This window comes from Vulpes lagopus, chromosome 18 (genome assembly GCF_018345385.1).
Source record: "Vulpes lagopus strain Blue_001 chromosome 18, ASM1834538v1, whole genome shotgun sequence".
NCBI classification, from domain to species: domain Eukaryota; kingdom Metazoa; phylum Chordata; class Mammalia; order Carnivora; family Canidae; genus Vulpes; species Vulpes lagopus.
Genome location: NC_054841.1, coordinates 11,408,557 through 11,539,024, shown reverse-complemented (window position 1 = coordinate 11,539,024; position 130,468 = coordinate 11,408,557). Strand labels below are relative to the sequence as shown.

General features: G+C 44.9%; 1 protein-coding gene and 1 long non-coding RNA gene across 2 annotated transcripts; both read right to left on the bottom strand.

Annotated features, from left to right (window-relative positions):
• Positions 1 to 31,290: 31,290 nt before the first annotated feature.
• On the bottom strand, positions 31,291 to 32,525 carry LOC121478067. Its single transcript, XR_005984414.1, has 3 exons — positions 32,326 to 32,525; positions 31,554 to 31,713; positions 31,291 to 31,432 (listed from the first exon to the last, which is right to left on the bottom strand). It is a non-coding gene; the product is annotated as an uncharacterized LOC121478067 (long non-coding RNA).
• Positions 32,526 to 47,539: 15,014 nt separating this feature from the next.
• On the bottom strand, positions 47,540 to 123,983 carry B4GALT5 (beta-1,4-galactosyltransferase 5). Its single transcript, XM_041732719.1, has 9 exons — positions 123,696 to 123,983; positions 67,729 to 67,863; positions 57,942 to 58,055; positions 57,002 to 57,126; positions 55,868 to 55,984; positions 55,050 to 55,237; positions 54,166 to 54,288; positions 51,631 to 51,732; positions 47,540 to 50,738 (listed from the first exon to the last, which is right to left on the bottom strand). The coding sequence occupies exons 1-9, from the start codon at positions 123,808 to 123,810 to the stop codon at positions 50,591 to 50,593; spliced, it is 1,167 nt and encodes a 388-aa protein (XP_041588653.1). The 5' UTR covers positions 123,811 to 123,983; the 3' UTR covers positions 47,540 to 50,590.
• Between the last annotated feature and the right edge of the window lie 6,485 nt (positions 123,984 to 130,468).

Genomic DNA, 130,468 nt, shown 5'->3' with positions numbered 1-130,468 from the left:
TTTGCCATCTAAAACAACAACCGAAAAAATTAAATCAGTCAACAAGCTGACTATATACACTTCTATAGGCATGAATTCCATCAGTGCAAGAATACATTCTTCCACTTACAGACACTGGGCCAGGTTGAGGGGGGAGGACAGGAAGGGGAAGGAGAGACCAAAGCTGCAAAGTTTCTACTGTTTTTATGCTACTAAAGAGAGAGTGGCAAACTCAAGTCTCCAAACAAGTCTGATAAATGAATGAATGAAGTGACCTGTCATATCAGGAAGGTGATAGGGAGTGGGGGAGATGGTGGAAACTGGAGAGCACTGCCCCATCCCAAGGGAAGCTCCCTCTTCTCAGCACAGCCAATGATGGATGGGCCATGTACAACTATGTGCTCAGTGTGGTGGCCAGGTCTTCTGATTCAAGAGAAGCCAGAAAGAGTAGCTCACATTATTTTAAAACACCTCAGAGGCCAGGGCGCCTGGGTGACTGAGTGGTTGAGCATCTGACTTTGGCTCAGGTCATCCTGGGGTCCTGACTTTGGCTCAGGTGATCCTGGGGTCCTGGGATCGAGTCCTGCATCGGGCTCCCCACAGGAAGCCTGCTTCTCCCTCTGCCTATGTCTCTGCCTCTCTCTGTGTGTCTCTCACTAATAAATAAATAAAATCTTTAAAACAAAAATAAAATACCGCATAGTCCAACAACACACATCTGCCTCCTGATTTTGGCCCTGGAGGTTAGCTGTGCCAAAGGCCAGTGGCTAAGCCATTTGGGGATATGCAAAATAGATCTGGAGTTGGGATGTGGAACTCAAGTGCTCTGTAGAATCAAAGAAGGAGAATGGAGTTTTATTTTATATTTTTTTAAAGACTTTATTTATTTGAGAGAGAGAGAAAGCAAGAGAGCATGAGTGGAGGGAGAAGGCCAGAGGGAGAAGCAGACTCCCCACTGAGTAGGGAGCCCGATGACGTGGGGCTTGATCCCAGGACTCCGGGATCACGACCCAAGCTGAAGGCAGATGCTTAACCAAATAAGCCACCCAAGTACCCTGGAGAATGGGGCTTTAGAAGGAGGCCTGAGAGACAGGAGGTAAAGGCCAGGCTGACATGAGGGCAGGTAGGGGCCCTATGCAGAAAGGCTGCCAAGTGAAATTCCCTGTGGAATTAGAAGTGGTCAAATAGTCCCTGCAATCGGAGGTATGTAATACTGAGTATTTATTCGTTTGCTGTGTTGGGCTAAGGAATAGCAACACACACACTCACATATAACACACACACACACACACACTCATATGTCATCCCCTCATTGCCCAGAAATGTTCAAGAATAATCTACTACACACACAGGGTGACCAAACTCATTCTGTTTGTCCAGACTTTCCCGGTTTTCATTCTGAAAGCACCACATCCCAGGAAATCCCTCAGTTCTGGACGACCAGGAGGGCAGGTCACACTATCAACACACATCTGCAGTATGTGAGTGGGTGGGACTGGTGGAGGTTGGTTCAGTGCTGTGGCAGCCATCCTGGGACCCTGAGGAGAGTCATTGCTAAGCCCCACAGTTAATTAGCATTCCTGGATCTGTCCTGTGGTAGATGAGACCATGGTGTCCAGTTCTTACACTTTCCCTGTATTAGAACTAGACATTCATAGCCTTTACCACATGTCTGCAGTGCCTCCCACTGTGGGCAGAGAGTATCTCCCTGACCAGTGATGGTGGACTTGGGCGTATGACATGCTTTCACCAGTGGGAAGTGAAGAAGTGATGGCGTGCCAGTTCCGAGTACAGATTTTAAGAGGAACTATATATTTCCATTTGACCTTCCTGGCTTCTGCCATTAGTCATGACACACAGAGAAACCTGAATTCAATCTGGAACCTGAAGCAGAGATTTCTCAGCAGACTTAGGAGTAAGACAAATGGAGAATTGTTATTATAAATCATGGAGCTTCTAAGGTTTTTGTTACCAGCAAAAACCAACTAATGCAGGCCTTATCTCTGAACTTTTTTTGTGTCAATTTGGGTAGATGTCGTTTGCATCAGTTATGTACAGAATAGGCTGCTTTTTATGCTTGGAATCCTGGTTTTCTCATCTGTACAAGGGGATAATGACAGGGCCCCCTTCCCAGGGTGGATGGGAGGATTCAAAAAGATCGTGTGCCAATACATACAGTAAGCATTTAATAAAATGGATGAAGTGTAATTCTTTCAGCACAGACTTGCTGAGTATTTCTTTACCAGCACTGTGTAAGCCTCTTTATCAAGAATTTTGAAGGAAGTAGGAAAGAAGGCCAGCCTTCCGTATTTGGTCATTTTCGTACAGGCGTAGGAAAAAAAGAGAAAAAAAAACATGTCTGGATTGGAGGCAGAGGAGGGAGGGAGGAAATGATCTGTTTTCTGACATCCAGGCCTTGCTGCTGATTGTCTCTATGATGGGGGCACATCCTTGGGTTAGGAGATTTGAGGTTCTCTAATGAACAAGGTTTTCAGCAGCCACAAGCTAGCCTCAGGCATCCTCCCCCAGGAGAGCCAGAATTATGCAGGGAATGCAGTGGGCAGAGAGCCCAGAGGTGGGGGGGTGGGGGGCCAGCTCTCCGGACACAGGCAGGCAGAGCCGGGGAAGCCTCCTGTGCAGCTTTCCCAGAATGTTCTAGACTGGGATATGATGCCCCGGAGTGGTCTCGTCCTGCTTCCCAGGCTGCCTGCCCGAGGGGATGGGTGCTGGGGGAGAGAGACCACAGCAACCTCCCCTCCCTTGGTTTCCCCTGGACGGGAGTGCAGGCGGCCCCATGGATCCCAACCAGCTGCCTTGGCCCTTTGGAGTGGAAAAACTGATGCCACCGGACCTCAGTCTCCTCCACTCTTTACTGTCCTGCCTGAGCGCTAGCCTGACGTGGAGGACAAGGAGAAAACAGACCTGTGTTGATCCGATCTGTGGACAGACTCCAAGTGCTGGAACCTCCTGCCGCCCTGCAGCACCCTGAAAGCCTCAGAGTCTCTGCTTCCTCATGTAGGAAAATGGGGACAGCGATCCTAGCTGTTTGGTTATGTCTCAGAGTAGCTGAAGAGGACCCAGTGAGATAACAGGCGTAGGAAAAGTGGCTGCATATGGCAATATTTTCTCCTTCTCCATCTTGAAATTATACCAAAGCGTCAAGGAGAGTTAAAAAAAAAAAAAAAAGCCTCACAAAACTCCATTTTTAGCAACATCAGTAGAAGGACATAATCCATAAACTTCACAGTGTGTGTAAAGTTTTCCAAAAGCAGCTTTAAAATAGGGCAGAAGCCACACAGGATGTAGTGAGTGGGTTCAGTGGTAGCAAATCTCAGAAAGCGAGTGTTCATCCCTGAGGTAAAGGCTATCCTCCTTATTTATAGAAATGAGTGTAGGCTGGGGGCGCCTGGGTGGCTCAGTGGTTGAGGGTCTGCCTTTGGCTTAGGTCGTGATCCTGGAGTCCCGGGATCGAGTCCCACATCAGGCTCCCTCTGCCTGTGTCTCTGTCTCTCTCTCCCTGTGTCTCTCATGAATAAACAAATAAATAAATAAATAAATCTTTTTTTTTTAAAAAAATGAGTGTAGGACCCAGGGTGAGTAGTGTTGGCAGCAGAAGCCCTCTTGGATCTGGTCTGGTTCAGAGAAACAGAGTCTAACAGAGAATTACAGAGAGGATATTCACAGGAAGCAGCCTGGCTCCCTGGCGGTAGAGGAGATAACCATTCGCTTAGGAAGGCAGGCAAGTATCCTTCCCCACATCCATGGGAACAATTGGCAGATAGGTGACCTAGGAAAAGCAAGCCCTTTAAAGTGCAAGCTTTAAAAAATAAACATAAAAGCCTGGCTCCAAAGATACTGTAATAAACCCTGCAGAAAAGAGCATTAAAATCTAGCAACAGATGGAAAAGGTTAACATGGAGAAGATGAAAATTGCCTCCAAATAATTTTGGCATGAATAAAAACTGAATGAGCAATCACCTCTCTGAAGGAAAACAATCAAGCAGAAATAATTCAAGAACTCAGAAAGAAGATGGTTCACAGAAGAAGCGAACGATGATGAACCAGCAGAGCTCAGGAAAGAAATAGAAGGAAATAAGATCACAGAAAGCAAGACCGACTTGGAAGACACACGAAGAACAGACCTTGTGGAAAATCCTGTGCGGAACACAGATGACAGAAATGAGGAAATTGGGTGGTGGTGGGGGAGAAAATGACATAGAAGACAGCGGAAGAAAGAAAATGATAGGAAGAGGAGACAAGACAGTGGAGAACCAAAGCGTGCAGGACTGGAACCTACAAAGAAGAAATACAAAATTATTGAACAGAACAGACACTTAAAGATATAATTCAAGAAAACTTGAAATGAATGAAGGCTTGAATCTACACAATAGGAGGTCACAATCTGTGCTAGGGAAAATGAACCAAAGTGGCCAACACGAAGCCACGTGCCAGGAGGTATTATACATTCAAGACAAAGAACCCTTTGGACAACTGGGCAAAAAATGAATGGTGTTGGGGTGCCTGGGTGGCTCAGCTGGTTAAGCATGTGCCTTCAGCTCAGGTCATGATCCCAGGGTCCTGGGATCGAGTCCCAAGTTGGGCTCCCTGTGCAGTGGGGAGTCTCTTTCTCCCTCTCCCTCTGTCCCTGCCCCCACTCATGCTCTTGCTCTCTCATAAAGAAAGAAAGAAAGAAAGAAAGAAAGAAAGAAAGAAAGAAAGTAAGAAATTCTTTAAAAATATTTTTAAAAAACTGAACAGTGTCCTTTTTTTAAAAATTTTTTTATTTAAAAAAATTTTTTTTTTCTGAACAGTGTCCTTTACAATACTTGGGAGTTGGAGCCTATAATTCAAAGTTGATCCATCAAGGGTTCGAACGATAAGTACAAAAGTAAATGATAAAAATTCTTGACTAAAATCAGGGAATGGAGGGAGAAGAAGGAAGGAAGGAGAAAATGCTCCTTTCACCAGTGGGAGGTGCAGAAGTGATGGCATGCCAGTTCTGAGTACAGATTTTAGGAGGAACTATATTATATATCCTATATAAGAACTATAGGATCTTATCAAAGGGAACTAATAGACACTGTCTAAAGAAATAAGGGACTCAGGCTATCATATGTTATATGCACAAAGGGAGCCATTAGAGAAAGACTCCAAACTTATTAAATATTGGAAGAAGTACCTGCAAAAAAAAAACAAATTTTGAAGATGCAGACTTTACAGTGAAAGACTTTTAACTCTCCCCCCAAAACTCCCAAAATGACAGAATTAAGGGGGTGCTGGCTGGCTCAGTCAGATCATGCAACTCTCGATCTCTGGGATTTGAGTTCAAGCCCCATGCTGGGCATAGACATTACTCTAAAATAAAATAAGATAAAATAAAATAACATAACAAAATTTTTATAAAAAGGAATTACAGAAGAAAACAAACTGAAGGAAAGCAAAAGTAATTAATACAGAAATATGGAAATCAATCACTCTCCCCCTTGTTTTAATGAGTAGCCATGTAAAACAGGGGGGAAAAGGAAGACTAATAAATAAATCCCCAAAGCTGGTCCTTTTGATGATGGCAGAGAAAGGCATCAACAGTGAAACAGATCAACCACTGGTTAACACAATCCAGAAAAAATGGAGATAGTGCAAGTGTGTATAATAAGAAACTATAAGGGGAGAATTAGCCACAGAAAAAGAGAAAATTGAAAGGATCATGAGGGTCTACTTCGTTCCTCTCTATAATTAAAATTGAAAATCTGGATAAAAAGAATTCTCCAGGAAAATATAATTTACCATATTTGGCTTCAGAATAGAAGGAAAAACAGACCAATTCCCAAAGAAGTACTTCTCTCAGGAACACACAGACCACATGAATATGTCATTAAAATTCAGATTCTGGTTCTGGGATTTTGTCTGAGACCCTCAGTACTCCCAGATGCTGCTGCTGTGTCTGGATAACGGTAAAGGTTGTGGGAGAAGTAGAGAAGGTTGTTAAAGATCTGCAACCTGCATCACCAAAAAAAACCTACTTTAGGTAGCCTCACAGGGAAATCCTATGAAACTTTTAAATAGTAAACCATTCTAATGTGTTTAAAGTTGTTTTAGAACATAGGCAAAGAAAGAAAACTTTGAAATTATTAACAGGAAGTGTGAGGTTGATATTAAAGCCTGGGCTGGCACAAAGAGAGTAACAACTTTCACTTGTAACTATCCAGGCAAAAATTCTAAATAACATGTTGGCAAACAGAACCCAAAGCACAATAAAAGAATAACACATCATCTGGCTCCTGGCTGGCTCATCCATGGAGCATGTGACTCTTGGTCTCAAGGCTGTAAATTCAAGCCCCACATTGGGTGTAGGGATTACTTAAAAAAAATAATAACACATCATGGCCAAGTGGGTTTTACTCTAGGAATGTGAAACTAGTTCAATATTGGAAAATCTGTTAATAATTTTTTAACATATTTATTTATTTATGAGAGAGAGTGTGTGCACTCAGGAGATGAAGGAGGGGCAGAGTGGGTGAGGGAGAGAGAATCCTCAAGCAGACTGTGCTGAGTGCGGAGAAGGACATGGGACTAGATCCCAGGACCCTGAGATCATGACCTGAGCCAAAATCACGAGCTGGCTGCTTAACCAAATGAGCCACCCGAGCACCCCTGCTAACATAATTTATGATATTAACAGATCTGAGGAGAAAAGTCATGATTCTTTCTATGCTAAAAAGGCATTTGAGAAAGTTCAGCATCCATTCTTGATGAAAACACATACACATGCATTCAATAAATAAGAATCCATGGATACTCAGTAAAATAGAAATATATATTTGCCTCTTTACTACGATAAAAGACATCTAAGTACATCATGCTTTTTGGAGAAATCCTAGAGGCATGTCCACCAAAGGACCAAAACAAAAACATCCATTTTTACTACTATATTTTATTTTTTTATTTTTTTCACTACTATAATTTAAAACAGAACTGGAAAAATAAATAAATAAAAATAAAACAGAACTGGATATTTAAGATAGCACCAGTCAGTGCCAAATCAGATGGCAAAAGGGTTATAGAAGCATAAAAACTGAGCAGATGAAGGTAGAATTGCCAGTATGATACATATGAATTGATCCCATATGTAGGAAACCCAGGATAATGCAATAAGATGTCAAGATACAAAATTAGCATGCATCAATCAATAGCTTTCTATATTCAAACAATCATCAAGTGGAAGATATATTGAAAGAAAATTTCCGGGGGTCCCTGGGTGGCTCAGCGGTTTAGCGCCTGCCTTCGACCCAGGGCATGATCCTGGCGTCCTGGGATTGAGTTCCGCATCCGGCTCCCTACATGGAGCCTGCTTCTCCCTCTGCCTATGCCTCTGCCTCTCTCTCTGTGTCTCTCATAAATAAATAAATTAAATTTTTTTTTAATAACACCACCTATGTGTGTTCTTGCTGTGAAAGTTTATTTATTTTATTTTTAAAATTTTTTTATTTATGATAGTCACACACAGAGAGAGAGACAGGCAGAGACACAGGCAGAGGGAGAAGCAGGCTCCATGCACCGGGAGCCCGACATGGGATTCGATCCCGGGTCTCCAGGATCGCGCCCTAGGCCAAAGGCAGGCGCCAAACCGCTGCGCCACCGAGGGATCCCAAATATTTTTTTTAATGAAAGAAAATTTCCCACTTAAAATAACAAAATCAAGATTGAATACACTGAGAATAAATTTTTTTTTAATTTGTATTTATTCACTTGAGAAAGAGAGAGAGAGAGCATGAGCAGAGGGAGGGGCAGAGGCAGAGGGAAAAGCAGGCTCCCCACTGAGCAGGGAGACAGACCTGGGGCTTGATCCCAGAACCCTGAGATCATGACCTGAGCCAAAGGCAGACACCCAACCAACAGAGCCATCCAGGTGTCCCTTTAGGAATAAATTTAACAAAACATATTTAAGACCTACATGGAGAAAACTTGAAATCACTACTGAAGGACACATGTATTTAGTATATATTTCAAATACTTGAACAAAGGAATACCATGATTTTGGATGGAGAGTTTCATCATTAAAGCAGTGTCTGTTGGGATCCCTGGGTGGCGCAGCAGTTTGGCGCCTACCTTTGGCCCAGGGCGCAATCCTGGAGACCTGGGATCGAATCCCACGTCGGGCTCCCGGTGCATGGAGCCTGCTTCTCCCTCTGCCTATGTCTCTGCCTCTCTGTGTGTGTGACTATCATAAATAAATTTAAAAAAAATTTTTTTAAAAAGCAGTGTCTGTTTTCCTTAAATTGATGTATAAGTTCAAAGTTATCACAGTAAAAGTACCAACAACTTTTTAACCAGACAAGCTAATTTAAAAATTAATAATACAAAAAATTAATAAGCAAAAATACCCAAGAGATCTCTGGAAGAGAGGACCAGTGAGGGGAGAAGAGGTCTATCCAACATTAGACTATATTATATGATCTCTCTCTCGTTTTTTTTTTTTTTTTTTTTTAGATTTTATTTATTTGAGAGAGAAAGAGAGAGCATGAGCAGAGGGAGGGGCAGAGGGGGAAGCAGATTCTCTGCTGAGCAGGGAGCCCAATGTGGGATCCATCCCAGGACCCAGGAATCATGACCTGAGCTGAAGGCAGATGCTTAACTGACTGAGCCACCCAGGCACCCTTGCAATGAACTAGTACTATTAGTACTACTAATAGTACTACTACTATTTATAAAGAAATAGTATTTTTTCTTATTTATTTATTTATTTATTTATTCATTCATTCATGAGGGACACAGAGAGAAAGAGGCAGAGATACAGGCAGAGGGAGAAGCAGGCTCCATGCAGGGAGCCCGACGTGGGACTCAATCCTGGGTCTCCAGGATCAGGCCCTTGGCTGAAGGTGGCACTAAACCGCTGAGCCACCCAGGTTGCCCAAGAAATAATATTTTTTTAAATTGTTTTAAAATTTTAAAAAGTTAACTTTAGTACTTTGTGTATTAGAAACTACTATATGCTTTTCAATTTTTGTATTGTAATTATTTCTGGGTTTCTCAACTTTGGGCTCTGAAATGAGTTGGGAACTGAGATAGTGACACAACTATACACTCACACAGAAGCTTGTTGGGGGTTGACTTTCTTTCCAGAACCTTCAGAGAAGATGTCTAATCATAACAAAGTCCTTAGAAATTGTGAAATCTTATAGTTTCCAAACTATTCCTTGGGGCTTCTGGCTTCTGGAACCTCTGGGAAAGGAGGGAGAGTTGGGGCAGCCAGACAGGCCATGCAATGACTCTTCAGCCCCACTCCCATAGGCATCAGCTCCTAGATCTGTTCGACATTCATATAAGATCTCACGTTAAAAAAAAAAATCCACTGATTTTCTTAAAAATTAGAAAGCCTTTGGGTAGCTATGCAGCCAAGCCTCTAGTCCACAGCTCCAAATTCTGATGCCCAGGCCATCACCTAGTCCAACTGTCTATGGTTCTGCTTTCACAGAGGTGCTGTAGTGTAAAAGCTTGAGCTCCAGAGCCAGGCTGAGTGGACTCAAAGTCTGGCACCTCCACTTAAAAGCTGTGTGGCCTCAGGCAATTTCTTAACCTCTCTGTGCTTCAGTTCCCCATGTATCAAATGGGGATGGCCATAGAACCTACATCACAGGGTGGTTGGGAGGATGAAAGAGTATCTGAAAGCATTGGAAGCACTGGATAAATAAACCCTGTTAAACATACGTATCACAGCCTTCCAACCTTCTTCCATTAATAAAAATTTTAAGAAGAACCACATAAGTGGAATAAAGGGAGATCTATAGCTATTTCCCTCACTTTGGTGAAGGAAGATGGCTCCTTCCTTTGGTGATCAGGATTTCTGAGCTGGTAGGATACTGGGGCCATGTGTATTCTTTTTCTGGAGAGAGCTATCTGAGCATGAAATCAACTTATAGGGAAGCATAGCCAGGAGATGGGGAAAAATTGATTTCTTTAGGTATAATCTGAACCTCTGGATCCAGCCATGCCTGAAGCTAGCCTGCTCCTGACTACAGGAATAATTAAATTCTCTTTTTGGCTTAAGCTGATTTGGGTTGGGTTTCTGTCACTTGCAATCACAAAAAGTTCTCCATTCTGAGGATTGAATAAAATAGACCATGAGAGGATCTGTTCCATATCTGGTGCTCAAGACAGGGAAATGTAAGGAGCCCAAGGACACACAGCAAGAAAGGGATAAAACCCGGAATCACATTCAAAGCCCAAGTTAATAAGATCTACATGCCAGTGTCTCAACAATTCCTCATGTTTGGGTGGCACTTTGCAGTTACTCTAGTGCATAGGATGTGGCCCTCACACCAGGCTTAGAAGCAACAGCTGTCACCCTGGCATCAAGCAGAGTCCTTGGGGGCCAAGCAGCAGAAGCCAATCCTGGCTAATTTAAGGAAAAACAAAAAAAAAAAAAAAAAAAAGGAGAAAGTTGGGTAATGGAAGGAGAAGTTGAGCAGCTGGGACTTGGAAAGGACAGTAACAGGTCACCACCACAGGAAGCCGGAGGCTGAACCAAAGGGCCAGGTCTTGCGCCCCAACTGTTCCCCATCTTAGCATTAATTACCTTTAGTGGCTCTGCTCCCAAGAGAGAATCTGATTGGCTGAGTTTGGGTCATGTGACCACCCAACTGACCTTGACAGACAGCCAGACAAGGTGGAAGTTGTAGATCCCAGAAGGGGGTTTGGGGGCCAGGGGAGGCTTATTTTTTCAAGATGCAAGATACTTCATGCATCAAAACAAAATCTGTCTGGGTTGGAAGCAGCCTGAGGACAGCCCACATGTAAGTACTGGAATGCTCCTTTGTGCACCCAAAGATTAAGGTCCCACTACTACTAGAGCTTACACTACTAGGTTGCAAACTTCCTTACTTTGAATTTGGGTATGCAAAGAAAAATAGCCTTTGATACCCTCCTTAGAGGCCATCTAGTGCAATGATTGGGAGTGAGGGATATTATGGAGCCAGATGACCTGGGTTCGAGTCCCAGCTCTGCCTCTTACCGTATGACCTCAGGCAAGTCACTCGATTTCTCTTGGCCTCCATTTCCTTTGCAGGACACATGTAACCAGAGTCTGGCATATAATAAGTGCCACCAAAGGTTCTGCTTATGTTCCTGGCCTGATCTTGTCATGGACCTTCATGTGGGAAGAAATACAAAATCTTAAGCCAGGACAATAATTCCCACTGTTTGTTCAGATAAGACTGGTCTCACTTGGGTGCTTCTGGGACAAGTGTGCTTGTTCAGTTTTCTTTCCTCCCTTGCTTCTCTCCACGATGTCATCTGCCTGCACCCTCCTTAGTCACAGGGAAACTGAGCTCCAAGGAGAAAAGTTGAGGTTCCCAAGTGCCATTTAGTGAGTGTCCCCTCTGCACTAAGCAGGCCCAGGAGCTTGAGGCCCTCAAATTGTCATAATCCACCCCCACCAGGCGCCCGCTTGTAGCAGGAGGACTTGAGAGTGCCTTAACCAGTGTTGGGAGCTTGCAAGTAATGGAGGTGTCATGAGACTCCAGGTGTTGGGCTCCAAAGCCTGGCTTTTCTCTGCTCCCATCAACTGTGTTCCCATTCTGAGTGATGGGACAAGATTCAGAAACTCCTATGCTCCTATTGGCCTATGTCACTTGATCCCTAAAGGAAAAACTCTCTACCTTATTGACAAAATGTTCAGTATGAGAGCCATTTGTCTAGAATAGTTGACATGCTTTTGGTCGTAAGGGATAGAAACTCAACTCAAACTGGGAAGAAGGAGAAGGAGAAGAAGAAGGAGAAGAAGAATTATTTCTTGGCCCAAGCAGGGCAAGTCCAGGGGTGGAATCCTGCCCGACTTCAGGGATCTGCGGAAAAACAGCTTCAGGTACAGCAGGATCCAAGAATTCCAAGGATGTTGTCAGGATTGGTTTCTCTCTGTCTCTCAGCTCTTCTTCTGTGTTGGCTTCACCCTCAGGTAGCCCCTCCCTGTATGGCATCAAGGTGGATCCAAGCAGCCCGGCACCTTGCTAGCTCAGAAACCCAGGGGAAACCAAAATCTAGCTCAGATTTTGTCAGCAATCTTAGTGAAAGTCCAAGGCCAACTCAGGCTGGCCTTAGTCAGATGCAAATCCCTGTAGCCAGATGGGATGCTCAGGTTGGCCAGGCCTGGCGCTCCTGTCCACTTCCTGAGCTGGAGGTGGGGTCTGAAGTAGTGTCACTGCCTTGATACCTTAATTAAAGCTCTCCCTGGACCCAAACCCTTTGCAATGTGACTTAACTCCACATGATCTGAATCCGGGCTGACCATGAGACTAACTCTGGCCAGAGGAACAGAAATAACATGCATCTATAAGGTTGAACATTGGGAGGCTGCCAAGGTTTAAACGCCGGGTTGGCCATCTATCAGCTGTATTCATTTTCTGTGGCCGCTGTAAGAAATTACCACAAACTTGGTGGCTTATGACAATAGAATCTTACTCTGTCTCAGCTTTGGAGGACAGAGGCCAACACCAATTTCACCAGGTGGAAACCAAGGTGATCCCTCCAGAGACTCTCAGGGAAGTCATCCCTCTCCCCTTCCAGCTTCTGGCGGCTGCTGGCATCCCTTTGCTTGCTAACACGTCACCACAATCCCTGCCTCTGCCTTCCCATCGCCTCCTGCTCTGCTGGATGTCTGTCTACGCTCCACCTTATGATAACCCATATGGTGGCATTTAGATCCCAGCTGGATAATCCAGGTTAATCTCATCCCGAGCCTTAATTTAGTCACATCTACAAAGACTTTATCTTTTACGATAACGTTATCAGGTGCCAGAGATTATGGCCTGAGCTCTTGGAGGTCCACCATTTAGCCCAGTACACTAGCTGCGTGACATAAGGCTTATGGGGCGTGTCTTAACCTCATTGTGCCTCCGTATCCTTACTGTCAAATGACAGCAGCTACCTCAGTGGGCTATAACGAGGGTTAAGTAGAGCAATCACATAAAGTACTTGAAAGGGTGACCAGCACACAATAAGAGCTTGGTGTGTGTTAGCTTCTAATACCTCGAGAGTCTTTGGCAGTGGCTAAAATTCCCACAAGGATGGTCCCTGTCTCTGTCCTGTTCATCACTGTCTTCCCAGTGACCTGCCACAGGGACTTGCACATAGTAGGTACTCAGAAAATATTTAATGCATGCATGCCACTGTCTGGCTGTGTGGCTTTAGGGAAGCTGGCTTTCCTCTCTGGGCCTCAGTGCCCTCCTTCCTCCATGAAGAGCTGCTGGTGGGGAAAGTACATTTCTCTTTCTGGAAGGGTGTGTCTGTGTTAGGGGCCGAAGGGCTCCAGGATCAGGGGCCAGCCACAGCTGCTTTCTCTCTGAATCACCAGATTTCTCAACTTAAGGCCAAGTGTCTAAATATTATGAGCAAGTAGGTTGGAGATAAGGTGGGGAAACCCTGATTGGGCCAAAGTGGCTTCAGCCAAGGTGCTGGGGCCAGATTTCTCCGGGACTTGTTAGCAACATGACTTAGTGCTCAACACCTGCCAGGAAAGCAGACTGCTGACCCACAACCAAGTGACGCCTGGCTTTGGTGGCTAGAACCATCTCTGGCTGTCTGTTCCCACAGCCAGTATCTAGTCAAGTCCTCGTGGCTCAAGTGGAGAAGGAGAGGCCCCGGAAAAGTGAAGACATCCAAAGTTACACTGTGTGACCCACTCCCGGATGAGGCTAAGACCCAGAAGTCCTAAATCCCAGCCCAGCACCTGTAGGAACCACCCAGGCAAAGGGAGGAAGAAGACGGCACGCAGGGCTACAGCATGTGCAAAGGTCCAGGGGTGAGTGGCAGGACGCAAACTCAAAAAATCAGGTGAATGAGAAAAAGAGGGCCCAGAACTTTAGACTGAATTCTGAGGGAACATGGAAACGTTGATGGTTTTAAGAAAAAGAACAACAGGATCTGAGAGAAAGTCTTTTTCCAAGTGTGGTGCGTAGACTGTCAGAATCACCAGTGTCGGGGTGGAGAGGAGATGTCACAGGGCAGATTCCTGAGTCCACACTAGATGGGTTCTCCGTTTCAACAGACCAGCCCCCTCCCTGCGGTGACTCTGAAGCTCACCCACGGTGCTTTAGTGAGTTCAGAGATGCCGGGTCCCGGTCCAGTGAAAAGATCCGGACTCAGCCGAACCTGGTTTCAATTCTCAGCTCTGTCACTTACTTGTTGTGTGACCGTGGCCCTCAGTCTACCCTCCTCTAAAATGGAGACAATCTTAGTACTGGCCTCCCCGTTGTTTGAAGAATTGAATGACATAATGCACATAAAGTGCTCAGTGTAGATCTAGAACATTTTTAGCGGTCGAAACACACTGGTTGTTAGGGCCTCGCAGGGGTGAGTGTGTGGTGGAGGTGACGCATTGGGACAGGTGCAGAGGCCCTGAGTCCATGAGGAAGTGGCTGTGGGAATCCAAGCAAGGGGCCCATGGCTGGGATGTGGAAATGGGGGCCGGTGGTGCCCTCTGCACTGTGAAAGGCGCCCCAGGCCTAATGCTAGGAGAGGGTCTGAGGCTGGAGAGAGAGGCCTAAGGTCAACAGAGAGGTAAATTTACCTCCATCCACAGCCATGCATTGGATGTTTAGCAGGGGCCAGACCCTGTATCAGCTACTCGGTGAACCTGATCCTCACAGCAACCCTACAATGTGGGGATCACCTTATCCAAGGGTTTCTCGACCTCAATACTATTGACATTTGTACTGGATAATTTTTTGTTGTGTGGGGCTGTGCTGTGCACTGCAGGGTAGTTAGCAACACCTCTGGCCTCTGCCCACTAGATGCCAGTTGCTACCCCCACCCGCCTACCTCTCCGCCGAGTTGTGGCTACCAAAAATGTCTCTGGACTTTGCCAAATGTTTCCCAGGGGGCAAAATCATCCCCCAGTTAAGAAGTGTTGGCTTTAACCTCATTTTATCTTATTTAAGGATTTTATTTATTTACTTGAGACAGAACGAGAGGGAGAAGTAGACTCCTCGCTGAGCAGAGAGCCCCACGAGGGGCTCAATCCCAGGGCCTTGGGATCATGACCTGAGGCTGAAGGCAGACGCTTCACCGACTGAGCCACCCAGGTGTCTCCCCTTCGTCCCCATTTTACAAGGAAGAAATGAGAGGCTCGGAAAACCAAAGTGCCTTACTCACAGCCACCTGGCTAGGAAACAGCAGATTTCAGACTCAGCTCTGGGGCTGCGTCTGATGCTAACCTCTGCTGTGAACGAGGACAGACCTTTACACGGCAGGCCTGGATTGTCTGTATGAGGAGCTGGGGGCCAGTGGTCGAGCTGGCCTAGACCTAGACTTCGACCTAGATTGTATGTTCATTGGGGTGGCTTTGGGAGGGGTGATGGACATCATGAGGGAGCCGGACTCAAGCCCCCCACAGGCTTCCTCTGGTTGCTGGCGTGGGGCTGGATGGTGGGGCTGAGGGAGAGGCGTGTGGAGGCCAGCAGGCAGGAGCAAGACGGGGCCGTTGGAGGAGCCTGGAACCCCGCTGCCAGGAGCCTCCCCAGAACACTTTCCAAGATCTTCAGGCTAAATATTTATGCAGTGAACTCTGTTTTCCTTCCTGTGTCGACAGATGGAGGCTCACAGATGGGTCCAGAAGATATGGGGAGACAGAGCGCAGGGAAACAGGAAAGGTCGAGGCTGGGGGCCAGAGGTTAGAAGTCAGGGGAAAGTCGTTCGTTGGAGGCAGAGAATGAACGTCTGTCCCCTCAGCTCAACATCCAGAGCCTTCCAGAGCTGGGCCCGTGGCCAACCCAGTCACCTCCCTCAGGGAGGAGTGGAATTTGACTGTGTTTGTGTTTTCTTAAGAGATGTGGACTCAAATGATATGTTTCTTTTGCCCAGACCTGATCTTTGTAAGGATGGGAGTTGGAGGTGAGGAGACAATTAAGTTCTTCTTGCCCACAGAAGAAACCACTTTTCTCTAGACCCCAAAATACTTTGTTTATACAGATGGCTGCTATAAAAGACCTGACTCTGAGCCCGTAAAGAAGGTGGATTTATGATGAGGGGCCTCTGGGTGAGCCGAGCGGTCAGAGCAAGGCCCTGAGGGGACAGCCACGTGGCTCGCGTGGCTCCACTCCCATCAAAAGGACACACCTTAATGCATCCCTCGCCCCTGTGGTTCAAGTGTCCACGCGTCCCCTCTAGGCTGGGATGACCCCCAGGGCCTGCAGATCTCCGTGGGAAGGTTGCCTGCAGTGTGACCTGTTTCGGTTGGAAATGCCTTCGTGCCTCTTAGCCATCACGGACCGGTGAATGAGTGAGTGACACCACCAGTGCTGTGTGTGTGCACACATGCACACACCATGTTTGCATTCTTTTTTCCTTCTTTGTTCTTCCACCATCGTGACTGCGTCTGAAGGTGTTTGAGAGGCATCCAAACAGGGAAAAAGCAGCACTTAGTCCCCTCTTCCCTCTTGGAGGATAATAATGTCTTTCTGGATGTTTCTAGACTGAGACCAGTTCTTTATCTTGAGTGTGCATCCAAAACACCTGGGTGTCTCATGAAAAAGCAAATTCTGACTCCGTAGATCTGGGGTGAGGCCCAAGAGTCTGCTTTTCCAAGATACCTCCAGGTCTGGGCGGGGGGGTCACATTTGGAGCATGAAGTCATTGCTAGAGGTGGTCCTCATTGTTGCTGCCAAGCCCGCCATGCACGCTCCTGCCTCTAGAGGTTTGCTCCTGCCATCTCTGCCGCCTGGTGTGCCCTCCCTCTCTGCTAAGCCTCTGCTAAGCCTCTCTGCGAGCTCTTTGCCTTCTCAGACAGGGTAGCTTCTCCAGGGGGTGCTTGCACCATTTACAGATTGAGGGACTCTCTGCACCAGAAGGATCTTGGAGATAATCTTGTTCATCTCTCTGCAGAGTCCCCGGGTGCTTTTGTGGCAAGAGCTTAAATCCCTGCTCAGGGCAGCCCTGGTGGCTCGGAGGGTTGGTGCCACCTTCAGCCCAGGACGTGATCCTGGAGACCGGGGATCGAGTCCCACATCGGGCTCCCTGCATGGAGCCTGCCTCTCCCTCTGTCTCTGCCTCTGTCTGTCTGTCTGTCTCTCTCTCTCTCTCTCTCTCTGTATCTCTCATGAATAAATAAATAAAATCTTTAAAAAAAAAATCCCTGCTCAACCTGGCTGAAGCAAACATAATAATCATTCATTCATTCATAGCTTATGTAAAGGAACACCTCAAAATACTGATTGAGGCAGCGTCTGCGATCATCAAAAATTACAATCTACAGGTCAGTTGGGAGGCACTGGCCAGGAAATCTATCACTTGCCTCATACCCTGGAATGTTTGTTGCTCCTAAAAAGGATGAAGGGTTGCCTACACTAACCTGAAAAATCTCCAATGTTTATGACCGAGAGAGAAAACCAAGCACAGAATGATATATACGATATGATACCGTTCATTTTAAAACACGCCAAAAAAGATCTTTGTATTTTCTACAAGTGTACCTTTGTGTGGCTGTGTAGACTGAGGCCGCATCTCTCAACTTCAGTACTGTTGACATTTGGGGCAGGATCATTCTCTCTTGTGTAGACAGTTCTGTGCTTTGTAGAATGCTGGGGCACCTGGGCGGCTCAGTCGGTTAAGGGTTGTAATCTCAGGGTCTTGAGGTCAAGCCCTGTGTCAGGCTCCACAGTCAGCAGGGAGTCCACACAAGATTCTGTCTCCCTCTCCCTCTGCCCATTCCCACACTTATGCTTTGTCTCATAAATGAATGAATGAATGAATGAATGAATGTTTAGCATCATCATCCCTGGCCTCTATCCCTTAGATGCTGGCGGCACCATTCTCCTGACTGCAACCACAAAAATGTCACCAGACGTTGCCAACCATGCCCTGAGGACAAAAATCACCCTGTTTTAGAACCAGTGGAATTAGATCTGGAAGGGACCATTTCAAAGAGAGAAGACCAGTGGCCTCTGGGACTGCGGTAAGGTGTGGGGCGGGGATAGAGTGTTTTCATTCACCACAGATTCACTCCCCTATTTCATACATACTTATAAAGCACCTACTACATGCCAGGCAATGTCCGAGGCACCAGATGCCGCAGGAAAAAAAAAAGAAACAAAAATCCCTGCCTTTGTGGGTCTGACATTTTCATAGGAGAGACAGGCAAGCAACCAATGAGTAAGATATCAATACACAAGATGGTGCGAAGTGCTTGAAGACAAATTAGACAGGGAAGGGGCTGGAGAGGGGTCAGGCCAAGGTGGGGACTTCACAGTCTCAGTATGATGTTTTAATTTCTTAGAAGAAGGATTTCCATGTGGTGGGTAGTTTTAAATTCTTTCAAGACTGGGTGGTCCAGGGATCCCTGGGTGGCGCAGTGGTTTGGCGCCTGCCTTTGGCCCAGGGCGCGATCCTGGAGACCCGGGATCGAGTCCCACGTCGGGCTCCCGGTGCATGGAGCCTGCTTCTCCCTCTGCCTGTGTCTCTGTCTCTCTCTCTCTCTCACTGTGTGCCTATCATAAATAGATAGAGATTAAAAAAAATAATAATAAAATAAAAATAAAAATTCTTTAAAAAAAAAAAAAAAAAAAAAAAAAGACTGGGTGGTCCTGGCTCCCTGCAGCTGTAACAGCCTTCAAGGGATTGGACTCTGGTGCCTGGGAAACAGCTGGCCCCAGCCCTTCCTTCTCCAAATCTTCCCAACTTCAGACAATAAACTTGAGAGATGCCCTCAGGTGTACATATGACAGCTGGCAGGCTGGCCATATGCGTGGAGACCTCATGGTTCTATAAAAATATGAATGGCTCTTGGACCCCTGGATGTCTGGTCCCTGCTACCCCTCTCACTTCCTCTCCCACTTTTCCCCTGACTCACTAGGATCCAGCCACGCTAACTTTCCTTCTGCTCTTTGAATATGCAAAGCTTGGCCCTGCCTCTGGGCCTTTGCACTTGCTGTTCCTATCGCCTGCCTAGAATGCCTTCCCCGTGGTCTCCCCACAACCTGCTGGTTCTTGTTAACCAGGTCTTGAGTCCAATATGGCCTCTCTACAAAGGCTTTCTCTGACCACCCCAGCCAGAGGAGGCCCTTTCTCCAAATCTCTTCACACGCCCCTCTTCCCAGGCATGTTGCCTTCATTGAACTTGCCACCTGATGACATGATTGTTTGATTATTTGCTGGATTATTATTGTTGGTGTTTCCCACTAGAATATCTGCCCCATAAGAAAAGAATCTTATTCCTTGATAAGGTACACAAACAAGGCCCTGGCACATGATAGATGTTCAATAAATACTCATGGAACACGAGTGAGTGAACGAATGAATGAGTAAACAAATAGAGTCATCACAGGTATGATGATTGCCTACCAGATGCTGAGTAAACCTTTCTCCATTAACTGTTGTTTCTTTTGTTGTGTTGCTATATTTGTGTACTCTATTATTATTGCTTAGCATTTCTTTAGATCAGTTTATTTAAAGAAAGTTATATAAAGGAGTCTATTTAGTTTTGTTTTTCTGTTTTTTTTTTTTTTTAAGATTTATTTATTTATGAGAGAGAGAGAGAGGCATGAGCAGGGGGAGGGGCAGAGGGAAAAAGTCTCAAGCAGACTCCCTGCTGAGCGTGGAGCCTGATGCAGGCCTCCGTCTCACCATCCTGAGATCATAACCTGAGCTGAAATCAAGAGTCAGACCCTTAACCGACCCAGGCACCCCTCTATAGAGGAATCTTGACAACAACACGATATGGGGAAAATCACCATAAACTTTCTATAATAGCAAGAAAACTACACAAAAAAGTCCCATGGAGATGCAACAACATTATCCGTTGTCAGACACCGGTGGTGCTGCTGGTGCCAAGCCTGGGCTGCTCTGTTTTGTTGTCGACTTTCTTAAAGGAGATTGGCAAATGTCAGAGAGACGTGGCTCGCATCCCACCATCAGTAGGATTGAAGGAGAACTGAAATCAGTCTAACGTTCCCGCTGCACAACTTACCAGCATGTCAAGTCGAACCCCTAAATGGCCTAAGTCAGCCCCGGTACCACAGTGGTGCCATCCGAACCTCAGGGAAAGCCGAGTCAGCGCGCATAATTTGATGAAAGAGGCTAAGGAAACTGACACTCACTTGGGCAGGTCACACGACTAGCAGGTGGGAAAGCCAGGATTTGAACCATTTGATTCATGTCCCAAGTTCTTTCCCTAGTCTACAGAAACTATGGGCTCTGATCTAAAATGGACTATTTAATTTCTGGCCCCTGGGTCAGGCAGGTCCCCGCTCCCCTGGCATAAGATTAAGAAGGGGTGCCAAGAATAACTGCAAGGTGGCAAGAACGTAGGATCTGGAGGTGCCCAGCCCTGCTGTGAACCTGGTTCTTTCCCCACCAGCTGGGGGCCAAGAGCCAGGCCACTTCTGCTCCACAAGCCTCAGCTTTCTCACCCTACACGGAAGCATTATCAGTACCTGCCTTCTGTACCCGGTCAGTTCTGGGCTCGTGCCCAGGTAGTCGGTAAAACACAGGCACAGATCGGGCTGCCATGAAGGTGTGCTACAGATGTGATTAACATCCGGACTATATATAGAGGAGATTATCCTGGATCACGTGGGTGGGCCTGATCTAATCAGTTGCAAGGCCTTAGGAGCAGAACTGAGGTTTCCCTAAGGAAGAAGAAATTCCACCTCTGGGGGCACCTGATCCAGGCTCAGTGGTCAAGTGTCTGCCTTTGGTTCAGGTCATGATCCTAGGGTTCTGGGATCGAGTCCTGCATCAGGCTCCCTGCGAGGAGCCTGCTTCTCCCTCTACCTGTGTCTCTGCCTCTCTCTCTGTGTCTCTCATGAATAAATAAAATCTTAGAAAAAGAAAAAGAAAAAGAAATTCCACCTGTGGACAGGAGTATCTGTATCTGCTCCTGCCTGAATCTCTAGCCAGCCCTTCCTGATGGCCTGCGCAGATTTGGACGTGCCTAACCAGATGGCCACCACATTAGCCAAGTCCTTATTCTCTCTCTCTCTCTCTCTCTCTCTCTCTCTCTCTATCTTCCCACCCCTCAGATATGCTTCTTTGGCATGACCTTGACTGATTCAAGAAGGATAAATAAGATAATACTCCAAAGGTCTGGGCACATAGTAAATGTTCAAGAAATACTAGAGCCATATGGTCGCTTATTCGGTCCCTCTTCCCTCATCTGAAAGAGCAGATCTCATGGAGGCCGTTCTGAGGCCAGCGGACATGGCTGAAAAGCACTGACCTGGGAGTCAGACATCATGGGCTCAGGCTGGGCGCCTCCCCTGTGGCTTCCTGGCAGTGACCTCCTCTGAGCCTTGGCATCCTCCACCTCTAGAATGACAATAGCTTTACCTCCCACAGGCTTGCTGTGGTTTGATGCCACCCTGGCTCTCTGCCACCCGGGGCACCAGAGATATTTGGTTCAGCCTCGTGGGCCTCCACCCATGTTTCTTTCCTCAGCATGTCAAAGGCACAAATGCATTGTGCTAGGCATTGTGGGGGATCAGATGGCAGCCAGGACACCACACGGCCCATCTCTGCACATAGACGCAGGCAGAGAGCTCTGAACAAAGACACACCCTCTCCCTGGAGATGCTTAGACTTGAGGAGGCCAGGAGGGAGGGCGGTGGCAGAGCTGGCCTGGGTGACTCTGAGGTTTGGACCATGACCGAGTAATTTTCCTGCAAGATCAGTGTTCTCAGGATTAAGTTCTAATCACCCAGCCAGCCAGGCAGCCAACCGCCACCCCATCCACCTGCTGGCTCATCAGAGGATCATTCGAGAGCCTTCAGAGGATCATTCGAGAGCTTACCGCATGCCTGCACGGTGCAGATAAGGGAACAGAATAGGGACTAAACAGGCCTCACTCTGCCCCAACCCTCCTTCATTCCTGCTTCCTGCCTCTCCCGGGACTCTAGGGAGGAGGACATCCAGTGACTAGAAGGAGCTCAAGGGGTGTTTCTCTATAGAGATCCAGGTCCTCCCATCTCGTGGAAAAAGTGAAAACCTGCAGTTTCCCTCCAGGGACTGAGGCCAGAGCGCCTGGGGTGGGGGCTGGGGCTGGGGCTGGGTCCCTGGAGCATCCACAAATGGCTGGTGGTGAAAACATTTCCCACTCCGAGAGCTTTCCAGTGGGAGAGGGGAGGAGTGGGGGGGTAGGTAGGAGGCAGGCAGGGGTACTTGTGTCCCCAGATTGGGGGTGGGGGAGAGAGAGGCTGACAGGCACACAGACTGAGAGAGAGACGGAGACAGAGATGGCCAGAGAAAGACAGACTCAAGAGGCCAGCAGGCAGATGGGGTGGGGTGCGGACGGAGAAGGGGAGCGGAAGGAGAGGTGAGCCTCCGAGGATTGTGAGGCGGTGCACTGGATCCTGTCCCTCCTGGTCTCAGGCCTCACAGGCCCCCCACAACCCTCAGAACAAGCCCGACCCTCCCAGACCCCCTCCCACTCCAGCAGCTCACTGACCAGGCCACCATCTCTCCCTGGTCTCCAGGACTTTGCTCCGGCTGTGCCCTCTGCCTGGAACCCGCCCTTATTCCTGCTCATCCTGCAGGTGTCAGCTCCGACCTGCCTCCCCCAGGAAGCCCAGCCTCAATCCTTCTCCAGGGGCAGGTGCCCCGCCCCCGGCCACCAACCCCATTGGTTCCCACAGCCTCTGGGCTTCCTTCCCCCATCCCAACACTGGCTTCTCTGCATGGGGACTGTCTGTGTCCCTCTCTGTCTTGCCCTCTGACCAGAGGACAGGCTCCATGCCCATCCTGTCACCTGCTGTGCCTCAGGGTCAGGTATACCATGGAGGTGACCGGGATGGGGGTGCCTTCAGCTGGGAGGCTCAGGGCAAGAAGGTGAGGGAGCAAAAAACAGAGCGAGAGACGGAGACAGAGACAGAAAGAAACAGATGTTCAACAGAGCAGGGGCGCTTACAACCCGGCTCCAGAAACTATGACATCAGCCTACGGAGGCCGGATCTTGTCTGCCTGGTTCAGGGCTGTGGCCTGGTGTCAGAACTATGGTCAATATTCAAAAACTTTGGCCACTTGTCAACTGATCCATCCACTGTGGCTCCGAGGCAGCCCCCACCACTGACTCTGCGACCCTGGAAACCAGGTCCCCTCGGTGAGGCTCCCTTCCCTCATCTGTAAATGGGCATTATAAGGCTTAGCTCTCAGGTCCCACACATGTTAAAACTCAAGGGCCAGCTTTCAGGTGGATGAATGATCTCAGAGCTGGAGGGATCATGCGAGTCCAGGGTTGTCAGTTCAATCACCCCGACATCACAGGACAAGACTCAGAAATGACCAAGCGGGCTGGGTGGGGACTGTGGTAGCCACTACTCAGTTCCAATCACCAGCTGCCAGACCTTCTGATTTCTCAAGAGCAGACTTATAAATATAGCTTTACGAGAAGTTTCCCAACTTTTAAGCGGTGGCAACTAATGTAAAACATTTGAACACATCTGTGAGCAGGATGTAGCTACAGGCTGTGGGTTGCAGACTTTCAATAATCCAACCACTGGTGGCACAGATGTGGGGATTGAGTCCCAGAGAGGGTGAGCCTCCCGCCCCAGGTCATGGAGTCCAGGAACTGGAGAGACAATGGCCATCTTTCTCTCCAGGCCTCAGCCCAGCTGCCCGAGCTCAGGGCACAGGCTGGCCTGCTCAGCCACAATCCCAAGGGAGGCAGCGCAGCCTTCTGCACCCAGGCCTGGCAGTGCTGGGATCAGAGGGAGGTTATAATATCTCTGCCCACCCCACCTAGACCGGGCCGTACCAGGCATTGAGATCCAGAGAATAATTCCAAGCATCGGGATGGACGAAGAAGCAAGAGGTGGGGTGGGGTGCGGGGGTGGGCACATTCCTTCCTCACTTCAGCAGGCCAGGGCAGAGCTCGGAAAGGGACAGATCTTGGTTCAATTCCTGCTTGGGAAGCATGCTCTGCTTCTGAGACTGGGACCCCCCCACCCAACCCAGCACCACCTTTACAGGTTTTGTTGAGTGACTCCCAAGTGCCAGGCCTCTCTCACCAGAGTTCATTTGACCCCCACAACCTCCCTGACCTCCCCCCTCCAATCTCTCCCACCTCTGCCCCCGTCACAGTGGTGGGCCAGACATGCCCCCACCTCAGGGCCTTTGTACTTGCTGTTCCCTCCACCTGGTACACTTTCCCCTATTATCCATATGGCTCATGTCCTCACCTCCTTCAAGCATTTAATCTGTTAAATGTGACCTTCTCAGCGAGGCCCTCCCAGCTGGTTCACCCTGCTTAAAATCACAAACCAAGTCAACACCTCCACCCTCTCTCTGGTTTTATTTTCCCCACAGCAGTTCTCACCACCTCCCATATTAAAGATAACACTTGTTTATTTGTATTAGTCTCTTATTGCCACTGTAACAAATCCCCACTACTCAGTAGCTGACAGCAACCCAAGCTTCTTATCTCATAGTTGTGGAGATCAGAAGATGGAGCTGGGTCTCATTAGGTGCAACTCATTGGGTTCATCCTTGAGATTCAAAGACAAAATCTGTTTCTTTTCTTTTTTAGCTGCTATAGGCCACCTGCCTTCCTTGGTTCCATCCTCCATCTTTAAGACCAGCAGGGGTGAGACTGGTCTCTCTTGTGCTGGGTCCCTGTGGCTCTGACCCTCCTGCCTCCCTCTTGGACTCAGAAGGACCCTTTTGATCCCACGGGGCCCAATGGATAGTCCAGGATCATCTCTCCAGCTCAAGGGCCATTGATCAGCATCCTTGACTCCCCCTCACCATGTAACCTAGCATATTCTCAGGTTCTAGGGATTAGGATGTGGACATTGTGGGGTGGGGGTTTGCATTATTCTGCTTAACACATACATACACACACACACACACACACACACACACACACAATCAGCTCCAGGAATGCACAGAGTATTGTCCATCTGGTCTACTATTAAGCCCAGTGCCTGGTACTTAGTGGGTGCTCAATAAACATTTGGGGACCGGATGGGTAGATAGATTATACTGTGGTAGCCAAAGGAAAGGGAGGCATGAGGTGATTCAGACACCCCCCAAATCACCCTTATCCGACTCACATGGAGACCTTGACTCAGAAAGACCCGACACGCCAAAGGCTGGGGCTATGACTTAGCCCCTGGCCTTGCTACACCAGCCAGAGCGCGCCCACACCATCATTCTGTGCCCATAAAGAGAGGGTGGACATGGGTGGTTTCACCCCCTTATCGCTTAGCTCTGCCCATTCCGGGAAGGAACTGAGTTCTTGTCCTCTGATAGGCCATGAGCTGTGTGTGAGAGCCCCAGGGAGAAGGCCTGAAGTCTGGACAGCTCAAAGAGGGGAGAGTCCTGGCCCTGAGCCCATCCTCCAAGTGCTCCTACAACCCTCAAGCACTCTCCTCCCAAGGCTGTACCAGGCTGCTCACGCAGACAGCTGCCAGGGCCCAGCCTGCCCATCCGGGGGTCACCGCAGCAGGTCGGAGGGGTGGGGGAGCAGGGGCAGCAGGACCCAGCATTAGTCATGTAGTGGCTGGAACATTCTCCCTCCCAGCCCTTGTGTGTCTTTCCGATTTCAGAGGAGACAGGCTCCGGCCCAGGTTTGCTCATGACTGAAAAATGTTCTGCCTCAAAGGACGTGAGCAAATGGCCCGCTGGAAAAGAAGCAGAAAAAAATGTCTTTCCAGCTTGGTGAGGGATGCTCAGCTGCACACGGCAGCACATGGACATCGTGGAAACAGATTGTTGAGTGAAAGAAGTAAGAAACAGAAGGAGGACCTGTCTATAAATTTAAAGCACTCACACTTAAAATACTACTATTGTGGGGCGCCTGGGTGGCTCAGTCAGTTAAGGGTTCGACTCTTGGTTTTGGCTCAGGTCGTGATCTCAGGGTCACGAGATCGAGTTCCACACCAGGCTCTGCGCTCAGCACAGAGCCTGCTTGAAATTTCCCCTCTCCCCCTGTCCCTCCTCCTGCTTGTGTGCATTCTCACTTGATCTTTCTCAAATTAAAAAAAAAAAATACTACTACTTGTTTTATGAAGACACATATACACCCAGGGGCATATGTTCTGGGCCTGGCCATCAAGGATGAAGGGAATTAAATCTAAATTTAATTAAATTAAAAACAGTGAAGGTCTCTGCCACAAACCAATGATGGCAGGTTTGACTCAATAACCAAAAGGTGCTCTGCTTTACTCTCAACTTAAAAACCAAAGTTTAGGGCAGCCCAGGAGGCTCAGCGGTTTAGCACTGCCTTCAGCCCAGGGCCTGATCCTGGAGACCTGGGGTCGAGTCCCATGTTAGGCTCCCCACATGGAGACCACCTCTCTCTCTTTCTATCATGAATTAAAAAAAAAAAAAAAAAAAGTTTAGGGACACCTGGGTGGCTAAGTACTTGAGTGTCTGCCTTTGGCTTTGGCCCAGGGTCCTGGGATCAAGGCCCACATCAGGCTTCCCTGCAGGAAGCCTGCTCCCCATAGGCAGGGAACCCTCTGCCTATGTCTCTGCCTCTCTCTCTGTGTCACTCATGAATAAATAAATAAAATCTTTAAAAAATAATAATAATAAAATAAAAACCGAAGTTTAGATTGAGCTACCTGCTTTCATCTATAGATTAACAAAAAATCAGGACGTTCATAACACACAGTGTTGGCAAACTTCGAGGAAAACAGGCATGTTGTTGGTGGGAGAGTGAATCAGTACAACCTCTCCAAAGTGCAACTTGATCTGATGCATCTAAATGTAAAATGCACAAATCTGTCATAAAATTTGACTTCAGGGAATGTTCTCACAGATCCACTCACATACATACACAAAGGTATCAAGGAGGAAGAAAATGACTATACCATTGCTTGGAAACAGCAAAAAGCTGGAAATAACCTAATGGTCCAACAACAAGGGAATGACTAAATTGAATACAGCCCAGCCCCACAAGCCAATACCATGCAGCTGTGAAAAAGGATGGTGCCCACCTTTTTCACATACGTGATAAATTAAGATCAGCAAGACCTGTCGAGCGAGAACAAGCAAGATGTGAGATGCTGGGAGTGTCATGCTTCTTATTGGTGTAACTAAAGTGTGTCTATGGTCAGTGTCCTTAAGGACATACACTGTCTCCCATGGGAAACTGGGCAGGGGGTTGCTGTGGGAAGGAGAACCGGCAAAGCTGGGGGTTAAGGCGCAGGGGGGAAAGATTTCATTTTCACTGCATACGTTTTGGGGTATGGATTTTTTTTTTTTTTTTTACAAATTTGGACTTTTTTTTTCTTACCAATATCTCACCAATGTTTTGAGCATGATTTTAACAAATAGAAAAGCAAACTCATTTCTTCCCAAATTTAATGAAATGCAAATAACCTGAAACCAATCTCTAATCCCTCCCCCAAAAGCACTATTAATAGTATTCCAGATTTAATACATAATCTGAAATGTTGACATGCTTCTGTGCTGTTTGAACTTGCATGACAGGCTGCATGACCTAAAATTACACATAAAACTTTCTTCTCTTTAAGTCAAAACGAGAAGGAAGTTTGTTGTAGTTGCAAAGGGGAGTGAAGACGGCAGCCTGGACAGGCGGTGGAGACAAAGAAGGGGCAGGTTTCAGGAGGCAAGCATCAGAGACAGGCTCCCTGAGAAGCCATGTTGTGCTGGGTGAGGGATAGGGTAGAGGGAGGTAGGGGGTAGCTCTTAGCACCCCCACCTGTATTTACTGGGCACTCACCATGCAGTCCATGCCCCCGTGTCCTACGGCTAGGCCCTGTTCTCACTCGACCCAGCCATGAGGCCAACAGTTCTCATAAATTAATACAGCCTCTTTCCCTATTCACCAAAAAAGTCCCAGGGAAGATGCTCCATGGGTTGTTCATTGTTCTGGCCACAAGATACTGAGTTCTGATTGGCCAGGTCTGGGTCATGTGCCCATTCCTGGAGCTAGGGTTGGGCTCTACCTATCAACCCAATCTCATTTTCCTTACCTAATTATAAATTAAAATTCAAAGCAAATGAAGAGAGGCCCGAGGCTATATATTATCGAGGGAGACTTTTTTCAACCTAGAGCTCCAGTTTCTACATAGAAGTTGGATTTTTTTTTTTTCCCCCTAATTCCCCTTTCACTGAGAGTGAGGCTCTTCAAGGTTTCCTATTCAGGATTTTTGGTTCTAATTCCCTTCAGCTCAGTCTCCACTCCCTGCAGGGGATATGAAAATAAAGCCCCCCAAGTAAGGATTAATTACAACGGGAAATGGTAAATTACAGGAAAACTTGTTCAGTTCAGCCAAGTGAGCAACGTGAACATCACCAATAAATGACAGGAATAATAATCAATAATTGTTAATAATAACCAGCATCCTGGGCCTCCGAGAAGTTGTACCCAGGTTACAGCATCCCTTCTGTGGCTCCTCACAAAAGTATGCAATCTGAGTCTGTACATTAGGAAACATCAGGCTGACCCCAAAAGGAGGGACATTCTACAAACTGACCTGTACCCCTCAAAGAATATCAAGATCAAGAACAGAATCTCTCAGATTGGGGCAGCCCCGGTGGCACAGCGGTTTGCGCCGCCTGCAGCCCGGGGTGTGATCCTGGAGACCCAGGATCGAGTCCCACGTCGGGCTTCCTGCATGGAGCCTGCTTCTCCCTCTGCCTGTGTCTCTGCCTCTATCTCGCTCTCTCTGAATGAATAAATAAATAAATCTTAAAAAAAAAAATCTCTCAGATTCGTAGAGACACGGGACGGCCAAATTAGATTGTGGATTGAGGGGGAAAAATTGCTATGAAAGACTTTACTGGGACAATTGGCAACACGTTTATGGATTTTAGATAGTATCTGTGTTAAAGGTGCTGAATTTGATAGCTTTGTGGTTGTACAAGAGAATGTCATGACTCTTAGGAAATGTACCCTAAAATATTTAGGGGTAATGGAGTATCACATCTGCATGTATTCCCAAATGATGGTGGTTGGGGTGGGGGACGGTACCTCTAGAAGGAGAGATAGAATGAATGACTGAACAAATGCAATGAAATGTGAACAACTGGTAAATCCAGGTAGAGGGTTTTTTAGGATTTGTCATCCTATTCTTGCAACTTTTATTTATTTTAGATTTAAAAGTCTTTTCAAAAGTTCCTAGGATCCCACCCACAGCATTAGCTCAGGCTGCAATTTTCCACTCTTTGCTTGTAGCCCCTTCAGACTTCCCTTAGAGTCTGTGTCCTCCATTTACAAGGCTACTTGCCACGTTTTATTCAGAATCCCGTGGTGTCCTGGCTGGAGGGTCTCAGCCACTGGGCTCCCTGAGGGCAGGAAGGTGTCTCTCTCATGCTGCTGCCTCCAAGGCTCTGCAAATATTTGTTGAATGAATAAACAAGCCCTGGGTTATAGGCTGGGTTCAAATTGCAGCTCCTATGCTCACCCATAGGAAAGCCTCCTTACCCAGCTGAGCCTCCCCTTCTCCAACTGCACAGATGATATTTCTGTGGATTTAAAAAAAATTTTCAGGGGCACCTGGGTGGCTCAGTGGTTGAGCATCTGCCTTTGGCTCATGTCGTGATCCCCAGAATCCTGGGATGGAGTCCTGCATGAGGATCTCCCCGCAGGGAGCCTGCTTCTCCCTCTGCCTGTGTCTCTGCCTCTCTCCCTGTGTCTCTCATGAATAAATAAATAAATAAATAATCATTAAAAAAACATTTTTTAATAAAAAATAAAACATTTAAAAAAAACATGTTAAAAATAAAACATTTAAAAATAAATAAATAAATAATCATTTACAAAAATAAAACATATCTCTTTGTGGCACAAAGAGATACCTTAATAATTATGGTTTTTAAAAAAAACACAAAGCAAAACAAAAACACAAAGAAACACACACACTTACTTGGGACCAGGTCCAGGTAAAGACTAGAATTCAGGTGGCTCCCCAGAAGCCCCAGCAGGAATCTCGTCCCCCAGCCCCTCCTCCCTCCCAGCATCACCACTACCCCGACTTCTAGGGTCATCACTTCTGTTTCTTTCTCATTTTATCACGTCTATGGGTGTCCCTAGGTATGATACTTGGTCCTGCTCATTTTTTAAAACTCCATTTCTTTTAAAGTCTCTTTCCCTTTCTGTTTCCTGCTCCACCCCTTTGTCCTCTTTACATCTGTCTGCTGCAGACCCTGTGTCCTCTGACCTGCAGACTCCCCCCCACCCCAGGGAGAGGGGTGCTATGGGAAAGGGGGCAGGACGATTCTTGTAGCCCTGCCACCCGTTCCACGTGCTCTAGCTTTGGCCTTTTCTGCAAAATGGCAGCAGCGTCCCAAGGCCTGATCTGGGTATTTGCAGGGAATAAGGATGTGTGGGGAGTGCCTGGCTTGGGTGGGCAGCCCCCAAATGCAGAGGCCGAGACTATTTGCGGGGGCTCACATGGCCTGACCGCAGCTCCGCCGGGCGGGGAGACACCTGGTCTCCACAGCCCCCCGATTCAGTCCCGCCGCCCCACCTAGGCAGGCCCATCCCAGGGGCAGCTGGTAGCAGAATGGCCCGTAATTTTAGCTGTTCCTCTTCCCTAAAATTATTTCTCATCTGGAAATGGTTTCCAAACCCTTCCCAGGAAAGAGGTAGTGGTACAGGGAACATTTTTCTATTAAAAACAAACAAAAAATACAACTGCAATTGCATCGAATGCCGAGTCTCTGCAGCCCAGGCTCTGAGAGGCCTGGCTAAGCACCAGCTGTATACCCTGCCCTGAGGGGCTCTTCCAGGGAGAAGCAGAAGGTGAGAGGGACAGTCAGGGCTCTGCTGCCAGGATCTCCCCACCCCAACCCTGGGCATGGACCCAGGGTCTGCAGATACAGGGCCCGCGAGCTCCAGAAGGAGCTGAGGAGGAGCATCCAGCCTGGGTGGAGTGGCTTGCTCCAGCTGCTGGGAGACTTGAGGACTGTGGATTGTTCCAGGTAACGTAGGGCATTGGGTCACACAGAGGCTGCTTTCCCTACAGGGGTTCTCTCGAAGCTGCTCTGAGCCTCTCAAGGAAAAAAGCTCCCGTGCTGCTGGCCTGTCCTCCTTATCACCTGGCTCTCTCTCTCTCTCTCTCTCTCTCTCTCTCTCTCTCATGTCCCTTTTAATAAAGCTGCAGCAGGGCTCTGCTTCCAGGCCCGGCCAGTAAGAGGGTCTGGCAAGAATGTAATGAAGTTGTTTAGCTCTTATTATATTTATTTCCACCATTATCTTCGATTGGTGATAAATGACATAGGTTTTCCATTTCTGCTAATGATATATCGTTTCCTTTGTACAGAAACAGATTCAACTTAAAGAAAAAAAAAAGATTGGTGGGGAGTTGATTTAAAAACTACATTAGGGAAGGTGGAGAACAGCACACAACACAGAGCTGACTGGAGGTGAGGAGCTCGGGTGCTGTGGCTAAGAGAGCAGCCTCCAGAGCCCGAGGCCTGGGCTTACCTCCTGGTTCTGACATCTTGTGGGCGGTGTGATCTTGGGCAAGTCACTTGCCCTCTCTGAGCATTGGTTCTTTACCTGTGAAGGAAAGGAAAATAATAGCACTTCCCTCATAAAATCATTCCTGAGGATGCAATAGGACAATGCTGGGAAAACACTCCATGCAGCACCAGGCTCATGAAAGACTCAATAAACTCACCCATTCAGTCAAAGCCCACTGGACATCCCTGCTGAGTTCCTGATGTTTCCTCAAGAAGTGGCCCTTCTTGGAGGTTTGCAGAGCAGGTTCCAGCCCAGCCGGCCACTGTCTGGTTGTCTGGGCAAGCTGCTCCCACGTCTCTGAGCCTCAGCCTCCCCATCTGTAGAAAGGGGGATGCTGCTGGCCCTTCGAGGTTCCCGCAGGACGGGGAGGGCCATTTTCTGGGACCCCATGGCTCCCTGTGCATCCTGGGTGTGACCCCAGGGACCTGCCCCTGCTTCTCAGTCTCAGAGAACTGAGCCTTACGATCCCTCTGCCTCATCTTACCTTCCTCCCACCTTTTTATGCCATTTTTGCAGACTCGGTTAATGGGGTTCCTTGAATTACCCCAGGGCTTTTGTACCTACTGTCCCCTCGGCCTGGGATGTCCTACCACTCCTACATGGGGACCTACTGTTCCTCCCTGAAAAATCCAGGGGGGCTTCCTCCCCTTGCCCTGAAGCCTTCCCTGAGGCCGGGTCAAGCCTCATCCCCTGGGCTGCCCCAGCTCCCTGGCTCTTCCCGACTCGCTGTTACAGATGCTCCGCTCTCCTCCACCCTCGGGGGCACAGCTCTCTGCCCCCCACCTCTCCGGTGCCAGCACCCAGATACATTCATCCCCTCCTCAAAGGAGACCATGCAAACGTCTAATACAATCAGGCGTGCAGCCACCCCAAGGCAGGAGACCCAGCACGCCGGGTGGGGGAGCACTGCCCCTGGCTAGGGACCTCACCCGCCCAGCCTCAGTTAGCACCTCTGAAGAATGGGGGCAACAAGGTACCCCCCTCCTTCTGGCTGTCCCGTAGACTCAGTGGGCTGAGGCATGCACGAGGCTCTAGCAGCCCCCCCCCACCCCGCCCCGAGAGCATAAGCGCTGGGCCAGAGCAGGAGAGGGGCACCCCCGGGCAGGCCGGGGCTCTGAGACCAGGGCGCCACCGGCGGGAGGCAAGGGCCGCCCCGAGGGTGCGGGGCGTACAGCGGGGCGCTCTCTCCGGGGCGCGCGGTCCGGGAGCCGCCGCCGTCTAGGGCGCCGCTCGCCCCCTGCTGGCCACGCTGCGGAATGACAGCTCGGCCTCTGCTCGCAGAGCCCGCTGCAAGGGGGGCACCGGTCCTGCCCCCGTCCTGGGGGAGCCTCGGCTTCTGCACCCATAGACTGGGAGAGCCTGCCTCACGGGGCCTGACGAACATTCACGCCCTCCTCTTCGCACGACGCCGGAGTTTAATGAGCACCTACTGGGTGCCAAGGACTAAAGAACACGACTGATACATCCACAGAAGTCCTCCCCTTTGGGGGGTGCTCAGGGCGTGGAAGGGAAGGAGGAAGAAGCCCGGGGATGGTGACGGAAGGGGGGCACGGTCGCTGTGGAGCTAACCCATCCATTCAGGACGCGCCCGAGGAGCACCTGCTGTTGCCAGGCCCAGTGCTGGAGGCTGGGGGGCGCGCACCCCGCCCCCAGGGAGCTGGAGGCAGGCTGCAAGGGAGACAGCGAGGTGAGACACGCCTTGGCCGTTCCCACTGTGCCTAACACAGAGCAGAGGGGAAGGAGGCAGGCCGGGGTGCAGTTTGATTTTACATAGTGGGGTGGGCCTTGCGGGCTATTTGGGACTTTGGCTTTCACCGTGAATGAGGTGGGAGCCGGAGGGCGGGGGCGGGGGGGCTCTGGGCATGGAGGGACATTGCAGACAGAGAAGAGGGGGGCGACTCCCTGAGCATCTGGGGGGATGGAGCTGCCTTTGAGTGGGAGAAGGTAGAGGGTTCGGTTGCAGACGCGTCCATTGGGCCTGTTCGTGTGCATGTGGAGTTTGGATTTATCCGAATAAAACACCTCGCATGGACCTGACACGCCAGGAGCCACGGGCGAGCCGAGATCGCTGCTACCACTGCGGTTGGTATCATGATGATGATGATGATGATGATGATGGTGGTGGTGGTGGTGATGTGAACCCTGGAGGGGTCGGTCTACATCTAGGTTCCTCCTGCGGCTGCGATTGTCCCACGCGGCCACCAGGTGGCGCCAGCGCACAGCGGGCCGGCCGCCCCCCCCCCCCCCCCCCCGCATCCCCAGCGGGGTTCGGAGGGAGCCTCGCGGGCGGGGGCGGGGGCCGCCTGTGCGCCGTCGGAGGTGTAGCAGCATCCCTGGCTCCACCCGCTCCAGGTCAGCAGCGTGTGCCCTCCTCCCCGGGTGACAACTAAACCGCCTTCAGACACTGCCAAGTGTCCCGGGAGGGGAAGCGGCCCCGCAGGAATGGGAGCCCCCGCCTGGGCCCCAGCGCCATCCACCTCGTGCACCTGCTGCGTGCCCTCTGTGTGCGGAGCCTGGGCTCACCTGGGACCCACTGAGAGGGCCCCCCGCTGGCAGAGAGCGCGGGCCCCCAGGCCACAGGCAGCGCTCAGGCCCCAGGCACGTGGAGGTCCCCACCCGCCCTTGGGGGAGAGGAGCCCTGGGTTCCATCCACCTCCTGCCAGCTATTAGCTGTCCTGTGACTCTGGGCAGGTCACAGGACCTCTCTGAATGTCCCCGTAGGGAGCAGGAGGTAGGAGTCCGTTTTAGAGCCAGGCACTGGGCTGGGGTCTGGGACCCAGCCACCGGGAGGCCAGTGTCCCCTCCAGGAGCTCACAGGCTTGGACGCATGGCGCCTGCAGTGTGAACACCGCGTGTGCCCGGGCTAACACGGTCCCCGGCACTCCTGGATGCTTCCCTGCTTACGTCTCCTCCACTCTATCACCTGACACCCTAATTATCACACTCACTTCTCCGGTTTATCATCAGGCTCCCATCTCAAGCACATGAGCTCCCCGAGGGCAGAAGTTTTCGCTGAAGCGGCTCACTGCTGTAACCCCGGTGCCAGGCCTGTGCCTGGCACGCCGTGGGGGCTCCTCCGGATTGGCCGAAGAAATCCCCTTCTTCCTTTTTTTTTTTTTTAAATTTTTAAAATTTATTTATGATAGTCACATAGAGAGAGAGGCAGAGACACAGGCAGAGGGAGAAGCAGGCTCCATGCACCGGGAGCCTGACGTGGGATTCGATCCCGGGTCTCCAGGATCGCGCCCTGGGCCAAAGGCAGGCGCCAAACCGCTGCGCCACCCAGGGATCCCGAAATCCCCTTCTTCCACCTTTGCCCCCTCTGCTCCATTCTCAACAAGGCAGCTTAGGGGAGCCTGTGGAAACCCACCTCAGATCACGTCCCTGGGAACTCTTCTCAGAGTAAAAGGCAATGCTCTCCCGCTGCTCAGCCCTGCATGACCTACCGCCCTGCCCCACCAATCTCCTCTCCCTGGCCTCATCTCCCACCATCCTCTTCTTGGTCGCTCTGTGCCAGGCTCACTAGCCTCCTTGCCTCAGCTCACACACTTCGGCATACTCCTGCCTCAGGACCTTTGCACTTGCTGTTCCAGAGTTCTGTCTGGAAGTCTCTTTCCCCCAGATGTTGGCATGGCTCCTCCTTTTCATCCAGGTCTCTACTCAAATGTCACTGCTTCAGAGGGGCCCGCTGCCCAGACACTTTCTACCCATCATCTGATTTTGACAATACGTATCACTAGCCATTTTATTGGAATGTTAACTTCTTTATTATCAGCCTCCCCCCACTCCCCCATCGCACACACACAAAAGACAAATCCCTTCCCCCTCGGAGCTCATATTATAGTGAGCCAGATGGTCAGGAGGGGCCTCTTTGAAATGGTGACATTCGAGTTGTGACTTGAAGGATGAGGAGGGACTGGTTATGGGAGAAACTGAGCAAAACTCTCTTCTGGCAGAGGAAATAGCCAGTGCAAAGGCCCAGGGGGCTGCTCAGCCCTGTCTGTCTAGGCAGGCCCTGCTCATCTGGGTGGTGGTTTCCCAGGCCATGCTCAGCTGCTGGCTGAGAGCCCTGAAGTCATCAGGAAGCTGTACGGTGTGGCCAGGGGCTGGGCCAGACCTGGCCACACAAAGGCCCATTGACAGCCAGACAGGAAGGGCCCAACTGAGGTGGCCCAAGTGGTGGCTCCCTCTTGCCAGCTCCCCGGAAGCTCTGGCTGGAACAACTGAAAGCCTGGAACTTCCCAGTAGACTGCTGTTTCCCAGAGTAGGGGAGAAAGACACAAGTACTTGGGGATGCAGGGTGGGTGTGGGAGGGCTTTGAGGTCCCACAGCCTCGTTCTAAATCCAGCCCTGCCCCTGCCTAGCTGAGTTGACATTGGCCACATCATCTCACTGTCTGCACTTCACCTCACCCCTAAAATGGGGTGAAAAACAGGACCAACGGTAAGGATGGTAGAGGCCTTATGGGAGCAGTGGGGACTAGACGTGACCCAGCAAGTGGTTGATAGCAGGTGGTGGGCTGCAGTGTCAGCCATGGTGGCCAGCCGCGGTGTCAGCTATGGTGTCAGTTGTGGGGAGGCTGTGGGGGTTCTGAGCATAAAGAGCAACAAGCAGATGAGTGTGGCTTGGGTTTCTGGTTCAGACACACCTGGGTTTGGCTCAGCTTTCCTGCTTTCTGGCTGGAGGCAGGTGGGATCTCCCCAGGCCAGGCCTCAGTTTCCCCATCTGTGAGGCAAGGATAATGGGGGGCTTTTTGGAGGTGATGACTGTAAAGCAGCCAGCGTGGCTGACAGGCTGAGGGCCCAGTCTGATGACAGAGAATGGAGAAGGCGTCAAGGCACGCTGGAGCCTCAGGGAGGGGAAGGAGGATGTGGGCAGGGCCAAGAGGCAGGTGGGCGACCCTTGCATGGTTGTGTGAACACATTTATAAGCTTGACCACAGGTTAGGGTGGTTGAGCACATCTCAGGCTGGGGCAGCAGCCAGAACAGAGACCCTGGGAATGGAAAGCCACACAGCAGCTGCCACGGCCACGGGCGTCTCAAGAGGTCCTGCCAGACAAGCTGGCTGGCCCAAATAGGGGCCGAAATCAGGAATGCAGACTTGGGCTGGGGCGATGGGGAGGCTTGGAAGGCTTGGGAATCGAGGGCCACGCTGTCGTGCCCTTGCAAGTTGGCACAGCGAACATCGACATCGTGCTCTGGGCCCGCCACACAGCAGGTGCTCACGGAAACGGTTTTGAATGAATCTGTGAATGAATGGGGGAGCGAGAAGCCGGCCACGGAGAGCTGGGCCTTCCATGGCCCTTCTCCACCCATACAGCACCGGCGCCTTCAGGGACTTAGAAATAGCTCCGATCTGTAGAGGCTTGTTTATTGTGCATCTACTATGTCCTAGGTATTGCAAGAGCCAGGAACTAGGCAGATCTAGCCGTAGCATTTGCGGAGCTCACCTTTCGGTGACAGGTGTACAGGGACACCGACAAAGAGGATTCCTTCAGGTAGCCTTTCAGGTAGTGTTCAGGGCTAGGGAGGAAGCCAGATGGGAGTGTGAGGGGGCTGAGGAGAGAGCTGAAGGAACAGCCGGAGGAATCGCTGACAGAAGGGCATACTGGGCAGAGGGACCGGCACAGGCCAATGTCCTGAGGTGCGAATGCGCTCAGTGGGATGGGGGAGCAGCAAGGAGGCCAGGGAGGCCTGGGCAGAGAAAACCCGGGGAGAGGAGCCCAGGCCCTGCAGGGCCTCGTGGCGATGGGGAAAGAAACTCTCTGGAGGGTTTTGAGCAGGGCAATGAATAGGGCTTGATCTTATTTTCATTTTCTTTTTCTTTTTTAAGATTTTATTTATTTATTCATGAGAGACAGAGAGAGAGGCAGACACACAGGTAGAGGGAGAAGCAGGCTCCCAGTGGGGAGCCCAATGCAGGACTCGATCCCAGGATCCCGGGATCACACCCTCAGCTGAAGGCCGATGTTCAACCAAGGAGCCACCCAGGCACCCCTTATTTGCATTTTCAATACTCCTACCAAAGGGTTTACTCCTTGTTGTCCCCACTTTACAGATGATAAAGCTGAGGCTTGAGTTTTAATCATTTACCTAAGGCCCTCACAGCTACTAAGAGGCAGAGCTGGCGTCCAACCCAGCCGGTGGGTCTCTGGTGTCTGCGGGGCTGGAAGGGACTGAAAGCTGCCTGTGGGACCCAACCCAGGTCCTGAGTCATCAGGCTGGGCCCGGAGCTCACCTGTCACTGCCAGGAACCGCCCTGGGGAGGTGCCCTCAAGATTCCCCCCTGGGGCTGCCCCAGGGTGCACCCATACCCTCTCTACTCTCTGATGGTTCTGTCCCCGGTCCTGCACCCAATGCCTTGCAGGAGACCAGTGACAAGTGACATGGGTGTGCCCTCCTGCTCTTACTATGGGGCCTGGGTGGGCGCCCGTCCCTCCCGGGGCCTGCTGCCTGGCCCCAGCCCGGTCTCCGGCCGCTCCCTTTGTACTCTGAGTCCTGGCCCGGTGCCCGCACTGGTACCAGGCCGGGGGCAGGAGGGCGGGGCAGGTACAGGCAGGCCGTGGAGAACGCCTGTGGGCCCCACAAGCCCAGATGCCTGCAGGTGCACGCCCCGCCCCATAACAGGACCCAAGAGGAGGGAGGCTTCTGCTCCAGAGCCCGGCCGCCCCCGTCCTCCATCCCCTCCCACATCGGGTTCCTGGGGAGCATCGTCCGCACCCCCAGACCCACTTCTCACTCTACCCTCTCAGTGTCTTCTGACCAGCTTTCCACCTGGGCCACCAAATAGCTCTAGAGGTCACCATTCTTGCTGCCGAATCCAGCTGTGCAACCCAGTGCTCGTGGTCGCCTCTCAGCAGCGTTCTTGCTGAGCTCTGCCTTTGGACACCGTGCACCCGCCCTGGGCGTCCCCGTCCTTGGGGAACCCCCATTCCACTGCCTAATGAATCTCAGATTCCCATCAGCATCCTGATCTCTCTCCTGGGCCCTGGACTGGAAACATCCTAAAGAAGCATCTAGATATCCTGTCACCCCCACCCAGAACCTCCAGTCTTTGCTTTCCTTTGGCTTCTGTCCAGCTCCACTGCCACCACCCTGGTCCAAGCCACAGCCTGTGGGCTTGCCTATGGCCTCCTTGGCTCCCAACAGCAGCCAAAACACCAAAACATGTCACTCCGTGGCTGAAACTGCAGTGGCCTCTGGCTGTTCTCCCCACAAAATTCCCAAATTCTCACCACGGCCTACAAGACCCTCCCTTGGCCTCCTCCTTTCCCTTTCAGCCAAATTGGCTTCCTTTCACTTTCCCCAGCAAGCTAAATTCTTTCCTGCCTCAGGGCTTTTGCACTTTGCCCTTCCTCATTCTGTACCTCTCCTCCCTGTTCTCATCATAACTGCTTTGTTTCTTTTTCTTTTTTTTTTTAAGATTTTACTTATTTACTCATGATCGACAAGAGCGAGAGGCAGAGACACAGGCAGAGGGAGAAGCAGGCTCCCTGCAGGGAACCCGATGTGAGACTTGATCCCAGGACCCCAGGATCACGATCACGCCCTGAGCCGCAGACGCTTAATTGCTGAGCCACCCAGGTGTCCCTGCCTTGTTGCTTATGTCAGCTGAATCATTACCTCCCTAGAGGTCTCCTCCCTGGCCATCCAATAACCTTGGAAGGAGCCTGACCCTGCCCCTGGTCGCTCTCAATGCCATCACCCTGGTCATTTCCTTCATAGCTCTTAGCATGTCTGGGTCCCACATATTTCCTTTTGTATAATCTATCTCCCCCTCCTCCCCAGAATGTTGGTTCCATGAAGGCAGGGATTTAGGTTGGTCTTGTTCACTGCCAGAGACAGAAACCAGGAATGCGGCAGTGCATGGCACATAGTAGAAGCTCAATAAATATCTGTTGGCTGTAAGGATGGCCGCATGGATGGATGATTGTGCAACCAGATAAATGAACTTAAACTATACCTTTAATTATGCCACTCTCCCACTCAAGAACCTTCCTTTGTCTCCCCATTGCCTGTAGAATAGACAGCAAGCTCTTTGGGCATCCAGAACTTTCTGAACTGGCCCCAAATAGGATGGTGACTGTACCCCCAGGAGATAAATCATTCAGGCTAAATCATTAGGAAGTGGACCATTTAGCTGTCTGTCTCCCCGTCCCGGCCAGGAGTCATTTGAGAGCAGGGCCTCAGTCATCTTCATCTCTGTGTCTCGGCATGGAGCCCCTGGTCAGCAACATCAGAGGTTTGATGAATAAATACAAGAATTAGTGAGTGGCTGTGTGAGCGAGTGAAAGTAGCCCTCCGTGACCCTAGCAGCCAGCAAGGAGGCAGGCTCAGAAGCGGAAGCTTCAGGCCCAGACAGCTGACCTTTTCAAATTTAGAATACAGGAGTAGTTTTGCTGTTTCAGGTGACTGCTCTTGGTCAGGGTTTCAAAGTGTAGAAAGCTGGAAAGTGTGGTGACAGGGAAACTTTGAAACCTGCCAGAAATGAGACTGGTAGTGTCTCTCAGCGGGTGAGGGGGAGGATGATTTGAATAACAACCCGATCCGCCAATTATGAGAGCCCTGTGGCCGCAGGTGAGTAAAAACACACTCCCATGCAATTTCAGGGAAAGCCACCAAAACCCACAGCATCAGGAGTGAAGGTTCTTGGTGCCTCTAGAAGCCAGCCCACTTCCGGTCTCTGCCTTTCAAACTGGACTCTCTGGTTCCGCAGGTGGGTTGGGAGCCTTGCTGTGACAGAGCAGAGGTGGCTGGGCGACGATGGGTGGGGCCCTCCTCTGAGTCACCAGCTCCGCACGGTGGACCTGCCCCACAGGGCGGCACAGTGTATTTTTAGGGCACGTCCGATCAGTCCCTAGCATTGACCAGGTTCTCTAGAAAGTGGACTCAGAGGTAGGTTTGTACGTAGGCCATTTGTTGGGGCCTCACCTGTGAGGGAGTGAGGGTAGCGATGTGGGGCCGAGGGAGACATTGGGCTGTGATGTGGTCTGAAGCTGGGGTGGCTATTCTGAGCTGTCCCCCATCAGGGCAAGGGGACAGGGTCTTCAGACCCCTGTGCAAACCAGACATTGGCCTTGCGGGGGGTGGCATATGGCTGCAGGCTGAGTGAGACCTGGAAGGGCAGACTTGGTCCTCCGTGGGAGCTGGGTGGCATTTCACAGTGTCCGCTGTGGCCCGCTTCTCTGCCCCTTCCCTGCCTGGAGCCCACCACCACCTGCCACCTGGACCACTGTCGTAGGCTCCTACTGGTGTCTTCGCTCCTGCTCTTGACCTGCCACCAACACCCAGTCCGAGACCAGTGGCCTAAAGCCGGAGGAGCTCCCCAGTGCATACACCAGACCACTTCCCTCCGTCACTTAAAACCCTCCAGTGGTCCCGCGACACCCCGATAGAATCCCAGTGCTTTGCCAAGGTCCACAAGACCCTGCAGGCATGAGCCCCACCTCCGCCTGTGACCTGTCTCCCTCCCTCCTCCACGGTGGGCCAACCCGCGGCCTTCTCTTTTTCTGAAGGCAGCTGTTCCACATCAGGCCCTTTGCCCTGGCTGTTCCCTCTGCCTGACACTCCTTCCTTTGTCTCCCATGACTGATTCAATGGCCTTCAAGTCTCATCTGAAATGTCCCCTCCCTACGGCCCTGAGCCGCCCCGATGCTACCACTGACCCCAAGAGAAGGAGCACCCTCAGGCCTGCTGTAGGCCCCTGGTGTGTGGCAGGTACAAATGCTCCCTCCAAACCTGCACCCATCATGCTACAGCGGAGTGGGGCTGAGCTGTTCCCCTAATGACCGTGAGCGCGGAGTAATGATTCATCCTTCCCATCACATGTGAATTCGCTGTGCGGACAAACTAAGGGTAATTTATGCCACTTATGCAATGAATTCTGCTTGTTGCTGGCAGAAAACTTGCCAGCGAGGGGATGAGCCATGCAGCTCCCTTACGAGCACAGCCCTCCACCCTTCTCTGTCACCCTCTCCACCACCTGCCCTGGCCCCTCCGCTCCTCACTCCTGCAGAACCACGGTGCTCAGGACAGAAGCCATGTGACTTAAATCCAGAACAATGGTGGGTGGCCTATCGCAATAGCCAAATCGCAATAGCCAAATCGGAAAGAGGCTCCCTGTTGTATGGGGAGCCTGTGGGTAAGGAGTAGGGGAGGTCTGGGAGTAAATCTGCTCTGAATTCTAGAAGGGGCAGGGATGTGGAAAGATGCCCTATAGCCAGATCCCACATCTACAACCAGAGCTCCACAGCCCCCGGGGGAAGTCACTTCACTTCTCCAGACTCCTTCTTAGCTGTCAGATAAAGAGAAATTAGGTGAAACCAGGGGTGGCCTGTATTTTGGTAAGAAGGACGAATTGAAAAACCCGGGAGTCTGGTAGGTTTACCCTTCCCCTGCACACACACACCTCCTTTCTCTCTCTCTCTCCTCTCTCTCTCTCTCTCTCTGTTTTCAATCAGCAATGATCTTAACACCATCTCCTGCCACACGCTGCTGTGGGTGGTGGAGAGCTGAGATTCGTTGCCCACCAGAAGTTTACAGCACTGGGGTGGGGGTGGGGGTGGGGGAAGACAGTTGATAAGCCAGGGCACAGCTGAATGGACAAGGAGATTCACCTAGGCTGTGCTATGACAGAAAGTTACACAGGACTGGGACAGTCAGCTGCTTCAGACTGGGTGTTCAGTGGACTCGTACCATCTGAAATCAAAGAAGTGTCCCCAGGATGGGGAGACGCAAGGGAACGTTCCCCCCATCCCCCACCCGAGACTAATGTCCCCAAGTGAGCTTTCAATGCACTCCGATTATTCACTTACTGTATACAAAGTGCCAGGCTCAACCACAAAAATGTAGCTTTTTTTGTACATCAAACGAATAGTGAGGTAAGAGGCTGGCAAAAATTTGCCAAGGGCCAGAGAGGAAGTATTTTCACTTTGGGGACCACAGGTAGCCTGTCCCGGCGACTCAGCTCTGCCATGGTGACCTGAGGCCATGGACCACATGGAAGCAGACGGGCATGACTGGGTTTCGGTGAAATTTTACTTACAGAGACAGGCAGCTGGCTGGCCCCGGCTCGCTGACCCCTGAGTTAGGCTGAAAAAGAGAGGAGCTATGACTGGTGAAGGGGATCACAGGACAAGGAAGGGGCCCCGGAGAAATGCAATCAACAGTGTGCTGGCTGGTTCATCGCCATGTGACACATAGGAGCAGGAACATGGGAGGAAGTCAAGCCGCCCAACAAGAGAAGACAGGACAATGGGGGCTCTGTCAACGCAAAGGAAAAGGGAGGGGCAGTGACGAGTGACAGATAACACGAGGAGCCCGGCTGACTGAGTGACGGAAAGGATGAGCCCATGACAACGCTCAACTGCACCTTCTTTGATGCTGGTGCCTGGCTGCAGAGGGAGCTAATGGAGATTTAGGGCAACGCGGGACATGACTTTTTTTGTGTCCGTCATTCTGCCCGGCCCGGACAGATGACCAAAAAACATATAGGCAAAATAGATTTTTAAAAAATTTACGAATTAATTCAACAGACACTTAATCAGGGCTTACTGTGCTAGGGGGTACAAAGGCTTCGAGTGGAGATCACGGACGTTCCTACTGGGTGAGGTTAAGAAGTAGAATTTTTAAAGATTTTACTTGAGAGAGAGAGAGAGAGAGAGAGCGAGCGCATGGTAGGAGTCGGGAGAGGCAGAGGGAGAGTCTCAAGCCAACTCCTTGCTGAGCGTGGAGCCCTACTTGGGGCTCGATCTTAAGACCCTGAGATTATGATCTGAGCTGAAATCAAGAGCCAGATGCTCAATTCACCAAGCCAAGCAGGTGCCCCTAATAAGTAGAATTTTATCATTTTAAAAATTGTGGTTGGGACGCCTGGGTGGCTCGGCGGTTGAGCGTCTGCCTTTGGCTCAGGGTGTGATCCTGGAGTTTCAGGATCGAGTCCCACATCGGGCTCCCTGCATGGAGCCTGCTTCTCCCTCTGCCTATGTCTCTGTGTCTCTCAAGAATAAATAAATAAAATCTTTACAATAAATACATAAATAAATTAATTAAAATTTAAATTGTGGTAAAAATAAGTGTCAAATGAAAGTTAAATCGTAACCATTCCTCCATGCCCATAGCTCAGTATCGTAGGTACATTCAGTATACTTGGTAGGTATATTCACATAGTTTTGCAACCCATCTCCAGAACATGTGTATCTTGCAAAAATGGAATTGTACTATCGTTGGCCATCACTAGTCTGCCCCCCCCCCACCCCTTCTGAGACTCCAGTTGACCTACTTACATCCAGGCACAGGGATTTACACACAGCTGCGCTCACCGTGGGGCATATGGTGCAACAGTGAGAAACTGAAAGCAACTTCATGTCCATCAGGAGGAAAAGAGCTAAATAAATGACATCCAGTGCATACAGCTGTGTATGCACAGCTGTTGCAAGGGAGAAGGCAGTTTTGTTCAACAAAGATTTACTGCGAACCTACTACGTGCCAGGGCCAGTTCTTGGCAGTTGGGATAGAGCAAGAACAAAGCAGTCTCTACGTTCATAGGGACTACATTTTAGTGAGGTTGACAGTCAAGGAACAAAAAACCAGTAAGAATACAGGATTCAGAGTAAGAAACCCTGTGGAACAAAATAAAGGAGACTCAGGGACGTGGCACTTTTGTGTTGTGTGAACAACACAACACATTGTGTGTGAACACACAATGATGCCTCTCTGAGGAGAGAGGGGACCCTGAGCTTTATTTCAGAAAACCTTTTTTTTTTTTGCTTTTTAAAATTTTATTTATTCATGAGACACACACACACACACACACACACACAGAGAGACACAGACAGAGGGAGAAGCAGGCTCCATGCAGGGAGCCCGACATGGGACTCGATTCCGGGTCTCTAGGATCAGGCCCTGGGCTGAAGGCGGCACTAAACCGCTGAGCCACCTGGGCTGCCCCTCAGAAAGCTTTTCAATCATAAAGAAGGTATCTCCAAGAAATTTTAGGATTAAAAAAAAAAGCCCAAGTAATTACAATTTATGTTTATTTTTGTCTTTAAAGTATGTATGTCTTTATCTCCCCATACATACATGTAGACCAACAGGCATCATCAATACCAGCCAAACCACTATCATTCAAGGGGGTGCGATTTAAGACCTTTCAAGGGCAGCCCGGGTGGCTCAGTGGTTTAGTGCCACCTTCAGCCCAGGGCATGATCCTGGAAGACCCAAGATCAAGTCCTGCGTCAGGCTCCCTGCAGGGAGCCTGTTTCTCCCTCTGCATGTGTCTCTGCCTCTGTCTCTCATGGATAAATAAATAAAATCTTAAAAAACTTTTCAGTTAGCATGTACTCATGTATTAGTTTTATTAATCAAAATATTTATCAGCTGTCTGGAGATAAACCATTAAGAGCATGCATATAAAAAAGGAAGTTGGATCAGAAGTGGCTTAGAGGTTCAGAGCATTCACCCTGGGGTAAAAGTGACCGGGTGTTCAAATCCCAGATGTCTCTGTGTGCTAGTTTGGGGACCTAAAGTGAGCAGTGGCTTTGGTGGCTTTCATTCCCCGGCTGCAGAGCAGCGGCTCCAGACAGGGGATTTTTGCTCCCCAGGGTCATTTGGCAATGTCTGGGGACAGTTTTGGTTGTCATAAGTAGGGTGGGAGAAGTGCTGCTACTGGCCGGTAGAGGGTAGAGCCCAAGGGTACAGCTCAATACATGGCAGTGCACAGAGCACAGCAATGCCCTCTCCCCGATTCCCTGTACAAAGAATGATCTGGCCCCCAGTGTTAAGAGCCGAGGGTTGAGTGTCTCCCTCACGGGGCTGAAGACTAATTGGCACAGCCCCGGCACAGAACAAACATCAATAAATGGGAACTACTATTTTTAGGACCGTACTTCCCCCAAATTAAAAAAAAAACCACTTTGAGTGGGGAGGAAGTGGTAATGTGGCAATGTCAGGAATTGACTCTGCTGAATCCCAATTCTGGTGACTTCTAACTGAAAGGGATCTTTGATTTTTTTTTTTTTTTTTCAACAGCCACTGGGTCTTCACAGGCTGTTTGCAGCCGTTGATTAGAACTGAACGTAGTAGGAAGGGCTTCTAATTCCTCCAGGGTTTTTAGCTTCATCAGCTGCCAGTAGTTCAAGAACATTCCTACTAAGTTAGCCCTTGTCTCTCGGATGTTCACAGCTTTCTCTGGTCGACTCTCCCTGTGGTTCAAAACCACTCAGGTTTCTCTTGCTGGAAAACCAAAACGAAAACCCTCCCTGAGCCTCACACTTCCTCAGTGCCCAGCCTTCTCTTCTCATCCCCTTCCTGGGATTCCAGAGGTGTTTGCCTCACTGCCCCCTCTCAGCCTCCTGTGGCCTGCCCTGCCATGACCTTCTCCCCTTTCCGACAATGAGTTTCAAGCCTCATCCTACATCTTCCCTGCATTCAGCACTGCTGACCACTCCCCCTCGAACATCTCTTAACTTTCCTGTCCTACCCACCGTGTCCTACCCACCGCTCGTTCCTCCTACCACTCTGATCTATTCTCACTCTCCCTCTTCTTCTCAAATGTTATAAATGGAGCTCTTAAGAGGCTCAGGCCAAGGCCGCCTTCTCCCTCTATGCTCCTGCTCTACTCAGCACCAAAGCAACTGCATCCACTCCTAGATCTGCACTCATCTCCCACACGAGACTCATGATCCACCCTGGTTGCCGCTGTTCCTTGGAGCCCCCAAACTGGAGTATGTACAACAGCCTGTTCGCCAGATCTGCTTGGTAGCCTCAAAACCCTCAAACTCAACACACTTACAGCTAGTCTTGTGGTCTGTCCTACGAGCCTGGCCCAATTCCAGCGCCCTTGTCCCAGGGAATGGCCTTGCCATCCACCCAAGTGGGGAAGCCAGAAGCTAGGTGAGTTCCTCCATCCCAACAGCCACCTGCTCCCTCAGCATCCCCCAGGGTCTCTCCTCCCTACTGTCTGTGCATGATTGTGTGTACTTACCTAATCCCCCCATTTCTCCTTTGCTTCTCTAGAGCCCCCATCCTCCCTGCAGCCAGAGCCACCTATTAAGATTACGTCTAATGACATCACTCACAGCCCTACCTCTGGGATCTCTTGAGGCCATTGCTCTGATAAAACCCAATCTCCCTCCTTACCTTGGCACACAAGGCTCCACAAGGCATCTGGCCTGCCCTCCTCCTAGCCTAGCAATCCCTGGTGCAGCCCTCTGTCCTCTGCACCAGCTTGATGGTTTTCTGATCCTGCAGGTCACCAGGTAACCCACTGGTTCCCCCTCAGGCCACCCACCTCCCTCCAGGGACACCTTCCATACCATCCACCTGTGGTCTGCAGTCATGTCTTTTTTTTTTTTTTTTTCAGCACTCCTTGTGATCATAATCTTTTTTTTTTAAGATTTTATTTATCTACTCTGGGGGTGGGGCTGGGGACAAGTAGACCCCTTGCTGAGCACAAAGTCCAGGGTGGGGGGCTTGATCCCAGAACCCTGAGACCATGACATGAGTCAAAATCGTAAGTCAGACACTTAACCAACAGAGCCACCCAGGCACCCTGGTTGTAATATTATTCATACCTTCCACCTGGGGGTGTGGGGCAAGAGGACAGTAAGTTTTATGAGGCCACTCACCCTGTCCTTTGTGCTTATCATTATATTCCTAGCACCTGGACACAGAACTTTACACTCATTAAATATAGTGAATAGTAAATGTTCAACAAATAGAAGCTATGATTATAATCTCCAAGCAGAACCAGGGAGACAGCAAACTCTGGACTGACCCCAGAGGACCTTCTGGATCCAAACTCCATCCACTCTCATCCCCTCTTTGCCCACGTGTCTTGTTCGACTTGATGAGGGTCACCTGGGCCAAATCTGGAAGGAAAACTAAGTGTGGGTGGATGCCTGGGTAGCACGGTGGGGTTTAGTGCTTTTGCTACATTGGCTGAGTCTTTCCACCAGCTGGTCTGGTTGCAGGGGTCGGGGGCGGGGGGCTGTCTTTCTCTCAGGAGTACCCAGAGGTCAGCTGAGCAACCTGGAAGCCAAGCTGCTTGAAGGAACCCAGAAGAGCTGAACTCCCATGAGAAAGAGAGAGGAATGGCTTCCAAATAGCCAAATTGTTCTAGGCAAAGACAAACAATCACCAAGGTTTGGTTCTTGAGTATGTATTTTTTACTGAAAAAATCATTCATAAATTAACATACAAAAATGTACAAACACATGAGTAAATAATGTAATGACAAAGGACTATTCTTGTGAAAAGTGTTTTTAAAACATCTTTAGATTTCAGTGCAAAAACGTACCCCTGGCACCTCTTAAAACATAAGAGCAAGCTCAAAAAAAACGTAGTGATGGAAGGAAGCTAGCTACCTTCAATGCCATTGTCAACGGTGAGTGGACACAATCAATACTTTTGGCTGTTGCTCAATTATTAACGTCTGTGGTAGAGGAGCTCCAACAAGAATCCCTGTAATGTCAAAAGGAATATTTTTGCAATAACTCTTCGCCCAGAAAAACAGCATGAAAGGAGAAACATTTCCCTGCAAGCAGCTAAGACAAGACTGATTTAAGGGGTCACCCATCAGTAGCCTTAAAAGAATTTCAGCTGCCAAAATACGCACAAGGTCACATTTGGTTCTTATTGTTCTTTTTTTTCCTTTTTTTAACTTGAGAATCTCACACCATTAATAGCTCACGGGCCTGGCTGTATGTTCTTAACTTTTATGTTTCCCACACGATCCTCGACCTGGTGGGTAAATGACTAAGCGGTGCGCAGTAAGAGATTTCACACTAATAAAACAAACTCACACATGATCGCAAAATAATTTCAGTGACCTTACTTCAAGCAGTGAAAAGACACCTTTCCTTTTATCCTCAAATCAAGCATTTTCTTTTTAAGATCAAGTGTTGAGCCTTTTGCCAATGTTTTGTTCTTGGTGGGTAAATACGTTTGTGAAAAGCTTTGCATGGGACCATTTTACAACACTGCTGTGTACACACATATCATCTTTAACCAAGGACTGGCCCAACCTAGCAAATTCTTCCAAATGACATCATGGCTGTATCACCCTGAAAGTGGTTCACAGCCTTCAGTAATGAGAGAGGACAGGAGAAGGAAAAGGATGAGGAGAATCAAGACCAGCACACCGGCCTAGGGGGAGGCAGGAGAAAAGGGAGAAAGAAATCTTTATTGCTCTGGGCACCAGACTTCAAAGGAAAACCAAGTGAGCTCCTGTGTGTAATGTTCTGTTGTGAAGGTCTTTCAAAGCATGAGATGCTCAACATTCTTTTAAAACATATGATACAACTTACCAGCATTTTCAAGGGCAGCAGCCTGCTCTCTCATATGAGCCGATAAGAGCTTTGTAATGCAGTTGCTTTTCTAAAATACCACTCTATTCTTCAAAAGAACAAAAGCACGAACAAAAAACAAGGCCTGGCCAATCACTCCCACAGCTTGTGGGGATCATATGTCCATGGAAGCGACACATGCAACGGAGAAAACCCCAACCCACACGTATCTACACAAATACACTCCCCTACACACACATCCATGTAAACCATGAAAATTAAGGAAGTTGAAGGCAAACAAGGCAATTAAAAAAAATATGAAGTACTTTTCAGAAAGTACTCCTAATCACAATATATAAATATGTTTTATGGAAAAGGAGAGGAAAAGACTGGCATTTTTCAGAATCCTGCAGAAGGCAAGAGGGACCAGAATCGAGGGATTTGGCTCAGGGAGAAACAGAGGCACAACTTCAAGGGCAATTCAGAATCTAACTTCAAGAAGTGCATGGGGTGTGAACCCAGCACACAGGCTTGGGTCCTGGCATTGTCTGTCCACCTGCAAAACTCAGATGGGTCTACCCTGGCCCCCAGCTGACCCACAGCACACAAATGTCACCTGCTCCCTGGCTTCTTCAGTCCATTGCTCCTTAGTTCTAGGAACTGGTTCATAATGTTGACAAAGAATCTTTCCAGAAACTGAAAAGGGAAATATTCAGAGGAATCACTGAAGCTAGCTGATAATTTAGGCACAGATTTCAGGAATTGTGGCCAAGTTCCAAAAGAGCAAAATAAAATAAAAAAGAGGCAGAAAACTGACCCACCCACCCTACCCCACCACTCTCAGTGATGAAAGAACAAAGAATAAAGTTCAGAGATCCAGGGGTGTGTGGACACAGAGGCCCCCCAAAGGGTCCGCTTTGAGCAGGAGGGCTCCTGTTTAGCAGAAGACGGGGATGAGACTGTACATGCCCAACTGGGAAGAGAGTCCACAGCAAAAGTCAAGAGCAAGACTTCTGGAAGAGGAGGATGGGAGGGGGCAGGAGTGAGCTACCAGTGATAGGCTGGACTGTCTCGATCTGTTTGCGACATGCCCTACGTCCACTCCCTTCCAAAGCAATAGCAATTTGGGAGGTGATAGCCTTCCACTGCATTTTAACTGAGTTCCCGCATTTGCCAACCAAATAAGTGATCTAATATATAAATCCTCGGTTTGAATTGGAGCCAGCTATAAAATTAAATTTAAAAAAGGCATTTTACATGGCTTATTTACAATTATACTTCTTCAAGAAGTGATTATTATAGGTCTATTTATCTTCCCCAATCCCTCCCCCCACCCTCCATCCCCACCCAAAGCAGGTAAAGAAAGAAAGAAAAGAAAGGAAGAAAGAAAGAAAGAAAGAAAGAAAGAAAGAAAGAAAGAAAGAAAGAAAGAAAGAAAATGAAACCAAAGAGAACACCAGAGATGGAGAAGAATGGTGTGTGGAGTTTCATTTGCTCTTCCTAAAACGCAGCTGCCCTGTGGTGGGGTTGCCTCTTTGCTCTGAAGGCCAAGAAGCTTCAAAGGCCATTCGTAGGAACAGGCTCGGCGCCAGGACCACAGCAGAGCTCAGTTCCGGGTCTGGAGATCCTGGCTGAGACGGCACGCTGGGGTAGGCGACCGGGGGGAGGAGAGCAGCAGGACAGACATCCGTCTTGTGAAAATAGAAAGCCAGTCCTGATGAAGGAAGCTCCCCATCCACAGTGAAGGCGTTTTGTGCGTGTATACTGTTCACATTTTCTCCTCAAACCCTGTGATCCTTCATCAGACACTGTATTTCTATTCTCTTCCTGGGTGGAGCCCCAAGACCTCACTCCCCAGGTTGCTTTCTTGGTGGTGGTGGGTAAAGCAAACACATGTTCTCTCCTCATCTCAGTACTCGGTCACCTGAGCCAGCTCGGGTGTCAAGTTGACAGTAATGTTTTTATACAAGGCGTCGTATGTGATGTTTGCAAAGTAGTTCAAGTTGTTGAGGCCGTCCAGCCCTTGTCGTTCTTTGGACTTCCGCAGCAGAGCATACCTGTTTAAGCAGAGAGCAGAGTGGTGGCTCTGAGTGAGGGGCCAAAGCCCAGGGTGGTGCTCCTGCCTCACATGGCAGGGGACCGGCCTGCCCCGGTCAGCTGCACCACACCGAAGGTGGTTAGTATTAGAAACACCTTCTCTTACATGCTGGGTACTTCAGTTATGACATCATTCCATTTAATGCACCCACTCCTTAAGTAAATGAGGAAACCAAGGCTCCTGGTGTTCAATGACCTGCCCAAAGTAGGGGGAGTGGGAGGTAAGATATTACACATACATCAGATGAGCACGATCCGGGTCTGCATTCAGTACCTTCCTACTCCTATGACAGTGGAGTTCACGCAATCAGAGCTGGTGCTCCAGAGAACAGTCCTCCTCCCAGTAAACGAGACCAAAATGCACTTTTGAACACGTGGAGATGTCATTCTACTGACATGGCTCAATTAAGCCAGGATGGAACTTCCTTATCGAATGCACACACACAAACAGAAGCTTGGGGTGCCCTTCCAAACTGGAGCTCACAGAATGGGTGCCAACCCTGCTTTGTCATGTCAGTGCAAGTTACACAGAGACCTTTAACTGAGTGGACTTTTCTCCAACGCCCTACCGGCTACAGAGAAGACCATGAAGCTTAGGATGTCAAATGAGCAATCTCCAAATGAGATCTATGATCATATTTTTCACCGATAATCTGATTTCACACAAATGCCTGCCTCATGGAAACATGAAAATCTATCTAGGAAGTATAAGGCAGCCAAAATAGGACCATGGAGAGGAGGTGGGAAGACAGACAAGGGGGCTGCAATATGATATGCTCTGGGACATCTGGAAATGCAAAATATAGAGGATATTTGTAGAATATCCTCTACAAGAGTAAATAAACTACCAACCTTCCAAGAAACTGGACTTCTCCTCGATGGTGATGAGGAATAGACTTGTACTTCCCCGTGTCACCTTCTGGCCGGCTCACAGAGTAGCCTGCATTCTGTACTCTGTTCGAGACAAAAACGTTGGGCTAGATAGATAAAATGATCAAGTACCACAGATGACCACACCTGTGCCGAGGTTGAGAACTCCCAAGATAAACAACAGAACTTCTTCTGCATCCAAATATTCAATTGCTTACCCTCTGGATTAAGTTCATGGCTTTAGAAAAGTAGGTCTACAATACAAAAGAGTGTTGAAAAAGAAAAGAAATTCGAAATTCAAAATTTTGGGAGTAAGGCATGATGCAGGTTCTCAGTGACAGGTCCAACAGGGAGCATTCCCCAGGAGATGAGTGCACACATACTCTCTCCCTGCCGGCTTCTTTGGGACCTATCAAAAATGCTTTTCTCACTGGTGGACAGCATCTTTCTTGTCCATAAACTACTATAAAGCAAGTCAGTAAAGCCAGAGTAGCACTGTGTTTTCCCTGCTTATGAACTTAATTACTCTGCCCACCTCCCCCATCGCCAGGGAGATGAACTAATTTGTATGACACCCTCTGATCTAGATGTAAAACTTCACAACACTATGAGGAAAGCAGAACTAAGGAGGTGTTTGGTTATTAACCCTTAATGTGATAAAGACAGGATTTCCCAAGTTGGGTTTACTGGAAACTTGATAGGGCTATAAGAAATAATACGTGGAGGTAGACTTTGGATATCTATGTGAAACTTATGGTTGTCTTCATATTTTAAAACTGTGGGAGAATATTATTTCAACATCCTCCTTTTAACTCCAAGTTATACTCTCCTTTTGATATTGGGAAATGCATTCTTGCTCTTAATTTGGTAAGTGCATAGAGAATGTCTACTGTGTGCTTGGGAATTGTGCAGGGCACTGGGGTGAACCAGCTCCTGTTCCTGTGCCCGGGGGCTCCTGCTGAGCTGGGGACAGTGTGAGCTGAGAATTATGACAGATGTCCTGGGACAGCTCAACCAGTTACGTTCATGGAAAACTGTTCATCCTCACTAGGTTCCTAAGAAATCCAAATGGATGGATTAAAAGGAAGAGATGCCATTTTTACCTCTCAAACTGAGAAAGATTATGTCTGGACCTCCTCTGTCCAGTACAGCAGCCCCAAGCCACATGTGACTACTAAAGGGCTGAAGTGTGGCAAAATGTAAAAGGTGGTTTATAACCAGTAATGTAAGAAAGTAGGAATGTTTATGCACCACTGCTCAGACTCTTCTGCAACCTCTTTTGGAGAAAAATCCTGACCATAACTTTCCAAATTTGAAAGAGCATTTATTTGACTCTGTAGTTCTACAACTAGGGATTTAATTTGAAGAAATACTTGCATAGGTGAACAAGGATATTCAAAATTGTAAACAATGTTCCTTGACAGGAGAGGATTAAAATAAAATATCATGTATCTACATAAAGGAATACCATGCAATTGTTAGAGATAATGAAGCGGCTCTCTCTGTATTAACATGGTTGGAAAGAGAGACAGGATGGGTCTGGGTTGTTTGTATATGGATATAAAGATGCAGAGGAAGAGCCCTGTTAAAATGGCTACTTCCTGGGAACGAAATAGGACAAAACCATTATGCTGTTTGGTTTATTTATTTATTTATTTATTTATGCTGTTTGGTTTATACGCCTTGTATTATCTGACTTTTTACCAGCAAGTATTACATTGTAATTAAAAACAACAACTAACTTTTTTTTAAAGCCCATCTATAAAATCAACAGATAAGAGGTGGAGATTCTTTTGCTTATTTGTTCCTTATTAGGTTACTGTTTACTTATTACTCTGCAAAAAGATCAGTTTACACTACTCAAATATAACATCATTCTTGCAAACTTGTATAATCCAAGTCTTATCTGATAGTAGAGGCAAATCTGTGTACACTCATCACGAATATGTGACCTCTGGCTTGGGGAGGTTTTAGTGAAATGTGCTATGAATATAAAACAGATATCAGATTTCAAAGGTATAGTGAGAGAAAAAATAAATGTGAAGCATCCCATTAATTCTTCATACTGATTATATGTCAGAAGGATATTATTTTTAATATATTGTGATAAATCTACTGTTGGCATGTATTATTAATACATTAAAATTAATTTCATCTCTTTTTCTTTTTTTAAAGATTTTATTTATTTATTCATGAGAAAAAAAGAGAGAGAGAGAGAGAGAGAGAGAGAGAGAGAGAGAGAGATTGGCAGAGACACAGGCAGAGGGAGAAACAGGATCCATGCAAGGAGCCTGATGTGGGACTCGATCTAGGGTCTCCAGGATCACACCCTGAGCTGCAGGCGACGCTAAACCGCTGTGCCACCGGGGCTGCCCTTTTTTAACCTTTTTAAACGTGGCTAACTAGGATGTTTCACATTACCTAGATGGCTTGCACCCTACATCTCATGCACAGCACTGGTCTGAGGAGCCTAAGGTAGCATTTTTAGACGGCACCGAAACTAGAAGAAGGGAGTACCTGTTCCACAGGTCGTCATCTTCTCCACCCCAACCCCAGAAAGCGTTCGGAAAGCCATTGATCTTCCGAAACTGTTCCACTGTTAAGCCGCTCACTCCACCAAAGAACTCAGTGTAAGGAAGCCTAGAAGGAGACATACAGCTTCGATCATCTGGGAATCCAAGGATGGTTTCTTCCCCTGGGAAGAGTCACCATTTCACTGGAGAACTCTGTCTTTTGTGACACAGTGCACTCTGTGCTACTACCCTGAACCACCTGCAGCCATTTCCTCATGCTGAGACGCAGGGATCTTTGTAGCTAACTACGTGTTTCTCTAATTGCTATGTTTCATAACAGCTTTATTGAAACATAACTGACATTCCAAATGATTCACCTAAAGTGTATAATTCCATAGTTTTTAGGCTATTCATGGAGTTGTGCAACCATGAACCCCAATCCATTTAAATACCTTTCATCACCCCAAAAAGAAACCTTGTACCCATTAGCAGTCACTCCTCGTTCCCCCTCCTTGCTGCAACCATTGCTCTGTCTCTATGGATTTGCTTATTCTGGACAAGTCATGGGAGTACAATCATGCAACATGTGGCCTTTGGTAACTAGCTTCTTTCACACAGGAGTGTTTTCTTTCTTTTTTTTTTTTTCCACAGGAGTGTTTTCAAGGTTCATTAATCTGGTCACATGTATCAGGACTCCATTCCTTTTTACTGTTTCCATGCTGTGGCTGTGCTAATAGTGTTTAGTGTTTCCATGCTGTGGCTGCGCTCGATTTTGTTTATCCATTTGACAGTCAACGCATGCTGAGGAGGAGCTAATTGGATTTTGCCATCTTTGCATCTCTCAGCATCCTTTTAGATTTAACCTCTTCCAGAGGAAATGATACTTACAGATACATATACTTGTCCAACTTCGTTGCAAAGTGCCTTGGCATCTGCCCACATCCATAGTAGTTCCGATCGCTTTCTGGTATATGATCCACATCATGAAAAATAAGACAGTCCCAGTCCAAATCCTTCATTGCTTCTTGAAAACCGACGTTGAAAAGCATGGCTCGATTAAAAGGTTGGGTGCCAACCTATAAGAAGCAGGACTTTATTTTTTAAAAGGACTCGAGGAGCAAAATCTTCACTGCCTCCCAGCCTATAGGAGAGCTTACTGAACCTGATTAGGACAGGTTACTGAGCCAGAGATGGCTTGGCCAGCACACTCATCACTGCCTCACAAACCACTTGACATCTGGCCTCAATTTCCTTAGAAATAAGAAGGGTAACAAGCCCAAGCTCCTCTCTCCCAAGACTGTCATAAAAGCAAGCATTCGACCTCTAACAGCATCTGGAGGAGTATCCAGCCTCATAAAGGGAAGAAAGAACAATACAGCCATTTTTACCCATGGCTCCTTATCTTAAGGGGAATTTCCCGGGTCGGAAGACCAAAAACACCACCCAAAACAGCTCTGACTAAAACACCATACAAGGGGCCTTTGTTCAAGGGTATACAAAGTTCCCTCCTGGACTCAAGTCAGCCAGTGTTGAGAAACATCCCAAACCAGAAGCATAAAATTGCTCTCTGCTCCCCCTTTCAGCTCTGGGTGGCTCAATCCTAAAATTGCAGTTTCGCTGGCTCTGCACTCCAAAGGTGGATTGGCTGAAAGTGCTCTAAACTGCTATCTCAGAACAGAAAGAATAGGAAAGGATGGGCCACTCACTTGCTCAACCACATAAAATGCAAATCGCAGGCGCTGGCGCTGAAGCATGGGAATCAGGTGTCTGAGCAGGACTGGGAGGTGCTCGTGGCGGTTCCGGAAAGGGATGAGGATTGCCACCTGGAGAGGGTCATAGCAGAAGAAGCCGCATGGTTAATCCCCTTGACTTCTGCTTTGTAGCAGGACACAGCCATGGAATCAGTAACCAGCTAGTTTCTGGGGTGTTCTGGAAGGTTGCCTTGTCCTCAACCTCAACTAAACAAAGAGCTATGTTGGCAGGTAGGCCCCTGTACATGAGTGGACTTTGTTCTTACACGCACCATACTTTGTACATAGTGGGCCCACTGAATGAATTCACTCTAGACCACAACCCAGAGGAAGATATTCATTCTACACCATGACCCGGCACACAAACATGTCCATATATAAGCATACAACTAAAATGAACTCCACAAAATAGTACTTCCCCTTATGACAGGCAGCGCACTTTGAGATTATATATAGAGGGATCTATATGTATGTATGATCTATACATATATATGAATTTTTAAAAGAATGCTGGTCATTAAATTGATATTATATCCCAGTGACAGGCTGGAAACACCCATCTAGTCCAGATCTGCTTTGTTCATTGCAGGACTGGCACAGAAGCAGCACTTGAGCAAATACTTGCTGAAATAATAGAAGTGAGCCAGATCCACACACTGATGCCTCCTGATTGTAGTCCTGTAGGAAGCCACTAAGCAATTCTAAGCGTCAGGCTGGAAGCTCCAGTCTTTGTTGTACTAAACTCATGGTAACAATGCCAAACAAGGCACCAAGTACTGAATTTGTGAAAATGGCTTTTACAAACGTGGCATGAGAGACGCACCAACACTCCCCCTTGTTGAACCAGTATTCTTAAAAGGAGACAAAAGGGTCCTGCTCCGTCATAGGACTGATGCATGTTTCTGGAACTAGAGAGTACCCTTAGGGAAACCCACACTTCCAGAGTGTTTCCATCGAATGCAGATACTTTGCATCGGGTCGTAGGGTACAAATTAAGAATTATCATAGTCCGTGAATCCCATGGTGTCCTGGAATGATGGCAAGGCCAGATGCCCTTCCCAGCACCTCACGCCTGATTTCACACCCTACCTTCCATCGAGGCAGGCAATCTGAAGGCTTCCAGTGACCTCCGAGCTTGATGGCTGGGTCTTTAGAGAAGATTTCATGGATGTCATCCATTGCGATTTCACTCATGTTTATGTCTATTGGGCCCTCTGAACAGAGAGGGGGTGAGGGGAAGAAAAAGAATTAAGAGGTCAGAAAGTGACAGAATGTTTTCCCCTTATGACTGGGGTTTCACTCTCTAGAGAGGTTCAATGCTTTCTTCAGCTGACTGTGTTTGTCACAGAGATGTGAGGCCCTTCCCCTGCTTTGCAACTCCCTGCATTTCAGTTCATCACTATTACTGGGTTAAGCAGCAAGTCAAGAAATTAAGACTGAGGGGAGTGGCAGCTGAACTTCTCCAAGGGGAAGGAGGGAAGAAAGAGGCTGAGCTTGGAGCCTCTCTGCACACTTTGAGGCAAGCACAGACACAGGGTCCTTACTCAGTGACATTCGTCATATTATCAAACAAGTTATAATCAGTGTGGGATTTATACTGAAAGATAAAGCTAGTTGCCTGTATTTTCTCTAGGACATCCTAACAGATCCAAGTCACCAGACGGGGGATATGCAAAGCAAAGAGTGAAAAAACATGGTAGAAGATGGCACCAGGAACATAGGCAACTCTGCAGGAGGCGCTGAAGGGGGCCAGGACACATGGAGCTTTCATCTCCTGCTTCCAATGGCGGGGAGACATTTCTAGTCTCCACATAGCGGAGGCGTACTGAGAGATGGAGAACTCTCTCCCTTTCATTTAATTTTTTTGAAGATTTATTTATTTGACAGAGAGAGAGTGAGAGTGCGAGCGAGCATGCACAAGCAGGGGGAGAGGAAGAGGGAGAAGCAGGCTCCCTGACGAGCATCTCCCTTTCACTTTAATCAAATAAACAGACACGTCAGTTTGAAAAGCAGGGTACGCTCTACTCACTCATGGAAGGGAGCCTCTCGGGGCAGGTATGGTTTGCAAAGTAGGTGAAGTCTTCAGGAAGAAACGTTGTGGTTTGTAGGAAGGTTTCACTGTGGTTCAAGTCAAGAGGGTAATCTAGAGAGGTAAGAAAAAAGGCAGCTCAGACCGGCACAAGTCATCAATTCTGCAAGTCTCAGAGGAATACCAAAGAAGCATTTTTCTTAGATATCATCTTTTGCAGAATCAGGACTCTAGACTAGCTCTTCACTGCAGCTAAAAATTTGAACCCATCAATAAAAAGGTTAACCAGATGACACCATTTTAAGCAGTGTCTCTATTCTTACTGTTATTATAGCTTTATATGCTGTGTCCAAAAAACCCTACAATGTAATTAAAAACAAGCAAACAAAAAACAACCAGCAGCCCCCCACCCCATGTCTTCCTCTCTACAGGAACTGGTTTCACTTCTTTTAGCCAACTGCTTTAGCATTTACTTCCTGTATAGCTGTTCCAGATAATTCTGTTGTGACTTCCCACTGTGGGGCCTGTGGATTTTTGCTCCCTTCCCTGCCCTGCCCCTACCATACACACACCCTTTCATCCTCTTGTCTCCAAACATCTATGATTGCTGTGGTTCAGCCCGTCTTTAGCATCTACACTGAAGTATTTATTCTATAGATACTATTTGTAGTTGAGAAATGTGGGAAGTTATGATTCCTTTTCTTTTCCTGCACAATTTGGTCTGTGGGCTTTGTTTTATATGGAGCCTGACCTAACTGCCACCACCATCCCTCTTAGGACATCCACAAGCATCAGGGATTCTCTCACTTTAGTTTCCCAAAGGAGGTCCCACACCATCCGACCCACTCCAGGCCCACTGGCTCTCCCTTGCACCTGCTGTACAGATGTCATCCATTGGCCTCCCGACCTCAGCATCCTGGAGACTCCCTTCACTGCTCACCAGTGTGAACCCTCACTCTGCCTGGGTTCAATGTTTCCCTTATTCTTGCTGGAACACATCTTCCAAGTAGCTCCCTAAGCAGATGATGGGGAGTGGTTTTTGAAACCTTTGTACACCTGACTGTTTTTGTTCTTTCTTACTTGATTCATAGGTTAGCTGGGTTTACAGAATGCTAGGCTGGAAACAATTCTCCCTAAGGATTGTGGAAGTGCTATCCACTACCTTCTAGATTCCACCTACACCTACCTGTTAAATCTGAAGCCAATTCCAGGTCTTTGTGCAAGTGACTGGGTATTTCTAAAAGTGTGATGAACTCTCTCTCGGTTCAAGAAATGTCACATTTCTATTTTAAGGTCTATTTTTACCCACTGTGTTGACCATTTGACCTTTACAGTCTAGAAATTCATGTCCTCCCTGTTCTAGAATCTGGGGGCAGGACTAGAGGTACCTCTGTGGGGAGGATTCTCTTGCCTTCTGTATCCTACGCTCTTTCTGGAGAACAGAAAACATGAGTTAGATGTTGGACTTCCTCGTCCTCTGATTTTCTCATTTTTTTCAATCTTTTTAAGAAAGATTTTATTTATTTGAGAGAGAGAGAGAGAGAGCAAAAGAGACAGTGCACGGGTGGGCAGGGGGCAGAGGGAGAGGGAGAAACAGGATCCCTGCTGTGCAGAGAGCTGGACTCGGGGCTTGGTCCCAGGATCTCTGGGATCATGACTTGAGCTGAAGGCAAACGTTTAACTGACTGAGCCACCCAGGCACCTTCTAGTCCTTCTTTTAATTATGATTTGTTATTTTTTTAAGAAGTCCTTTTTATTTTCTGAATATTCATTTCTTACAATATACTTTTTTCATGTTTGCAATTGTTTTACCCTCACCTATCACATATGTGATAGCTGTTTGGCATTTTCTTTCCCCAGCATAGCCTGCTTCTCCCAGTTTGCTGCTGCTTATTTGTTTTGATCTCCAGAACCATGCTCCTTGGTCACCTGCTAATATTTAAGAATGGGGTACCAATCAGCTAACTGGAAGGGCTCTGACTGAGGTTCTTCATTGTAGGGTGTTCTGGTCAGAAGTCTGGTTTGGAAGCCTCCAGCATCAATATCTTAGGTTCTTTCTTTTTGGTCTAATCAGATTGCCCAGAGAGTGCTATTCTTTTTTAAGATTTTTTTTTTTTTTAAAGTAATCTCTACCCCCATTGTGGGGCTTGAACTCACAATCCTGAGACCAAGAATCATATGCTCTCTGACTGACCCAGCCAGGAGCCCCCAGAGCACTCTAATCTCTTACCAGAAGGGTGTAGTTCTTTTTACAAGCACACTGGGACAGAAGAGGAGAAAGGAGCTGGGTGCCCCTAAGCCAAGCCAGGTGCCCCAAGTTGAGGGGCCCGTTTTGCCATCCCTGAGGGTGATCAAGTCTCTAGTCTTTTGCCAGGATGGGGAAAGGATCTGGGTATCTGACTGCTTTTTAAATAGCTTTCAACTAATTTTTATCTTAGCTGCCACTTTTATTCTTATCTGCAAAAGTACTTGATATTGCTAATTCCTGAGCTTCTGGGGGATTCTGCAGTGGTTAGCAGCTTTCCCCGAGGCCACATTAACAGTCTGTCTTCTCGGGTCCGTCTGCTTTCCGACTTCCGACTTCTTGCTCTCTTCATTCTTCAGGGTTTATGCCATTGAACTCTCTCTCCCTCTCTCTCTCTCTCTCTCTCTCTCACTCACACACACACACACACACACACACACATACACACACACCCCTTCCTGTCGTCCCTAGGGAATCTGCGTGAAAGAGGACCTCCAACTTATGTTTTTACAGATAAAGAAACCAAGGCACCATATACACGACTGGTACAAGGAGACTTGGCTAGTGCACAACAGAGAAACTCTGGGTTAGTGATCCTTCCATTACACTGTACTATTTTTTCAGAGTACTAACATCTTACTCACCGATCCCCTTTGGGATTCAGGCAGGTTCTATGAAAATTAAAACTTCCTATTCAAACTCGCTTTTGCGCTGGAGAATTCTACAATCTTCGACTCAGGTATTTTTTTAAATAACATTGTGAGAGGGTTTCCAAGAATCAACAGCTAATAAAATCAGTGAATCCTTTATATAGGCACACACTATCTGCTCTACAAGTGCCCACAGGACACAACTCAGAGTCGACTTGAAGAGAATTCAGTCTCTTAATGGGGGTGGGGGCGGGGGGGGGGGGGGGGACGGGGGAGGACACAGAATGCTTTCTATCCTTTTTCTTAACAGCTTTCCTGAAAAACACCAAGCCTGCATTAATGGGCATAAACAAAACCAACATGAACCTTAAAGGCAAAATTACATTTACATTGAAATTTAAAAAAAAAAAAAAAGAAAGAAATTAGCGCCAAGTCCTCAGTTTGTACATGTTGTACATGCAAACCTGTCCTAAATTGATCTTTTTTGAAGGTATTAACTCTTCAAAAAGCTATGTCAAGAACCTCCAATACTAATCATTACTCTGGATAATTCTGATTTTGCTTAATTATATGTGTGTGTGTATAAATATATAAATGATTTTCTTTAAGAAAAGTTTTCACATGTACCAGACAATGTGTATTTTGTGATATGCACACATGTAGAGGGAAAAACCGCTTCGAAACAGCATCACGGTAATTACATTTGCTTCTCTGAAGGAGAAGAAATTCCCAGAGGCATTATAATAGCATTTTCATAAGCAAATTAAAAAAAATCACAGAAGAGAATAGTAATTCCGAGCAATGACAGAACCAAGCCTTAGAACTATAACCTAAACAGGAAATAAATGAAAACAAAACTAACATGTAGAAGAGACAAGACACTTTCTAGCTTTAGCAATCCTACCTTGAGGGTGTGTGAGAAGATACAGATAAAGCCGTTTCTACTCCCTTCAAACACTAATAAGCCCCATAGCAACCAGGAAAACAAAAGACAAAAATCAGCACCACTTATTTTTTCTTCTGATTACTAAATTAATAGTCATTTTTTAAAGACCCCACAAATATACTTTTTTTTTTTTTTTAAGATTCCATTTATTTATTTGACACAGAGAGAGAGAGAGAGAGAGAGAGAGAGAGAGATCACCAGTAGGCAGAGTGGCAGAGAGAGACAGAGAAACAGACCCTGGGATCATGAACTGAGCCGAAGGCAGACGACCACTGACTGAGCCACCCAGGTGCCTCCAAATATACAACTGCTAAGTGGAAGTAAACCTGCCCTACACCTTGAGGAGAAACCTCCCCCCTCAAAAACCTTTTTCCACCTAAAATTTCTAATTTTAAACCTAAAATTTCTAATTTTAAATTCTTTACATAAAAATTTAATTGAGGGCAGCCCCGGTGGCGCAGCGGTTTAGTGCCGCCTGCAGCCCGGGGTGTGATCCTGGAGGCCAGGGATAGAGTCCCACGTCTGGCTTCCTGCATGGAGCCTGCTTCTCCCTCTGCCTGTGTCTCTGCCTCTCTCTCGCTCTCTCTGAATGAATGAATGAATAAATAAATAAATAAATAAATCTTTAAAAAAAACTTAATTGAAACCTGCTTTCTCACCAGTAGAAACCTTTTAAAGAAGTGGAAGAGGCAGAGGAAATTAACGGCTTGTGAGCCGGTAAAGCTGCCTGGCCAATGTGGGGTGCCAGGTCTCCTTTCCAGCTGCCCAGAAATGGGCACTTCCAAATGACAGCTTTTTCCTCTTCCTCTTTTTTTTTTTTTTTTTTAGATTTTGATTTTTAAAGTAATCTCTACACCCAGTGAGGGGCTTGAGCTCACAACCCGGAGATGCCAAGTCACAAGCTCCCTTGGCTGAGTCAGCCAGGCGCCCCTTCCTCTTCCTCTTCTACAGAGCATCCCTCCCGAACAAGGGAGGGGCTGGCAGGATAAAACAAGCCTGATGAATTTCTATGGCCATGGCTTTATTTTTTAATTTAAGTGTAATCTATTTTAAATCAGGACATGTTCTCCCAGCATGGGAGGTAGGAAGGGCAAAGAAGGCACTGCTTCTACATTTATAAAATGGAAAAACAACAGATATCCTTCCTACCTACAAATTCAGATGGCCTGATTATTCAACTTTGCTTTATACCAGTGGTTCAGCAGCCACGCCTGCACATTAGATCATCTATGAGACTTTTAAAAATCCTAATAATGCCCAGGCTATTTTCCAGATTAATTAAATAAGAACCTTTGGGGTACATGCGTTGATATTTTTTAAAGCCCCACCTTGGAAGGGTTTTTCCATGTGTACTCAGGCTGATGGCTACCCCAATACATAGGGGTGGCAAAAATCTGCCTTCTCCCTTATCTTACTAAACCCAGTTGAGCAGGGACAGGGAAATGCTGACCAATAGATTCCAGGAAGAACGACCACTTTCCCTTTCCATTTGAGAAAAGACCAAACACTTGCCTCTCTGCTTGAAAAATGTGGAAATTTATATATACTAGAAAAATGTCATCAGAATGAATATCTGTACAATATAAAGAATTAGCATTTTTCACAACTTAGCATGCCTAAGGATGACCCTGCACCTGCTCAGTGAGCAGACGTTGGAATGCTCATGGGCTGAGCATCTAAAAACTGGAAAGAATAAGAATATCTAGCTCACTGAATATATTACCAAACACCTTATGACTTTATTCATATTATTTGCTTATGGCAACAGACCTGTTTCCAAGGATGTGGGCAAGAGAACATTCTTCTGAGTACGTGACTGTAAGAGGGTCTGGGCCAGAGGTGTGAGGAGGTTTGTGTATATGTGTGTATGCACGTATATATAGAGGTAAGAAATGTCCCTCTGGGTGAAAGTTACAGGTAGAATGACACCTCCAAACTCATATTTAAGAATGAGAAAGGACAGGTGAGTGGTTACTCACCTTATCTATAAGACTAAGTGGGGGGGGGAGGGGGGCCGCCGGCTGGCTCAATAGATGTATGACTCTTGATCTCAGGTGGTGAGTTTGAGCCCCACTGTGGGAGTAGAGATTACCCCAGAACAGAAATAACTTTAAAAAGAAAAAAAAAACCCTAAGTGGCTGGACAAGATGAACCCAGAGAATTTTATTCTGATGCCAATGTTCTTTTGAGCATCTCTGCCACTACTCACAGGAAGCTCTGCAGGATTCCCAATCTCACACACACATGGCTTTCGGTGACAAGAAACTGCTTCTCTAAGTTATCACATCAGGTGTATTTCCTGTCTTACAGTCCTCATTCCCTAAAGTGCATTCTTATTAGACAATCACCATTTTAGCTTTCAAAGGTAAAGAAAGCTAGCATTATTTAAACGTCACACAAGGCTTTTCAGCTACACTTGGCTTAATGAAGGCCGCAGATCGAAGGTGCATGCCCTAGCACTGTGTCCAGGGTGCATGCAGCAGCAGAGCTCACAGGACCACCTCAGTCCTGCGACCACCACAGTCCTGCTACCTTTGTCAAGCCTCCCAATGGCTCCTGGAGGGAGTGGTCAGGTCAGAAATGACAGTCACCCAACCATCTCAGCAGCTTCAGGCCCAGAGTCTTCCCTCTGACCGTGACAGACAGAGAACTACTTTGAAATGAATAAAAATGGTGGGTTTTTATCCAGTGAACTGGATTCACTGCCAGTGAAATACTACTTCCTTTTTAATACTTCTACTCCCCAAGGATGTGCCAACAACACAGAAGCCAATTAAGATGGTAATCTCGGAATTAGGTTACACATAAAATGTTTTCTTGTTAAATCTATTCACTCATGCACTCAAAAACCACTTCCTGAGGGGCCTATGTGCTAGGCAGTATAATTGTGCTGGGGCTACACAGACTGGAGAGGCAATGAAGGCACTGTGGGTTCCTAGAGGTCAGCAAGCCCAACCCCACAGCCACATCAAGTCCTATAACTCCTGGGTGCTTCTGCCCTCTCATCCCTAAAGTGGGAACACAGCATTTACCACACTGAGTTCCTATGACAAGTCCACAAGGCAATGCAAGTAAACTGTCTAGCACATAGTAAGACAGCCCCTGATAGCAAAGACTTCCAATTTATAAGGGAAATAGATACCATGAATACAAAATGGATTATTACTCCAACCAGAGGGATGCTGGCAAGAAGTATTTTGGTGTATTATAGTTTGAAAATAAACACACGTAAAGTCAAATAATAACGAGTCCCAGGATATGCCTTCCAAGGGTGCAAGTCACTGATTACCTGGTTTTCAAGGACAATAAGCCCTGAGGGAGTCAGTGAGATCCTGTGCTTGTGAAGGGACAGGAATCCTGCTTGCGCCCTGCTAACTTCGGAGATAAAACAGACTACTTCGCCAAATGCCCAGATTGAAGTCCTAGCATCATCTGACCTTGGCCAGGCATGAACACTTGGACTGGATAAATGTCATGGCAGCACAAATGTTCCTTTTTCCTCACTGATTCATCAGGGGAAAGAGCTCTGGAGAAGCAAAGGACTCCCTAGTTTCATCACACGATGAGAAGCAGGTTTGGGGCGGGATTCAGGAAAAGTCATATGACCCATCACTCCAACACCCCCAAGTTATTTGTATTACACAGAAGTAGAAGACACATAAAATCCTGCCTACCGGACAGGGCCATGCTTGAGTCAAAGGAGACATAGTGTGTGGGGATTATTTGCAAAGTCTAACGCCGCCACATACGATGAATTAGGAAACAGAAGTGTGCTCAGTCTTCTCCCAAGACCTCAGGCACTCTACTGGTTCCTCTTCCAGGTCTGGTTCAGAGCTCAGGTAATTGTCCCCTGAAACCACAATTTGGCTGAAAAACTCTGAAAAGTCAATCACTTGCTCTTTGCAAACACGAAGAAAAGAAGTATTAAAGCTTCAGTTTGCTAACTCTACTCCTTTGTTGCTAAAGTGGCCAGCAGGGCAGACTGAAGATAAACGAGGATGTGGTCAATTCTTTCAAGAATTTCACTGCTCTCTGAGAGGCAATGCTTTCTCCTGAGATCCCAAGCACCACAGAATTCTCATTTGCAATGTTTGCAAAGCAATTTCACATTCTACAGTGAGCTCTGGACAATCACAGGACTCACTACATTAGAAAAGAGGGCTGATTTGGAGAAAAGAATATTTCTTAAACGATGCTCAGAATACTGCACTAGGCTTGAGTGAAGTGAGGAAAGCACACTAGTTCTCAGTTAAAGAAATAAAAGGCAAATCACAAATGCTTAGCAAAATAAAATCTCAGAATCTATTTTTTAAATAAAAATCGCCCCTGGCCAGATAGGAGAAGCCTCACGATCGTCCCATTTAACCATCTGGAAATACTTTCTATGTTCAATTTTTGGAAGAGTTAAAAAGAGAGACAAAAAAGACAGCTTTCAAAGGTGAAGAACTCGCTGTGTTTAGCGTTTATAAAAATAGTTAAGAGTCAAAACTATGATTCAGGAGCAAGTTCTTTTAATATAATGTTAGGCAAGCCATCTAACCTCTGTGTTCTTTCTTCCTCTTTATATAATTACTGCTTATAAGATAATAAAAGCCACAGGTAAAAGTTCCAAAGATCGAGAAGGCAGAAATGTTCATTCTTGTGTCCGTCATTGCTATCTTTAGCTTAACAGTCTGAAAAGCCTTCTGCAAAGCTGAATGATTCTAACCACCAAACTCAGCCATGTAGCTAGCAGTAAACCACAGGATGAAAACCACACCTGACAAGGGAAGGTAAACCAGGTGAACAATGAAACTTTTTCCAGAAATTGCTTTTTTAATTTGTGGAGACTGTCCTAGATTATATGATTATTAGGAAATGGAAAGTTGTTAAAGTCTCAAAGCATTCATAAACAAGGTACACAAGTCCTACTGGACTGACCAAACTCAAGTACAGTCCAACAGGAAGAAAAGAGTTGGAGCAGCTCTTACAGTGTGGCAAGCAGAGCCAGATTTGCTTTGAAAATACCGTGGAGAGGCGCCTGGGTGGCTCGGTCTGTTAAACATCTGCCTTTGGCTCAGGTCATGATCCCAGAGTCCTGGGATCTGAGTCCACATTGTCAAGTCCGTATTGTTGGGCTCCCTGCTCAGTGGAGAGCCTGCTTCTCCCTCCCCTTCTGCCCCTCCCCCTACTTGTGTTCTTGCTCTCTCGCTCTGTCAAATAAATAAACAAGTAATCTATAAAAATGAAAATAAAATGGACCACCACTAACACCACCATATGCAACAAAACAAACCAACCCCACAACGTTGAGCTGTTAAATACGTTAAATAAGGAAGTCTGGTTGTATGGGAACATTTTTTGAAATCAAATTCTTTCCAGAAACAGCTTTTGGTTGCTCCTGTTTTGCTGGTGTCCTAAACATACACTTCATTTTGGTACTCTCTTGGAAGCTAGACCACTGAAAAGAAAAGGGGGGGGGGGGGTCTTAAAAGATACTCCTTACCTCTTCTACCCTGAAAAGTCTTAGGAGTGAAACTGCAGCTATCCAGCCACCCTTAATATACTGTCAGCAACATGAACAAGGATTCATTTTGCAAGTCTCTTTTTTAGTAACGAGGTAATATGACTGGCAAAACCTTCTCTCTTTTATAATGTACTTTTTCCCATCAAAATAATTATTCGGACCAAATTTACCTTTGTGGGGAGGAGACATTCTTTTTTTTTTTTAATAGTTTTTTTTTTTTTTTAAGATTTTATTTTTTTATTAGAGATACAGAGAGAGAGAGAGAGGCAGAGACACAGGCAGAGGGAGAAGCAGGCTCTATGCAGGGAGCCCAACGTGGGACTCGATCCCCGGTCTCCAGGATCCTGCCCTGGACCAAAGGTAGTACTAAACCGCTGAGCCACCCGGGCTGCCCGGGGAGGAGACATTCTAATCAGACCACTTTTCTACTAACAATATACCTGAGTCATTCACACTGCTATTCCTCTTCGCATAAGCACTGCGAACCACCTGCTCATAAACCTGAGCGCCAATAGTTCTCATGTTGTCCCGGATCAGAATGCCTTGAGCTTGCATCATGAAGAGGTAGGTGTTCACTGCAGAAGACAAAAGGGAAGGGGAAAAAGACGTGAATTCAAAAGCAATCATTAAAACAAAACAAGAAAACAAACATATTTGGGCTTTCCTTGTTTCCTTCTTTAAAAAAAAAAAAAAAAAAAAACAACTTATTTCAGTTCTAAAATCCCAAAATGCCTTACCTCTATTTTTCATACTGGGCTCTATGTTTCCAGGATAACATTTCCTGGGTAGCTCAGTTGGACTAAGGGGAATTTCTGTCAGTATTCGGCAGTTTTAGGAAAAAAACCCAAACAAAACCCATAAATTAAAAAAGCTATATTCCACCAAGTCTTCAAATATCCAGTCTGTATCCCAGCACTGTGATGATCACAAAACCTTTATGGATTGATTAAAACAAGTATTAAAAACAATCTCATCTCACTTTAAGTTTACTTCCCCAGTGCTCACTGGCTATCCTCAGAGAAAGGAAAGCAATGATCATTCTGCCTACTAGAAACATCTAGGTCCAGATCTGGTCTCGGCCCTAAAATCCAAAGCAACGGGAAGAGAACAGACTGTTTGGTCCCAGTGTCAATTGAAACACACTCCCTTTATAATATATACAAATACTGAACTATTACGTTGTACACCTGAGACAAATACATCAACTATACTTCAATAAAAGCAAAACAGAACAAAAAATTCATTCTTAAACACATGATTATTCAGCTTAACAGTCCAATCATTGTCATCCCTAGGGAAGGAACTCCACTTGAGTTTTTCTGAAGTGTCTCTGAGATGTGAAATGAGGGAGTCAAAAAGATGACTCAGTAGAGTTCCTGTATTCCCCCTTCCAATCTCAAACACCATGCCATCCATTTTCAAGGAACTGTAAGGTTTTAAAAGACGGCTTCCTAACCAGCCATTCTAATCTACCCACTTTTCTCTTCACCACTGTATAAGGGGGCGTGTCTTACAGGGGTGGCACATTTACAAATCCAAACTCCGGTGTGCGCTGGAGATCATCTGGACCGTTGGCTGCCCTCCAACCAGGCCTCAGGCAGATATGCTACCAACAGCCTGGGCCACTCTGCCAGACTTGATACACATGGCCTCAGGCTGTCCTGGCTCTTCCACAAGACATATTTTATTGAACCACTTCATCATTATTATCACAGTGTCCTGTACACAATGCGCAGTAAATAATGACTAAATGGATGAACCCTAGATGTCAATTTACTTTATTTCAAGCTACTGTGTTTGGTGCTTGTACTGGTGACAGGGGTGGGGATGGGGACAGACCAACTGGCAAAACGCTCCATGAAAACCCCAGGTTGCCCACATTAAACAGGGACATAAACCTAAGGATAGCAATGATCTCTAAGGTATATCCTGAGCCATAAAATAATAAAAGACAAGTCAATGTTCATAATGCTCTCAGAACCAAGGTAGTTTCAAAGTAGGCCTTGCAGCAACTGGAAGACAACCATAGGTCAATTTCTGGCAGGGGCAGAGTAGAGATCAGATAAGAGTATTTATTCTCTATGGCCAGGAAAGTTATGGGAAAAGATAGCTCCAAATGCTTAAAAAAAAATTCTGTGAAGCCAGTAAAAAGCAAGAGCCACATCTCAGTTTTTATCTACAGCAGATAGCACAGTGCCTGGTCACAGGGGTAAGACAGTCTAGAAATATCCCTAAACAGAAGATTTAAACTCCATCCAGTATCGAATTTCTAATGTGGTTTCACGGGGTTTTTTTTGTTTTTTTTTAACATTTGGGCTACAAAGTAAGTACATTATACATATTACATATAACTGCCCTGAAATCTTCCTTCTATCCCCAACATAATACTAAACTAGCTGTCTTCAAGAATATGAAAACAAGGGCAGCCCGGGTGGCTCAGCGGTTTAGCGCTGCCTTCAGCCCAGGGCGTGATCCTGGAGACCCAGGATGGAGTCCCGTTTCGGGCTCCATGCATGGAGGCTGCTTCTCCCTCTGCCTGTGTCTCTGCCTCTCTGTCTCTCATGAATAAATAAATAAAATCTTAAAAAAAAAAGAATATGGAAATATTTATTTATTTATTAAAGATTTTATTTATTTATTCATGAGAGAGAGACAGAGGCAGAGACACAGGCAGAGGGAGAAGCAATCTTCATGCAGGGAGCCCGATGTGGGATTCGATCCTGGGTCTCCAGGATCACACCTTGGGCTAAAGGCAGGTGCTAAACCTCTGAACCACCCAGGGATCCCTGAAACAAATACTAAACATTTCATGTAAGACTGTTAGCTGGGCACTGCAAAAAATATACCACTTCCCTTCCTCTAAAGTTCAGTCTTCTTCATACTTTTATCTTCTGCACTGCAAAGGACACTGCTGTTGGCTCCTCTTTTAAAATTCTCCACCCCTACCCTACTTTTTGAAGATTTATTCATTTATTTGAGGGAGCCAGCGAGCAAGCAGGGGGAGGGGCAGAAGGAGAGGGAAAAGCAGATTACCCACTGAGCACGAAGACAAACACAGGGCTCAATTCCAGGACCACCCCCCCCCCCATCATGACCTGAGATGAGGCCAAGAGCCATCCAGGCGCTCCCTCCCTCTATTCTGGAATCCCAAGTGGGGCCCCTGAATTTGCACTTGCATCAAGCTCATAAGTGCATGTGGAGGGTCTGAGGACATTTCCAGAACGATGGCTCTAGAGAACTTCAGCTACGTAATAAATAATGAGTAACACTGAGCCCTTAATTATGTAATTCTTTATTTCATTTAATCCTCATAATTGTCCTAAGAGGCCAGTAATACTATTCAATTTACAATTTCTAGATCTCAGGTTCTCCATGCAGCTTCACCAAGGTCAGCTGAGCAATGGACCTTGCACCAGGTATATCTATGCTCAAAGGACTAAGCTCTAAGACCTCGCTCATCCCTCAAAGATTTCAGGTACCCACATGGTCTACATGATTATTGCTAAGAAGGCAGTCTTTATCTCCTCCACAAAGGTGCCAGATGGATCTTTCTTAATTACAGATTTATCCATGCTGCTCCTGCTCAAAAGCCTTCCATCCAGGGGCTTCCGCTCCCCTGTCTGCCATGCAAATCTCATTAATTCTTCAACCCCCAGTTTACATATATCTTCGGTCCTCCTCAAATTTCTGCAGTACTGTTACAGATTATTAAAAAATGTGCCTTTTGTTTATATTTTGTCTTAGTTGGCTATCTCACATGTTAGGGTTGTCATTCAATTAACAAATGTACATAAACCACCTATTTATGCTCTTTCTGATTATCTACAGGAATTAGCACAATGCTGAAAAAAATAAAAGGGTGAGGAAGAAAATAAACACAAATTCATAGCCTCAGGATTGGACGGGATTGTGAAGAATACTTTTCAACACCTTTAATGCTTCCACACCAACCCCACAACCGTGCCTTCCAAGAAGACTGAGTCAGTATGTAAAACACAGCCGTCTTCGAAGAAAATCCTACTTTGGGTTGGTTCCAAAATGTTTCCCAATCACTTTTACCCACTGGTTCTCATTCCACCTCTTGACAGAACAGTCAAATCCCTTTCTCCCGCCTGGAATAGCCCAAGACAGCATTTTCAATTTCCCTCCACCCACCTAACCCGGCCCCGCCTCCCAAGGCTAGGCAGCCCATCGTCCTTTGTGTGCCCCTCCTCCACATCCTGGCTGCTGGCCTGGGGATACTGGCCCAGCAGTCTTCACTTGACAAGAAGTGGTGCCATGCTCACAGAGCAGTCCAGGTGCAGGCTGATGCGCCCAGAAACAAGCAGGACCACCAGCAACCCTCCTCCATCTGTTACAGAGTGGTCCACTAGACCCCCTCTTGGTGATTCACAATGCAGAATAATACAAGGCTAAAGAAATTCTACACTAGAGATGTTCAACTATCTAAAACCAGCCATGTCCCAAACCAGCCCTACTTCCTCCAGATGATTAACTAAGCAACATCAAATGATTCCCTGCAGAACTTTGGGAAATTCTGTTTTAGACATTTCTATTAACAGAATTTAGAAGTTGCCATTATTTGTGGGTAATCAACTGATAATTGCTGAATGTCATGGATAAACAGCAGTCACACCGAATCATATTAAGCTTGCTGGAGGCAAAAATCCTCCATTCTTTCTAAATATGGGCTGCTAAAGCTGCCTCTTTCGTCTTTTGTGCTCAGGCACTTGGTTATACAGATCAAACCGCAGGACCTTACAAATATCCCCATTAAAAGTCCTGTTACTAAATTGGCATGTGGATCCGGTCTAAGCTAGGAAGTTCATATGCACACACATTGCTTTTGATCTAAATTATTTCATTTAAAATTCACATCTTTGTAAGGTAGATATCATCTTGATTTTTTATTTTAGATAAGGAAGCCTAGTCCTCCATAAGTCATTTGCCCAAGGTCACATGGTCAGTGAAGTAAAAAAAAAAACAGAGAAAGGGACATCATTTTGAAGTTTTTGGGAAAACAGTTCTTTCCAATAATATGGTCTCTATCATTGGTTGCTGAATCACAGCTGAAAAAAAAAACACCCTAATTTAAATCGGCACACACTTGTTAAGTCCTTCATTGTGTCAACAAGTATCTACCGAGCACCTGCTTTCCTGGGTACTTTTTACAGGCAGTACTGGCCACAGGGGGCCAAGGATAAGTAAGACAACACAGAATAAGGTACAGACACAAATATGAAATTATAAAGCAGGGTGATAAATGCTAAAATAACATTTACTACAAACTCAGGCTTACTAATTACTTTCTTACACTTCCACAAGAAATCGTAATTACTATCCAGCCCCAGTATCTAGGTTGAGGGACCTCTCATGACCATAATGCAGTGGAGAAAAATAAGCTCCATTCAGGTTTACATAATTGGAAATTTCCATCCAGGTGCCAATGTAAGCAGCCTTGGGCCATGGCATTAACTGGAGCGTTTCTGGAAGCAAAGCACTGGGTCTCCTAACCGGAAGACATACTCTACTTTCCATTAGAATTCCGGTCAGCCTCCATATCCATATGAATCAGGTAAATGATTTTCACTTGAACACACATAGTAATAAATGACTCTGACTTATAAAATTCCTCACAAGATAATGGGACCTAACATTCCAGATTAGGGGCAAAATAATTTGAGGAAAAGACAAAATTACAAGATTCTCTATACTTAGAGATTTCATAATTTTTTAACCTAAAAATGTGTATTCTTAATGTTTGTTACATCTGGCTTGGTAAGCTAAAAGCAGAAAAAGAAAGTCATTCTTTTCCTGACCACTCTTAAAGATCTGTGTCTTACCCTCAAATACACAAACACCCCAACATGCACACAAGCATGTACACACACAAACAGCCCAATCTAACGTCCCTTCTTTATTTTCCCACTTGACATACTACACATTTTCTTATTTGCCATTCTACTGTTATTTCCTCACTAGAATGTGAGTTCCATGAGTGCAAGGAGCTATGCCCCTGGTGGCTAGAACAGTGTGTCTGGAACATAGAAGATGTACAACCAATATGTGAATAAGTGAGCTAGGACACTAAACAATTGAGTCTTCTGAACTAAGCTGTGCCCAGAAGACATAGGTTTGGGATTCCAAGTCCTTCTCTTGTATTAGCTCCTTCTCCTTTATGGGAGAAATCCAAAATGTCGTTCCCCAACCTATTCCTAAGAAAAGTTAAGCAATTCCTTTTTATTAATTCAGCATAGCCACTACATAGATTAATTCCCCCCCAAAGGTGTTCTCTGGTACTCTCCCTCCTCACAGTTTTTTTTTCATGTTCCTTAATATAATGCACAAGTTTATTCAAAACCTTATACGACAGGGACAACTGACATCTGTCAGTTAAGCGTCCGACTCTTGGTTTCAGCTCAGATTATGATCTCATAGGTAGAGATCAAGCTCTCCATGGGGCTTCTTGTTCAGCAGGGAGTCTGCTTGAAGATTCTCCCCCTGCCCCTCTCCCCACTTGCATGCACACATACTCTCTCTCAAAAATAAATAAATAAATCTTTAAAAAACCACAACAAAACCTTGTACAACACTATTTATAATAATAATAAAAAAACCACTGGGAAAAACCTAAATGTTCATCCAAAAAAGACTGGTTGAAAAAATTACTGTACATTCATATGATAAAGCACTATGAGGCCATAAAGAGTGAGGAACCATTAAAAATAGCTCCAAACTGGAAAGAACTTACAAGTCCATCTACAGTAGAACAAATTAAAAATGTGTAGCTTATCTGAATCTTGGAATACTATATAGCGACCAGAATGAACAATCTGCATGCAACCACACTGATCTCTCATACATCCTGTAGAACAAAGACATCAAAAAACACATGGTATTATTCCATTTACATAAAGTCTAAACAACTAGTCTACAGTGTAAGAAGTCAGGAGAATAGGTATCTCTGGAGTGGGCAGTGCAGAAACAGGGCTTTGGTATTTTTTTTTTTTATTTCTTGACCTGGGCACTGGTTACACAAGCGTGTTCACTTCATAAGAATTCATCAAGCTGTTCACTTATTTGTGAACATTTTAATAAGTATATTTCCATAAAATTTACCCCCTCCAAAAAACCCCAAAAAGAATGAAGAAAATATGCGAACCAAATTCCAAGGTTATCTTTTTAAATGAAAAAAAGCAAAGAGCGCTAATAGTGTGCACGCACACATGTGTGTGCTGTTTCAGCAACGAGGTGAAATTTTATACACTCACACATTTTTATAAAAAGAAGCATACAAAAGGCAAACCAGGTAAAACACTCATTATACATCTGTTATGTGCCAAGAACTGCCCTCTGCTCTGTGGATAAAAAGTTAACTATAAATAAGATACAGTCCTTGTGATTATCTGCAGTACAGGACCCAGACAAAGAAACCAGCAACTAGTCATGTTTCCAAGGGACAGGAGAGTGGCTACTATATCATACTGTGAGGGCAACGTTGGAAAAACACTCTCAAGAAGGAGAGTCTAGGGTAGGTCTTAAAAGAAGAGTGCAGAACAGGCTGAGGAACAGCACCCATGAGGCTGACCGGGCATCAAGGGAGAAAGTGCACTTGAGGACTGAAAAGCAGTTCAGTACGCTGGACTGAGGGTATGTATAGCGAAAATGTGAGATGAGGCTAGAAAAACAAAGGGTGCCAAGATTACAAAGGGCTTTGTGTGCTATATTTAGGGGCGTGACATTGAAGAAATAGTCTAGGATCAGATTTCAGGTGGGCCAACTAGTAGGTATCAATCAAAACAAGCAAATTCACCCCTACTCACTTTCATGGCTTCAGATAAAGAGCTGATATTTTTAGTATCTAGATCTAAGTTCCTTAAGCAAAGGAAGGAAGTTCTTTGGATGAACTGAGGCTGTGTGTGTGTGTGTGTGTGTGTGTGTGTGTGTAGAATCCCACTTGGTTACTAAAAGTTGGGTGTCCGAATCCTACCAAAAGCCCTATTTTCAATCTCCGTGAAGTAGCAGGAGGAATATCCTGTCTGCCAAATTTAGAGCCAGCAGATGGAGTAAAGATGTCAAGATTGAAAGCCAGGGACCATTCATACCAACTACAGTGGGAGAGCTGGGGTGGAGGGAGGGCTTTTGACAGGCAGCAAAGGTGCTGCTTCACATTTGAGTGGGCTGCCAAGCGCCCTGTCCTTCCCCTGGATGAGCTCACACCAGGCTTCTCTGTTCTGCCCACCCCTACAGACCACGCAAGGTGTGATCTATAACAGTTGTCAAGTACATTCCAGGAAAACACTGCAACAAATCCATGAGCTAGGGTTGTATGCCATGTCCACACTCTCAAAATAAAATAAAGGATGGGGAGAGAGAGAGAATGTAAAGAGAATAGAAGCAGAAAAGGAATTACTAGAGAACAGGAAGGCTGCTCACTTCCTCTCCCTTCCCCCACAGACAAGAAAGGATACAAATTAAGGGGAAAGAAACAAAGAACAGACATGCGTCATAGGAGTTTTGGACTTGAGTTTTGCCATGCCAGAGTATTTGCAAAACCTGCACTACCATTTTTGACCAATATTTTCTGAGAAAAACCAGAGCCTGAAAAACAACTCGTTTCTACCAGCAAAAACAGAGATTAACAGTGTTCACTGCTCTGCACAGAGGTGCTCTGTAAAAAATGCAGTCACTTATTCTGCTTATAAAGAGATGGCTCCCTGGGAGAAGTAATACACTTACCGAGCACCTGTGTGTCAGCACTTTCTCAAATACCTGTGTCACTTCGTTTCCTCCTCACACTAAATCCAGGTAGGTAAACCACACCCTCATTTTTAAATTATTTATTTATTTATTTTAATTTTTTTCACACCCTCATTTTATAGATGGGGGGACTCAGGCCTGGAAAAGGAACCTGTGTATAGCCAAGATCTGTCTCCAGAGTCCAAGTTTTTAAAAAAAAAAATACTATGTTCTATCAACTTCTCAGATTCTCAAAAGTCTAGAAGTCCCTTGACTGCACAGCTATTGTTCCCACACTTTGCTTACTGATTCCTTTTATTTGGATCCTCAGTGTCAGTATCTTATACTTGACTGGCTCCCAGTATCACACTTCCATAGTGGGTGCCAATGCTTATCATATATGGTATGGTGCACCCCTAACATTTTATTAAGTTTTATAAAAATGTAGTAAGTCTGAGGCTGTACTATGAATCCTGAATTTTTTGCATTTCAGATCTACTTAAAATGTTGGCAGCTTATACTCTACACTGAGAGATATTAAGATCCATGCTTGCAAGTGCACAGTGATACATATTTAAGAAAGAAAATAAACCTGCTTTGTCTTTTTTTTTTTAAGATGCAAGGTATTTTTTTCAGGGCACCTGGGTGACTCCAATGGTTAAACCTCCAACTCTTGATTTCAGCTCAGGTCGTAATCTTGGGGTTGTGAGATAGAGCCTGGCGTGGGCCTCCACACTGAGCGTGGAGCCTGCTTAATTAAGAGATCCCTGGGTGGCTCAGTGGTTTATCGCCTGCCTTCGGCTCAGGGTATAATCCTGGAGTCCTGGGATGGAGTCCCCCATCGGGCTCCCTGCATGGGGTCTGCTTCTCCCTCTGGCTGTGTCTCTGCCTCTCCCTCTCTCTGTGTCTCTCATGAATGAATAAATAAATCTTTAAAAAAAAAAAAAAAAAAAGAAAAGAAAAGAAAGGAATTTGACAAAAAATCTACAGCCTTTGGCACATCTATATTAATGTTCAGGAGCAACTGTGTGGCAATTTTCAAACAGAAAAGTATTTAAAGAAAACTGTGGGGATCCCTGGGTGGCGCAGCGGTTTGGCGCCTGCCTTTGGCCCAGGGCGCGATCCTGGAGACCCGGGATCGAATCCCACGTCGGGCTCCCGGTGCATGGAGCCTGCTTCTCCCTCTGCCTGTGTCTCTGCCTCTCTCTCTATCTCTCTGTGACTATCATAAATAAATAAAAATTAAAAAAAAAAACAAAAAACTGTGTTTTGGGGGAAGACATTAAGAGAGTGAAGAACCCCCAAAATTATTTGGGGGAAAATTTCACTCAACAAGTCTTTTGCGGGATCCCTGGGTGGCGCAGCGGTTTGGCGCCTGCCTTTGGCCCAGGGCACGATCCTGGAGACCCAGGATCGAATCCCACATCAGGCTCCCGGTGCATGGAGCCTGCTTCTCCCTCTGCCTATGTCTCTGCCTCTCTCTCTCTCTCTCTCTCTCTCTGTGACTATCATAAAAAAAAAAAAAAACAAAAAAAAACAAGTCTTTTGCTTTCCTAGTTCTTCCCATCTGAGGCAGAAAAACCACCAAGTCAATCACAGAGAGTTCTGTTTTCCACCCTCCCTAGTTATTATTCCCAGCTATTGAAAAAAAAAAAAAAACCCAAGTGGTAAAAATTAACAACTATGAAATACTCTGTAAACATTTCCACTGACCTGTTAGTCTATTGTCTGTTAAATTATTAAACTGTACATGAGATTAGAAATGAAAATTCTGCCTAAACAGATATTAACTAGCCGAGTAGCCTAAGGCAATCACTTCAGCTTCAGCTTTGTCTTCTTCCCCCAGATTCTTTTTTTTTTTTTTTTTTAAAGATTTTATTTATTTATTCACGAGAGACACAGAGAGAGAGAGAGGCAGAGACAGGCAGAGGGAGAAGCAGGCTCCATGAAGGGAGCCCAACCTGGGACTCGATCCCAGGTCTCCAGGATCATGCCCTGGGCTGAAGGCAGCGCTAAACTGCTGAGCCACCCAGGCTGCCCTCCCCCAGATTCTTAACAGCATGATTACCAACCTCTGCAAGTACATACCCACAGGAGGGGCTCAGCCGACACAGAGGCCCCAGTCCTGCACTGTGTAACCTGCATGAAATCCTGGGTCAGAGAAAACTATACATTACCCTTCTGGCACTGCAGCCACCCTGGCCCTGCCCTAGGGGTAAAGCTGTAGAGAGGGACCAATAGGGCAACATGGCAGCTGACTCCAGGCAAAGGTTGTGCCCACCTCTCGGGCCTCACCTCATGGCCAGGCAGGACCACTCTTCCGTCTGAATGTGCTCTGGTGATACTTGCTCATACTAAAGTTTTCATGGCCCATTTCATAGCTTTTCCTGATATCATCCCACCCACTCACCCCCGGATTAGAATGGTCTTGGCTCTTTTCTAATTAATACATAAACTCTTATCCATGACCCCATACATCTGAGCAGGGCTCTTCCAGCAGGCTGAATGCATCTTATGAGTACAGACTGTCTTTTTTTTTTTTTTCAATCTATAATGTCTGATAAATAGACACTTGGCTATTAAATTAATGAATTACAGCCCAGCACACAGCACGCTGTTATGGCTATTTGGTGGAGGTGACCTGTTTTCTAAAGCCAGATATATACTGGCTTTTCTGCAACCACACCACAAAGATTCAGCCAGAAAAGGGCAGAGTGAATCTTACTACACTTAACTAACTTCGCTGGTGTAAGTGCAAATTTGTATAACCTTTTGGAAAAACTATTTGCAAGTTCAACAAAGAGCCATAAAAATGCTCATATCCTCTGATCTCACAATTTCAGGAAACGATTCCAAATATGAGGACATTCTTTGCACAAAGTCTTATTAAATTATTTCTAAAGGCAAAAGTTTGGAAAACAACTCAAAAGCAACAATAAAATAATGGAGAATTTAACTGTGATTCATACACTTGACAGGATCTTATATAGCTTTAAAAAGCTATGAAACTTTATAAACACAACAAATGTACAACACCTAGCACAGACTACCACACTTAACATGAAAAGAATTGTTACATTATGGTAATTAGTGCTAAATAATAAGCATATGCATGAGGCTGGAAGCAAGGCTACTCGTGTGCTTAGGTGTTAGTAGTATGTGAATTGACTTTTACTTTCTTCTGTTTCCACACCTTTTCTCTACAACAGTTCTATATATATCTATATAGATATAGATATCTATATCTATATAGATTTAATTATACAAAAAAAGACTCCTCTAGCAAGACTGGATAATTTATCTGACAATAGACATTAATAAACAAAACATTCACAATTTCATTCTTTAACTGTCAGGCTGGGGGGGGGGCGCGGGGGAGCAGGTTCATAAAGTATGCAGCTGTCTTACTTGAATTCTCTCCACATCAACATTCTATTCTAGAAAGGTTGTCAATAATGGCCACTTGTCGGGACGCCTGGGTGGCTCAGTGGTTGGGCGCCTGCCTCCGGCTCAGGTCATGATCCTAGGATCCGGGATCGAGTCCTTCATCGGGCTCTCTGTGGGGAGCCTGTTTCTCCCTCTGCCTGTGTCTCTACCTCTCTGTGTGTGTCTCTCATGAATAAATAAATAAAATCTTAAAAAAAAAAAAAAAAAAGGCCACTTGTCAAGTCCTCCCTACCTTGAAGCCCAGAAGAGCTTCTCAAGATCAGAAATGTCTACAGAAACCAAGAATCTACATATTGACAAGGGGATCTAGTTTTCGGTCTTTGGGAGTGAAGCATACATCTACTGCACACATGACAGATATGATTGGAAAAGTAAGGAAGCCCTCGTGAAAATCTTCCTTCTAAGGAAGAAGGTAGAGGGGAAACTCTGACTGGAGAGGCCAGCAACACTGGTTTGAGTCCTGTCCCTGGTTGGCTCTGTGGTTGCTTTTCTCAATCTGTCCAAGCAAGCCTTGACCCCATCATGGATACACAGGAGGTCCATAGATAAAATTACATCACAAGCATTCAAAATATAAGGTGATATCATATTGAAAAATTCTGATTCTTCTCACTTCCCTTTGGACCTTGAGGGTCACTGAACTGCAAAGCCTCCTCACATTCAAAATCTCACAATTTTAAGTGTTTTCTCCTTTTTTCACAAATGGACAGATTTCCATTTGTTTGCCTTCCTTCCTCTCCCTGTCTATAGCTGGTTAGGGTTTGACTGCCTTACACTGTTGGCCTTCATTTCTAGAACAATGGTGCTTCAGCTCCCTTCATGATAAAGCTGGAGGGCCCCTAAATGGATGGGAAAGCACATTCCCAGAGCCACTTCCTTCTCCATACATGCCAGTCAGGACATAATACTGGAGTTCCTTACAACGAACAAGGGTCATAAAAGGGCTCCTGATTTTCTGATTTCCTCTCTCATCCTGCTGAAAAATTACATTTTAGTGATGATTTAAAAGAATGCAATTCTATAGCAAGGAGTTGAATCTCTTTACCTCTGAAATACTATCTGCCTACAACTAAGTTTCTCCTATCTTTTTGCAAATATGAAACATAAGATTTTAGGATGAAGCTAGAAGTTGCTTGCATTTTCAAAAGACTGATAATAATTGGAGCATCTGGGTGGTTCAGTCAGTTAGGCTTGTGACTCTTCATCTTAGCTCAGGTCTTGATCTCAGGGTCATTGAGTTCAAGCCCTGAGCTGGGCTCCACACTGGGCATGGAGCCTACTTAATAAAAAATAAAAATGAACTGGTAATAATGAATGTTGGTGAGGATGCAGGGAAATAGGTATCTTAGGCCTGTTGAAAGGAACATAAACTGGAATAACCCTTAGAGGGCAACCTCTAAATCTATATATAAAAATAAATAAATAAATAAATAAATAAATAAATCTATATATATTTAAATGAAATGTTCACACTCCAACCCAACAGTTACCACTTCCAAGTATTCATCATAAAGAAATAATTGGATAAGTAAGTGTGTTCAAGGATGTTTATCTCGGTGCTATTAATAAAACCAAAACCAAAACCTACCTAAATGTGCAACAAAAAAGACCAGGGACAAAAAATTATGGCAAAGTCATGCCATGGAAAAGTAAGCAATCATTATTTCATCTAAAAACAAAATCATACTTACAACAATGCATATAGTATACCACATTCGTATTAAAGGAAAAAGACAGGGGGCACCTGGGTAGCTCAGTGGTTGAGCATTTGCCTTTGGCTCAGGTCGTGATCCTGGGATCCTGGGATTGAGTCCAGCACTCGGCTCCCCCACAGGGAGCCTGCTTCTCACTCTGCCTATGTCTCTGCCTCTCTCTGTTTCTCTAATGAATAAATAAATAAATAATCTTTAAAAAAATAAAGAAAAAGACAGGAAAATATATGCATAAAACGATTTTTAAAATTTGTACATCAAATATTCAGTGCCATCTCTGCTTAGGATTATGGGGTCATCTGCACTTTCTTTTTTTTTTTTTTTAATTTTTTTTTTTTATTTATTATTTACGATGGTCACACACACACACACACAGAGAGAGAGAGGCAGAGACACAGGCAGAGGGAGAAGCAGGCTCCATGCACCGGGAGCCCGATGTGGGATTCGATCCCGGGTCTCCAGGATCGCGCCCTGGGCCAAAGGCAGGCGCCAAACCGCTGCGCCACCCAGGGATCCCTGCACTTTCTTTTCTATGTTACAATGCAGCATTTCCATGGCCATTAGAAAAATCCTTATATAAGGAAGTTCTCTGTTCCAACAGTGAAAGTTCTTATAGTAACCAAATCTGTTTGAATTGACCCCAAATTTCAAAGTTTCCAGAATTACTGAGAGTGCCTTTTGCACATTAGCACCCACTGAGTATCTATGAACGTGGTCTTTTTCTTTCTTTTCATTTTTTTAAAAAGATTTAGTTACTTGAGAGAGCACACATGCATGTGCACGATGGGTAAGGGGTAGAGGGGAGAGAATCTTAAGCAGGCTCCATACCCAGTGCAGAGCCCAGTGCAGGGCTCGATCTCATGACTCAGATCATAACCTGAACCCAAACCAAGAGTCGGATGCTTAACCGACTGAACCATCCAGGTGCCCCGTTCCTTACATTTAAAAAAAAAAAAAATCATACATTTTAATGGGTGGTGGGGGGTGTCCAAGGGTACAAAAACACAGCCAAGCCTTTGCCTTGTTAGCTTCTGCCTTATTAGCTCCCCACTCTTCATTGCTCCTGACCCAACAATTTCCCCAATACTAAACCATTATCCCAACTTCACATATACCCAAATGATTTGTAATTATCCTAAAACTTCTGATTCTTCTAGTTATAACTTCACCAAGCAAGCTTCCTCTACCCAGCCTACAATCCCAAAGTATGCTTCCACAGACCGTTCTTTTGGCCTCCCTCCTGATCCTCTTTTGGAAAGGAGATTATTCTCCATGTCCTATGGGGATAATATATTGTAATCATATTACTGTTAGCCTGGAAGACTGTAACAGACTAATAGGGTTATCTACTCTTTAGGAATTTAAGTGTTTCCAAAAGGCATCATTCTAGCTGACATTAACACTCACACTGTCAGACACATGAAACCAGAGCCATCATTTCCATTTCTATAGAAAGGCAAAAACTGGGCAGCCCAGGTGGCTCCTTGGTTTTGCCTTCAGCCCAGGGCCTGATCCTGGAGACCTGGGATGAGTCCCACGTCAGGCTCCCTGCATAAGCCTGTGTGTCTGCCTCTCTGTCTCTCTCTCGAATAAATAAATAAATAAATAAAATCTTTTAAAAAGAGAAAAGCAAAAACTATCGGAGAAAGAACTTGAAAATGTCTTGACTCCAGGCATAAACAGCAAAGAAAGATCTTCCCTTGGCACCCTATAGGTATGAACCCTTTGTCCAGACCAGATTGTTTGTCCAGACCAGATGGTTTGTCTTGAGCAGACTTGAAACTATAGTCCTAGAAAGGGATCCTATGAGCCATGCAAAACACTGGACTCATTTTCTCTCATCTGTGTATTGCTTTGTCTTTCACTTGATCCACAATGATCAGACATTAGCATTGCTTTTTTTTAGCTAAGTGACATTCACATGGTTTAGCACTGCAAGACCCACCAAGTCCACCGAAACAGAAGGGCCAACCAAGAGAATGCTGGCAAGTGTAATGTGTGCTCAAAACTTGTAAGACTAGGGCAGCCCGGGTGGCTCAGCGGTTTAGCGCGGCCTTCAGCTCAGGGCGTGATTCTGGAGACCGGGGATCGGGTCCCACGTCAGGCTCTCTGCATGGAGCCTGCTTCTCCCTCTGCCTGTGTCTCTGCCAATCTCTCTCTCTCTCTTTCTCTCTGTGTGTGTGTGTTTGTGTCTCTCATGAATAAATACATAAAATCTAAAAACAAAACAAAACAAAACAAAACTTGTAAGACTACTCTGGAACATTAAAAAAAAAAATCCTTCCCAGATTATTTGATTGCAAAGGGGAAAATGTACATTTACAATGGAGAGTTCAGACAGGCACCTCTTGACCAAGGGATCAGGCTGGGCATCCCTAACAATGGAACAAGCTAACATTCATTACCTTCAGAATATTCTTGCCAGAAACTTGTAACCTAAATCTTTTTTTTTTTTAGGATTTTTATTTATTTATTCATGATAGAGAGAGAGAGAGAGAGAGAGAGAGAGAAGCAGAGACACAGAGGGAGAAGCAGGCTCCATGCAGGGAGCCTGACATGGGACTCGATCCTGGGTCTCCAGGATCACGCCCTGAGCCAAAGGCAGGCGCTTAAACCGCTGAGCCACCCAGGCTGCCCTTGTAACCTAAATCTAATCAAGCTTTCACAATTGTATTCCAGAACTGTTTATAAAAATTCAGAGGATGAAAAAAACACATCAAATTGAACACCAAGCAATTCCAGAATGTAGAACATTCTACAAACAACTGGCCTGGACTCTTTGAAAAGTTGCTATAATGAGCAGTAGGGGCAGGGGAGGGAAGGCGGCCAGACTGAGACCAAAGTGGGGCTTGAACTTACAACCTCGAGATAAAGAGTTGCATGTTCCACTGACTGAGCGAGCCAGGCACCCCTATCCTTGTCATTTTTAAGAGATGCATTTAGAGGTATCTTGGAGTATCTAAAATTTAATTTCACATGGCCCAGGGGGAAAAAAAAGAAAAAAGCTAGAGTTAAAATAAAGAAAAATGGTAATAATTGTTGACCCTGGATGAAGGGTAATGTGTACACTGTATTATTCTTTTAACTTTTTTGTAGGTCTCAATTTTTTCATAATAAAAAGCTGGAGGAGAAGTTTGATTTTGGATGTATCTAAATTGCCAACTAAATCTAAAGTATATTAATACCATACTAAAAATCCTGTAAATGGATCAAAAATTATAATACAGGGAGTAAATACCTAAGTAATGTACATAAGTAGTTAAAGCATTCAGTGGCTATTCTATGCCAACAAAAATTCTTTATTTTCTTTCTGAAACCAATAGTTGCATTTATTCTTTACACATAATTCCAAAGAACAGAAGAGAAACTACAAATAAATTTTCTTGATGTTCCCTCAATTTATATTTGAGTGGCTTTCCAAAGCCTTCAAGGTCAAGTTCAAATTCCTCATGCATAGCATGACTTATAAGAATCCATGAAACCTGGCCTGTCTCTGCAATTTCTTATCTTGCCACTCCCCAATTCCACCCTCAATGGACACAAACAACTCTCTGGAACCAGCCAAGATCTCAGACAACACTGTTCCTCCTCTTGTCTGGAATTTAAAGACACAAAACCCAAGATGAAGACAAGGAAAAAGTCCTAGGAAAAATCAACCATCACAACGGAAGCAAGTGCTCAGGATGAAAAGGGAGGGGGAATGGAGAAGATGTCAGTGAATGCCAAACCCAGCGTACTTTCCTCTCTTTGAAAGTAGCATTCCTAGGTTGACTTGTTTGCTGCTCCCTTTCAAAATTACATTTGCAGGTCTACCGAAAGAAAAGTGACTAAAATTCCTGAGGCTGACCTTACTCTCAGACAAAACTTCTTGGATTGCACATCCCACAATTAAAAAAAAAAACAAAACCTGTATAGGTTAAGAGTAAGAACTCAGTATGCCCAAAGACTTTAGGAAAACGACCCTCTGCTGACAACAACAGAGCACTGAAATGACACAAAAATTAAATTACCGTGCTTTGTAATAGATTGAGTACTTTATTTTTAAATATTAACAAGGTTGCCGGAGGGAGTAAGTTTATCACGGATAAGAATCCCAGCAGGACTCCTAGTTCACTGAGAGGCCAATTAACATTTCCCACCACGCCCAACACCTAGACTCTCCAGGCCTTCCAAGTTGCTTTAGGACTCTGGGGTTTTTTGAGCAGAGGCCCCTGACCAATAACCTACTACAATCGATGCTCTAGGGGCTCTGTGCGCAGGGAGGCCAAATCTGAATTATTACAACCACGTGAGCCAATTTCCTACACCTGGACTTGGTTCTGCTTCTTTTCCTGTCTGAAGACCCAATAACGTGGCGGTATGATTTTTAGTTTTTCTTCTCACCTTGGATTCCTCTCCCACAGCTATTTTGAAAATCAGCAAATGCCTAAACATTCATAAACTGTCAGTAGCCATCTGTGATTTTCACAATTAGATCACTGTTAAAAAGGAGCAAAATTTTTAGCTCTAGACTTTACTTAAACAATCTGGCAAATCAGTAAGGGGGTGAGTGATTTTATCTTTAGAGCAGGGTCATCGTACTATGAGGCCACCCTAAAAAGAAACCTCAATTCTTAAGGCTCGCAGACCCTGAGTCTTCTGGTTAGAAAAGAGCCCCCCACCTCTTAAATCCAGCTCCCAAACAAAGCTTGGCACTTTCTGGATCCCTGCTCATAAAATGACCTGTCCACTGATAGAGTGAGAAATTTTTGAGGGATTAAGATATTATCAGGTAAAAAAAAAATTGTTCTAGAAAGGTCAAGAACTATATAAGAATTAAATTAGGGGGTGTGCCTGGGTGGCTCAGTCAGTTGAGCATCTGCCTTCCAGCTCAGGTCGTCATCTTGGAATTGATCCCCAAGTCGGGCTCTCTGCTCATGGAGCCTTGCTCTCTCCCTTTCCCTCTGCCCCTACCACTACTAGTGCATGCTTTCTGGCTCTATCTCTCTCATACATACATATGTATATATAAAATCTTAAAAAAAAAAAAAGATCGTTTGGTGGGTCCCTCTGTTCTGGGTCTGGAAGGCACCCATTCATCCTTTTTTCTCTCCCTCTCTGACAAGGGTAGCATCTTCAATCAACAGCTTAACTTCATATCTATTTTATTACCACTTCCAACATAAATTATTTAGCCTGAACACAGACATAATCTCATAAAACTACTTGGTGTTAGTGTCCTGCTGTGAGCATCATTTTCTTGAGTGTGTTGTGCTTTAACCACAAATTAGCAAAAGACACTTCAAGAAAATCTTTCTATGGGTCCATTTACCGACTGAGCCACCCAGGCACCCGTGAGCTCCTCCTTCTTGAAGAAGGCCCATCGTTCTTCCGGGTGACACTGTTTGTCCTTGGCAGGTACATACTGACTGCAAAGTCTCTGAAGGCTCCACAATGCCAGGGCTAGAGCAGCACACAACAGAACTAGTAAGAAGCCAGCTGACCGAGGAGAGACACAACCGGATACAAAACAGTTGAGCAGCTGTCCTGGTCCAGTTGGGGGAGGAAAAGGAAACAGTACTCAACAAGTGTTCTCGCTCTTTAAAAGCACAAGGTTAAATGGCATTCGTCCCCTGTGTTTACAAAGCCTAGTACCTGCTGCTTTCTGGTGAGTAATAATGAAGGGGAGTCATTCTGAGAAGCAAAGAGTTACTTCTGTATTCCTCTACCTACAGAAAGGCATAATCATCCCAAAATTATGGGACTAGGGCATCCAAATACCACCCGATGAGGTGTGTGTGCCTATCTTTTAAGAAGTGCTGGAGTTTTGCTGACTTCTTTGCCTGCAGCCCTTTCAGAAGAACCCTGGAGTGTTAGCCAGAGAGTACTATGGCTTTCTGATATCATGTGGTGAGCATGGGTTAGAAAGAAATCACAGGGCTTTAAAGGTGGTCACAACCACACAAGCTGAGCTGCCGTGCAAAGATGACCCACACTCAACTGAAATGCAAGTTTCTCCTGAGAATGAAAAGTCTTAAAGTAACTTCCCTCCCCAAAGTCCAGCCCCAAGGTAACACCACAGACACTACTCTGGTAAAATGTGCATCATCTCCTTCTCCTTCCACCTCGCCTCCCCACTGCCCCAGCACGGCACCCAAGAGCAGTTTCCCAAGGAAGCACTTCCAGGACAGCACTGCTCTTCAGTCCACTGACAACTCGGGCTAACATGTGCTATTATTTCTTTTTTTTACTCCCCTGTCATACCACTTAGACTGTAAACATCAATCTCTGATGCCAAATGCTAGGTGCATATACTTCTTGGCAATTATGTTAAAATCAAGCTTCCTTGATTTTACTCAATCTACTTCTGATTTCTGAAGTGGAACTGTCTGCATAGAGAAGGGGGGGGGGGGACACTGTTTTTTTATTATGCAGCTGAATGGATAGAACAAAATTTAAATATAACCAGAATGCAATACAAGGTAAGAGTCACGCCTTCCAAAATTACATATAGATTTGGCTAACATAAGTGAAATATCTTTTAGTGTTCTTTTTTAAAGATTTTATTTATTTACTTGAGAGAGAAAGAGCACAGAGGGAGAGGGAGAAGCAGACTCCCCGCTAGCAAGGAGCCTAATGCAGGGCTTGATCCCAGGACCCCAGGATCATGACCTGAGCTGGAGGCAGATGCTTAACTGACTGAGCCATCCAGGTGCCCTGTGAAATATCTTTTAAGTCCTATGTTAGTGCGTGTTCTAAAAGATGTTTTCTATATTGGGGGTGCCTGGCTGGCTCAGTTGGAAGAGCGTACCACTCTTGCTGTTGGTGTTGTGAGTTGAAGCCCTAGTTTGGGCATAGAAGACTACTTAAAAGTAAATAAATTTTAAAAACAATTTTTTCAAAAGAGCTATTTTCCACCTTAAGACACAGTAAACAAATTTTATTTCTTCAGAGCATAGGAAAATGGCAAGGTAGAGAATCTGATGACATTGGAAGGGAGCCTAGATCTCTCACCCCTCCTGATATGCCAATCAGATACAGCCTAGGGCTCCTGAGCTAAATTAAAAGATGAAGGTCAACTTGGTTACTAATTTCCCAGAGACAGCCCAAGGGAATCAAGATAGAAAAGCAGAACCAACCCTGGAATTCAAATGGGATTAAATGCATGTCACAACATTATTTATAGTGCAGAATAAGTAGATAATGATTTGGCTGGACAAGAATTTAGGCCCTTTCCTAGCTGATTCACCTACTGTTCAAAGAATGTAGGTGCTTTCCTATTGTAGCCACAAGCTAGGCCGTGAGTCCTTAAGCGGATACACCCAGGTGTGGACACAGCCTCTGTAGGGCAAGACTTACAATCAGCTGGCCATGAGGTCTTGAAAAAAGCCTAGCAATGCATGCTTGATAAGATACATAATCACGAAACCCTAGAAGCCATCCAGGGGCTCATGGGGCTTTAGCAGGACAAAGGGAGGCAGATAGGTAGCAAGGGCACATTCTTTCCAAACTTCCTCCTTGCACAGCCTCATCAAGAAGAAACTTCAGAGTTAAGGGGTTTCATTTAATTTTGATGAAGTATTATTATTTCCATTTTATAGAAAAATAAGCTGAGAGGCAATCACGGCTCTGATGTGGCCTATGAGCACCCATCAAGCTTGCTACTAAGACCCTTGGTGATCCTTGGCCTCTGGAAGTACTTCAATACAGGCTGCCATGGCTCTTAGGGCTAATGGGCAAAAATGAAAAGTTCTCAGGGTTCCTGGAGCCCAAAGCAAAGTCTGCCCAAAATTATGGGAGGTATATTCATTTCATCACTTGCCCACTAGATGGTTACATGAAAGAGAAAAAAAAAGGGAAATTTAAAAACCGAGGGCCAGACCCACAGTTCAAAAGGAGGGAACAGTGGATACTTTGATCTTCTTTTTCAACTCCTTATAGTGGACTGTTTTCAGCACTGGTGGGATGACTCAAGGAGCTTTGGGAAGTGACCTGAAAGCTCTACCAGAAACGACTACACCAGGGCTGCATCCTGAAAACAATCTCTTGCCTCTAATTTTCTTCTCAAAACAAACAAACAAAAAAACACAACAAAGGTGGGGTTTTTCTTGGCCAATTGCCAGTCTTCAAGTGAAAGTAAAAATTAATTTTGTTCTACTCCTCATCATTCTCTGCCACTACAGTAAAGAACATTACTGAGCCTCGCCTAGGAGACTGAATGTTGGTTAAACAAACAATGCCTTGTTCACAAGTCAACGGTGGACTTAACTCCTGAACCCCAAAGGAGGGCCAGGTTCTCCGTCAATGCACTCCCAGCCATAAATACTGCTCTTATCTAGCACAGAGCCAAGAGCTTATTTAGGAGATACGGTGAATAATGCCACAAATGCCTTGAAGCAACAGGCAAACATAGGACTTGCCCCCAATCTTAGCAATTTGTCAAATGAGCAAGCTGTAAAATTATGCTCTCCAGAAACACCTCTCATCCCATTTCCAAAAGGAACTATTCTGACACGACTTCTACCTATATGCTGTCACTTTTTAAGGTTTTCTATTTCAAATGAGGATAGCTTAGCCTTTGATTAAAAATGCCATGTAAGGGATCCCTGGGTGGCGCAGCGGTTTGGCGCCTGCCTTTGGCCTGGGGCGCAAACCTGGAGACCCGGGATCGAATCCCACGTCGGGCTCCCTGCGTGGAGCCTGCTTCTCCCTCTGCCTGTCTCTCTCTCTCTCTCTCTCTCTGTGTGACTATCATGAATAAATAAATAAAATCTTTTAAAAAAAATGCCATGTAATATCAGAAAATCCATCAGATTACATTATAGAGTCAACCATCCAGCTACTTATTATCACTGTTATGATGTTACTAGTTGCACAAATAAGAAAGGCTGAAGGGGCACTGCCCCAAGCTCTTACAGCTTCCCAGATCCACAGATCAGGAATGTTCTGGAAGACAAGGCTGAGTCATTGAGACCTCTCAGAAGCAAGGAACTCCACTTCAAAACAGGACTCAGTAAAAGAGTTTGTATTAATTAATTATGCAAAGGAGTTTAAAAAAAAATATTGAAACACTGGCAGGCTACAACATGGATGAACCTTGAGGATGTTATCCTAAGTGAAATAAGCCAGACACAAAAGCACAAATATTGCATGATTCCAGTTATATGAGGGACCTATAACAGGCACATTCACAGAGACATAAAGTAGAAATCTGATTAGCAAGGGCCAGGGGAAAGAAGGACTGGGGAGTTGTTGTTTAACAGGTGCCGAGTTTTTGTTTGGGATGAGGAAAAAGTTCCAGGAATGCACAGTGGTGATGGTTGCACAATATTCGCAATGAACTTAATGCCACTTGACTGCATGCTTACAATGATCAATGTTATGTGTATTTTACCAGGATTTTTTAAAAGCTGCATGTAAGAACTAGAATTAGTAAGATAAGGGGTGGATATATTAAGCCTAACCCAAGGGCATGAAGGTTTTGTACTTAAACTCTACTTAAGAGTGAAAAGAACTAGGGTGCCTGGGTGGCCCAGTCCATGATCTCAGAGGGTCATGAGATGGAGCCGATAGTCCAGCTCTGTGCTGGGTGTGGAGCCTAAGATTCTTTCTCTCTCCCTCTGCCCCTCCCCCACTTAAAAAAAAAAAAGAATGAAAAGAATCAACATTCCCAAAGTGTAGAAACAATCCAAAGCTACAACCACTCCCACTCTTCTCCATTCAGTCTCATGACTGAATGCCATATGCACGCTGAAGGCTCCCAGAATGAGTCCTGCCTTGACCTCTCCTGCACACTGGTCCACGGGCCAAATGCATCCTTGACGTCTCCACTGGGATGTCTGACAGTTTCCCCAAATTTAACTTGTACTCAACCAAATCACTGTCCTCACCCACTACCTGCTCTGCCAACATCCTTCCTGTCCTGGTTTAAGGATAAACCCTACCCTGCAATCTCACCCCTTAACAGCCATTCTCAACCAGGCACCCAAGGCACCCTTTTAAACAGAAGTCAAATGATCTCAGTCCTCTTTATTCCAAAACTCCCAATGAATTCTCATTTCTCTTGGAGAAAAAGTCAAACTCTGAACCATGGCTGTTTCATAAATCAGAAGTCAGCAAAGGTTGGGGGAGCTGGGGAGGCAAATCCTGCCCACTGTTGTTGTCTATGGCTGCTTCCACCTCTCCAAGCTACAAGGCCTACACAGCCTGCAACAGTTACAGCTGGCCCTTTACATGTGTTAAGTCTGCCCCCAGCTCCAAATGATTTGCGCCTTGTCCTCACTTCTCTGAGGGCAGCTCCTTTTACTTTGCTCCAGTATCCTGCTGTTCCAGATACCCCATGCAAGCTCAAGGCCACTGCCCAAGGGGCTCTCCTTTCCTCTTGTGCATCTGCAAGGCTTACTCACACAACTACTCAAAGTATTCAGTTGTCACTTCAGTGAGATCTTCCCTAACCACACTATATTTAAAATGTTGTGCAACCCTCATCCAGCAAAAAAAAAAAAAAAAAAACCCACACATCCTCACTTTCCCTTTTCCTGCTTATCTTTCTCCATGGCACTAATCATTTAACATGACATATAATTTTCTTTTTCATCTGACTTGACCCCTACGCACTAGAACATTAGCTCAAGGAGAACAGAGATTTTTGTGATTTCTATTTGCTTATCCCAGTGCCCACCGTACAGTAGCTGGTATACAGTAGCAGCCCAATAAATAAATAAATGTTACTTAGAGCTGAAAGAGTAGGTGTGGTATGGCTAATGAGCCTAAGGCAAAAATTCAAGATTTCTATTCTAATGGTGAGGGAGAAGGGTCAAATGATTAACAGAATAGATGGGAAAAATTAGGATACATACTTAAAAAGAATCTCAAAATACAATTTTGACTCATGACACATTCCAAATATAGACAAATACCTCTAAAATTAAAGATAAATTTTTCAATTAAAAAAAAATCAAATACAGTTCAAGTTGCAATTAAGTAATAAATACCATCTGTGCTCCTAATTTGAAACCTGTTTCAAGCCCTAGCTCTCCAATTTATTCATATCCTACTGAACTTTATTTTTAAACTTCAAAGTCAACATCTTAATTTATATATATCCTATCATTCCATTCCAGTTCCCATTAATACAGCTTTCCATTCCACCTTCTTAGCTAAAATGACCAGAACTGGGGGGAAAAGAAATGCTTCCATTTTGACAAAGAAGGTTAAAGAAAAGATATGTTAGAAAAAAAAAGAAAAAAAAAACTTGGAGCTGAGAAAATGGATAACTCTAGTTTCTATAAGCAATATTTAAAAGAAGAAAAATATATAAGTCAAAGATGGAAGAATGGTAGTAAATTCTCTGTCCTACAATCAAGAACAAGGAAATTTCTAAGAAACTAGTCTTACGGCCAGACAGCTTACTAAATACAATTTTGATATTTAAGAATAATATACCTGAAATGAACTCAAAAACTACTATTTGTTTATGTTTAGAAAAAAGCTTAGAAAAAATAAATAAATAAAAAAAAGAAAAAGAAAAGAAAAAAAGCTTAGATCCCTGGGTGGCTCAGCAGTTTAGCGCTGCCTTCAGCCCAAGGCGTGATCCTGGAGTCCTGGGATGGAGTCCCACGTCGGGCTCCCTGCTTGAAGCCTGCTTCTCCCTCTGCCTGTGTCTCTGCCTCTTTCTTTCTCTCTCTCATTAATAAATAAATAAAATCTTAAAAAAAAAAATCCAGATTTCTAGTCTCTCCAAATATTAGAAGATCTAGCCACTTTGATGCAATCATCAGGTGCTGAGAGGCTGGTGGCTGTCTCCTTCTAACAGAATACAATCTTTTTAGTTGACCCTAATCACCCATTTACACCCTCTGATCTAAAGTGGAAAAGGAAAATACTTTATAAAATCAGAATTTCATTGTTTCTACCCTCCAAAGAGTTACTTTTATATTATTAATCTAACTAGATGCCGCTTTTAGGCAACAAGCTTGAGCAATGGAAAGATGATTAACCCAGAAGGGCCCCACTGAGCTGAAAACAAATCAGTCCATCAGGTGACCCACCTCAAAATACCCATTGGTCAGGCCCTAACTGACCAATGGGCTACTTAAAACCAGGCACAGTTACCAAAACAGGGAAAATGCCTTCTGTCCCCTTCCTGTCCTCACCTTCCCTCTTTAAACAGGGCCCCCCCCACCCACTGCCTGCTTGCAGACAGCCACTCCTTTGCTGTGTATTTGATAAACTTCTATTTTCTTTGTCCTGCCTCAGGTGAATCCTTTCACCATCTGTACCACTGGCTTCCACCCGATCGAGTCACCCCACATTTGGGGGTCCCAAACCAATCGGAGAGGCACTCCACTAACCATCCTTCAACACATGAGTGTCTACTATGGAACAATAAGGATCCAAAGACACTAAAACAGAACTACAGTTTAGTGGTTAAGAGCTGACCTCCAGGGGCACCTGGGTGGCACAGTGGTTGACCGTCTGCCTTCAGCTAAGGTCATGATCCTGGGGTCCTGGGATAGAGTCCCACATCAGGCACCCAGGAGGGGAGTCTGCATCTCCCTCTGCCTCTCTGCCTGTCTCCCATGAATAAATAAATAAAATCTTAAAAATAAATAAATAAATAAATAAATAAATAAATAAATAAATACCTGGCCTCCACAACAAACCCCCTAGACTTAGTGCAAGCTTTGTCACATATTAACTGTGTGACTTGGTCAAGTTATTTAGCCTCTCTGAACTTCACTTTCCTCAACTATAAAATGAAGCAAATATTAACACCTAACTCAATGGGCTAGGAAGATAGACAACACATGCAAAGTTCGAAGACCAGGGCTTTGTACATTGTTAACATTCATGTGTTAGTTCAAAATTTATTGAAAGAAATCACTAAATTGTACACCTGAAACTAATATTACACTGTATGTTAACTAACTGGAATTTAAATAAAAATTCTTTTAAAACTAATGGGGGAAAAAAAAAGAAGAAAAAAAGTTGGTCCCTGAACTGACATATGCCACAAGGCAAGAACACAAGTACAAGTGTACAAATCACTAAGTGCCATGTGCTATTATTGGTACTTTTTTAAAAATTTTTCATTTATTTATTCATGAGAGATAGGGAGGCAGAGATACAAGCAGGCTCCATGCAGGGAGCCCGACGGGGGACTCGATCCTGGGTCTCTAGGACCACGACCTGGGCCGAAGGCGGCGCTAAACCACTGAGCCACCCAGGCTGCCCTATTATTGGTACTTTATTTTTTTTTTATTTTTTTTTTTTTTTTATGATAGTCACACAGAGAGAGAGAGAGAGAGGCAGAGACATAGGCAGACGGAGAAGCAGGCTCCATGCACCGGGAGCCCGATGTGGGATTTGATCCCGGGTCTCCAGGATCGCGCCCTGGGCCAAAGGCAGGCGCCAAACCGCTGCACCACCCAGGGATCCCCTATTATTGGTACTTTAATAGAAATTGAGGCATACGTGTAGGCTTAATAGACATGCTAAAGAGCCACTTGTTCAAATAATTCTGTCCCCTCTCCCCAGCAGACAGAGAGGAAGCTAAATGGGGTGCGATTAGTCTTTCCTTCAGCTCAAATGAAGGTCTGAGTCAGGACCCTGTGGTCCCAAGCTCACGACTGAACTTCTTACAGTCCTGTGGGGCTTAGAGATAGCAAATGTCAGACCCCTGAGTTAGTGATTAGAATAGAGTGAGTCTTCAGGAAGTCACAGTTCCTATTCTTTTTATAGGCCTTCTATTTTAGAATAATGTCAGATTTACAGAAAAATTGTGAATATATTGCAAAGAGTTCCCTACAATTATGACTTGTATCCACACTGTTATTCTGGTTGTGAAGACTCAGAAATGATTTCTAAGCTACTTTGAAGACACATGACAAAGGTGAAGACTGTCACTCTGGGAAAATCCTGCTTGAAGCACTTAAACACACCAGACCACACCAGCAGGTTGATTTAACAGGTCTGATAGATGTGTTATAAGATACATTTCAAGGCAGACACGAAGAGGCTATGATGCTCATCACAGATGCAGCAACACCTTCTACACGCTACCCTCTCTGGCAGGAGCTTCAGCAGGTGTGGCGGTATCTCCTCAACTCACACCACAAACCCAGAGGCTTCGAAAATGCCTTTTATGCCCTGCAGGGCCCATCACAACACAGTATTTCCTAACCAACCAGAAAATGAAAAACTCTGGGGTCCAGACAGGCCTGCACTGAAAGAAAGCAGCAGGAATAGCAGCTGCTGGGCTCTCGAAGGTCAGACTATGAGTAGTGATCCAGGATGCTGTGGGCTGGCAAAGGTAGGGGGGAAAATGTTGGATATGAGCCTGGATCTGAGCACTGGCTGAACAATTAATTACCAGTCCCATTCCCTCCTATATGTTTGACTCCTGGCAGCTGCCTATGGTAAAAATAATGTGAAAATATCATTTTACATTTTACAAAGTAGAAATCAGAGACTCAGAAGAGACATGTGCAGACAACAGCTAGAAAAGTGGGAAAATAACAGTTATTGTCCCCAGAAATTGAATATGATTCACTCTAACATTTGGACCAACTTTTTTTCCTTTTCTCAGACATACTTTGAAGAGCTCTCAAAAGCTTTCCGTCAAAGACTCGTCTGGATAAGTTTTTAAAGCCTCATTCTTTTTTTTTTTTTTTTTAAGGTATTCTTTTTTTAAAAAAAAATCAATTTATTTGAGAGAGAGAGCAGGAGGGCAAGTGGGGGGCAGGCAGGGGCAGAGGTAAAGGTCAAGAGAGAATCTTAAGCCGACTCCGGGTTGAGCATGGAACCCATGGGGCTTGATATCATAGCCCTGAGATCTTGACCTGAGCCAAAATCAAGAGTCGGACACTTAACCAATTGAGCCACCCAGGCTCATTTTTTAAGAGTAAGAAGAAAGCATCATCTGAATTGAGTCATTAGAATTATTCGTGTGGAATGCTCGCTACAAGATCTATGTATGATTTCTCCTCTTCATCGGTGCTGTGATGCTGCTCTGCAATCTTCTCTGACTCAGCACCTAAAAGGCATGATGGGAAGGGAGTACCATAAAAAAGCCATGCATTATTAATAAGAGCCTTGGCATCAAAGCAGAACAATTTGGAAAACAGGAAAATGTCTGCAGAGTAAGAAAAAGAGTAACAAGCAGCTTAAATCCCTTTTGGCAGCGTTATACCATTCAGAAACATCCACTTGAAGTCATTTTTCTTAAGCCGGCTTTTTCTCTTTTAACCCTTAGTTTTAGCCCCAATTTGGGTCTCTCTGTCCTTCCTACCTGAAATTCCAAATGTTATTTACAGTCTCTGAGCAGATTTCTCTGTGTTCATTTGCTCCTGTCAGCTCAAAGGATGTACATGCGTCAGATCACACTGAGAAGAGACTGCAACAATACTGTTCTGCAGAAGCCTGAGGAGACACCACCACATACGGGTTCCAACAGCCCCCATCACCTAGAAATCAAGAATCTGTCCTCTCAACCCTAGGACAAGTGAACAAGTGACCTCAACTCCCCATTCATAGCACATAAGTGAATGGTGACCGAATCCAAACATTCTTAATACCATTTTAGGACCCCAGTATCTACCATCGAATAATCAGGCAAGAATGAAGCTGGAAAGCTGTCCAATGATAAAAGTCAATGACCTGCATAACTCAGAGTTCATTCTACTTCTTTGGCACTATACCAGATACCACTCTAAAAGAGGATGAAAAATAGAAAACTAATCCTTCCTCTCAGAGGAATGGTTCTCAACCAGGGGTGCTTCTGCTCCCCAGGGGACATGTTGCAACACCTGGAGGCATTTTTGATTGTTGCAGCTCAGGGAGAGAAGTGCTATTGGATCTAATGGGTAAGAGGCCAGAGATGCTGCTAGAATTCTGCAATGTGCAGGACAGCTCCCAACAGCCCAAAATGTCACTAGTGCTGGGATTGAGAAATGCTGCATCTAACTTCTTTGTGCTAAGACTTATTTTTAAATTAACTGTTGATATTGTTACACAAAAAGCATAGTAGTGATGTATAGATAATTTATAATGGTGGTTAGAACAAACAGATCATACTTATCTCAATTTCCTTTGAACTGAATGTGTTTTATTTAATAAATGCAGTATAGACTATTATCATCTTTTCTACACCTAGGAAAGAAAACACATCAACAAGTATTATATAAAGTAGTATCTACTTCTGACTGAGTAGCTTGCTATAGATCAAGGATAGATCAAGGATCCCTCAGAGAACAACTAGAAAAGCCAGATTTAAAAAAAAAAAAAAAAAAAAGAGGTGTAAAGATTTTGTAGAGCTGCTGAAGCAATTAAGAATTCAGGGAACAAGATCCTGGAGAAGGGTGAAACCCTTAGAAGTGAGCCAGCTTACTGCAGTGGGTTTATCATTCAGGGTACCAAGAATAAGGCTAAGGGGGGGCACCTGGGTGGCTCAGTTGGTTAGGCATTTGCCTTGGGCTCAAGTCATAATCCCAGGGTCCTGGGATCAGCCCCACATCAGGCTGTCTGCTCCGCAGGGAGCCTGCTTATCCCTCTCCCTCTGCCACTCCCCCACCTTGTGTGCATGTGCTCTCTCTCTAATAAATAAAACATTTAAAAAAAAAAAAAAAAAAGAATAAGACCGAGGGAGCACGCAAACAGTCCTGGCACAGGACTGGAGCCACTACTAAGAGGCAGAGAAACCAGCAGAACTTTGGCAATACCTCCTTGGCTGAAGAAACAAAAATAGAGATTTAATGGGCCAGAATCCTAGTGAAAAGAATTGAGCCAGTTTTCCCCTTAAGCAATTTGTAGAATCCCACAACTGCAGAGGTTAGAAGGCTAAGGCACCAAACAAAAAGCCTCTGAAGAACATAGGAGAGTTCATCACTCTGTGTGCTGAGGAGACAGACTCAAGTCCAGGACACATCATGGTAAACACCCAGGTTCTCAGAACTCCCACAGGGCTGCTCCCTAAGAGTACAGGCAAACCAGAGGTCAGTGGAGCCTTACCACAGCCACACCCTACCCTTGGTGGCTCATTCCCTGATAGGATAAATGGGATCAGTCCCTACCCTATTTGCCTGGCAAATGGAGTGAGCCCACTCTAACGGAGGATGAAACAGGGATCCCTGGGTGGCGCAGTGGTTTAGCGCCTGCCTTTGGCCCAGGGCGCGATCCTGGAGACCCGGGATCGAATCCCACGTCGGGCTCCTGGTGCATGGAGCATGCTTCTTCCTCTGCCTATGTCTCTGCCTCTCTCTCTCTCTCTCTCTCTGTGACTATCATAAATAAATAAAAATGAAAAAAAAAAAAGAGGATGAAACATACAGGACTACTCTAATTCTTTATACACAACATCCAGTTTTCAATTAAAATTACCAAGCATGCCAAGAGATAGGACCAAACAACTGAATATCAAGAGAAGAACCAGACAACAGGAAAAGATCCACAAGTGATACAAATATTGAAGTTATTTCTCATGGGCTTTAAAAATAACTACATTAAAAAAAAAAAAAACTACATTCAGGGCACCTGGGCAGCTCAGTCAGTTAAGCGTCCAACTCTTGATTTCAGCTCAGGTCTTGATCTCAGGGTTGTGAGCCCACCCCTGTGTGTTGGGATCCATGCTGGGCACAGAGCCTACTTCAAAAAAGTAATTACATTAAAAAAATAGAAAAAATAAGGAATACAGTTCCTGCACAGAAACTGTAATCCATTAATATTACTGTGTACTAGCAAGTCAAAATTTGCTTCATTTCTAAGATGCACCGTGAAGAAACTCTATGAAATTGTGCCTTTTAAAACTTGTATTTACTGATGAAAAAAAATAAAGATGGAAAGAGAATGAAGAATTTCATCTTAAAATTAGAATCTATAAAAAAAGTATCAAGTAAACATTCTAGGACTAAGAAACACAGTAACTGAAACTAAGAAGTTAATAGATGAGTTTAAATTGGATTAGATACAACAAAAAAGAGAATTGGTGAACTAGATGTCAGGGCGATACAAAATATCCGGACTGTGAAGTCTGGAGAGTAGGAGAGGAGAATAGAAAAACACAGATTTATACTGAGCATTAGCCGTAGAAAGTGTCTTGGCAAACAGGGTTTATGTGTCCACTGGATATTGTATGTGGAAATGAACACAGGTGGTACTACCTCTTTGACAATTATAGTTTTTGTTACTTGGTCATTTCCAGAACAGTACAGTAATCAGAACAATAATTTTGGGACTCAATGAAAAAGATGCTGAATTTTTTTTTTTTTTCAGATTTATTTGAGAGAGAGAGAGAGAGAGAGACAGCAAGGGAGCACGTGGGGTAGGGTGGGAGGCAGAGGGAGAGAGAAACTTCAGCAGACTCCTCAGTGAGCCACTGAATGCGGAGCCCAACATGGGGCTTGATCTCACAACCCTGAGATTACATGTGAGCTGAGACCAAGAGCTGGACACTCAACTGAGTGTATGTACCATTCAAGTGCCCAGAGATTCTTAACATAGTAAAGATCAAGAATCTCGTTCTCTTTCAATCTCAAAGTTAAAATGATCAAGGCAGTGGTCAGATTCAAACAGCTCCATTTCTGCTTCATGGGGACAGAATCACAGATACTAATTTATGACATTATTTACACCAACATTTTATTATGGAAAATTTCAAATATATAGCAAAGTTGAAAGAATTTTACAGAATATACTCACCATCTTGATTCTATGTTTAACTTTTTCTTTTACCATAAATATATCCATCTAGCCATCCATCAATCCACCTCATTTTTTTCATGCATTTCCAAGTATTACAGACATGAGTAAACTGCTCTCTAAATACTTCAGCATATTAGTAAGAGTTCAATATTTGCATAATTTTTGCCCTTTAGATATAAAGTTTCATAAAATGAAAGTGTGCATTTGCTGAGTTTTGATGACTGTATACCTGTGTAATCCAAATCTCTATCAAGGTATGAAACATACCATCAAGTTTCCTCAGCCCCTTTCTGGTCAATGCCAATGCTCATTTCCCCCTCCCAGAACAAGTGTCATTTCTAGCCCACTTTTTCAGAAATGCATTTTGAACAACCTTCAAGTCTATAGTGTGAGGAATCAATCTTAGAAAAACAATGTTTTGGGGCAGCCCGGGTGGCTCAGCAGTTTAGCGCCACCTTCATTCAGCCCAGGGTGTGATCCTGGAGACCCGGGATCCAGTCCCACGTCCGACTCCTTGCATGGAGCTTGCTTCTCCCTCCGCCTGTGTCTCTGCCTCTCTCTCTCTCTTTCTGTATCTAATAAAAATAAATTTAAAAATCTTAAAAAAAAAAAAAAAAGAAAAACAATGTTTAAAAAGAACAATCAGGGACGCCTAGGTGGCTCAGTGGTTTAGAGCCTGCCTTCCACCCAGGTCGTGATCCTGGAGTCCCGGGATCAAGTCCTGGGATCGAGTCCCGTGTCGGGCTCCCTGCATGGAGCCTGCTTCTCCCTCTGCCTGTGTCTCTGCCTCTCTCTCTCTGCGTCTCTCATGAATCAATAAATAAAATCTTTTAAAAAAATTTAAAAACTTTAAAAAAATAACAATCATTTTAATCATAAAGTATTAAATGAAAGCACATTCCTGAAGTCAATATTATATGCTTATATATGTAAAGTAGGGGAAAAGTGGCATCTTTAGATTCCTATAATTCCTTTGAATTCCACGTTAAGTGATATTAACCTAACGTTAATTTGCAGCCAGTATCTTTCAATGTAATAATATTTAGCCCCAAAGAAGGCACACTGATTGGTATGCCCAACATATGAACCTTTTTATTTAACAACTACTCGTTTGTTGAAATTCTATTGTTATTAATTCATGGAAGCATAAAGTATTCTACAGAAGAATCCTCAGCTATGGATTTCAATTTTATCTATAATTTACATTCCTTTAATACTTAGATTTCCTTTCTGCCTATGACCCAACTAAATCTTTCTTGGCAATAATGGACTGTTCTCTCTGCTGTGAACTATAGTTACCTGGCTTTATCTGGCAACCGGTTAATTTAACATTATATTAGCAGACTACACCAAGTTCTGGTCCTAGAATATTATTTAACAATAGATAAGAGCTATAATGATCAAAACAGTGCTTGTTGAGTCAGGCAAAATTTCCTTGAGGATTAGTTTATTATTTTAATTTCTGAGACTGCCTATAGATGGGGAATTATGAGTCATTCTGATAAAAACAAAGGTGCAGCACCAATAGCCTGATTCATCACTACTATAAAAAACACACACAAAGAATGTGCTTTTATGGCATATGTATGATAAAGTCCATATTTTCATAGAGGATTGAAAAGCTGATACTTTGCCTCTAGATTACACTTTAATATTTTAATATATAAAACCATACATACAATATGAGCTCAATTATGTTTCTGAAAAATTATACATACTAAAAAAATATTAATAGTATATTATCTTTGGGTTATGAGATTTTATGCTATCTTTATTTTATGCTTGGCTGTATTTTCCAAATTTTATACTTTCAATGTATTACTTTTATAATCCAAAATAAATATTAATTACTGGGGAAAAAACCGAAACCCTAGCAGTAACTGACCTGTAATGATCCCCATCCTACTCTGATTATGGAGCTACAATGCCCTTTGTACCTGTTTGATCCTTGCTGCTCACCTCAAAGATGCGTATAAGCTGGCTTTCCCAACCACAAAACACCCTGAAATCCTATGGACCCCATGTCTGCAAGAGAGTACTTGAACCGTTTTAAACCTATGCCCCCACAATCATGCTTTCTCCCTATCTTCAGTATATTCCCATCTGCCAAGTTTTTTTTTTTAACTTATTCACTGTAGTCTGCATTATAAAAACAATAGGTATGTTGAGTGTGCTTTTTCTATTTATACACAAGCCTCTCTCTGCCTCACTCCCAACAACAAAAAAAATCCTGGTATCATCATATCATCACCATCATCATCATCATTCAATGCCAACTTCATGAAAATCCTTGGTTTAACAACTAGACTGGGAATGAGCTCTAGTCTTGGTACTGCCCAAGAGACAGTAAATCCTTCACCATCTCTAAAATTCCATTCCCCCATCTGTAAAATACAGAGGTCATTCCAGTAATCTTGAATATATTCTCCCACTCTTTTATGTTCTAATTCCTCGAGCCTGTTATATCCTGTGCATGTAACCTAGTCCCCAAAACACATCTAAGATTGTAATCTCCCAGAAGGCAGACTATCAATCATAGTAGCAGCTAACATTTACTGGGTCTGCTTACCACTGCCAGGAACCTCGCTAAGCACTTCACTGTAAACTAGAACTATTATCATCCCTTGAGAAAGCTGAAGTAGGAACTAAATGGTTCAGTAACTTGCCCCAAGTCACAAAACCAGCAAATTGCAGAGCTGGGACATAAGCTCAGAAGGTGTGGCTCCAAAGCTCAATGCAGTTTCTTATCTCCCATGGGCAGGCAAATTCTCTCTGCCCTGAACATACCAAACACAGTACCTGTATAACTTGGGAAAGTGTTTCTTTGTGTGTGTATTTTTTTATTGGAGTTCGATTTGCCAACATATAGCATAACACCCAGTGCTCATCCCGTCAAGTGCCCCCCTCGGTGCTTGCTGATCACCCATCACCCCATCCCCCTGCCCACCTCCCTTTCCACTACCCCTTGCTCATTTCCCAGAGTTGGAGTCTCTCATGTTCTGTCTCCCTCTCTGATACTTCCCACTTATTTTCTCTCTTTTCCCCTTTATTCCCTTTCACTATTTTTTATATTCCCCAAATGAATGAGACCTTATAATGTTTGTCCTCTGACTGACTTACTTCACTCAGCATAATACCCTCCAGTTCTATCCACATTGAAGCAAATGGTGGGTATTTGTCATTACTAATGGCTGAGTAATATTCCATTGTATATACAGACCACATCTTCTTTATTCATTCATCTTCCGACGGACACCGAGGCTCCTTCCGCAGTTTGGCCATGTGGACATTGCTGCTATAAACATTGGGGGTGCAGGTGTCCTGCCGTTTCACTGCATCTGTATCTTTGGGGTAAATCCCCAGCAGTGCAATTGCTGGGTCGTAGGGTAGTTCCATTTTTAACTCTTTGAGGAACCTCAGGGAAGTGTTTCTAAAGGTCTATAAGGCAGAGTGACTGACAGATAAACTGGAAGAGTAAAGAGAGAGAGAGAGAGAGAGAGAGAGAGAGAGCTAGCCAGCTTTCTACACCTCTGTTTTCAATAAGTCTAGAGGTTGAGTACAAATATTCTTATTCTTCTCATGGTTGTACATCATTAAGAAACAAGCTTACTTTCCTCGCGACTTCCCCAAAGCCTGGCTGACAGTGTGTTTATTCTCAGATATGATTAGCTCAGCTCCATGGTTAGAGAGCAGTGCAAATGAGGTTACAGTGCCAGTTCGACTCCAGGGCAGGCCTGCAGCTTTGCATCAAGAACAGCTCTTTGCATAACGAGTAGCCTGGGAGAAGTTCCCCAGTCCTGCCAGCTACCTCAAGGGTTCTGATACCAGTCACCAGGGAGAGCTGTCCTGAAGAGGGGCAAAAGCACAAAACAATTACCTCTGCACCTAAAAAATAACTCGAAACCACATATGAACACCCACTTTCAACACAACAATTAGCCACATTATTCCATTCAGAGAGAAATAACAAGACTGAGATGGGGGATAAACTGAGTCAACTCAAAGCTGCTCTTCCTTATGAACATCAAACAGCTTAAATACACTTTGTGAAAGACCTTAATATTCACATTCACTTCCAAAGAGAAGTAAGAAAAGTTTTGATCCTTGTACTTCAAAGCGCCCTTTCTGTAGAAAGAGCGAAATTGTGCCCAGATCACAGGAGAAATGGGCTTATCCAGCCCCACTCCGACCACTCCTGTGGGTCCATTCCAGAAACACTTAAGTGGCACTGTTTCCGGACAACCATTCTTCTGTCACTTTCAAGAGCTTACACTTCCTCTTCCTAAATCAAAAGGAATAAAAAACTGTGACTCAAAATCTCAGTATGGCCAAATGTATCCTAATCTTACAGAAGCAACCTCTACATAGTCAAGAACACAGACTCTAGGGAAATTAAAAAAAAAAAAAAAAAAAAAGCAGGCTTAACCCCTCCCAGCCTTGATTTCCTCATCTCTAAAACAACTGCATGTCACGGAAGTAGGGTGTTTTAATAGGATAATATGTAAAACAAACCTACAGAAAAGGCTCAACTAATGGAAGCAGCACCTGCTGCCACTGTCAAGTTGGGACACAGGAAGATAGGCCGCTGAACTAGAATGGAAGAGTAAAAGGAGAGAGAGACAGAGAAAGGGACGCCTGGGTGCCTTAGTGGTTTAGCACCTGCTTTCGGCCCAGTGCATGATCCTGGAGTCCTGGGATCAAGTTCCACATAGGACTCCTTGCATGGAGCCTGCTTCTCCCTCTGCCTGTGTCTCTGCCTCTCTCTCCGTGTCTCTCATGAATAAATAAAATCTTTTAAAAAGAGAGAGCAGAGTGAGAGAGACAGAGACAGAGAGAGAGAGAAAGCTAGCCAGCTTTCTACACTTCTGTTTCTACAACCAGAAATGCAAACTACTGACCAATATAGTCAATTCTGGGAAGCAGGCTTTCTCAGACACTACAGTTCCTATCTATGTCACAGGACTGAACAAGAGGTGGGGGGGGGGGGACTCACAGAATTAGGTGAGTTAAATGTTTCACTTTGTCACCCTCTGGTTAGCTAAAAATGTGCAGCCTACGGGAAGAAATCAAGAATTACCTTGTGCATTGAAAGACACAGAAAATAACCTAAAAAGAATTTAAGACAGGTATGGTGACTCTATCAACATTCAGAATATAAAACTAGGTGACATGGCCCAGGTAATTTTTCCTCCAAAAACGTGAATTTACTTATCAAAAAGTTTTATATAGCCCCCTTCTTTTTCCAAAACAATTCAGTCCTAAAGCCATTAGGTGGGGTAAAGCAAGGGAGGTGTCTGTGCTGAGGTGTCCAGGGAAAACACAATGGGTCACAAGGGGATGCCTAAACAGGCAGGATGAGGGCTGCCCTGCATGCAGCATCAGAGCCAGGAAGGGTGAGGAGGGCATCTAGCAGGAAAGAGGGGGGTGCCAAGGTCAGGGTGCCACAGCCCAAGCAGGGGTGAGAGGAGTGCCTGCCTGGGAAGAGGAGCAACCTGGTCCAAGGTGTGTGAGCCCAAGCAGCATGGAGAGGACACTCATGCTGGCAAATGGGCTGGTGCAGGGTGTGGGAGCTTAAGTGCGATCAGGAGGGAGGAGAGCCCAGCAAGGGGAATTGAACTGTTTGGGGTGAGAAGAATGTCCAAATACAGACTGGGGATATAAAGCATACAAGGGATTGATCAACTAGGTAAGTGTATTAAGAAAAATGGGAGCTAAGATTCTCTCACTGAGAGAGAAAGGAATTACAAATATGGAAAGAGAAAACTAGACTGAACCCTGAGGTGTTAGATTTAAATTGCAGGTATTGATGTGAACTCCACAATTTCCCATTTACATGTAGAAATACAGATGTCGATGTGCATAGCTTTATATATTGAGGCAAGAAGCCTTAACACTCCAATAGCAATGAGTGCCCCCAGTACCCAGCTCTTGGCTTCTGAATATCCATTCTTCATTGAAAATAATCAAAATTCTTTGGAAAATAGCTGATTCCAGGTCTGGGATAAGGAAGGCACAATGCGCCTAGAACAAGTTGTTATGCCATAAAGTAAAAATGTGACTCTGAATTTAATTTTTTTAGTCTAAAAGACATTACTGGGGCAACTGGCAACACTCTGATGGGGGCTGAAGGATTAAAAGGCCATAAAGTATCAATGTTAATTTCTTAACTTTAATGGTTGGCTGGTCTTTTGTTGAAATAACCTTGTTTGTTGAAAAACATAGTCTAGTATTTTTGGGGTGATACGAAATCATGTCACCAAATGGTTCAAGAAAAAGTCAATGTACTATAATCGCACAAAACTTTTTAAAAATCATTTTTAAAAAGTCTCATACATTTAACCAAATTACGTCACAATTTTGTCTTATAGACAGTTCTGCTATGATGCTTATTTTGAAAATGCACATTTGTTCCAAGACAAGTGATATATGACAACAATGAGCATAACTGGAATTTCACGTTTACTTATGTGCAATTTCACCCATAAGGAACATGCAGAAAACTACACCCCGCTACACACACACACACACACACTCATGCACATGCACATACCCCAAACATCTACCAGCTACCTCACTTCATCAAGCAAGTGTCCTACACACATCTGACATTACAATGTTTGGTACTGTTATCAATCCTCCTTTCACCCACTACATAATAACTCACAAGTTGGCTGTCTTGATGCCCACATCCAAGAGCAAATTTCAGGTCTTTTTCAAAGTAAAGTACCCATTTTTTTTAAATGTTATTTATTTATTTCAAAGAAAGAGAGAGCACAAGCATGAGCCAGGCAGGGGCAGAGAAGCAGATTCCCCACTGAGCAGGGAGCCCAATGTAGGGCTCAATACTAGAACGCTGAGATCATGACCTGAGCCGAAGGTAGCTGGTTAACTGATTAAGCCACCCAAGAGCCCCTAAAGTGCCCTATTTATGGTTTTTCTTAACCATTTAAACAGGTATAAACCTGTGCTCGGTTTTCATTAGTATCCTTTTTCATTAGGTTCCTTTTTTTTTAATGAGTCACTAATAAAGTTTTTGAGGGTTGTGTACCTAAATTCACTTTTTCCATAAGTTCTATAGCTTTTATTTACCAATTTTGTGGACATGGTGATTTTTAGGAATGCCTAAGTCACATTACAGCAGAACTAATTGTATTTAATTTAGCCACCTTTACAAAGACTAACTTGCATGACATTCATGGTGTCCCTATTCTGTATGTATTAGGTACCTTAAAAAAAGAGGGTAGAAAAAGAAAAGATGACATTCAGTTGCAACCTAAATTTCCAGCAATTCAGAAAGATTCTGAATTTTCATCCTAATGTTTCAAAAAAACTAGAAAAACCCAGTCAGCCTAGAGAAAGCCATACAAAATTAACTATAATTCCTTTAGCTATAGAGGGCACACTGTGTCACATAGCTACATTTGAAAACACTAGGGAAATAATGACAGCAATGTGTATGTTTAATGTGGCTGCAGCAACCCAACCAACTCCTTTTGTTTTGATCTGCTCTGACTTACCTTTGACTTCTCAGTTATTCAAACTTTAGTTACTTCTGACAAACTAAAGAAAAAACACCACACTGGAGAAAAATAATCGCGAAGTACAAGATTTCCAAGAAAGCCTTGATTTCTACTTTACAGAATCCAATCAATGGAGAAACTAGATCAAATATTACACTTTCACATTAAGTTAGCCACCCTGGTGTACAATTTCATGAAATTTTAAATCTTCTACTTAATTTTATTAATAATATTTAGGAACAAGATTAAATCAACTTGACACCAAAGGGGCTGCAATTTCCTATCAGGTTTTTTGCCTATCAGTAAACATAGCAAGTATAGCCTTCCTTTCAAGAATTCCCTTGCTAGAAATAATCTTCTAGCAAGACATTATGTTTAGTTATAGTGAGGGGAAACACAGAACTAACCAGAAAAAGATGTTACAGCAGAGAAACTGCAAAAGGTTATTCCAGCACAAAACGGCACTGACTAAATTGCTACCACTCTTCTAAAAATCAATTCTCTCAGACTAACAATTCCTAAGCAGCAAAATTTTCAAATATCTGAGTGTATCTAAAGATGAATAGGAGACGAAGAAATGAAAACACTTGTGATGAAAACATGATTACAAATAAATTATTGTAATTTTATCATTGTTGAAGTTCATTTAATAGTTTAAAAATATTGTTCAACAGAACAAGGGTGGTAACATTTGTGAGATTCTAATTACACATGCATGATTCATTCCGGAATGTTTCTGATGACACAAACTTACATAAATAATCTACTGGTAAGTTTATTCAGCTATCACAATGAAGAGTCAGTTTTTCACACATACAATACAACCCAAAACTATAGCTCTAATCTATGCAGACTGTTTAACTATTTTAATTATAAAACTATTAAATTAACAGAATAATACTAAAATTAAATCAGTGGTAGTAATGTTTAATTCGTGGATACTGGGGAATGTTACTAAGCACAAACCGTAAAATCTATGCCAAAACAAGTCCTCTTTAAAAGAGGTATTTTTCCCATTTTCCCTTGCAAGCTTTGTACTTGGCTTTGGTCAAAGCTGACATAAATAGCAACAGAAATTAGCAATATATTCTCAGGACAAAAGGCCATGGAAGCCAAAAGAGCACAGGTGGTAGACAAGCTAGCAGTATTGTTCTGTTCCCAGCACTCCTGGCCCCCCCACCCCCACGCCTCTGGCTTCAGCATCCTTAGCCACAGCACCTGCTCTTGAAGCTCAGCAGAACTTCCAGGTAACACCACAACATGGGAAGATTTATCCTTTGCAAACATGCTGACCCTTGTTCTTCTAGCTCTAAATTCTGAGGGTTCTAATGAACAGGGTCACGGAAAAAATTAAATCCTCCAGAAACTTCACCACAATCAACTGCTTCAGCCCTGGTCTAGTACATACCTGTTCAGGGGAGCTGGTAACCCAGCAGGAAATTTCCTCTTTCCTCTCCAGTCTCTACTCCAACTGAGCACTGTGATCAAGGGACTAGGGAAGGGGAAGGGCATAGTGATCTGGTGAATATCTAACTAGTACCAAGACTTGCAAACACATGACAATATATCTCCTTTATCGTTGCAATAATCCTGCATTTATATACTGCTCATCTTCCCTTTTTACATATTAAGAAACACACTCATTTAAGTAACTGGCATCAAACAAAAATTAAATTGAATTATCCAAAAGCTTTACAAATTTGGTTACTAATTAACCTAACCCTATTCTTTTTTGTGGGTTTTCTTTTCTTTTCTTTCTTTTTTTTTTTTAAAGATTTTATTTATTTATTCATGAGAGATGCACAGAGAGAGGCAGAGACACAAGCAGAGGGAGAAGCAGGCTCCATGCAGGGAGCCTGATGCAGGACTCGATCCCGGGACTCCAGGATCACGCCCTGGGCTGAAGGCAGGCACTAAACCATTGAGCCACCCAGAGATCCCCTGTGGGTTTTCTTTTTTTGGAAGGGGGGGAGGTCTTTGGGCCCTTTTACCTTTTATATTCTTCATAAATACAAAAGTCACATCAAAAAATTACCTTTGTTCATGGGGGTCCACTATACTGTTCACTCTGCTTTTGTGTAGGTTTGGAATTTTCTATAAGATAAAATAATTAAGGAAAAGATCTCAAATTTAAAGCTGAACAAAAATGTAGCTCTTAAAGTTAATTGCCAAATGGAATTCAAATAAATCCAAATTTTCTAATTCATGCAAATCTTAAGATTTCTCGATACTTAAAACCAGAATGAAAAAGCCAGGCAAGCCAACAATGAAACAGAAAATCAAGCCAACACCAAAAAAAAACATTTCACTTCCCCTCTCACATTCTCTCTCCCTCTCTGTCACATACACACACACACACACACACACACAGCACAATGAAGGTTTCTAGTTGTGCCTTCCAGACAAAACAACTGATGGGTGTTGGCCTAGCACTAACTGGCGCAAGCTTTTTTTAAAAAAAAAAAAACATTTTATTTATTTATTCATGAGAGACACAGACTGACAGAGGCAGAGACACAGGCAGAGGGAGAAGCAGGCTCCTCGCAGGAAGCCCGATGCGGGACTTGATCCTGGATTCCGGGATCGTGACCTGAGCCAAAGGCAGGCGCCCAACCGCTGAGCCACCCAGGCATCCCAAGCTCAAGCTTTTATTGAAAACATCATTTTAGCAATAGAGACAAGGTTATTTCCACCTTCCACCCAGTAGCATGAAGCACAAGAGCTAGTTATTCATGAACAACAGGCACACCATCCATATGGACTTTCAGTTTCAGAAAGTGTTTTATCTTCACCTCTCCCTGGATGAAGTAAAATATAAAACAATTTCTCAGGTCCTAGACAAAAACTACCTCTCCAATTAAAGACTGGCAAGCATATTCGCAGCATAAAGGTATAACTTTTATAAATTTGAAAACACCAAAGCCATTAACCTAAATACCTTCCTAATTAAAAACAGAAACATGTTCCTCTCAATAGATGACAATTATTGTAGCTGCCCCATCCTAAATCAGGACTGATTGTTTTCCTATGTTTATCCTTTTTTTCATCTAACTGTCAAGTTTAGGTGTAAGACAAACCATTAATAAATTCATCTGTGACTTATAATTCCCAAGCATTATCACACTCATACTACATAAAATACAAAGCGCTTAGAAGGGTTAAAATCCTTGCTGAGTACAAAACGGGCAAAACTTAAAACTCCTACTTATCATCTACCTGCAAACCAGGCCCAACATAACAAAACATCAGACTGCGCTGAGCATAATTAATCTAAAACTATGCTATGATTCAATTATAACGAACATATTTGCAAATCCATTGTTTTTTCTTCATCCTTTTAGTTCCTCACCTTGAAACTTTTCACATACCGAAACGGAACTGGCTAGTTGTCCTTTTCAGCACCTCAGATCTGTCCACCTCTACTTCACCTTCCTGACTTCACAAATACTGACTGAGCACCTACTGTGTGCCAAGAGTGTTCTAGGCAGGAATACAACAATGATCAAGGAAGATAAGCCCCACCCATTTAACACTGAATTAGAGGTCTGATGATGGGCAGGAGTATAGGAGTTAGCCAGTAAAAAGAAAAAGGAGAGAGCCTAGTCAATGCTGGAGGGATAGGAGAGGAGTGGCATAAATGAGGCTGAAGAGGCAGGTAGAAGCCAGATCATGAAAGGCCTTACAAGTTACAATAGGGGGTCTGATTCTATCCCAAGAGTAATGAAAGTCACTGAAGGGTAGGAGACCAATTGAGCATGTCTGACAAATGCCTTATGAGCACCTATTCAGTGCAGACTTGTACTCTAAAACCAACACTCTTCAGGGTGGAAGAGGCCTAGGCATGTAAATGCATCCCTCCTCCATTGGTCCAGAGAGCACTGGTGTTATAAAGAAACTTCAGGTCACTGCTTACCACCATCACCATAACTCCATTCAGGAGATAAACAGCAGACACATTCCTTGTAAATATGACCACCACCAAAAACAGGCACAACCAATGAGCCCAATGGGGTTAGAGATTAAATGTGTTTTCAAGAATTTCTTAAAAGCTTTTTTGTTGTCATAAATATCTACAGTTAAATTATATTCACTATTATTTCTAGAAATTAAGGAATGTTAACACCAAGTGAACACTGGTTGAACTGACTGAACTGACCTTCAATTAAACACACCCATCCAGGAGTATAAAATCACTCAAAATTGAAAATTTCTTACTACAGGGAAGCTGTACTCCCTAGCTGAAAAGTTAAAAGCAACAGAGCTATGGTGTTTACTTCATTCATCACTGAACCCCCAACCCTACCACACTGTAGGGGGTGTAACATACAGAGGTTAAATTAATGAAGTTAGCTCTAATAGCCAGATCAAGCAAATGAAAAGCCAAGTTTATATATTTTTTCTTTTATCACAAGCCTCAAAACATAAACATTTTCTAAGTACCCACCTGTCCTTAATCACTACCATTATCACTCACATTTAGACAAATACATTTGCAATTCAGCTGGTACCAAGGACAAAAAAAATAATAAATTGCCATATTTTACCTTGAAGTACAGGAGTTCAGCAGATTTCACAAATTAGATTTTTCTATACTCCTCATTCTTTAGCACTCTTTCATTTTCTGATAATGTTATGAAGGAAATAGGGAAAAAACCCTGTGCTCGCATCACACATCTCCCACTTCATGCAGAGACCATCCTGGCAGCCTGTTCCTCACCTCCACCTCCAATTGCACCTGCCACCCTATGCCGTTTACCGGGAAGCACGGGGAAACAGAATGCTCTGGTGAATAAGGAATTCCCAATTTTCTCCAAATCAGAAGACAGAAAAAAAAAAAAAAAAAAAACCACCCATGCTTGAGACCAAATTCAGTCATGCCTCCGTGTCTTTCATTCTCAGTAACAAAATAAAAAAGGTGCTGGTTAATGGAGATTTGAGATTAAAAAAAAAAATGCCAAAAAAAAAAAGCCAAGTGAAACTTACTTTTCCCTATCTTAAAAGTCATCAGCCCCTTTAATTTCTATATGGAAAATAATGAGTCCAGTGTTTCATTAACTACATTCACCAATCTATAATATTTTCCAAATTTCTCTTCTATGACATATGTTTAATCAGTATACTGTATTGTCTCCAACACCAAAAATTTGGTGTCTCAACATCTGGCCTTGCCTTAAGTGGACTTTCAGAGAACTGCAACTAAAAGTAGAAAATATTTGTTATATTTCAGTCCTATTAGACAACATAATTAACAAACAAAAAACAAATAAGATTTGGACAGGCCCACTTCCATCAGAAAAAGAAAAAAAAAATCACAGGCCCATTCTAATACTTGAAACAGTTAACACAATCCACAGACCAGGTTGAGTGTGGCAAAATAGTATCCATTTTAAAGATTTTATTTGTTTGAGAGAAAGAGAGAAGGCACAAGCAGGGAGGGGGCAGAGGGAGAGCATCTAAGGGAGACTCCCTGCTGAGTGCAGAGCCCAACTCAGGGCTGGAATCTCACAACAGGGAGATCATGACCTGAGCTGAAACCAAGAGTCAGAGGCTAGACTGAGCCACCCAGGTGCCCCAAAGAGCAACTATCTTAAAGACAGAGTCAGAAACCAAGCAACCAGCATCAACCTAAAAGAGGTTTAAGAGCAAGATAAACCAAAAACCCTTGATTCCTGCTTCCTTAATAATCAGATCAGTAGTAGCTTGTGCAAGAAATGCCTTTTGGTAACTTAAAGCATTTAGAAGTGCCTATCAGACCCTCAGGGGCAGAAGTGGTAATGAGCACATTGTAGGGGAGCAAAAGTTAAGTGATACTTAACGGAGTAGTACTTTTTTTTTTAAGTACAAACTAAAGAAAAAAAAGATAAATTGAACCTCATTAAAATTAAATACTTGTGCACATCAAAAGACACTATCAAGGGATCCCTGGGTGGCGCAGCGGTTTGGCGCCTGCCTTTGGCCCAGGGCGCGATCCTGGAGATCCGGGATCGAATCCCACGTCAGGCTCCCGGTGCAGGGAGCCTGCTTCTCCCTCTGCCTGTGTCTCTGCCTCTCTCTCTCACTGTGTTCCTATCATAAATAAATAAAAATTAAAAAAAAAAAAAAAGGCAAAACACACTATCAAGAGAGTGAAAAGACAACCCACAGAAGGGGAGGAGATATTTGCAAACCATACATCTGGTAACAGTCTAACATTCAGAATATATAGACATCTTCTCACAACTCAGCAATGGACAATTCAATTTAAAAAATGGGCAAAGGACCAGAACAGACATTTCTCCAAACAAGATACACAAATGGCTAATAAACACATGAAAAGATGCTGATCATTTGTCATTAAGAAATGTAAAGCAAAACCACAATGAGCTATCATTTCACACCTACTAAAAGCCCTATACATTAAAAACAAAAACAAAAAACAAGCATAAAAAATGGAAAATAACAAGTGTTGGCCAGGATGTGGAAAATTGGAACCGTCATCCACTGCTGGTGGGAAAACGGTGTGCAGCCACTGTGGAAAATCAGGCAGTTCCTCAAAAAATTAACTAGAATTACCATATTATCCAGCAATTCCAATCCTAAATATATACCCAAAAGAACTAAAAACAGAGACTCAAACAGATAATTGTACACAAAAGTTCAGAGCAGTATTACTCACATACCCAAAAAGATGGAAACAATTCAAGTGTTCATCAACAGATGAATAAACAAAATGTGGTGGCAGGTACATATGATGGAATATTACCCAGCCATAGAAAGAATAAAGTTCTGATACATGCTATCACATGGATGAGCCTTGAAAAAACTACGAGAGGGTCGCCTGGGTGGCTCAGCAGTTAAGCATCTGCCTTCAGTCCAGGCAAGGCGTGATCCTGGAGTCCCAGGATCGAGTCCCACATCAGGCTCCCTGAATGGAGCCTGCTTCTCCCTCTGCCTGTGTCTCTGCCTCTCTCTCTGTGTGTCTCTCATGAATAAATAAATAAAATATTAAAAAAAAAAAAGAAAAGAAAAGAAAACATTGTAAGAAGTGAAATAAGCTAGATACCAAAGGACAGTATGATTCCACTTATACAAAGCATCTAGAAAAGGCAAATTCAGAGACAAATTAGATCAGATACTAACAAGGGCTGAGAAAAGAGGGGAATCAGGAATTATCGCTTAATGGGAACAGAGCCTCTGCTTCGGGTGATGAAATTTTTGTAAAGAGCAGTGACGGCTGCATAACATTGTGAATGTAATTAAAGCCACAGAATTACACATTTAAATTAATACATAGCAAACTTTATGTTATGTATATTTACCCCCAAAGAAACAGCAAGGAAAACAAGTACAAAGTATTGTGGAGCAAAATGAATTCAAAGTCACTTCAAAATCAGGATTAAGAGAAGAAGCCATCCTTTCCCTAAAGTAAATGCAATCCAACAACGAAGAGTCTGGGTAGATCAAGACAATAGTACCTTCATTCATTCCATTAAATGTTTAAGTGCATACAATGTGCTAGGCACTATTCTAGGCATAAGAAAATCATAATTCAGAAAACTTTCCTATCACTACTTTATAGACTAGGAGGATATGGATAAAATGAGTTTTTCCTAATAAATTAAAAGATTAAATGATTTTAATGTACACAGTTTCATGTAATAAGCACACCAAAAATCCTAAATTGGTCCACATGGTTTAACTTCCTTAAAGTTCCTTGCCAATTTGTCTTCTTCTAAACTGGAATACAAGATTTTTCTTTTTTTTTAACTATAACGACCACTGTGCAGCATTTGGGAAAATACTATTTTCTTTCCTCTTTTTTTTTTTAAATAAACAATTTTTTTTTATTTGACAGAGAGCACAAGCAGGGGGAGCAGCAGGCAGAGGGAAAGGGAGAAGCAGGCTCCCCGCTGAGCAGGGAACCCAATGCAGGGCTAGATCCCAGGACCCTGAGATCATGACCTGAGCAAGGGCAGACACTTAACCAACTGAGCCACTCAGGTGCCCCAGAAAATGCTATTTTCTGACCTTCACAAGACAATGGTCTAACGATCAGAAAATATAGGGGTGCCCCCAGTTGGGTGTCCAACTCTTGGTTTTGGCTCAGGTCCATGATCTTGGGGTCATGGAATCAAGCCCCCACATTTGGGCTCCATGCTCAGCAGGGAGTCCGCTTGGGATTCTCTCTCTCCCTCTGCCCCTCCTTCCATGTGCGCGCTTTTTCTCAAATAAATAAATAAAATCTTTTTTTAAAAAAAGAAAATAGATACATTACAAGCCTGAGTATAATTTAGGCCTGGTGCCTAAAAGCAGAACTCTTCAAAATGGGATAATTAGCAGGTTTAGGAGGAAAAAAAATTGCCTTTTCCCATCTTTCTGAGCGAATGGTTTTTCAACAATGAGACCTGAGCAAAAGGTTTAACTATCTATTAATCATACTTTTAGGACCACCTGGAAGGTGAAGAAAACAGTTCCCTTCTTACAATATCTACATGTTTTACAGCTCTTTAATAAAAAATAATAGTCATGCTCACTGGCATGGCCTAGATTAATTTAAGTTTTAAAATACAACACTGAGCCTCCCTACAATCCATGCCTGCCTGTGCCTGACACTCTACAGCATTTTCATCACCATAATTAGGCCACGAATTGCCTCAGAGAACTGTTCATAATTGATGACTGTAACTAAGGCAACTCAGAAACAATGACCAGGTTCCCTTCTAGTCGTTGCAAAGTACCTGGGTGTCTGTAACCTGGGAAGGAGGAGTAATAATACCTAGAGTCTAATAACTGCTTACTCAAACTAATGAAAGGAGTGGGGACAGGGGCATGGGAGAAGAGATGGTACTTTAAATGATCAGTGGGACTCCCAGGTGCCCCAGGGACTCTCTATGCATCATAGGTGCTTTAAAAGGGAATTTAAGGGAGTGGGGACAGGGGCATGGGAGAAGAGATGGTACTTTAAATGATCAGTGGGACTCCCAGGTGCCCCAGGGACTCTCTATGCATCATAGGTGCTTTAAAAGGGAATTTACCCACTTCCTTAAGTGCCTGGGAAAACACTGCATTCAGGGGATCAGCAGGAGGCCTGAGTGTTCTTCAGGATAAAGCCACAATATAAAAAAAAGAACTTACTGGGTCAAAATGTAATATTCATTTTCACTTAACATCCAATTACCTAGAGGACTGAGGATGGGGCAGGAGCTAATGAGTCCAGGGCTCTCCCTCACACTTAAAAGCCAAAGTGTGAAACTAGGGAAAGAATGGATTTAGCAGATTAAAACTTAAAAGGATTTCCCCAAGGAAAGAAAGAAAGAAAGAAAGAAAGAAAGAAAGAAAGAAAGAAAGAAAGAAAAGAAAAGAAAAGAAAGAAGAAAAAAGAAAAGGAAAAAGAAGGGAAAAAAATGGCTTTAACATCCCAAAGATATTCATATAAAATTCTTTTTTAGTTTTTTCCCTTAACCAAGACAATACAAGTTTTGTTGTGGTTTTTTGTTTGTTTGTTTGTTTGTTTTGTCACAGTAATTTCAAACCTATAGAACAGCACAAAAATTCTTTTTAGGGCAAGCGTCCTAAAACAACAGATTGTACAGTGTGAACTTCTCCATCACCCCAAAGAATGCAACCTGGCCATGTGGCCATTCATGGCAACACTTCACCACTTCAGCAGTGTCACAGAAGCCACCGCTCAGCAAATCACCAAAGGTGGGAAACCATGTGAGTGGAAATGCGAATTTTAAAAAGATGGGGAACTATTACTTGACAGAAGTTGTTAGTTCTTCCACTTTCAGGTTCACGCTACACTTGCTTATTAGACCCCTGTAACCTCAAATCCAAAAGGAACTGGAGAATCTCTACTATCATCCGTGTCCTCCGTTTACAGAGAGCAAAGCTGAGGTAACGCTTCATATCTAGTTCCTGGTAAAGTCGGACCAGAGCCCTGGTCCCCCCAGCTCTGGGGAGCAGGAGCATGAGAACACAGAGGATGTCTCCCATTTACAAATAATCATTATCAACACAGAGCTTGATGTCAAGCTCTGTGCTAAGTCCTTTTACACAGTATCAGACTGTGTAGAAGAGAGAATCTTCCACTTGGTAGGTGAGAAAACTGAAAATAACTTGCCCAAGGGACCTGGCTGGCTCAGTCAGTAGAGCAAGTGACTCTTGATCTCAGGGTGGCCGAGTTCTAGCCCCACATTTGGTGTAGAGCCTACTTAAAAGTAAAAAAACACTTTTAAAAAAAATCTGCCCAGTCTGCCACTCTCCCCACTCGTGCACTCGCTGTCAAATGAATAAATTAAAAAAAAAAAATCTGTCCATTGGGTGGGTTGATTCGAACCTAGGTCTGGCTGGTTTCAAAGCTAATGTTCACTCTTATTCCACAGTCCTTACCATGGCTATAGGGTCCTACACAGCCTAAGCCCTCCCACCTTTTGGAATCCATTTCCTCCCACTCTTCCATCACTTAAAAAATCCAGTCAACCTTCACTCAAAATCACCCTTGCCTCTCTACTTTTACCTGTGATGGATGACCACTGCCCCCCTCAATCCCTACCCTGCCCACCACCCCCAAACTTGTGAGTGACTCATTCTACACATTCAAGGCAAGTATCACCTCTTCAATAAGGCTTTCCCTAACCACTCAATCTAAAACACTCAGTCATTCCTACCACTATCTGAAATCGCCCTCCATATTGGCTGTGCCCCTATTAGAATAATGGGGGCACAATAAGGGCAAAAACCTCTCACTGAAACAAAAGCACAATGATGGCAGAAATGGTCTGCCTTATTCATGTCTAGACTGCTAAATACCCAAGACTATCAGACAAGAGGAAGCACTCAAAAGAAGTACTGGTTGAATAAAAGAATGAATGCCTCTCTGAACTCCCATCTCATTAAGAACAAGTATCACATAATTTAGCAACTTACTACAAACTATCTTCTATTTTCCCCTAGTTGTTTCTTGTGATTAATCTTGTCTTTTCAACCATATTGTGCATGCCTCTGGGATATCTTATAGTTCTCAAGTTTGGGCAAGTTAATGACAACATGGGCTTATATGATCATCTATAAAATGAAAGAAGCAGTCAGAAGTCTAGAATTCAAGTATCTCCCATAGCTAGTAACATAATAGGCAGACACTCAAATGCTAATTATTGACCATAGATCTCAAATCCATTTTCTCACAACTTTCTACAAAAATACACCTACTGTACAAAGGTAGGCACACTTTTACTCAGCTAGTATTATCAGAAACCTAAATAACGGCCCCTATGCTAGTAGGCCATGCAGTCCTGCCTCCTCTCAGGACCGCCCTATTAACCTCTTTTAAGCCACACCCAACCTGTTTGCTTCTGATTATCCTTTATCTTAACCAGTGTTAACTTCCAGTTTTCTGTATTTCTTTGACAGGTCTCAGCAGCACCATATTCCTTATTTCTTGCTTGCTCAAGTTCTGTTTTATATGGCTGGATGTATCCAACAGATTTTCCAAGATCAAAAAAGCTGCAAAATTAGGGAAGTCAGTATTTGGCTTCTAGTGCTTTGGAATGTCTACTCTCCTGAAGAGTTCTAAAGACTCATCGCAACACAGAGACCCTCTTTCCTGGTAATTTATTATATGTTGTTCCCACTGGCCTGTCGAGCTCGGGCTCCGGAGGTGAGGGGAAAATGTCAGGAGATTAGAACAGAATCATCTACTGGCTACACGACTGACGGCCTGGAACAGTAACTGATACTGTTTGAAAACTGCTTCTAAAGATTGTCCAAGATTAGCATATTTTCACCATTAAAGAAGCCTCAACTACAAACCCAGACCTTGTTTCCAACATAGCAAAATTTTGCAGGAAAGACATAAAACATCACTGAAGTCTTGGTCAAACGTGTGCTGTTTGGTTTTAAAACTTCAACTTGCTCCCTAAATATGGTTTTCTTCTAAGAAGACTAACACGACTCAGAAAATGTTTGAGCAAGTGTGTGTGCTCACGAGCGTGTGGGAGGTGAAGATCTTTAACAGGATGAGGTTTTTTGTTTTTTGTTTTTACTTTTTTACAATAAAATAACCCACATTCTACCACTTGTATATCCTTCCACCAAAGCTCAAGAACTTTGGCACTGAGGCACTTAAAGGGCATTTTCATGTGAGGAAGAAAAAAAAAAAGAGGCTGTTTTCATACTAAACGGTGGGGAATCTGAAATTTTCCTGTAGTTGTTAGAAAAAGTTGTATTTGATTACAAAAAAACATGTACCTTATCTGAAATCATAGGTCCAATATCTGCACAGAATGTGAATGAATTATCAACTTTCTATATGTAAAAACATCTCATTAAAAGTTTGGCTAAGATGCTAATTATTGCAGTTCTAGTTTTTCAAACAGCTTTGAGTTTTTGCCAAGTTTAAGATCGGGGAATCAAGTGACTTGTTCAAGGTCATCTGGTCAAATCAGGTAGGATTAGAATTACTAGTTCCTGCCTCCCAAAAGCCAGTTGTAAATCAAACTAAGCAGGCCAAAAGAGAAAAATCACTCCCCATTTCCTTTCCTCAATAATCAAAGAGCAAAAGAAAAATCAATTTAAACGATAGAACTTCAATTAATAACTTTTCATCAATCCACAGACTAGTACCAGGCATAGGCACCTACCCTCTCAAAATCAGTAACTTCTCTATAACCTGCCCATCTGATGGCACCATAAATTTATTAAGATGCTTTTCAATCAGAACTTCATATGTATATCTATAATATCACTTCTCTATCTTCTAAAAGACCTGGTCAGACTGGAATATGGATATATTCTGAGCTGTTAAGTTTCTTTCTTTCTTTCTTTTTTTTTTTTTTTAAGTTAAAGAATCATAAATAAGTTCAAAGTTTTCTTCAGAACTCTAAAAGGAATAGGGAGAGTTCACAAGGACAAGTGAAACAGTGATTAAGTGAGAATCGGTCAGGCTGTGGCTGGGAGAGAACTAGAGAGAACTAGAGAGAAGAGGCACAGATGCATCTTCATCACCATATCAGCTTCATCCTCCATTTCAAATCTACCATTTCCATTTCTCTTTATTTTTCTTTTTTTTAAGTGAGTGGGGACACAATTACAGTTACAGTCATCAATTATGAACAGTTCTCTGAGGCAATTCGTGGCCTTGAACAGGCACTCCCCACCCTGAGATCAAGAGTCAGAGGTTTAACTGACTGAGCCACCCAGACACCCATCCACATCACACTTCTGACCCATCCTTTTCATTTCCACTTTCAAATTGCTGATGTAAAACACTACTTTTTAATTAGTAACAAAAATGTAATCTTCAGTGAAGCCATATTTTGAAATCACTAACTGGTTTGGGACAAGGATACTGAGAGCACTCTGTATTTGTTACAAACACACTATAGTTGTATTTAGTAACACTCCTCACATCCAATTTTCTAAGTCAAATGGCACCATCACCCCCCTTTCAGATGACCCTCAAGTCCAGGAAAATTTCCCTTTGCTCTCAGACTATAGATCACCAATATTAAGAGCTGGCATTAGATCTGAAAAATACTAAGTGAATGGGTAGGCTGACATTGTGGCTGAACTATATCATATATGAACAACTTTATAACATTTATAACTAACATGATTTTTCTCTTATCTCAAATTCAATTCAAGTCTACCTATTTCTGAATACAGCTGTAACATACTCTTTGGAGTGATTTCTCTTTAGGCCCTTGAGCAAAACAGGGTCACAGGGTATACAGAGCAAATCAAAAGCAGGACTGGAAAAAATTAAACCCGGAAGGAAATGTAAGTCTAACACTTTCCAATATGCCAGAAGTCAGAGTTGTCATTATTTGAAATGAATTAGGTTGAGCTATTATCACGCTGCCTCTATACAACTGTTTTCGACCTGCAAAAAAAACAGAAATTTCCTATGGCTCAACCTAGTATTATTTTCTAAGCTCATTTTAATAATTGTCTCAAATTAAGGTCTTCGCAACCCAAAGCACATAAACCCTTATTATTTCTCTAGATTACCTTAACCTTTGGAAAGATTTGCCACCCACTGCCCAAGGCTGGTCGTTTGAAAATTTTAAGTCTATTAGCAGGAAAGCTAAGAGAAAAAAACAACAGCAACAACAAAAAGACCCACCAAACTGCTGAATGCATGAACCCTAAAGCCATTCCACATCTTTTTTACAGCTTGGCTTTCCCACTAACAGAATCTGAATCCTAAGCAGATCTGCCCTTTAGGGGACTTCTGTTTGTGAAAACTTGAGAGCTTTGCATCTTTTTCACTCATCAGTGATACAAGAATCTGTAGATGCCCATCACTTTACACTGGGGTTCCAATGACCTTAAAAAAAAAAAAAAAAAAAATCTATCCTTCAGGAATTTTAACGAAGTTACTAAATTCCATTTCTGCTGGGGAATCTGACTTGAAACCTTTCTAATCTAAAGGGTGATCACCATCCCAGTGGGATCATTCTGCCATTTGGATATGGCTGATTTATGTACAAACAACTGAACTAACCAGTCACTTGGAAGTGGTTATGGCTTCAAGACAGCATCTAGGTCCAAATCTATCTTTTCACACCCATTGTTATTATGTCTAATATCCAATATACTAATGACCTCTTTTCTCAATTAGTTTCACTAATTACACACCTGTTCTTGTTCTGCCAAAATTCCTATCTCCTCATCTGATCCATCAGGCCACATGCTATATACTCCACCAGAGGGATCCTTTTTCCTCAGATACTTCATAAACTGTTAGGGCAATCTGATGTTGCCTATTCTATCTTCCCAGATCTAGTTTATAGTACAAATCATCAATATTATAAGTGAAATATGCTCCAAAAAAAAAAAATCAGGAGAGAATCTCCTGCTCTATCTGGAAATTTCTCTATTCAGCTAGTTCAGTGTTGACAGGTCAACAGAGAATGGCACTAGTCATTACTACAATCCTAAAGGGCATTCCCCTATAGTTAAACCATCAACCCTTTCCTAACATCCAAATGACCCAGACTTTTTACAGCAGAATTTACTCTCCTTGTCCCAGCCCCAACGGCAGCTTCGGGTCTTTTTTTCACCCTGAACCAAGGTTTTCTCTAGAGCCCGTGGTGATGCTATGCCAGGCAAATACATTCATTAAACCTTTATTTCTCAAAAGTTACATATAATAACTGCTTTAAAAAAAAAAAAACTCTCTATGCATCATAGGTGCTTTAAAAGGGAATTTACCCACTTCCTTAAGACCCTATGAGGTGTGGATTTATACTCCCATTTTACAGAGGAGAAAGGCTGAGGCTTAGTAACTTGCCCAAGGTCATAAAGGGCAGGGATGTGAATCCAAGTCTGACCTCAGTGTCCTCTGACCTTCACTCTCACGCTGTCTTTCCTTCCAATCTCTTTCTTCATGTCCTCAATGTCTGCTCTGTGGTCTTAACAAAGTCTATGCTTGGGCAGTGCTCAGTTTTCCCCAGACGGTCTTGCCTTTAAAGGACATGCCTTTGAGAAGAACGAGTACCCATTCCAATTTTTCTCCATGCTCCTCCTTCCCACCTGGCACCATCTCCCCGAGGCTCTTATCACAAATCCTCCTCTAGGGCCAATTTACATGTCCTCTCAGTCCCGAGCAGAGCACAGGATACTGAAGGGCCATCTTCCACCTCAAGACTAGCAGAGGGCAGCAGTGACAGCGTGGAAAGGTCCTTCCCCGAGTCTTCATTCAGAAGGAAACTGTGGTCGAGGGCCGGAGGGGGTGGGGGAAAGAATTTGGGGAAGGAAAAGAGGTACAGGGGAGGAGATAACAACAAGGGTGTGCCCTTGGGGGAGGTGGGGAGACGGAGATGATGGGGGGGAGGGTGTCACTCGGTGAGGAAGGGGCCACGGGGGGGTGAAGGTGTATGCTGGGGAGGAGGGCCTGGAGGTGGATGGAACGGGAAAGTGGAGGGAAGAAAGGGCAGGGAGGGGGAGCAGGAAACGGTGGCCTCCACCGGGAGGGAGAAGGAAGGATGGATGGGAACCGGGGAGGTGGGGCGCCGCGAGCGCCGGGGCTCCGCGAGGGGGAGCGGGCGGGCCGGGGGCGCGGGGTCCGCGGAATGCCGGGAACCGGGGCCTCGGGAGACCCGGGCGGGGGGAGCGGGCGGCCGCGCGCCGAGACGCAAGGGCGGGAAAGGGGGCGTCCCGGCGCTGGCGGGGGGCACCGGCGGGCTCCGAGGGGATGGAGTCCCGAGGGCCGGCGCGCGTGGGCGGCCGGCGGGTGCAGAGGGCGGGAAGGTGCCGGCGTCCCCCGAGGCCGGGCGTGCGGGCTCCCCGAGGCCCGGAGCCCCCCGGGCCCGCGGGACCCCCTCCTACCTATGCCGGGCGCCACATAGACGAAGTAGAGCAGCGAGGACGAGAGCGAGAAGAAGAAGAGCGCGGCGAGCAGCGAGCGGCGCGGCAGCCGCAGCAGCCCCCGGCGGACGCGCATGCTGCAGCCGGGCGGCCGCGGGAGAGCCGGGCCGGGCCTGCTCCCGCCGCTCCCCGTCCGCCGCCTCCTGGGCCGCCGCCGCCGCCTGGGCCTCGGCCACCACCACCTCCCGGGCCTCGCGGGCCGCCGCTCCCAGCCGCCGCCTCGCCGCTCCCAGCCGCCGGCCGCCGCGGGCCGGGCCACATGAAGCGGGCGGGGGCCTGAGCGGCCCGGAGCTAGAGCCGCGGCAGAGCCTGGGCGGGGCGGGCGGCGCGGGGGGCGGGGCGGGGGCGGGGCCAGCGCAGCCGGGCACCGTCGCAAAAGAACGGCGCGCGCGCTCGCCGCCGGACCCCCCGGCCCGGCTCCCGCGGCGGAGCGGCGGCCCGCAGGGAACGTCGCCAAATGGCGACAGCCCCTCTTCTGGCGCAGCCACCGCCCAGGCTCTCGGGGAGCGTCGCTCAAGTGCCGGTCGGATCCGCGCACGGGCGCCCCCAGCCCGCGAGCCAAGGGGCCGTCTGCAATGTCTGACGCGGTCGGTCGCCCACTGCGACAGCGGAGATTGTAGGCTTAGGGGCTCGGCGTACACCTTCACTCCTTCATTCGTTCGTTCGTTCGTTAATTCATTCATTCAATTCACCATTTATTAAAGGCCAGACATAGACCAGGCACTGGGTTTTGGTGCCGGGGATGCTACAGGGGACAAAACAGACAAAATGAAAAACGGTCTTCACGAACGTACACTCAAATACAAGGAGAAAAGGAGACAAATCACTTTATGGTACCGGGTACTGATGAATGATATGAACACAATAACAGGAGAATGTACCGGAGGCAGGCCGGTGTGGTGAAGGAAGGCCTCTGAGCAGGTGACAGGAGATGAGACACAGAAGGGTGAACAGCAGGCACAAAGGCCCTGAGGTTTAAAAGCCTCCTCTGTGCCCAGGTCATCCAAGACCAGCACGGATAGAGTCTAGTGAGGCAAGGAGAACAGCAGGAATGAGGTTAGATCTCTAGGCAGGGTCCACATCCCACAGAACCATAAGGAGTGTAGTGATAACGGTTATCAATGTGAAGACGTGCATTGAAAGATGCGGGTCTTTACTTATCTCAATAAACTTCCCCAGCAGCCCTGAAATGTGTGCTCTTATTATTCCTGTCGTACAAATGGGGAAACTGAGGCTCCTCGATGGAGAAGCAGTTTGCCCAAGCCTTACAGTAAAAGCGCACATCAAAACTGACCTGTCTCCCAAGGCAGATCTGTGACCACTAGGTGGTAACTTATCTCAGCATTCCCTCCCTCTCCTGATTCTCTTCCTGTAGGCAAATTGGTATCCTACTTCATAGGATACTGTGCGACCACCACCAAAACCATACTCTAAGATCAGCCCAAGGCCAGAAGACCTCCAGAGTCCCTGTAGACTCATGGTGAGGGCCAGAAGAACCAGCCCCAGCTTCAAGAAGTTACCAGCTGAACTGGGGAGGAAAATGTTCCCTGTGTGGACACATCTCAACCTGGAGAGGCTGTCTTGGGATACCAGAAGCAGTCAGGAAGAGAGAGGGCTTTGCAGGGATTCTTTGAGAACCAACAATAATCCTGCTTTCTCTTCCTAAAGTCATTCCTATTCTATTACAGTGTAGAACCTTCAAGTGACACTCATAGAGCCAGACTGTCTATGTTCCCTGACTCCTATCTCTTCCTGTTCTTAGCTAAGTGACTTTAGGCAAGTTACTCAACGTCTCTATGCCTCTCAGTAAAATGGGGGATATTATTAGTAACAACTGCATGGGTTGTTGTAAGGATTTGAGTAATATATGCAAAGCCAGGCACATGGTAAATGCATGTTAGCTCTCACCTGACCAATCCCCTTGGAAATGGTATGGGGCAGAAAAAGCGTAAACAACTAAAAAGAAAAGCAGAGAATTTTTACTCAGATTGGGTTCAAATCTTTTCTTAGTGTCAGCTGGCTGTGTGATGTTAGGCAAGTCACTTACCCCTCAGATTCTATTCACTGTCTGTAAAATGGACCCAGTGATGCCCACCTCCACAGGGATATGATTCGGAGTTAATGAAACAGCTGAGCTAAGGCCCTGACCAGAAATCTCAAACTAGGAATAATAGTTGGAATAATCTGACCCGCAACTACTTTTTGTTTGGCCCACACCATGGTACCTCCCCCACCATGTCTCTAATAAACATTTCAAACATACAGAAAAGTTGAAAGAATAATAGAAGGGACACCTGTACACTCTCCACCTGGATCCAACTATTGTTATCATTTTCCAGATTTATCTTTCTATATGCCTAAGTCCACTTTCCTACCTCTTACTCCGAATTATTTAAAAGTAAGTTGTTGCTTCACTGGTGGTACTTCATGCAGAAATCCTTTGGCAAACATCCTAAGAAAAATTACATTCTCCTATATAACCACAATAATAATAGCAAACCTAAGAAAATGAACAATCATACTATAAAATGTTATGATAGGTAGTGCATTCCCAAATCTCCTCAATTACTTAAAGGATATCTTTTATAGCCATTTTCTCAACAGTATTAAATCAAGGCTTACACGTTGCATTTAGAATTATTTCCATAGTATTTATTTACCTACAACAGTAGCTGTACCTTCTTTTCATCATTTCTTTCAACATTTTATTTAAAACATTTTTAATTAAAAAAAAACATTCTTAAACTTATAGGGAAGTTGAGGGTATTATACAGTGAACACCTGTATACCACCATACAATGTTTTGTTTAACTGAACTAATGCTGGATCAATTGGAGTTCCATGTGGGGAAAGAAAAAAGACTCTTCACTCCTATCTCACACTATCCACAAAATCAATTCAAGATGGATTGTAAATCTAAATGTGAACGATCACAAAAAAGCTTTTAGATGAAAACAAAAAGGAGTATCTTCATGTTAGGGTGGGCAGAGATTTGTCATGACACAGACACCAAGCAGAGGGGAAATTTTAACAAAACGGGCTGCATTAAAATAAGGATGTCTGGGGTCCCTGGGTGGCTCAGTCAGTTAAGTGTCTACCTTCCACTCAGGTCCACTCCAATCCTGGAGTCGTCGGATTGAGCCTCCTGTCGTGGGGTTCCCTGCTCAGCGGGGAGCCTGCTTCTCCTTCTCCTTCTGCTGCTCCCTCTGCTTGTGCTCTCTTGCTCTCTGTCAAATAAATGAATAAAATATTTTAAAAAAATAAGAATTTGTCTTCATCAAAACAAATAAGGAAAATCACAGGCAGCACAGTAAAAGAAGAAATAGAAATACATAGCTTATAAAGAACTCATACAGAATTTTTTAAAAACCCACGGACTTACAAAGATTAACAATCAAATAAGGGAAAAAAACAGACTTGAACAAGCATTTCATAAAAGAAAGTACCTAAATCGCCCGTAAGCACTACATCTTCTGAAAAATGCAAAGGAAAACCACACCTCTATACCATCTGTGGGCTGTTGGTTCCAAGGAAAAGAGGGAGAGCTTCCAGCCAAGGCTTGAGGAAGTCAAACTTTGAACGGCAGAGTAATATGAAAGTATGACTCTGGGCCAAGCAGACAGAGAGGCAGAAGGCAAAGCCAGGAGTGAGCACTCTAGAAGGCAAGGGAAGAGGTGCCTCTGTCCTTGTGTGTAGGCCAACCTGGTTTAGAATGCCTCTTTTGGAATCCACACTCCACCATTTCCCATCTGTAAAATGGCACTCCTAGGAGACGACTATCTCAGCGTGTGGGGGGCAAGGGTGTGTGGAAATACCTCAGGGACTTGTGCTCTTCTGAACATGCTGGGGCAAAGAAAAAGAGGGTCTAGCCCCTCTGGAGGACAGAAAATGGGCTCCAATGAGGAAGGCGGTGGTGGCCATCTCACCAACTCAAAACAAATGTCCTTGACAATTGTATTCCCTCACCATCCACCTCCACCCTAGCCTACGTGGGTAAGGAATTCTGCTGTTCCCTTGTGAAAAGAGAAAGAGAAGCCTTCCCACATCTGGACTAGGTACTGATGACCAATCTCTACTTCTGTCCCATCTGAAATAACAATGTATTGAAAGAGATTGGGATTTTTTTTTTCAACCTTTTCAGCTCATGGTAGGTTTCCAGCTCGCTCAAACATGCATCCATTCATTCATCCTTCATTTACTATTAGCCCCTCAATCAAACAAGGTCACTGCACTCTGATCTCTACTGAAAGGTAACCTCCTCTGAAAGAAATTTCCTTTAAAATTCTCCCCACCGAAATGAACTAGGGGTGGGGGAAGGGGAGGTGGACAGGGGGTGACTAGGTGACGGGCACTGAGGGGAGCACTTGAAGGGATGAGCACTGGGTGTTATTCTATATGTTGGCAAATTGAACACCAATAAAAAATAAATTTATTAAAAAAGTAACTAGAATTTAAGTATTATTTATACATTCTTCTGAGTAAAGGTAATTTGATGTTGAAAAATAAAATAAAATAAAAATAAAATTCTCCCCACCCCAGAATTCTTTCTTCCCTTACCTGGCTTTTCTTATCTTCATTGTACTTTTCATCCCTAACATTATATTATAGATGTATGTGTTTATTTGTTCATTTTCCATCTCCCATACCAGAACATATGCTCTATGATGTCAGGGATTTTGTTTTCCTTTCTGCTGCATCCTTGCCTCTAGCACAGTGCCCAGGACCCAACAGGTGCTCAATAATTGTTGGAGGGATGCTGAAGAAATAGCAGGTCCACTCTGAGCGTGCTGGGCATGGCAGATACACAGGTGCTTAAGATAAGGTTCTTGGAATGCAGCAGCAGCACCGACAGGAGAGTGGGTAACTGTGGTACAAGGTAATAACCACTGGACTCGCGTGCCAGCAGTGAGGGGGGGGGCTGGAGGGGCGGAGGGGGGAGGTCCTATGAGATGGTCTTTGAAAGGGAGCTGAGATAGGCTTGCTCAAGTGGCAGGGAGAGGAGGCCTGCTTGGCTGGAGCAGCCAGTCAGTCCAAGGACAAGGAAAAGACCAAGGGCAAGGCTAGAGGTGGCTTGACCCTGTGGCTCAGCAGGGGCCCCTCCCTGAGTCAAAAAGATATGGAGACCAGCCAGCCAGTCCTGCCTCTTCCTTATTCTTACCCTGTGATCTGGGCAAGGCATTTCACCTCTGTGAGCTTCCATTTCCACATCTGGTTCCTTCTTCCAGGGGTTTCTATGAAGACTTGAGATAGTATGGATAGAGTATCCGGCACACAGCAGGTATTCAATCACTGTTGCTGTTCTCACACTTTTTCCTGCAGGCCATAGGGAACCATTGAAGGTTTTAGAGGATGAGAGTATCCTAAAGAAAGGGAGGTCCCTGGAGAAATCCCAGAGAGCACAAGTTGGGCCTCCTGTGTGCTTGTCAGCACCCAATTAACAGGCTTGCCCAAGAAAGGGCCCCACAGCCTATGGTAAAAGATAGCAAGTAAAAGGTCACAAGTGACACCATGTCCTTCCTTCCCTCTCCTACTCTACTAGAGGAGGTTCCAGAAACCCTCCCTGAGGAAGTCCTTGCTCAATCCAAGAACACTAATCACCAGTAGTGTGATAACATCACAGAGCAATGACTATCTCAGTTCCAACTCCCAGAGGCATGAGCAGATGAAGATTCTTGACGTGTGCATAACTGCTCTCCGTGTCCGAGGAACCTTGGCATGGAATGCTTCCAGTGCCAGGAATGTTTGTTGATAAACATTAACTGGGGGGGTTCACCCTGGTAACCTTTAGCCAGGCAGTGGTTAATCAGCCTCTTTTAGAGGCAACCAAAGTTCAGAAGCAGAAGTGACAGGTATTCCTTTCTGCCAGCAGCTTTCAGAGCCAGTCTATCCTTTGCCACTCTTGTCCCTCTGCCATAATGGTCATCAATGTTCTGCAGAGCTGATACCCCACCAGCTGAGTTCCAGAGTGAGAAAATTCCTCAATTCCATCATGATCAAGAAATAAAACTTTGTTTTAAGCCTCTGAGATACAGGGACTGTTTGTTACTATGGCACTACCTGGCTTATCCTAACCAATCACGAATATACATTTCTGCAACATGCTTTCTCTCGACATTATTTTCATGAGCTATATCCACCGTGACGCAGGTAGCTTGACTTTATTCATTTTCACTGTATATGGCATTTCTAGGCCACACTTTTTAAGTCTTCCTTCCTGATGATATCTATTCAGGTTGTTTCCTTTTTTGTTATTGCTGGTCCATCAATCCTTAGCTAAGATTTAAAAAAACAAAAACAAACAAGCAAACAAACAAAAAACCCCTAAGACCTAAAAGCTTTTTCGTAATTTATTTGGCAGCAACACCTGACCTGACCTGAACAACTTTAGTGACAAAACTTCACCTTGATAGACAGAAAGCTGTCTATAATCTTTATCTCATTGTGGATATTCATATGTTCCACTGAGGAAATGTGTAGATTTTTATTTACAAAGTGATAGGGATCCCTGGGTGGCTCAGCAGTTTGGCTCCTGCCTTTGGCCCAGGGCGTGATCCTGGAGTCCCGTGATCGAGTCCCATGTTGGGCTCCCGGCATGGAGCCTGCTTCTCCCTCTGCCTGTGTCTCTGCCTCTCTCTCTCTATGCCTATCATGAATAAATAAATAAATCTTAAAAAAAACAAAAACAAAGTGACCCATCCCTCTCAGGAGTATATAAATATTCAGTGTACCATGTA

What these genes read in the sequence shown, in the direction of transcription:
- B4GALT5 (XM_041732719.1), bottom strand. Translation starts at nt 123,810, where the DNA reads ATGCGCGTCCGCCGGGGGCTGCTGCGGCTGCCGCGCCGCTCGCTGCTC. An exon ending in CTATGTGGCGCCCGGCATAG is followed by an intron (nt 67,864 to 123,695) that starts GTAGGAGGGGGT and finishes TGTCTTCTGCAG; the next exon opens with TGAACACCTACCTCTTCATG. An exon ending in TTGGACAAGTATATGTATCT is followed by an intron (nt 54,289 to 55,049) that starts GTAAGTATCATT and finishes GTCTCCTTCTAG; the next exon opens with GCTTCCTTACACTGAGTTCT.